Source organism: Adiantum capillus-veneris, chromosome 21 (genome assembly GCF_014529385.1).
Source record: "Adiantum capillus-veneris isolate H3 chromosome 21, ASM1452938v2, whole genome shotgun sequence".
NCBI classification, from domain to species: domain Eukaryota; kingdom Viridiplantae; phylum Streptophyta; class Polypodiopsida; order Polypodiales; family Pteridaceae; genus Adiantum; species Adiantum capillus-veneris.
The window spans coordinates 40,673,338-40,817,516 of NC_140951.1; positions in this window are offsets into that span (position 1 = coordinate 40,673,338).

Genomic DNA, 144,179 nt, shown 5'->3' on the forward strand with positions numbered 1-144,179 from the left:
TTGTATGAAAAGTAGAGGAAGAGAGAGAGAGAGAGAGAGAGAGAGAGAGAGAGAGAGATAGTTAAAAAGGCCACTGCCTCCTTCAAGGTGCAGGAATCAAAAGCGTGAAGACCAAGAGCAACGTTCCCAGCCCTGAATCTCTATTCTAAGAGCAGTGTCTAGTCCTGGGAAAGGTAAAGGCAATCTCTTCACACGTATTTGGTCAATAGTTTAGTTGTGTCTAGGAATTGTGCTACAAAATGAGAAAGGCAATTTAACATTGAACCTAAAAAAATTCATACAAAGTATTGAAAGTGGATTACTGCGTGCCAATAGTATTGTGGAGTTTTGTTTATGTACTCTCCACGCCATGATCCATTTTCTAAAGTGTACAAGGTTTTTTTTTCTAGAGTATAAAATTCTTTAATGTTTTGGTAGCTATTAATGTGTAAAAAGCAGCTATAATACTTTTTCGCACAACACTGGGCATCCACGAGTATTGACAATGATGATGATTTTAGTTTGACAATTTTAAGCTTTCAGTCTTTTAATTTAATCTTTCACCTTACTTCCTTTTATTTTGTACCCAAACATTGTATTCAATCCATAAGGATTGTATACGGTTGGTCCCATACGCATTTTACAGACGGCGGTTAATATAACATTCACTCATTTCGCTATCTCTCTTCACCCCCCCCCCCCCCCCCCCCCCCCCCCCATTGCGTTTTGGTACTTGCAATCAATAGTGTTACATTTTTTTATTACAATTATAAACTATATTAGTATCATAATCAAACAATTGAATCTATTATTATATATATTAAAAAACCATTAAAATACAATATCTAGAGAAAGAGAATGATTGTGTACAATTTTATATATTTGATGTTATTGGTTAGAACTTAGATAAGTATTATGTTTATATAGTTTCTTAATCATTATGTAGTTATTTATTATATATCTAGTAAAATATGCTTATTAATTCCAACTATGCTATTTTGAGCAAGCTGACAGTTCCACCCATCCACCTTGATTGCATTTTTGGCACATTATCCATGACCATTTACTTGTGACCACACAAACACGCCTATTGTATGAGTGTCTCGCTAATGTGCAAACTGGCATCCCTACAGCTTGTGCGATCCTTTTTCTTCTATTCCAACTAATTACACATTTAATTCCCTTAATTTTTACTAACAAGGCTCTATAGACCCTGTGTGGTTTGCATTATCTGACTTTCAAGGATTATTTACCCTAGTTTACATAGTTTGTACACGCTGCAGACTCTCATACTACATACTTAGTACACGTTTAAAAGAGAAGCTTAAGTTTTTGGTCTTGCCAGGTATTTTCTTGATGCATATTCTTTTATATACTTTGACATTGAACTGGAAATGTCTAATGAAGCAGCTAAGGTCAAATTACTTTCGCGTTGTTTTCTTTATTTGTTGGACCAACCTACTGTTTATAGTATGACCTTTACATGATGTATGCTCGTGCTATCATGCCTAAACACTAGTCAATGCCCTTTAAAAAATTATAAATAATAATTTTATAATATTAAGCACTTTAGCGACAACAGCTTGCAATATCAAGGGGACTACTCCATTTATTCAAACAAAAATAATCGACAATATATTCATCCAAGACTCATCATTGTAAATGACTTTTGCTAATTACAGTTATCTCCTACTTGTATCTCTCTCCCCACGCACCAACTGGTATACATTTCAGATGCATTACATCATCCAGAGTCTTATGATTTACAGAGAGCAAACAGTCCTACACAAATATGCAGCTACTCACATGAGCCGAGGTGCTTTCCGTTAAATACCAAATTGTCAGTACTTTGTTACTCAACCTTACTCTAATGTGGTGTGAAACAGGTAGTAGTCAATTTTTATTTATTTATTTATTTTGGTTTTATGCTTTGTCTAGTCTATTGGTCACATGCACATAGATCCGCCGATTTAGGCAGTGTGTAAATGCTCATCTTGGTGTAGATTCACCGATTTAGACGGCACCAATTATTTGTGTAGATCCACCGATTTAGGCAGCACATAGACAAATTGCAGATCTATTCACAATGATAAATGCAGATCCACCGATATAGGCAGCATAGTGCAGATTCGCCAATCTAGGCAGCACGTTTTATTGGTGTAGACTCGCTGGATGAGGCAACACCGATCACAAAATCATGCTGCAGTGGCTGGCCACCACTGTAACTGGTATGATTTTGTTACCCGGGTACATAATGAAAGTGATTTGGATTTGGACTTATGCTGTGGAATTGGAATTATATTGGGATTTGGTATTTGGTGATTATTATGATAGTGTTAATGTGATGAGACTTGACATTATGAGATTGATGATGAGTGTGACCAATGATATCCTGATTCATTAGGGTATGACATATACTGCTTATTCTAGTGGTATGGAACACTAGAATAGGTAGTATGTGGATGACGGCAGGCATAAGCAATTTTGTCTCATTTTATGAATTTTTTACTATTTGATACAGATTTCTAATCACTGTTTTTTACAAGTATTGTTTGCAGATCTTTTCGCAACTGAGGACAGTTGCTTTCCAACGGAGAGGTATGTTATGGAATTGATATGTTATTATTTATTGCAACTGACAGGTGGAAAAGGCTTGACCAAGCTAGGCTATTGCAAAAGGATATTACATTTTATAAATATTTATTCAAGTGCTCTTTTATGATCTTTGGCCATTTATGACCGGCCGGCCAGTTTGTACTCACTTTGACCATTCAAGAATCTATAAATTAAATACGTGCAAGAGGGAAATGGTCACTCTTGCACGGGGGGAGATTGCACCCAACGTCTGCGTTATTCTTCTCCTCTCCTCTCTTCTCTCTCTCGCCGCGCTGGCGTAGCACTCTGCTCTAGGAGGTGCGCCTGCACGCGCTCTCTTGCTCTCTCCCACTCTCAATCTCTCTCTATATGTGTTGTGATCCTTGATGGATTTGTGCAAGTCGGTAGGTACGTAGCTTTAGTCGTTTATGTCTTGCTACGTGCTATTTTCGAGTATTTTGTAGGGTAGCCAAGCTTCTGGCTGTAGCAGCTCTGATACCACTGCTACAGTCGGGAGCGCGGAAGGCCTGCAAAATACGTAATTCACACGCTACAGACAATAAAGTGGTAGATATACATACCTAACGCATCCACTAGCACATAATCGACGATAAACATGAACAAAGATAGATAGAGAGCGGGAGAGAGCCAGAGAGCGTGTGCAGGCGCACCTCCTAGAGCGGAGTGCTACGCCGGCACAGTGAGAGAGAAGGGAGGAGACGAGAGAAGGATACACAGACACTAGGTGAAATCTCCCCCGTGCAAGAGTGACCATTTCCCTCTTGCAAATATTTGTTATATAGATTTCTTGAATGGTCAAATTGGTTACAAACTGGCCGGCCGGTCATAAATGGCCAAAGCTCATAAAAGAGCACTTGAATAATAAAATGTACATGATATACATATCCATTTGCATAGGCCAAGCTGGGTCTAGTCTTTTTCACCTGTCAGTTGCAATAAATAATAAAATATCAATTCTATAACATACCTCTCCGTTGGAAAGCAACTATCCTCAGTTGCAAAGATAAAAATCTGCAAACAATACTTGTCAAAAACAATGACTAGAAATCTGTATCAAATAGTTTTAAAAATCCATAAAATTAGGCAACATTGCTTATGCCTGCCGTCATCCACATACTACCTATTCTAGTGTCCCATACCACTAGAATAAGCAGTATATGTCATACCCTGATGAATCAGGATATCATTGGTCACACTCATCATCAATCTCATAATGTCAAATCTCATCACATAAACACTGCCATAATAATCACCAGATACCAAATCCCAATCCAATTTCAATTCCACAGTATAAGTCCAAATCCAAATCACTTTCATTATGTTCTCGGGTAACAAAATCATACCAGTTACAGTGGTGGCCAGCCACTGCAGCATGATTTTGTGATTGGTGTTGCCTAAATCGGCGAATCTACACCAGTAAGACGTGCTACCTAGATCGGCGAATCTGAACTAATGTTGCCCATATCGGCGGATCCGCATTTACCATTGTGAATAGATCTACAATTTGTCAGTGTGCTGCCCAAATCGGCGAATCTGCACAGATAATTGGTGTTGCCTAAATCGGCGAATCTACACTAAGATGAGCATGTACACACTGCCTAAATCGGCGAATCTGTGTGCATGTGACCAATGGACTAGATAGGCATAAAAATGTAACATTTATCACAGGTGTAAGACCAATTTGGAGCATGTTTGAGTAGGAGGATACTTACAAACTATTTTTTACTATCCCAGAGCACCTTAGCTCGCATGAGTAGCTGCATAGCTTAATGACAAATCATCTCAACAAAAATATCTTTCAATACAATTAGAGGGCATGACCTTAGTAGTGTAAGAGGGTATCATAAAATATGGTTAGGAGATTAGTACGAAAGCTGTAAACATGAATTTGCAAAATAAAGTAAAGAGGTTACTTATCTGACGTCCTCGCATTATGGTCTATATAGGTTTTTGTGAATCCTTAAACGAGTTAGAGAAATCATTTGAGTAAGATCAATCAAGAAAGAGACTTATATTGCCAAAAAAATAAAAATGGATGTATGGTTTAACACTCAGGAGTAGTGCAATGATACAAAGCACAAATTAGCTTATGTCAATGGGAATATGTGTGATCGTACAGCACCATCAAGCCAATGGGTTGTGGGCACATCAAATAAATATATCTACTTATTTTTTAGGAGTGAAGAATTTCTTACAATGATAATTAGCATTTGAGCAACGGAGATAGCATTCATCACATGTTATAGAGTATAAAAGTTGGCTGTGACAATTTGTGAACGAAACTTAGTTAGCATGGCTATTTGTATAAACCGATATGGAAACATATGAATAAGAGGACTTTGTCTTGATAGCTATGATTGGTGAGTAACAGGTGTATGCCTTATCGATTGCATCCCGATCGTACTTCGGTAGCAGTGAGACACACTTGAGGAGGACCTTTAGTGGGATGATGCTTCAAAAGATGAGGCAGTATATGTGGTTCCAGCTATCTAAAGTGAGCCATGAAGCTTTAATAATGAGAAGTAGAGAGAGGGATATTCTATGTCCACCAGTGTGATGAGTGTGAGTGTGGACATAGTAGAGTTAGGCTTGCAATCATAATGGCTAGGATTCATGCTATATTCATTATTGTTGTCATAGTCTCCTTGTCTGAACTACCTTCTCTCCTGTCAATTATGGCGAACTTGATCTTTATCGTCAATTCTTGCTGGAGTCTAATGAATGTCATGCCACGTGCACTCTTGCCAATGTACTTGGCTTACATGGGTTTTGATGGCAAAGAAGTCTTGCAATAGATCGAATGGGTTTGAGTGTCCTTGAACAATTCAGATTGACTTCAAGGATCTAACTAACTAGCTGGAACTCAAAAACCCAAGGTCACGAGGTCACCATCCAATGGGAAGGAGCCAAAAATAAATAAAAAATAAAAAACCTGCGAGTTTTATGGGTTAATGAAGCCAACAGTGCCACCAACTTGACAACAAAATTGAGAGCTGGGTATTACATTTTTTTCCACCGGCCATTACAAAATGAGAAATCTGAACACCGACAGATTACCATCATACTTTGCGACCATGTCTTCTCATTAACAACCAACCTAAAGTGTCTACTATAGACGTGGACGATGCCAAGAACTTGCAGTGCAAACAGCACGCACGAAACTGTTCGCCCACTCGCAAGAGCCATCCGTTGTTGCTTTAGCTAATAACCTGAAGAGATAGGGTCATGCAAAGCTGGCAATCACAACCGGGCCAATGCATATGCAGCCTATCAAAGAGTTTTCACCATGAGCGGTCGCATGGAAGTAGCAGGTGAGTACAGAATAAAGGAAAGAAATAGCAGTAGCTCACTGGTGAACCTTCAACTTGCAGCCTTAGCTGATTTCTTTTGTATCTCTATCCCCGCTGACGGAACTATCTGGAGCCGCAAGTGAATCAACACTCGAGTTGGGAAGTAACGCTTGCATCGTCTTCCACGAGCAATGTCAACAGTCCACCCTATCGCTCGCAAGCTCCATCATGCTAATCATGTGTGATGTGATGCCTCTCGTCATCACAACAGATTTCCTTCATATTAGTCTAAATAATAATAATAATAATAGTCCTGATTTCGGAGCTAACGATTGTGCTTATCTCCTTGTCATCATCCACTCCACCATCAAGTTTGAGCACAGCTCAAAGGTTCACTCGGGATCGTTAATCTTCCTCTATCTCTATTCTTGTCTACGTTCAACTTTTCTACGACCTTAAAATTTCTCCTCGTTATCCTATAATGTTCGAGCAAGATTTTTCTCTTCTTAATATCCTACTAAATGCTATGTACTATTCCTTTTTTTTTTCTTGTAACTAATTATCTCTATATGATTTTTAGTTTAATCCATTTTATTATTATGTTTAATTAACAAAATATTTACATTAACAAGCACTAAATTATGGCGATAAAGAAGGGACTCTCTTAAATTTCATTAAAAAAAACATTAATTGCATCATGCAATCAACATTAATTGAAGCAATTAGCAAAATCTGCAAACATAAGAAAGAAAAACCACTTAGCTGTTGCTTCTCAGATTGTTCAGTCTTGGAGCGTAGCCTTCGCTCTGATACCACTTCTACAATCAGGAGCGCGGAAGGCCTGCAAAATACGTAATATCACACGCTACAGACAATAAAGCGGTAGATCTACATACCTGACGCATCCACGAGCACATAATCGACGATAAACACGAACAGAGATAGATAGAGAGCGGGAGAGAGCCAGAGAGCGTGTGCAGGCGCACCTCCTAGATCGGAGTGCTACGCCGGCACAGCGAGAGAGAAGGGAGGAGAGGAGAGAAGAATACATAGACACTGGGTGCAATCTCCCCTCGTGCAAGAGTGACCATTTCCGTCTTGCATGTATTTGTTATATAGATTTCTTGAATGGTCAAATTGGTTACAAACTGGCCAGCCGGTCATAAATGGCCAAAGCTCATAAAAGATCACTTGAATAATAAAATGTACATGATATACATATCCATTCACATAGGCCAAGCTGGGTCTAGTCTTTTCCACCTGTCAGCTGCAATAAATAATAAAATATCAATTCTATAACAAAGAAAAAGTAGCAAAAATGCTACTAGACACATGACAAGATAATTTCTATGTTATGTTGTGTCTATGTGAGGCCTAGCACCTTATTGGCACTTGGCAGGCGAGGGGAATCACCTTGGCTCGCTTGGTCAAGGCCCTAAACCGATGCCCTGTGCTGATAAGTGTTAGTCGTCGCTTTGGTAGGCTAGTAGGCTTTTGGAACACCTTCTTGAGGGTTCAAGGAGCCAAGAGTCGCACCTAGACTTGCCTTGGGGTGGTATCCATGTGATTGTGCTTTAATGTTTTCAATGAATGACAAAATCAAAACTTCCATGAGCTTCAAAAAGCTGTGACTATGTACTAATAGATTAAGAGCTTTTTTATAGCCCATAGACATGCTAGACTTGGATGATTTATTAATATTGTTCTCATAGTTTTTAGGCTAATAGGTTTATGAACTTGCATTAGCATAGGGTCATAATTCATTGCTTGTGTTTCATGCATAAAATTGAAATTTCAAGTGGTTTAATCTTCACAATATAGTTTGAGTGTTTTTTTGCTTTATGCTGTCTAGTTTTTTACTATGATTGACCCATCTTTTCGAAGCAAAAAATCACTTTGCATGATTGTCATTTGTGCTTCATATTTTATTCATTCTTGGTGGCCTTTGATGCTCATTACTTGTTCTTATGTTTTGCAGCTCAACATTTCTTCCATGAACTTGCTTTCTACCATGTCACCGTGTCTTGCTTCACCGGCACACGAGGACGTGTGTCAAATTAGGAAGGGGGGAATGTTAGTAGTGGCTAACACAGGCTATACCAATTATGCAAGTTGTAGATGTGCTATAGTGTACAATATTTTCTTTTCATTGTATAGGGCCTTGGGGCTCATTTACGAGTTCCAAAGTTAATTAAGTCTACACTAAAGAGCTCAACTTTATCCCATAGTTGAAGGGTTTGAGGCCCAAAGCTATAAAAGATCCCTATGCTTAATGAGAAGTCATTCTTGGGTGAGTTCTCCTCTTTGTAGAGTTGATGGTCATGAGGCTCATGGGCTTTCCATGCCCATGTAGCTCTTGATTTCTAATAATCAATTACACTTTCTTTCTTATTAGTCTTCTTTGTTTGATTATGTGGAGTGAGATTGTATTAGTGTGATGGTAGATCTCCTAATCCCTTTTCTGAGTTAATCTATTATATCCACACCATTGTCCATGGTGTGCGAGGACTATGCCTTCCTTCTCTTCATCTCTCTCTACAAGGTGTGCGGTTAGTGTGTGTGCATACGTAGTCGCATTGAGGGGTTGTGCCGGAATGGAGACACTAATGTGGAGTAGGTATGTTAATTGCATGCTTGTGTAGTTGTCTGATTAAGAGTTGTGAATAGAGTGATTGATGTGAGAGGTTAATTTCAACCACATGATTGTGTGCAAGTAATTAGTAAGTATGAATGTGTGGTTGATTAGAGGAAGCCCTTTCCATGGCTTCTCTCTATGATGAGTAGGAGGCCGATCCCTTGAATCCTCTATGTCTATACATCCTAGGCTCGTGCTTCCATGCCCTAGCTGGGTTACTCATCCACGATTTGACGATTTTGTGGGTTGCAATTAGGTCGTGCTACAACGCCTCCCTACATCGCATGTAGCTACTACAAAAAATAAATAAAAAATCCATGAGATGCTCATGCATTTGCATATCAAAATCAAGCATGTGTGTGTTATGCAGCCTTTTTTTGGGGATCATCATGTATATGCACTTGTACTATAGCTTCTTCAAGCATCTTGTGATCCTGGGTCTTTATGTATTTCTTAAGCTATGGTGTTAACCCACACATGAACCCATGCACATATTGAAAGGTTTTTAGATGCTCCAACTTGAGAATAACATCACAATAGTGCAAGTCATTAGTGGACAAAAATGCTTTTTTGAACACATCCTCGAAGGTTTCCCATGTTTGTGGTATGACACCCTTCTCTTTGAGCAGCATCCACCATTTTTTGGCCTTACCCTTTGGTGTTAGACTTGTTTACAGTTTCTTGTCTACATTTGGAGTGCATCTAAGATCGTGAATACCATCCCATTTGGTCAAGAATGTATACATGGTATCTCTGTTGCCCTCCTTTTCCTCTCTACAAAACATTGGTGGCTTGGTATTCTTTCACAAGTCATCCACCTCTTTTGTCTACTCATTAATTGGGCCCTTGGAAAAATATTGCATGAATTGCACACGCATATTGCACATTTTTCTCACATTTGCATTCAATTGTACAAAATTAGACTCTAAAATAGACATATGTGTTTGCAATGCCCTAAATTCTTGCATATCAAGTAGTTCTATGCTATCATCCATCCCAATTGTTGTGCAAGCACCCTCTATGAGAGTGGCCAACCACAGGACAACATGAGGCAGAGGTGGTGCAAGGTTCTCAAAATCAAAACTATAATGCATTTCAATATCTTAATCCATGTCCAAACATGTTGTGCGAGCAAGAAAAAATGAATACTTTGTTTTTTTTTTAAATCCTAATGAAACTAAAGAGTTACCATCGATGAGCAACCGCAAGAGAAAGGTCAATTATCTGGATGACGGAACACAAAAGAAGTTTCCGCAATATGTTGTATCATTATTTTTGAAGCGGAATGATACTTTTTGTAATATTGGAGCAGCCATTAGACTTTGTGGGAACAAGCCTCTAAGGAGGAATGTATGTAAGTCAATTTTTGTAACCCTAAACCCAGCTTTGAATTAATCAAATCCGGTTTTCATTGTGTGTGGTGTCACAGAGAGAGAGAGAGAGAGAGAGAGAGAGAGAGAGAGAGAGTGATTTTTTCTCTTCCCTATGCGCACTATAGAAGGTTCATTGCTAAAGCAACACCACCATTGTGTTAGCAACGATGAGGGCTTCGATTCAATTTCAAGAGTCTGTGATTCCAACTACAACGCGAAGTGAGCTCCTACGAGCTTCCGGGTGAGTTTTCTTGCAAAAAAAGTGTCTGTTTGGTGAGTTTTTTGCACCTATGCATTCATGAAGAGTAGGACTACACATTACCTGACCATATGCCACAAAAAATGGTAACTTGTATTTTGTTGTCTGTCTTTATACGCGATTGTTGCAAGAGGTAGTTGGAGGTCGGTTATCGAGTCACGGTCCATAGGGTATTAATCTCATGATAAGGAGAGTATATCCTGTGAGTTTCATGACATTTTGAATGCATTTGGCCTAGATTCGGATAGCATGAGCATCATAGGTTGGATTGCTTTCACTAGTACATAAGAACACTTAGATTTGATTTCCTCGATTAGAGATTGTCTTAGAAGGTTGAGAAGGAGGTTTACATCCATCTTCTTATTTCCATGCGCCTATGGCTTAAGATTTGCCCTGGGCCGACATAGAGTTGTTGGTTTTGTTCTCACTATGCTAGCGTCCCGCGGCGTATTCGCCAACATTGGCTCTGCTGCTGGGGATCAAAGCCCTAGGTAGGTGACCTTAGACTAATCATATGAGGTGAGAGTTCCTCTAGTGTGCCAGAGTATTCTTTTCTATCTTAGTTTAGTTAGGACCTATAGAGAGGTGCTAGGAAGTGTGTGTCTTTCCTTGGTCACCTGTGTCTATGGTTTTAGTTTAGAATTGTATTGGTTTGAGCATTTGAGTGGTTGAAGAGGTGATAAAGGCATTGGCTAGTCCGTGTGTGTTAGTTAAGTGCTTATCTACTCACAATTGTAAAATCCCATTTTTTTAATGGTTAGGAGTAGCTTTAGGTATTTGATTTGATCTTGATCTAGAGTTGTCCATCAATGACAATTTGCTCGAGTTTTGATTGGTTGCATTGAAATCTTGAAAAGAGAGTGACTCTTAGTTGAAACAGCGCAAAACAAAGTTCATAAAAATGCTTTACATGATTGAGGGTTGTTGAGGGCATAAGAAGGCATTAGAAAGAGCTCTGCACATAAAAATTTGAATTCTGCAAGGTTAGACTTTATACGCATATAAAGTCTCCAAGGCTAAAAGGAGACAAAAGTTGTGGAAATTGATTGTGCTAGAGTGTTCAAATGAGTATTTATACCCTAGGAACACCTTGAGTGGGAAAATTGTGTCATAGAATTGGAGACCAAAAGCCAAAACTCGGAGTGGTGGTAATGGAAAAAAGAAAAAACTTATGTTTGTAAGCACTTTTGAGCTTCAAACTTTCCTGTGACTAGCATAGACTTGGGGATCATCTTGCATATTTCTCATCACTAAGCCAATTGGGAGGTGTCTATAAGCTTGACTACAAGATTCCACACCATTTGGTCAGCCAACTTGACATTTGGAGAAAATTTTGCAAATTCTAGCCAAAATTAAAGAAAAGAGTTGAACTGGTGAAACATTGGCATCAAAACTTGATTTTGAGCACATATGCTATGTGTACACATAAAGGAGAACCTTAAACTAAAAAAATTAGTCAATCTGGTCAAAAAGACTTTATACATGTATGATGTGTTTTAGCCTAGATTAGACTCAAAGTGTGTAAATGAGTAGTTCAAAGTTTCCTAAAGCCTTTGGGAAGTCCATAGCTTAAATTTTATTGCATTTGGACCAAAATCTGAGATTAAAAAGACCAGGAAATAATCCAAACAATCTACACACCATTTTTGGCCACAACTTGGACAAACTTGATTCCAAACTCAAGTCAGAGAATATTTGTGAAGCCCTTGAGTATTGGGCTACCTCTGGAGCAAGTTTCATGTCAATTGGCTCAAAAAGACATTATACGCGTATAATGTATTTTTGATGTTATTGACCACATTTGAATTTCAAACCATACAGGGAGTATGAGCACACAACTATAAGCACAAGCCTGCAAAAATTTAGTCAATCTGGGAGGAGAGTGTGACCCAAGCTAGAATAGATCCACTAGAACCAATCATAGAAGACGATAGTGGAACCGACACCTCTTCTAAACAATCTTTTTATCTCATGGCAGACCAAAACATCGCAATTAATCGACCAATCCAAGGAGAAGGAGGGAGCACCTCTAAGAACCCTCCTCAGACATTGAGGTTTACAACCCTTTACTTAGAAGGACCAAATGCCCATGGGGCTCTGGTATATGCTGATGAAAGGGGACAAAAAATCATATTTATTGAGAAAAAACCAGTAGAAGGAGTGGATGCCGTTCTAGTGTACGCTAATGGGGATAGATTATGTGATGAGGAAGGAACACATTACCTTATTGTTAAGGATATAGAGAACTACAACAAGTACGGGGATAGTGTGATAAAGGGGAAGATGGCTTCTGAAATCACCGAAATACCTCCTCTAATAGGCCTTCCTAGTGTTTGACAAGAAGGTGGCTAAAGTTGCAACTAACCAAGGGGCGGTAGGAATCTATGAATACCTGAATGGGAGAGTCAAGACATATTTCCGATGCCTAGCACCATTTTCCTTTGAGCTAGGCACAAAAAAGACTCTGTACTTGCTCTCATATGAAGTAGGTGAAGGGAGTCTCATATTGTATGTTGACAAATATGGACAAGAGTATATGACGATAAAGAAAGTAGAGGTAGCAAGATTGATAGCCACTAGATTAATTCCAATAGACCTCGTTGCCACTCAAGTACTAAACCCTACCCCTACTAAATCTACCAACTCCTTTGAGGAAATAGAGGATGCGACTAGAACACCAGCCAGGCAAGCCAGAACAGTAGAAACACCAATTGTTCCTTTGTATCTCAATACAGATCTTGAAACGTTGCACTCATGGTTGCGACCCATAGTGACAAGGGAACACGAGTTCTATAGAGGTGAAGTCCCTATCACAAACAGATTTTATGTGACCCCTATAGTCTCACCCATGCCCACTTACTCTTATTCCTATCCCAAGGAAATCAAAGGGCCAACAACTGTGCCGACCATAGTAGGATTCCCCTATATAGAGAGAATCAAAACGAAAAGAAGGTTTGCAATGGAACCACCTATTGAAAGGTCATATAGAGGATATGGGACACGGGAAGCAATTGACGGAATATTGAGACATGAACGAGACACTGTGAGGGGAGAAGGACGAGAAGATTCCACAATTCAACTGGTGGAACAAAGACGTGTTAGACCTTCTCAAGTCCAGAAATGGGTACCCAAAAGGTATTCAGGAGAAGGGGATCCTAGAGATCACGTGGCAACGTTCTTGAGAGTGATCCGAGTAGAAGAGGTTAGAGACTTTGATACACAATTTGCAGGATTTGGACTCATCCTAGAAGAAGACGCCGCCACCTAGTTTGATTCTGCTGAAAGACGAGATTTTGGGACCATCCAAGAAGTTTTTGATGAGTTTGTGGAGGAATTCTCTCAAAGAGGGATAGCCCACAATATTGTCTCTCAAATCACAAGTTTAAACAAATAGAGGGAGAATCTTTCAAGAACACAGCCCTATGGCTGAAACGATACATAAAGTTCTACCCAATGAAAGAACTATCTAGTGAATCCAAACTGATATTGATATTTATCCAAGGATTGAGAAATGCAAACCTTCAAAAGGATTTGCATATGAAGAAAAGCCCCACTCTAAATGAGTTAACCAAAGATGCTTTGTTCCTGGTAGATAGCTCTGAGATCTACAGAGTTGGAGATCTAAGAGACAGAGATGATGAATCATCATCAACAAAGTGGGTCGAAGTTTGGAAAGACAGTACAACAAAATGAACCAAGAGTAAATCAAGAGCGACTGATAAAGGAGGTGTTAAAGAGGATTAGCCCATTTGCCAAGCCACAGGCTAAGCCATTAAAGTGGTGCACCATTGAACAAAAATGGACAAATCATGTTACTGAGGAATGCTACTATAATAAAGGGTATATGGGAGAACGATAGTATGTTCCCCAATCGTAAGTAGCACCATCTCAAGTGCCACCTGTACCTAGATATACTATGGGGAATTTGCTAGGACTAGCTGGGGTTGAACAACCACAACCAGTTTTAAGGCAACAACCACCACTCCCAGGGACAAGACCGATAGGTATGAGATACATGCTCGTTGTGGAAGAACCAGAGGAACAAGCCTCAGTGCATGTCCCTGTTTATACGAAGAGCCAAGTGGAACAATGGCGTGCCCAACATACTACCCACTAGAGGAGTCGAGAGCGCTGGAACCATGGAGCATGATCGGGAATGTTGGACCAGCAACAGTGGCACAGGCTGCAGGAGAAAGTAGATCTAGTTTGGATGAGAGAACATTGTTGTTCATAGCCAATGGAAGTTTCAATGGACAAAGACTTGCTTACCAACAGTGGGGTGCTCAAGGATCTCCACGACAACCGTTGGGACCATGCTATATTATCATCTCAGTTCTCTCACAATCAAGACCCTAGGACAAAAGACAATTGTAGGGATGTAAACAAACAAACTCAGAGGTTGAAGGCAGAAACTAAATCCAAAATAATGAAAGTAGAATTGAAATTAGAAGAACCAAAATTGACGAAACTTGAACATAAGAAAAGGTACCAAGAGCTCAAAAAGGCTCTGAGGGAAGTATGGACAATTGAAACTTACAATACAGAGGATGAGAAAGACAATAGCGAAAACCATAGGAGTATACCATCCCATTATAGAAAGTTCGCTATTCAAGATCGGAAGATAGTGCTAACACAGCCTAGAAGAGAACAACAGGAGAAAGAGTCTTGTGATGGGCTGGAAGATGCAAAGAAAGTAGACATAGCACAATCTAGAGAGAAATCGCAACTCGTCTATATAGCCACCGACCTAAGCCAAGAAGAGGAAGAGGAGCTTCTCAACCTTCTTCAGGAATATAACGATGTGTTTGCATGGTTTTACAAGGATTTAAAGGGAGTGGATCTGATAATATGTTAGCATACTATCCCTTTAAAACCGGATGTAAAACCTAGCAGACAAAGGCCATACAGGTACAATGATACCTTTGCTAAGCGTATCAAGGAAGAAATTGATAAACTGAAAGATGCCGAATTTATCTATGAGATAGAACACACTAATTGGGTATTCCCAATCGTCGTTGTACCCAAAAAGAATGGCAAACTCCAACTGTGTGTCAACTTCAAAAAAGTCAATGGAGCCACGATAAGGGATAACTATCCCTTACCAATTACAAACCACGTCCTTGAACAAGTGACACGAAAGCGTGCATATTCCTTCTTGGATGGGTTCTCTAGTTACAATCAACTTGCAGCTACACCCGAGGACCAATATAAACTGGTATTTGCCACAGAATGGGATACATTTGCATATTGTGTCATGCCATTTGGGTTGACAATGCACATGCAATATTTCAAAGATTAATGACACATGCCTTCAAGGAGTACTTGAGGAATTTCTTGAAAATCTGGTGACCTATGTGTAAACTCTCTGCAAAGAGAGGAACATGTGGAACACCTCAAAAAGGTATTCGAGAAATGCGGGACATATAGGATCTACCTTAATCCAAAAAAAGACATTTCATGGTAAGACAAGGATGAATCTTGGGGCATATTGTCTCGCAACATGGCATTTCTACAGATTTGGATAATATTAAGGTGATTATCAAAATGCCTAAACCAATCAATGCAAAGCAAGTACGATGTTTTATGGGACATTGTGGTTATTACAGGAGTTCATACACATGTATGCAATTATTGCACAACCATCGTATAGACTTATAGTGATCTTTGAATGGACAAATGAGTGCGAGGAATCCTTTGAGAAATTAAAAGATGCCTTTGCATCCGCTCCAATGCTACGAGCACTTGATTGGGAAAAAATCTTTCACGTCCACATAGATGCATTTACATTTGCTATCGGATGTATTCTGGCTCAACCAGGAGAGGGAACCATGGATTTCCCAGTCAGCTATTCTAGCCAACACAACTAAATAGTGCTGAAAGGAATTACACAACCACTGAGAGAGAGGTTCTTGGAATGAGCTATGCCGTTAAGAAATTTTGGCATTATCTCCTTGAAAATAAGTTTGTGTTTTTCATAGACCATCAAGCCCTTTTATACCTTGTCAACAAACCATGCAACACCGGATGAATCGTAAGATGGTTCATCATATTGCTAGAGTTTGACTTTACCGTAGTGGTTAAAAAGGGGAAGACACGTCTGCAAGTAGACCACCTCTCTTGATTACCTAATCGAGATGATCCAAAGGGTGTGTATGATGATCTATCAGATGCATATCTCTTCAATATAGAAATGGTACCTAGGTGCTCCCAAGAGATCGTCAAGCTACTCTCACAAGGCAAAGAATTTGACAAAATGGACCTAGAGCTTAAACGAAGAACGATTCACCAAGCTAAGAACTTTCAGTTGGTTGGAGGACGTTTATATAATTTAGGCTGTGACGGCATCGTAAGAGTGCATAAACCCAGAGGAATATGAAACATACTGGAAGCACATATTCAGGCGTTGGCGTTTCAATGTTCAGCCACAAAAAAATTTCAATGACTGGGGCAATTAGGAGTGTATTGGCTAACTATGCGCATTGATGTTCATGAATATGTCACTAGTTTCACCAAATGGAGATCAAGCCCACCCATCGCACATGTGACATTGTCCGACAAAGAATGATAGAAATAGAAGCTCGTGATTTCACTCTTATTGAAAATCAGCTCTATAAAAGGGGAAATGATAACTAGCTTAGGTTGTGCGCAACGGAGAACATGTACATTCCAATACTGGAACAAGCACATGGGGGATTAGTGGAGGCCATTTCTCAGGGGAAATGACAACAAAAATCATCCTCACCTCGAGAATATGGTGGCCAACATTACATATGAAATCAAATGAATATACAAAATGATGTGAGTCTTATCAACGAACCAACATACCAATAAAGCGGGATGAGATGCCCTTATGGCCAATGATGGGAGCTAGAGCATTTTCCAAGTGGAGAATAGACTTTGTAGGACCAATATCACCCCCTGCTTACAAAACGCATGCCTAGTACATCATTGTAGCCATAGATTATCTAACAAAATGGGTAGAATCTAAAGCTACACAAAAGGCTGATGCCAGGACTACTGCACAATTTGTATACGAAAATGTGTTTGTTAGATATGTTCTACCTATAGAATTGTCAATGATCAAGGCACACATTCATAAATGAGATAATCAAAAATCTTCTCGAAGACTTCTTGATATTTCATAAGAAGTTATCTCCCTACCATGGACAAGCTAATGGCCAACGAGAAGCTACAAATAAGACTCTATGCACAATCTTAAGTAAGATAGTATCAGAGTCCAGAACTGATTGGGATCAGAAACTACATTCAACTTTATGGGCCTATAGGATTGCTTCTAAAACCTTGATAGACACAACACGGTACAACATGGTGTTTGGACTTAATGCTATACTTCCTATAGATATCTTAATCCCAACACTAAGAGCAACAAAATTTCTAGAGTGGACAGGTCATGAAATGTCCTCACGAATGGATGACCTTCAAAAGCTGGATGAGCTTCGCTTGAAATCAGTAGCTTCTATCTGCGCACAAAAAAGAATTTTTTGATAAGCATGTACGCTCCAAAAAATTCAAAACATGCCATTATGTCTTGGTTTACACGTTAAAACAACATGCAAAAAAACTTAAAAAGCGAGGGACAAGACCCTTTGTTATCAAAGACTTATCACCAAGTGGGGTCATTGAGCTTGCTACATTGGATGGGGAGGAAATGCCTAACTGGATTAGTGATTGTCGACTAAAAATATTTCATCTACCACTAACTCCAAATATGCTCCAACAAATCCATCACGCAAAGAAATATGCAAGCAAAATAGAACATTGCAAGCAGAGGCCAAGGAAAGGATAGCAAAACGGAGGATTCTTTGATGGCAAACATGGACCACTCTGAAGATAGGTGCAAATCAAGTCACAGACTTTGACAACGATACCGTACAGGAGCCTGAAATTGATGTCAAAATAGGACACAATCAAGTGAAGGCAACAGCAATACTTGATTTGGGAGCTCAAGGCAACTTGATCTGCTACAACCTTTACAAGCAACTTCAACTTGACGACCAATTACAGGAGACAAAACACAAACTCCAAAGTTATTCAAAACATTTGATTAAGGCTCTGGGATGGACAGTGCTCATAGTACATGTCAACCAACATGTCTATCCGTATAAATTTTATGTGATAGAAGAGATGCACACACAACATGTCTTATTGCTAGGGCAACCGTTGGTAGAGAAGATATAATGTACAACTTGATTGGAGTCAAAACATTGTGAGTATATAATCTGATTCGAAAAAACAACAAGTTTATCTTGCTACAAGAGCGACAAACAAACAATCAGTACTGCAACCGGCGGACAAAGCAAAGAAGCCCTTACAAGCACCCATTATCCCACAATGGATTCTAAAGAACAATTCAAGGCAGGAAGAGCAAGTCCATTAGCTGAAGACTTTAGTCCACAACGGAAGCACAATATATCATAATCCAAAGAAAAGAAGTCACCAAAGTGCACCCCAACAAAACCAACATGGTCTATACAACAAAGCTATCAAACAGATTTGGGTCAACAAGGATCAAATGACCAAGGAGGAGCAACCAAAAATTGCAGCTAACTCTCCAACAACATCTCATACAAACCAGAAGCCAGAACCAAACTCTTGCCAAAAATAGATATGGGTACCAAAGAAGCTACGCAGAGCTCAAAGCCACCATACCAAAATCTGGATTCGAAAGCAACAACCTCGAGAACTACCATTACACAATTTCTACTAACAACAATGGAAAGTTCAAATCTACTCATACCCAAAATTCAAATTTGGAAACCTTAGCAAAGAACAATCACAAATACAAAAACACTTAGCAGCCTGGCTTCACAAACTCTATTGACCATCAAAGAAAGAGCAAGAATATTGGAGAGCTTATTGTTTAGACGACTTTCCCAGGAGCATACTTCCATACAAATCTTCAACAACGACTGCCAATAAGCATTAGGCTTATAACTTCCTCTTGCATAGCATTAATTTTTCCATGCATTGCTTGAGTCACAACACTGTCGTCCAGGAGGACTTCGACTAGGAAGGGGGGAGGAACCGACATGCTACAAGTGAAAAAAAGGGCATTGCTTTCTTTGATTTTATGGATTTTTTCATTTGATTGCGAGTATTTTGGTAAACCCAAGTAGATATGCCCTTAATTATTGTGTAATAATAGATGACAGAGGACAAACACCAAAATGAGCCTCTAGGTGTGTGTGTGTGTGTGTGTATCTAAAAATCACAGTTTTCATGCAGAAAAAGTGAGAAATCAGAGCAATCTGGCAAAAAATACTATGGATAGATGTATATAGTGGTTTGTTATGCTATTACCTAATTATCTTGATTTTTCAATAATTTTCGGGTCAAGTTAGATATTTTCCTTTATATTTTATTATTTTTCAGCCAAAAACAAAGAAAAATATAAAAAGCAGGTAAAATGACAACATGGGGATAAAAAAATAAAAATAGGAGTGATCAATAAGTGATTGACTGCTTATGGTGAAGACAGAGTGCAAATATGTGAAAAGTTGTCGAAAGCCAAATTGGCCGATTTTTGGCTAAATGACAAATCTTTCCAAAACAGAGCAACTGGAGTCCAAATGAAGAAATTTTTGAGCCCAAAGTATATTTCATAACAAGATAGGAGCACATGTCAAATTTGGTAAAAAGTGGTCCAGGAACCCCGATATAAGTTTTCTTGGGCCCACTTAATAGCTCATTTTCACTATTCACAAGTGAGAGAGAGTGAGAGACCTAGAGCGATCGGATCTTTTGCAACTCCATATGATGCACACGACACATTGACCGGCGCCAGATATGAGAGGTTTTTCTCGTTACCATGAGCTTTTCTTGTTCTACACTCTCTTTGTCGCGAAAAACTTCAAAAAATGGCAATGTGGCTTCGCGAGAAAGAAACTGAAAAGGGCTTGTAACGCATCAACCACCCAACTGCTTGCTACAAGACTAGATGGGGGGTTAACCCTAACCTAAAAGAACACCTCTATGACCTCCAACGCGGGTTTAGGTCAACCGCGAAAATCCTAACCTCTTTGAGCACGACAGAGACTGGTCGGGAAAGAATCACCGAAACGACGCGAAACTTCATGAGAAGATACGTATCAAGCATGTCTATAAGCCAAGTGAGCGTCCGAATTGATCACCAAAAAGTAACATTGGGCAAGGCTTCGGGATCACAAAGCATGATTTGGGCCTCACGACCGAGCTAGGTGTCCGTTTTCCACCAAACTTCACAAGTGTCATCGACATATCATCAACAACAACATATAAGGTCAAACGTCAAGAAAAATTGTCGCTGATAGTCTCCTCAGCAAAAGACGCTATTTGGGTGACAAATCACCAAAAAGGGCATCTATGAGTTCAAATGATTCATCATGGCCACAGAAGGATGCACAACAGCATCCACATGCGGGGGAATTAAAGATCAAGAAGAATCTTTGCGAAAATACGGCCACAATGAAGAAATCTCTTTTGGAGACTGAACAACTGACTTTTTAAAGTGAAAATCAGCTAGCAGGGCTTAAGGCACAATCACAAAACACCTCAAGGCAAACCAATTCTTATCACTAAAGACATCATATGCATATGGTGTCTCATAGACAAATTTGGCACAAGAAACACTCACATCACTTCACCAAACTATTATGCATACCCTCCAGATGGAGCAAATAAAGTTTCATCAGATTTGGAGCCATTAAAGGTACCCAAGAACCAAAAAAACGCAAAGTCTCAGCCTAATTTCAATATTTGTCTTTAGACTTATCTAAATGGCTCCAAATCATGTGAAATTTTGTACACAGCACAAACCTAGCCCAAATATCATATGATTATGCTCAAAAATGCATTTTGTAATAATAGACATTATACGCATATAAAGTCTAATTCTAACATCGAGGAGTGTTGCCAACATTTGATCATCCAAACTTGTAAAGTATATCACACCAAGCCTCTACACCAAATTTGGACAAAATTGGGAATGTATTGGTCACTACTCACCTCATTTTCAAAATCAGAATTCTCATAACTTGTTCAAGAGCACTTATCCAATTTCATGTAAGCGCCTATCAAAGCCTTATAGACATCATGGATTACAACAAGTCTAGGCCAAGAATCCTCAAATCGACATTATACGTGTATAATGTCTACCAATCCTGACTTGGCAGGCTATCTTGGTTTTTAAGCCTCTAGCTCTTTGAACACATCGTCAAGAGCCCCCTAGCACACATCAATTACAAATGGATGTATTTTGACCTTAATCCACTCAAAAGGAAGGACTCATGTGTGTTGACATCTTTTGAAGCCTTTTAACACAATTCACAAGTTCAAATTCATATCAGAGATCATGAAATTTTACACAAGCCATACAGTACTTGCCTATGGAATTTCTAGTTGTTTTGCATCAGAAGAATTTATACACGTATAATGTCTAAACTATTATATAGAGGCAAAACCAAGAAATTCTCAGCACAGGCTTGTGCATCATGTTGTATACAATGCATACCTTCAAATAGGACAAGTTTGGGCTAGGTGATGACCACTTGAAGCACAAAATCAGAAAATCCCTCCTAAAGAGTGTTCTAGGCCCCAATTAATTAACCAACCTCCAAATAAGAATCGGAGTTGATAAAGGGAGTCCTAGTCACCAAAGGAAGCTACACAGAAAGTCTAAGCCAAAAAACTCAATGAAGACATTATACGCGTACAATGTCTCCCAATGACCAAATGATAGTCTAGGGAAAAACTTTCACTTCCAAGGCTATTATCCCATCTAAGCCTCCACAACATGATTATGAGAGCATCTACCTCATTTCATCCCATTTGAGCCTCATATACTCAAAGCTAAGCCAAAATCCAGTTTCAAGCTTGCAGGGATTTTTACTGGTCATAGCTTGCCCAAATGACATCCAAATTGAAATCTAGGCATATATTCATGAAATACATGATGAGAGTTTTGCACATGTGAAATATCATTCTATTTTGAGCACTTAGACGTTATACGGGTATAATGTCTCACAGCATCAATTTGCACCCAAAAGCAATCATTACCATGTGCAAGGCACCCTTAGGCCCTAGTTAGTCTGTTTTTCAATTTAAAAGTCATTTGGACAGAAAGAAACTGAGGAATTCTCACTTGAAGTGTCCGCAGGATCTATGGAGGTTAGTAAATCACCAGCAAAGAAGAAGAGGATGTCCATAAAAGACATTATTGTGGCCAGTGAACCCTACACACTGCCAGAAGAGACACTCAAACTAGCTAAGACCTGGTTAGACAAGGCCACATCAGAAAAGGAAGGAGTGGGAGGAGATGTTAGAATTGGCAAACTGAGAAGAAACCCTCCACCATCTAGAAAGAGCGGACCTCCATAACTTCTACACATCACCACCAGAAGGTGTGGATGTTCAGAGAGTATATGAGCTAGTCAGCTCGATTCCAAATGATGGCAAGGCAGTGATCATGGCCTTGGATGGCCAGAAGATAGAAACTTTGATCACACCTCAAACCATAGCAGATGCACTTGGGCTCCACAATAAGGGAAGCTCAGTTTGGGAAAGAAGAGATGAGGTAAAGGTCTACGCACAAAAGAAGATTAATCAAACATTTGAAGACCTGGTGGACCCAAGAGCTGCAAAGATATGCAAGCTCTATAACCAATACTTCCATGTTTGCAACAAGAGGCCCCAGAAATACACCACGCCTCCCCATGCAATGGCAACAACTATAACCTGGGCATTGAAAAGCAGCATACCCAAAGAAGTGAACTACGCCCAATATCTGCATGAGCAAGTGGTTGACATGGGCATGGAAAACTCCAAGTACATTGGAGGAGGGGAAACCTTGACAAAGATTGCGTATGAGGCAATCGTCGCTAGAGGACAGTGTCCATAGCCACCAACACAAAAAGAGTGGTTCAAGCTAAAGCCAGATACTGACGATGAGCCAGTGAAAGCAACAGCTCCACCAGTCACCCCAAGGCTAAGAAGAAAGTTGGAAACTATGCCTGAAGAAGAGCTTGTGGAGCCACCAAGGAAGAAAGGAAAAGCAACAATGGCCAAGGAATCTAGACCCAAGGAAACGCACAACCAAAAATCCGCTTGGATTGAGAGGCTGATAGAATAGTTTAGAGAAAAAAGAGCACTAAAGGGATATTTTGAAGAGTATCGGGTGCCAGACCTGGCAAAAGTCAAAGGAAGGTCCTCTAGACCACTAGAGGACCAATTTGATCATTACATCCGGGCATATGACGAGACGAAAAGAGTGCTTGAGCAGCAAAACTTAGAGCCTTTCATGATGGAAGAAGTGCAAGATATCCAGAAAAAGCTGAAGGAAACGTTGCAAACACCAGGGAAGCAGGATCAAGAGAAAGAGTAGATGAAAGTTGAAACACCACCTTCACCAACAAGCTCTCCCACCCCCCCTCCAAGTCCAAAATCCTCTACACCTGAACCCCAATCATCACCAAGAGCAATAGAAGAGACCACACCTGCACCTAGGGATAAGGAGAAAGATGAAAGAAACACCTATAAAGACCTCATTCAAGATGGATATACAATGGCAGAGGCTTTGATAGTTGTTTATGGAAATCCTAATCCACCGTGGGCTGCAAAAGAGGAACATGAGTGACAAGAGCTCCCCATGGGCCAGGATATAGTTGATGAATCTGAAGAGAGAAATCTAGACCAAGAGTCACAAAGGATAACTCCAAAAAGATACTCCCCACAGCCTGGAGTGTCAAGGTTGGTTCACGTCCCTCAAGTTCCTCAATGGAGACCATTGGCTAACCCATGGCGAGCACCACCTATAGGAGTAGTGATTAGTACAAGTTATCAGGTTTCATTGGCTGGCCCTATAAACAAGCCAATAGCTAGAAACCTGGTAGCAACAAATGAAGATGACATAAGAGTCGCCTATCAAATACTAGATAGAGTCAGGACACGGTCTCTTACCATTGTTGAAGAGAACAGTATGATGTGTACCAGGGATGATAACATGCAAATGGAACATGATAACCTCTCAAACTTGGTACAAGATACCCACTTGAAGTCCAAAGAAGCAGAGAAGGAGCTCAAAACTCTTATTGTAACACTAAGGGAGACTGAGAGAAAACGAGACACTCTCACACTAGAGATGGCTGAAGTCTCGAGAGTAGTCAAGAGGCACATCCAAACTGGCTTAACTACCCATCTATGCCACCACCCAAGGAAGGAGAGAGAATATGTATCTTTTATATGGTGAAAACCCTGAAGGGCACCACTAAGATTTTCACAGGCTCTCCAGACTTGACGCGCGTCATGATAAAAAAAAGATGCAAAATTTTGTTAGCTTGCATTGAAGTACGTGTTCGTACCCTCCAAACTCACGGATTCTACATTCCTATCAATGAGCGACACTGTCACTATAATGACATATGATTTGTCAAAACATCCATCTCCAGAGGTTTTATATTTACTGTATAAAATTATCATGTTTTTGCCCAGCTATCACATGGAAGCTTTTGAAGAAGCTCTCTACACGGGGTTCTTTACATACGATAGCAAAATATTTAGCCCAACAGTCACTTTGGGGAATATAAGGTACAAATTGTACCTAAAGCTGCTAAAACCACCAGGCTTCCACCACTGATAGTAGAACAGCTTTCACTAAAGCAAAAGAGCAAGACCATTCATGTCAAGGACAACATGGACGCGGAAGGGGGAAGTGTTGACGACGGAACATAGAAGAAGTTTCCTCAATATGTTGTATCATTATTTTTTGAAGCGGAATTATACTTTTGGTAATATTGGAGTAGCCATTAGACTTTGTGGGAACAAGTCTCTAAGGAGGAATGTATATAAGTCAATTTCTGTAACAAATCCGGTTTTCACTGTGTGTGGTGTCTGAGAGAGAGAGTGAGTGAGAGAGAGAGAGAGAGAGAGAGAGTGTGTGTGTGATTTCTTCTCTTCCCTATGCATGCTACAGAAGGTCCATTGCTAAAGCAACACCACCATTGTGTTAGCAATGACAAGGGCTTCCATTCAACTCCAAGAGTGTGTGATTCTGACTACGACGCAAAGTAAGCTCCTACAAGCTTCTGGGTGAGTTTTCTTGCAAACCAGGTGTCCGTTTGGTGAGTTCTTTGCATGTACAGATTCACAGAGAGTAGGACTACACATTAGAACCATATGCCATGAAAAACAATAACCAGTATTCTGATGCCTTTCTTTATACACAATTGTCGCAAGAGGTAGTTGGAGGTTGATTATCGAGTCACGGTCCATAGGGTATTGATCTCGTGATAACCAGAGTATATCTTGTGAGTTTCGTGAAATTTTGAATGCATTTGGCCTAGATTCGGATAGCATGAGCATCGTAGGTTGGATTGCTTTCACTAGTGCAAAGAACGCTTAGATTTGATTTCCTCGATTAGAGATTGTCTTAAGGTCGAGAAGGAGGTTGACATCCATCTTCTTGTTTCCATGCACCTACGGATTAAGCTTCACCCTTGGCCGACATAGAGTTGTTGGTTTTGTTCTCGTTATGCTAGCATCCGCTCGCGGTGTATCCACCAACATTATCCGTGCTAGATCAAAGCCACAAGTGCTAAGGAATTTGCTAACATCGATTAAAAATGCCCAAAAATTCCCTTCCCGCCAAAAACTTTAAAGAGCTTGTTGAATTTTCTTATGAGGTCAGTTACGTCTTCCAAAAGCCGCCACAAAGACCTTGTTTGCCATATAAACAAAGAAAATTTTTCCAAAGTTGTGGAAGAACTCTGAGGCACAAAGTCCTTTCGAAACGGTCCAAAATAATCAGTGAATAAATTGTTCACACTAGATATCTGTTCTGCAACAAGGTACAAATCAAATCTCTTCAAATTGAGATTAAAAGTTTCTTGAAAAGATTCCTACATTACTTTTTGGAGTTTTGAAAATTTTCCAAGAGGAACTTGCAAGATCTTGAGCAAAAATCATAGAGGTTCATGGGGTGTGCATGCACCCGTAACCAATTCAAATGGCCAAATCTTTGACTTGCTTAATTGTGGGTGCCCAGCAAATTGAAAAAGTAACTCAATTCTCCACTATGGTATCGGGCAAACTACGCCTCAAAGAAGGAGAAGAGAATATGCTAGAGTTCTCAACAAGGGCAACTCTAGAAATGAGAATTTCCCCTCATGTCGGTGTGATCCCATAGAGATTGAGAGAGAGAGAGAGAGAGAGAGAGAGAGATCAATTTTGTGCAGGTTAACTTTCCTCCCTTTCCTCATCCAAGGGTCATACCCCATGTGCTTCTCCATGAGCTTCCTTTTGTCTTATTCACCAAGCCTTCTCCATGGTTCATGCACATGCAAAAACCCCAAACTTAGACTACATCTTTGCTCCCTAAAAATAGCTTTGATACCAATGTGACCCTTGGCCTGATATTAAAATTCCAATTGGCCTTCCCTAATATATTTCCTAATTAAAAGGTATTCCTAATGGCTTCAAAAAAAAATAAGAAAGGTATTCCTAATTCAAAGATTTCTCAAAAACAACAAAAACGATACGCTAGTATATAGCATGCAGCAATGGGCAATGATGGAGCATGTAGATTTGCAACAGTATCAACTGGATATGAGAAGGATGAATACAACTTTGAGAGAGAGAGAGAGAGAGAAAGAGAGAGGGAGAGGAAGAACACTATAAAGAGAAGAGAACACTAAAGGAAAAATAAAGGAAAAGAGAAACACAAATATACAATGTGAAGTGGAACACCTATTTATAAAGGATACAAAAGGTCTTTTGACTTTCCACCTTCATATGTCTTTTGTCTTTCCACCTTCATGTGTCTTTTCATTTCCTAAAGTGTCCCTTCACTTGCACACTTAATATGTTTTGAAAGACTTTTTATTTTTTTGAGATTGGGGAGACCTAATAGCTAAACAAAAAGGTGTTCCTAATGGCTTCAAAAAAATAAAAGGTGTTCCTAACTCAAAAATTATTTTAAAACTCTTTGGTACACATAAGAAAACCTCCCAATAAAAAATCAATCCTACTCGCATCAAAACCTCTACCCATACACCTTCCTCCAACAACCCCTGCCTCGCAATTTGAACTGAATTGAACTAAACTTAGAGAGAAAGCAAGAGGGAAAGAGAGGCATTACCTCTCAAGAATTGTCTTATGACTCCTTCCTCTCAAGAGGGAAAGAGAGGCATTACCTCTCAAGCATTGTCTTATGACCCTACTACGAATCAATCTCACCCTTTGCGATCACGCCCTCTCTCAATGGCCCACAACCATATACAAAGTGTGTTTGGACAGATGCTCACATCCACAACTATCTTTGACACCACCCACCGCAAAGGAAGGAGACCCTTCAACTGCTCGAGAGCGGGGGGAGAGAGAGAGAGAGAGAGAGAGAGAGAGAGAGAGAGAGAGAGAGAGAGAGAGAGAGAGAGAAACCATCTGAGCACATGCAAGACAGAAGTAGATTGTAGACTCTAGATGTTGCGAGAGAGAGATAAAACAATTGAAAGTGAGATAGAAGCACAAGAAGTTAGAGTTTCAAGAAAGTGAGAGCCAGAATCCTACACTTCAAAGTCATAGCATTGCGAGAGAGAGAGAGAGAGAGAGAGAGCCGATGCCATCATCGACCTGTGTGCTTTTGTTGCCCAACCCACACTAACCCTAACCTGCACAAACTATCTACCCTGTGTATTAACGTCCTCATCGCCTTGGTGCCCACAAATAAAACACGCTTATGGCCCATAGCCTTTGCACGTAATTTTGTTGCAAGTCCCTATTGCCCAGATATAAGCTGCAGTGCTGCCTATTCATTTTCTACCTTCCGTCAGAGCCATGCATTTCAATGGATCTCCTAACTAATGTATCTATTTTTCATTTTTTTGAGATTGGGGAGCCCTACTAGATTGGACTCTTTAACATTAGTCGCCAAAAAAGAAGATTTGAATGCCATATTTTGTTGATCAAACACTCGTTTGGATGTACCTTTGTTATGTATAATATGCCACTGCATTGGAGCCTCTTAACTACAAAGAGAGATAGATACATCCATGATTTAACTTGAGTCAATACTTAATCAATCGTTTTTCTATCTTATCCATACCTTTATTATGCTGGTAAACTCTACTTAAAAACTATTTTATTTGATGAGGGTTGATGCACTTATACTTGGCGGCTAACATATAGATTCAAAAACACATTATGAAAATTAAGAAATCAATATCCCTTAGAAAGCAAAGGAACTCAGAGGAGTGGAAAAGGACAATGGGTGCCGCAATAACAAACGTGCAAAGGTAAAAGTATGGGCTCATCCATAGTCGTGGGGTGGCTCCCCCATCATTTGATGTATCTAAGATTAGTTGAAGTGGTCATGACTCGTCACGAGCATGGTAGGAATTTGTAATTTTTTGGAGAGAGTACCTAGGAAGCCTCCTTGTGAGACTTCCAAAAGAGGTCTCTCTCCGATTCGGGAAGAAGAAGAGGATCCATACGAAGGACTCAAAAATTTACTTCTTGATGACGCATCTCCTTCCCAAAGGAGAACTCAAGAGCCCCTGCCAAAGGAACAAGAAAGAAGTGAGTCTCTTGCCACCTTGGTTGAGATGGCTCCACGAAGACGGCGAGAAAAACGCTCTCCATCACCTCCTAAATGGAGAAGACCATTGCACACCTCTCCACACCATAATTCAAAGAGGGATGACAGAAAACAAGAGAAGAAAAAGGTGAGAAAGAGGTCACCCTCTTCTCCATCTTCTTCATCCTCTTCCTCTTATGAAGAAAGTGATAGTGCTGACAAGGAGGACCAAGTCAAGAAAAAGGCGAGAAAGAGGTCACCCTCTTCTCCATCTTTCTAAAATTCTTCATTATCTGAAGAAAGCCATGGTGCAACCTGTGAACCATCGAAAAGAAGAGGCCATAGGAAATCCTATGCCACGTGGAAGAGGTCATCCAAGCTCAAGAAGTTCAAAGAGGGAGGAAAGAACATCTCTTTCCTTACCTGCGATGGCACCTTTGGTGCTACAGACAAAGTCTTGGCCTTCATTCAACAATTAGATGTGGAGTTTGGAGATGAGGGCTTCACGGAGTCCTCTAAGCTACGCCATGTCACTATGGATTTTCAAAAGTCTACCAGGAAATGGCCTACAGGCAAACGGTGAAGCTCCACGAGCATGGAAAGCTTTAAGAGCTTCCATCAGGAAGCAGTTTTTGGCCACCGATGCCAAAGACAAAGTACTCACCAAATGGCGAAGCTTGACGCTCTCTCCTTACAAATCTATCCATAAATATGTAGAAAAGTTTTGGGACTTACATCTCAAAGCCACTGTCTTCAAAAAGATGGATTTTGGAGAGCAAAACCCACAATGTTGTGTGGGCTTAACTGAAGATATGGTGGAGTATGTCAACTCCCAAAGGCCATACACCATATCTGCGGTCATACACCATACCATGGTGGCTTTACGAATAAATTTCCAAACAAGGGCTAAGAGAAATCTTAAGCCCACGGAAAACAAGGGTTCCAATGAGCCTAAGGGGAAGGACAGTGTCCAAAAGTCTCCTAAGGGCAATTCCAATAACAAACAAAGCTAAGGAGAAGGGGGTTTACAAAGGCAAAAACAAACTCTCTCCTAAAGAGCTTGAGCGTTATCGCAAGGATAACCATTGTTTCAAATGCGGAAAGCAAGGGCATGCGTACAGTGCTTGCCTCCAAAAGAACACCCGCCATGGGCCTCCTAGAGCTACCTTGGTTGAAATCCAAGGAGAGGAAGATTACCACAAATGATCTCCTCTATGCCATGCTTGGGGAAAGGTAAGAGAACATGATGATTTTATTCTCTTTGACCCTGGTTCTACTCACAATCTCATATCCAAAGAGTTGGCCACCAAGCTAGGTATCCAAGCCTATGAGATGGGAGATGTCCTACCCACCGATGGTGCTTTCAAGGGGCAAGAATCTTTTAGTCACTCCCTTAATCGCGAAATTGAGGCTCTATGTCCAAAGCTATGTGGACAAAGAGGACTTCTTTATCTCTCCTCTCAAGCACAAGGATGTAATCCTAGAGGCACCATGGTTTGATCACATGGCTGCCAATGTTAAATTCCTTGAGAGGAAAATTTACTTTATGTTCAGGGAAAAATATATGTACATAGATGCCAAAGAGATGGGTAACACCATACCCATTGTACATATGCAAGCTTTCAATAAGTCAATAAAGAGCTCTATTTCCATGTACATGATTTTTGTTAAAGATTCTCAAACTGAGCCTAATGCTTTAGCAAAGAAAATATAAACAGTCACACAAGGAATTAGAGTTATCCAATTTTCTCAAGGGATTTCAACATGTCATTAGTAACGATATCCCTTGTGAACTACCTCCTAAACAAGGCAATGATGACCATGCAATTGAACTTCTTCCAGGAATTTCACCACCTAATAAGCCTCCTTATAATGTTTCTCAACCTCAACAAGAGGAGATTATGCGGCAAGTGCATGAGTTAGTTGAGAAGGGCATGGTTAGGCCTAGCTCATCTCCATTTTGCTCACCCGTGTTATTAGTGCAAAAGAAAGACGGCACATATCGTATATGTGTCAACTATAGAGCACTAAATAGGATCACAATCAAAAATAGGTTTCCCGTTCCACGGGTAGAAGACCTATTTGATAAGCTACAAGGGTCGACCTACTTTAGTAGAATTGACCTAAAAAGTGGTTACCATCAAATAAGGATATTTGATTAAGACATTCTAAAGACCGCATTGCGCACTATGTTTGGTCTTTACGAATACATTGTCATGCCTTTTGGCTTGACCAATGCACCAGCCACATTCAACCGCTTGATCGAGAAGCTATTCAGGCCTCACTGAACCTTTATTGGATTGTCCTTTGATGATATCATTACCTACTCTAATTCACTAGACAAACATAAGCAACACCTCCAGGTAATATTTCAAGTCTTACAAGAGAATAAACTTTATATTAATCGAAAGAAAAGTGAGTTTTTCTTACAACAAATTCAGTATTTAGGTCATATTATCTCTCAAGATGGCATCCAACTGGATACATCAAAGCTAGAGGTAATAAAAGGATGGCCTACTCCAATGAACTAAGAAGCTTTATAGGTATATGTGCATACTATAGACGCTTCATAGAAACGTGCTCACAAATTGCGATACCATTACATGACCTAACGAAGAAAAATGTTAGGTATACATGGTCTACCAAGGAGAATAATGATTTCAAAAATCTTAAAGAAAAGCTTATCTCTCAACCTCTGCTTACACTGTTGCCGGGTCTCTCAAAGCCATTTGAGGTCCAATGTGACGCTTGTGGTTTTTGCCTTAGTGTTGTTTTTCTCCAAGAAGGGCATGCCATAGCCTATGAAATTCAAATACTTGACCCAATTGAGCAAGCTCTAGGGATATATGAAAAGGAACTCATCACAGTTCTACATGCCTTAGACTCGTGGCAACACTATTTATTGGGGACTCCTTTCATTCTGAGGACGGATCACCAAAGCCTTAAGTACTTCATGATGCAGACCAAGATCTCCGACAAACAAATGAGGTGGGCAAATTTCCTTTTGCAATTTCATATTCATATTGCTCACATTGTTGACAAGCATAAACAAGTAGCCGATGCACTCTCAAGACGGCCGAACGTGAATGCGGTTTCCAGAGCAACTCACAGTGATCTATCTTCTATGATAGATGAGTATGCTATTGATCCCGATTTTGGAGATGTGATTTCAGCCCTTGCATTAGGGAACAAAGAGGAACCATTTACTTTACAATATGGTTATCTTCTCTATGGCAATAGACTATGCATTACTAACTCACTACATGAGAAAGTAATGTATGAATCTCATGCTCTTCCTTATGTGGGGCATAGAGGGATTCAGTCTACCCTAAAAGGGATTGACACATATTTCTGTAGGCCTGCCATGAAAGCAAACATACAAGAGTATGTTTCTAAATGTGTGGTATGCCAAAAGACAAAGTTTGATAGAGGGAAGCAACCTGGGTTTCTTCAACCTTTGCCAATCCCTAATTCACCATGGGAGAGCATATCCATGCATTTTATCTTTGGATTGCCTGAGTTTATACATGGGAATATGGGAATATGGACGATAGTAGACAAGTTCAGCAAACAGGTTCATTTTATACCTGTCAAAAAGACTATCAAAGCCCATCAAATGGCAACCCTCTTCCTATCACAAATCTTCAAGTACCATGGCTTGTCAATGTCCATATTGTCGGAAGAGATCCTCGAATGACCAGTAATTTTTGGAAGGGTCTCTTTGAGAATTTAGGGACAAGGCTAAACTTCTCTTTGGCCTAACACAATAAATGGATGGCCAAAGTGAAATAGCTAACCTAACAATTGTTGATCTACTAGAAGCCTACATAACGGAAGTAGATCAAAGGTCCCAATGGGAGAAGTACTTACCCTTAGTGGAGTATGCCTACAATAACACTATACATACTTCCACGGGAAAAGCACCTTTTGAGGTAACTGAGGGAAGATCAAAAAGTCCCCTGCTACTTAAATTACACGGGAAGATCTTCATTGCAGATGAGTATAGCCGAGACCTACAAGCATCTTTCCAAAAGATTAAGGATGCTATCTCTATCTCATAGCAAAGGCAAAAGACTGTTGCTGATAAGCACCGAAGAGGGTTTATCTTCTCTACCCCATAGTCAAGGACGACTATGATTTCAAAGGAGAGGTAATGTCATAATAACTAATATCTAATTCTCCTAAATGATTTTCTCATGTTAAACTAATCATTTAATATGGGGAAGTAGGGATGATTAAGCTGACAAACTGGCCATAGTAGGGATCCAAAGGAGGGAAAATAGGGACCCAAAGGGGGGGCCATCTACAAAGGATTAATGTGCAACAATGGGCTTCAAAGACCCTAAGGTTCAGTCCATTAAGACTTCCAAAATGCTGAGGTTCCAAAATTCAAAGGTTATGTCCAAATGGTCAAGCTTAGTGAAATGGTCAATCCTAGTGAAATTGGATGCTTTGTGAGTGTACACAAAAGTCTTTAAGACTCTTACAGAGGAGGGGGCGAGCCCTATAAGTAGGGGATGAGAGAGAAACACACACACTCACTCACTCACACAGGCTCACTCACTCACACAGGCTCACTCATTCACACAGGCTCCCTTTACACAAAGGGAATAGGGGCTTCAAAGACCCTAAGGTTCAGTCCATTAAGACTTCCAAAATGCTAAGGTTCCAAAATTCAAAGGTTATGTCCAAATGGTCAAGCTTAGTGAAATGGTCAATCCTAGTGAAATTGGATGCTTTGTGAGTGTACACAAAAGTCTTCAAGACTCTTACAGAGAAGGGGGCGAGCCCTGTAAGTAGGGGATGAGAGAGAAACACACACACTCACTCACTCACAGGCTCCCTTTACACAAAGGGAATAGGGGACACATGTCAGCTCCCTAGCCCAGTTGCCCACAAGGTGCACTCAAATCCTATAGGATGGCCATAGAGGTGGACCAATGAGAATTAGGCTAGAGTAAACTAGTTTAATTCATTTAAAAAAACTTGATAAAAGAAACAATAAGAATTAAGCTCTCTAGAAGACTATTGGACATTCTCCCATTCAGCAGCCCAATGGCTTGTCTGATTCCTATGGGCCAGAAGACAAAGGGGTCTAATGAGAGTTTAGTTGCATTATTTAATTACCTAAGGCTCTCACAAAAGGGAAAGGGGGACACATGTCACAAGGCTATCACTTATGCTTCTCAATTATGATTGTCTAAGCTTTGCAGGGTCCAATGGGGTGCCAGTAAGAGTAATTTGCAAGAAGGGTCGATCGAGAGAGAGAGAGAGAGAGAGAGAGAGAGAGAGAGAGAGAGAGAGAGAGAGAGAGAGAGGGAGAGAGAGAGAGAGGGGGGGAGGGGGGGGGGGGGGGGGGGGGGGGGGGGGGGGGGGGGGGGGGGGGGGGGGGGGGGCTGGTTTTGGCAAGGATTAACACACACACTCACACAATCTCATGTGTGAAGCAAGAAGACTCTCTCTCTCTCTCTCTCCTTCTCAAGCTTTAATGGAAAGCTCATCATCTACTCCAAGGTTGTGAGAAGGGATACCTACACCAACAACTCTTGGCTTTGTGATGCAAATCCAACCAAGATCCAAGCTTCAATGCATGCCCATCTCCTCTATCATGCTAATTACTAAGCTATGCTAAGCTATTATGAGTGATTATGTGAGGAGATTCTTTCTTGTAAGACTACTCCTTCTTCCTCTCAATCTACTCTCATACCCCGCTAGCTCTCACCATCTTCGAAGGTGTGAGAGGTCTTGGGTCTATGACCGTGAGGGAATTGATGTTGTGTTTTATAAGTGTGTGCATGGTGCTTGAAGCTTCCATCTTCATTGCACCATCAAGTTATTGAAGGAGCACAAAATATTGTATTGTAAAATGTCTCCCTTGATGGGGGGAACCTATAATACATAGCCTTTTGAAGGGGGGACCGGCTCCATGTAAATCCAGTCCTCAACTATTGTCAATAGCTTAATTTCTCTCTCTTTTGAAGTATTGTTCATGCCTATCTAACTAGGTGTTATGATTTTTGTTGCTCTCAATATCCAAGCACTCTTGCTATGCTCATTAGGAATCTATTCTAATGAAATGCTCACTATGTCTATGCTATTTTCCACAACACACAAGTTACTAGGCCATTAAATGTTACAAAACACTAGAATATCATCAAAAATACAATGACAAAATCTTGATGGTCAATAAAAATGTGCTTCATCATACGAGTGAAGGTAGTTATTGCATTTTTCAAACCAAATGGCATGACAAGGAATTCAAAGTGTTGCATTTTTGTTCTGAATGTAGTTTTGTAAACATCTTCTTTAAACATTTTAAGTTGGTGATACCCCCATTTAAGGTCTTTTTTGTTAAAGATATTTGTCCCTTTGAGTTTTTGTAGTAGATCATCCACTCTAGGAATAGGAAACATATTCTTAATGGTGATATTGTTTAGAGCCCTGTAGTCAACACACATACGAAAGAGAGGTATTGGTTGGAGCTCTGTATGGTGAACTACTATGTCTAGTGTAATGGAAATGGACTATGAACTTTGAGAATAGTGGAATTAAGAAAATTAGAGTGATCATTTTCATGAGACTACTTTGAGAACATAGAGGGTGAACTTAATTAGTGATAGCAACATAAACAGTAGACTTAATTAACTTGGCATGAACAATAATTTTGTAAGAGAGAGAATTAGAGAATATGACAACAGTTGAGGACCGGATTATGTGGAGCCGCTTCCCCCTCCAATAGGATTTTGTATTATAAATTCTCCCATCAAGAGAGACTTGGTAAAATACAATATTTGTGTTCCTTGTGACCTAGGTGATGCAATGAATATGGAAAGATTCTTGCATCATGAGCATAACAAAAAAGTTTGAAAGCATTAACCATCCCTGGCCTGAGTCCCAAGGCCTCAAACACCTTTGAAGGTGGAGAGAGCTAGCAGGAAATGAGGGTAGGGAAGAGGAACATATGAGAAAGAGATAGTTCCTCACTTATCATCACTCTTCTTGCATAGCATAGCATAATAGCATAGTAAAGATGAAGAAGATGGCAAGCTTAGGCATTGAAGCATGGCTCTTGGTTGGATTTGCATTCCATAGCCAAGAGTGTTGGTGTAGGCTCTCAACTTGAGAGTGTGTGTGTGTGGGAGAGTATACCCCCCAAGCTAGTCCCCCTCCTTGCTTGGGTCAACCCCCTATTCTAGCTCATGGTGGAAGCTCATTGGAACCTTTCAAGCGTAGCCAATTACATGTATAGTGTATATCAAGCAGCCATGCTAGCCTTGGGACAAGTGTCTCCCTTTTCCCTTTGAGAGAGAGGAATTGATAAATACATACACTACCTCTCTTTTGAAATCATAGTCCTCCTCGACTATGAGGTAGAAGAGATAAAGCCTTGATCATTAATCAATGTTTATTAGCAGGTAGAGGATTCCTTTTTACCCTACGACATCATTACAAGATGGATGAATAATCCATTTGGGGCTTGGGAGACTTAGCTGCCACAAGCATGTCGTACGCTTTGCCGTACGTGTCGAAGACTGGGAACTTGCATGTGCACTATGTGCAAGCCTCGAAAGGCTGCAAATACACAGCTAGAGAATCCTAGCAAGCTCAAAGAACAATGGTGTGTCACTCACCTCTCAATGCTTCCGTCGTGAAGGATCTTGTGCTACAAAGAAGGAGGAGCTGTCGTGCTCTACTATATCATTGCTATCAATGTTGCCGCAATGCTCTCTCTCTCTCTCTCTCTCTCTCTCTCTCTCTCTCTCTCTCTCTCTCTCTCTCTCTCTCTCTCTCTCTCTCTCTCTCTCTCTCTCTCTCTCCAGCATACACACACACATACACGAAGGAAAAGGAGATAGAGATGGAGCAAGAGCACTTCTTAGCTTACACCTTAGAGAATGAGGATTTTTAGGTCAAATGGACCTTTTATAAGAATTTGGCCCATTCACACGTGGCCACCCACAGTGGCCGATCGTTGCCAAACTACTTTAAAAATAAGATAAGTGATACGCCTCTCATTGGTGATCACCTACACACCTATTGGATCGACAAGCCCGGTCCATGACTCAATCAAATAAATAATATGCGTTCGTTGAAGGTGATAGGGTGTCCGTGAGGGTTGACATGCCCCCCTTCCTGATGTAGATTCCGTCCTCGGAAGCTATTGAGATGAATCCCGTTCGTCGAGGTGGAAGAGCATCCGAGATGGAATGTCCTTAGTCTTCTTCAATCACTGCAAAATGAACCAAAATTGGCACAATAACTGCATTCTCATATACAACTAAAAACAATATGCAATTGTAGGCAGACAAATTGATTGGTAACATATTATTTAACAATTTGTCAAAATAAACATTAAATTTTAATATAATTAAACGCATAAACAATTGTAAAGCTCAAAAACTAAACAAGTCTAGGGTCGCTAACTTAACGGTCAAAAGGCACTAGAGTTCAACTCTCAATACCATGGGCAAGTTTCTCAATTTTCTCTTGTCAATTAATCTGTTTAATCGTGAGAGTCGGGTATTTCATGTCTGAGGCTGACTAGAGGCTATACCTAGAAGACCTTGTAATTAAGCTACGAGTATGTGGCTCTAATTTTGCAAGCATGTCAAATTATTGGGTATCTCATGGGATACCGTTGAAAAACTGAAGCAAAAGGAGACTGAAAGTGACGTGTGGGGAGAGGGAGAGAGAGAGAGAGAGAGAGAGAGAGAGAGAGAGAGAGAGAGAGAGAGAGAGAGAGAGAGAGAGAGAGAGAGAGAGAGAGAGAGAGAGAGAGAGAGAGTGAGGCCACGTGTGAGTAGGTGCTTGCGAGGGAGTTATTGCAAATGCATGCACCGCACCAGCTAAGGTCATGGGGTGATACTTTTTAGCCTAAGAAATCAGGAGCATGGTCGTCATCGTGTTTTTTTTTTCCATGCTTCACTTTCGACTAACTCACTATTGGCACTGTAAGACAATTGATATGCAGGCGTGAGTGTGGGAGACCATCAGTAGTGTGCACCCTGCTTCATTTTTTCTGCATTCATTGAGTGAAAATTTGGTTCAAGAGGCAGGGCGACTCGCTGGACAAGGCTCGTGAGCACTGCGTCATGGACATATAAAGTTGCGTGTTGAGAGAGAGAGAGAGAGAGAGAGAGAGAGAGAGAGAGAGAGAGAGAGAGAGAGAGAGAGAGAGAGAGAGAGAGAGAGAGAGAGAGAGAGAGAGAGAGAGAGAGAGAGAGAGGGATCCTGCGATGGGAGTTGGCACCTAGAGTCAAGAGTAGCATTAAGCCACTACGCTAGACAGACTAGGAGCACGGGACATGGAGGCACTGCACTGCACTGCACACAGCAAAAGCAGTAGAACGAATCTTCACACTCGTGCATGGAAAGTGACGCGAATAGGGATGCGGGAACTGGGGTGAAAGTTCGACTCTTAAATTGGGAAGACTGACAGAAGGAATCTCCAAGTCTAATTAATTAATGAAAAGTGAAAGTACGATAAAAGAAATTGTTCATGAAATCATCGCTTGACTTATTTCCTTTTCTTTGACCCCCAAAGTCTTTTCACATTGATTCAATTTTGATGTTTGTGCTTATTTTGTATGCCTTGGGTTTTTCTCTTTTCAAGGAAAAGCGCCCACACTGGGAACCTCTGGGGCTCTAGTACCATAGGCGATACATGTGAGTGAAGTATCAAATCAAGCTGGGATTTCTCTTCCAGCTTAAGATTTTAAATTGTGGCACTTTTGATTATTATTTTTTTGTTCGTTTTTAGCATTTTAATTTTGTAACTTTGGGGGCTCATATAACATTGTTACCCTTCCCAGGTTCATCACACTAGTAAACTCCCTTTATAATACTTAAGCTAAAGGTCAATAGGGACTAAGCCCACTAGAAAGCCCTAGTACATTGCACACAATGCTACCTAAATCGGATTAAGAACCTAAAGTAACCATTGATTATTAGGAAAGCATCCCCATGGTACTAATAGAAGATCTCTAACTCCTAACTTGGTCAAACTATCTCAGTCAAAAAGACTGCTTGATTTTGAAATCTAGACAAGTGATTATGAAAAAAATTTATATAGAATCTAATGTTTAATCTAAGCAAATGTGCGAAATATAGTGCTACCAATCACATTTAAAGTAGACAATCATGGATGTAAAAACAAAGACAAGGGGCAATGCTAAGAAACACCTATTTTTGTTGATGATCGAGCTTGATTTGAAGAGTGAACAAGAGAAAGATTCCATGAAGGTTCAAATCCTAACAACAACAACACGTTCTTATACACACTAGGAAACACAAAGAATACCTCTAAGATTCACATCAGTGGGAAAAGGTACCAAACCTTATTAAACACAATCAAACAACATAAGGAACCCTAACCTAATTATTTGCACTCCCCCTAGAGAGTCAAGGGAATAGGATATTAAAGAGGTTGGGAGGTAATCCTAAGGCTAAAGCCCTATCCTCGTCATCATCAAGAAAAACAAAGTCATCATCTGTGAGACCATATGTGCCATCAGTGTAATCATGTAACTCTTCCTCATCATTAGAGGCACAAATGTTCACTGAGAACATCACTAGACGTCTATAGTCATCTTGGTCAAGAGGGTAAGTTTGTGCAATTGGAGAGATGTCCTCTACTATGTATGGATCAATTGTGGTCAAGAGACGTATCATCCATTCTAACTCCTCAAAATTCCTCTCACACGCTAGCGTATTTACCAAATCCCATTCACATGCAAGCACCGGATAGACTATGTGAAACACTTGTGCAAAGTAAAGAGGGTACCTCTCACCCAAGGTAGGAGTGGATGACTCTATCTTACTAGCCATATCTGTACACGTAGATAGATGATGGTTAGAGTGCAAATATTATAAGGGTCATGTCAAAAGGTCGTATCTTTATGCATAATGTGTTTTTATGATTTTGTGTTATGTATAGAACTTGTAGGTTTCTAGATTTTTTGTTTTATGGCTCTTGCTTTTTTACCTTTTTTATTTTTATTTTTGTGAGTATAAGGCTTTATATATACATTCCCTAAGATTGGGAGTTTGAGAGGTCAGATTGAGAGGGGAGTGAGTGAATGATGACTGTCAACAAACACTCCCCCCTTCCTTGGGAAGATCATACCTTTTGGAATGATGTCGTCACCTTTTGAAACCAATTGTTCCAAGTTGTTATGGATGAAGACTTTAGCCAATAGTTTTTGACCGCCCTATGCATTTCATCTAGTTGCAAGGGTGGTAAGGTACTCTCCCATGATTTTATTTTTGCACCATTGTTGTACGTGGTGAACTTACAACGAGAGGTGCAAACTCTTTTTTGTTTGTATGGATATGTACTATCGTAGGTGGAGGTTGTGTCGAAGCTTCTATTTTTGTATAGGAACTACATGAAGAGCAAGAAGCTTCATTTGAATTCCCTGTTCCTGAGCTAGGTGGAACAAATCGTTTTTTCTTCGATACCCAAACTAGCTCTGGAGCGGGTGTGTAGCATTCCGTGATTTTTTCCTTTCCACAATCTTCAATTCGTTTTGGAGCTACACAATTGGGCTCACATGGGTCGGGTGATAGGTAAGAGCACAACGTTTTGGCACCCAGATTCGATCATTTCCTTCATAGTAGCCTTGGACTTCCAATAATTTTTTAGGAATCCAACACAACATTTTTTTACATTTCTTGGGGCGAGGTGGATGTCTCTTACCAGGCTCCTATTTTTTAGCACTAGCAATGGTCGTTAAAAAGCTTTAGGGACCCACTTGTATGTTTTCTTTGTTATATTAGGATGGGTCTTGTGTGTCTCAAGATTTATTTCAACCACAGAAGTTGAAGCTCTAGAGAGTTGGGCTATGGAGACATATGGTTCAACCTCTTAGACATGCAATGTTTTGGGTTTTATTTCCTTAAGAGGCAATATCTCAGGGACTATGGCTTGAGTGGCAGGGCTAAGATTTAGTATCTGCGTTGTGACACCCCCAGTCCCCAATCAATAGTACATTTTGTGGCTATCATCCACGTTCATCCTAGGTTTATATTACCCTCCGTAGTTCCAGCAGGCATGACCAAAAAGTCTTGAGCTACAACCCCGTTGTCATAACTGACAGAAGTGTGCCAGAATCCAAAACCGTGGTTTTTTTCTTGTTCACACCCTTGACTTGGATAATACTCTTAGATAGAGATGGCTTTCCTAACTGACACCACACCCCATATGATAGCAAATTATACTTAGCACCCATGTCCAATAAGGCATTATATAGCACTTTTTCATAGGTGCTATTTATCTCAATAGGGTATCGTAGAGGTGTGTCAGAGTCCAACCAATCACCCTCTGTCTCAACGTGGAATGCATGTGTAACTCCCAGGTTGGTCTCTCGTTGACATCTTCTACGTTGTTGTCGCTCCTTAGCCTCAGCTTGAGCTTGTACCTTCTTCAACTCGGCTTGTGCCTTGGCTGCCTTTTTCTTATGGATGGCATGTAGTTCCTCTTGGCTTAAAGGATCATAATATCTTTTAAATTTACTCCCATTGAGGAATCCAATGGTTTCTACTCCATCAAGAGTTTCGACCCAAATGGTACCTTGTGGGGTGATTTTCCATACTCTAAATGGTCCTTTTCGCGCATATTTCAACTTTTTCTTCTCGTTACGTAGTCCATACATAAGGACTTTATCAGCAACATTGATATCTTTCTCCTTTAGATGACGGTCAAACCATTTTTTCCTTCTATCTTTCTCCACAAGTGCGTTTTGCACAGCCAATTTTCTTTCTTCATCTAACCTCTCAAGGATATATAAATGCTCAACAAAAGCGTTACCGTCCCAACCTTCTTGTGAAGCTACACGTAGAGTAGGAATTACAAACTCCCATGGCATAATTGCTTCTTGGTCATATACCATTTTGAATGGTGTACAATTAATAGCCACTTTGTAAGAAGTACGATAAGCCCATAGAGCTGAAGTCAGTTTCAAATCCCAATCTGTGCGATCCACCGTTTTGGTCAAGATAGAAATTAAGGTCTTGTTGGTACTCTAAACTTGACCATTTGCTTATGGATAATAATATGTGGACTTATGGTGAGCTATCATGAAGTTGGTAGTGAGTTCTTTTAGCACTCCATTTATTAAATGAGTGCCATTGTCACTCACAATCTCAAAGGGACAACCAAATCTTGTAATAATGTTCTCAAAGAGAAACTTGGTAGTTGACCTTGCATCAGTCCACTTTGTCACATAGTCAGTGGCTATGATAATATATCGAGATTGAGTGCTACAAGCTGCCGGACTAATTGGGCCTACAAAGTCTAAACCCCATTTTTCAAATGGTTGAGTCACTTTAATAGGATGTAAGGGCATCTTATCCTTTCATTGTGTGATCTTGTAACGTTGGCATTCATCACATCCTTTTGAAAAAAGTGATGCATCTTTGAATAAGGTTGGCCACCAATAGCCTAATTGTAACACCTTTCTAGCAGTTATTTCCTCTGAGAAATGTCCTCTGGCTATACCCATGTGGGCTTCTTGCAGTATGTATAAATACTCATCCTCACGGGCACAACATCTAAGAATATTGTCCTTCCCTAGCTTGGAGAGAGTTCCTCCAATGAGAGAATAAGGTTCACATTCTTTTAACAGTTTTTAAGCTATATCCTTACGAAGCTCTTTGGGTGGAAAACCATTAACTAGAAAGTTCACAATCTTCTCACTCCATACAGGCATGGTCTCGACTAGAAAAATGGAAGTGTCGAGAAATTCATCATCAACTCTAGTAGGGGCTCCACGATTGGGTATGCAGGATAAATGATCCACCATGACATGTCTTTTACCAGGTTTCACCACAACGGTAAGATCAAACTCAAGGAGAATTAACAACCATCGTGTAATTCTTCCCGTGGAACAAGGTTTATTTACTAGATACAACAAGGCTTGATGATCCACATAGAAAACAAACTTGCTGACAAGAAGGTAGTACCGAAATTTCTTCACTACGTAAATTATAGCTAAACCTTCCCGCTCTTTAGCGGTGTAGTTTCTCTCCGCATCACTCAATTGAGGACTTACAAAGCTAATGGGGTAATCCAATTTATGTTCTCTTGGTTGAGTGTAATGTACCCAATATTTTTCAATAAAAATATTTTATTCACTTTGTAAATATTTAAGGTTCACATTTTGTTAAGTCATAATGCGTTCAAACGAAATGATCGGATTGAAAATCGAACTCTGGAACTATTACTTATGGTCTTTATTCACATAAAAACTATAGGTTGATGGGAAACTTAGGGCCTCAAAATGGTATCTAATGATAAGAGTTGACCCTTTATGAAAGAGAGAGCAATTTTAGAAAAGGATGAGTATTTTTAGGAAAGAAAGAGGAGGGAGTTAAGTTTAGAGTTCTTGTCTTAGAGGCCAAGCTTCTTCTAATATTAGAGAATCTAATCCGCTCATCGGAATCCGTGTCCAAAAAAAAACAAAAAACATATATATATATATATATATATATATATATATATATATATATATATATATATATATATATATATATATATATTTATAGAAGCCATGAACGTGCGCGAACTTATCTCTCCTTGCTTCCCTCTGTTCTTAGCTAGCCTTGAGAGCCTATATAAAGACCCCTCTCTCTTCACTTTGAGACACAGACTCACACTCTCAGAAGCGGAAGCTCTCTTGCTTTGAAGTTGGAGTTACCTTCTCTCCCTCAAGATCTTAACCTCAAGACATCTCCATCTCCAAGTCTTCTCTACCATCGTTGTATTGCCCTTCGGATTCTTGAGTTCTCTTTCTCTCTTTTCCTTTTCTCTACCTCGTTTTACAATGGCCCCGAAATGAGTGATCAAAGCTCAAAGCACGCTCATGTCGCTCCAACTCCAAGAAAGGTGCAAAGGAAGGCATCAACTACTTCAATTATAGCTCAAGTGGAGATTTCGGTTGCGGAAGAAGTCGAAGTCGTCCAGCCTCAAACATGGGAGGTAATCAAACATGTCGCTAATTTAGTAAGACAATTTTATAATTTTTCATTGCTATTCATGTTTACCTAGGAAGCTAAGCATATGGATTTCCTTAAACTGTCCAAAGAACATGATTCTATCACAAGAAACAAGCATATGTTTTCATAGATTAGTGAAAGAATTGTATGATAAATTGACATTGTTTGTTGAATTGTTATTGCTTAATAAATTGTTATTGTTTGAAAAGTTAATACTGGTTGATATAAAGAATTGGTTGATCATGTTGAAGAATCATTCAAAGAGAAGAATTGTTGAAAGAATATCTCTTGTTTCTCGCGAATAGCGAGGTGATTCCGTGGTTCACGGAGGTTAAGCTGAGGTTATCGGCTCTCTTTTGTTTGTATATGTAAAACAATGTGGTAGTAATTAGAAATAAAGATAAAAAGTGTGAGTGTGGGGTGGAAAGTGGGGGCTGCCTCAGGTTTCCAGTCAAGGATGGGTGGTCTTGATTAGTCAAGAAACTCTCCACTCCCTCTTATTGAGATAAGTGAAACTAGAGACTCATTGTGCCAAGAGTCGAGACGTCCCAAATCTACGTGTCCCTGAAAGCTATGAACCTGATTAGTCGAGTTAATTTAGACTAAGTCTCATATAATAATTATGGTTTATGGATGATGATCGTGCCTCTTAAACGTGGGCAAAAGGCATTGTTTATGGATTCTAAATATGTCAATGGGATTTCATCTTTATGTTAGGAAACGCTTTCATTAGAATCCTTAATTTATCATACTAGCATGTGGTGTATGACTCTTATAACCACGAACACAATGGATAGAGGACTTCCTCTCTTTTGTTGCTCGTATCTCTACTTTGTGGAAATGGGGTAGGGTGTCGTCAAACAAAAAAGGAGAATAAAGGAAGGCCATCTATCAAGTTTCCCCAATCTTCTTGAGGTTGGGGACTTCACAATTGGTATCAGAGCTTGAGTTAAAAATATTTAATTAGCTACTTCAAGCTCCCTCATATGTATGGTTTTCATACCCATTACCCGACTCGGAGAGATATTATAATAGGCCAATTGATGTGTACCATAGTTATGGTTGAAACCTCCATTAAGTTTTCTCATGGAGAGATCTTTTGTAGACCCCTATATGACATTTTAATAACTTTATGATTAGAAGATTGAGTTGTTTTTCTACAAAGAAATTGTTTGACTAGTTAAGTCATGTAAGTGAGTTTTTTGTGTGGATTGAATGAGCCATGACTGGTTAAGTCATGTGATTGAGATAATCATGACTGGTTAAGTCATGTGAGTAAGTTTTGATGGACTGGTTAAGTCAAGATTGGTTATGTCATGTGATTGAGTTTTAATGAATCGGATAAGTAATGATTGGTTAAGTCATATGATTGAGCTTTTAGTGGACTAGATAAGTCTAAGTTTAGAAAGTACCCTATTGATTTGAATTATTATAAACATTGATGTTTACTCAGGGGAATCCTCAAATCACTTCTACGTTGGAAAATCCTCAGAACGATGTTATTTATACGGAGAGTCAGGAGAAGAATTTGTTTCTCAAACAAATGCAGCCACCTTCTTTTAAAGGAGAGAGTGATGATATTGAGAAATATGCAGAAGTATGGATTGAAGCTATGGATGATTACTTCTCTGCTGCAAGGACCACATCTGCAAATCAAACAATATTAGGGATATTTCGTCTCTCAGGGGAAGCGAAATTATGGTGAAAACAACATTGTCGTAACATGGGAGTGTTGGAGAACTCTCAGAGTTGGTTGAAATCAACAAGAGGTGAAGGAAAGATACTTACCCTCTGCCCATGAAGCAATAAAGATGAATGAGTTCTTTAGCTTGAAACAATACAATTTTATCATTGGAAGAGTACTACTCAAAGTTTATAAGGCTTATACGTTACACACCATCAATGACCATAGAGCAGCAGGTAGCTTGTTTTCATCAAGGTTTAAGAGAACCAATTAGTTCGCGATTGGAAACCCTGAAACCTACCACTGTACAAGATGCTTTACTACGAGCCAAACCTTTAATGAAGGAACAAGGGATTACAAGAAGAATTGAACAGAATCAAAGCTTTAAAGATACCCGACCACAAATAGCTTATGCTGCTAATGTGCAAGATCGTCCACGCTTGAATGTTCGATGCTTTGAATGTGGAGAGTTGGAACATTATCGAAACTCTTGTCCATGGTTGACTTATGAAGCAGGCTGGAGCAGTAGCAAGTAAATCAGACTAAAGACACCACTCTTTTGGATATAATAATGGTCGAGATAGTAAGTAGAACAAGAGTATCCTCACTTTTCTTGAGATGAGGACATCTCGAATTCCTAAGTTGGGAAGAATGTAATGTACCCAATATGTTTCAATAAAAGTATTTTATTCACTTTGCAAATATTTAAGGTTCACATTTTGTTAAGTCATAATGCATTCAAACGAAACGATCGGATTGAAAATCGGACTTTGGAACTATTACTTATGGTTTTTATTCACTTACAAACTATAGGTTGATGGGAAACTTAAGCCTCAAGATGGTATCTAATGATAAGAGTTGACCCTTTAAGAAAGAGAGAGCAATTTTAGGAAAGGATGGGTATCTTTAGAAAAGAAAGAGGAGGGTGTTAAGTTTAGAGTTCTTGTTTTGAAAGCCAAGCTTCTTCTAATAATAGAGAATCGAATTCAAGCATCGGAATCCGTGTCCACAAAAAACAAAAAACAAAAAAACTAATAGAAGCCGCGAACGTGCACGTACTTATCTCTCCTTGCTTCCCTCTATTCTTAGCTGGCCTTGAGAGCCTATATAAAGACCCCTCTCCCTTCACTTTGAAGACACATACACACACTCTCAGAAGCGGAAGCTCTCTTGCCTTGACGTCGGAGTCACCTTCTCTTCCTCAAGCTCTTACCCTCAATCCATTTCCATCTCCAAGTCTTCTCTACCATCGTCGTGTTGCCCTTTGGATTCTTTAGTTCTCTTTCTCTCTTTCCCTTTTCTCTACCTCATTACGATGGCCCCGAAATGAGTGACTCGAAGCTCGAAGCACGCTTATGTCTCTCCAACTCCAAGAGAGGTGCAAAGGAAGGCATCAACTACTTCAACTATAGCTCAAGCGAATGTTCCGGCTTTGCAGAAGAATTCAAAGTCGTCCAGCCTCAAACACGGGAGGTAATCGAACATGTCGTTAATCTGGTAAGATAATTTTATAATTCTGCATTGCTATTCATGTTGACTTGGGAAGCTAAGCATATGGATTCCCTTAAACTATCCAAGAAACGTGATTCTATCACAAGAAACAAGTATATGTTTTCATAGATTAGTGAAAGAACTGTTTGATAAATTGACATTGTTTGTTGAATTGTTATTGCTTAATAAATTGTTATTGTTTGATAAGTTGATACTGGTTGATATAAAGAGTTGATTGATCATATTGAAGAATCATTCAAAGAGAAGAATTGTTGAAAGAATATCTCTTGTTTCTCGCGAATAGCAAGGTGATTCCGTGGTTAGCGGAGATTAAGCTGAGGTTATCCGCTCTCTTTTGTTCCTCTCAACTAGCGGGATGCCTCGTGGGAGCGGGATGCCTCGCGGTTAGCAAGATGCCTCGAGGGTAGCGGGATTCCTGGGGGTTAGCAAGATTCCTTGTGGGTAGCGGGATGCCTCGCGGTTAGCGAGATGGAAAGGTTGCGCAATTCGCTGTTAGCGAATAAATCCTTTGCAAAGGCTTTGTTGGTTAGACAGAGAAAGTCCGCGGGTAGCGGGCAAATCATGAGAAATTGAAAATGTTATTTTTGTTAAATAATAGGGTTGTCTTCATTAGGCCTTGTTTGAATTTTTTTGTTATTGTTTGAAGGGCTATATAAGGGAATCTATGTCTGGAATTAATTAAGAAACACTGTTTGTATATGTAAAACACTGTGGTAGTAATGAGAAATCAAGATAAAAAGTGTGAGTGTGGGGTGGAAAGTGGGGACAGGCTCGGGTTGCCAGTCAAGGATGGGTGGTCTCAATTAGTCAAGAAACTCTCCACTCCCTCTTATTGAGAGAAGTGAAACTAGAGACTCATTGTGCCAAGAGTCGAGACGTCCCAAATGTACGTGTCCATGAAAGCTATGAACCTGATTAGTCGAGTTAATTTAGACTAAGTCTCATATCATATTTATGGTTTATGGATGATGGTCGTGCCTCTTAAACATGGAAAAAAAGGGGTTGTTTATGGATTCTAAATATGTCAATGGGATTTCATCTTTATGTTAGGAAACAACTTTCATTAGAATCCTTGATTTATCGTCTTGGCTTGTGCCGTATGACTCTTATAACCACTAACACGATGGATAGAGAACTTCCTCTCTTCTGTTGCTCGTATCTCTACTTTGTGGAAACGGAGTAGGGTGTCGTCCAAAAAAGGAGAATAAAGGAAGGCCATCTATCAAGTTGTCCCAATCTTCCTGGGTTTGGGGACCTCACATTGAGCTAGAACACACCCAATAGAAAAGTTTGATGCATCAATATGCACATGGAAAATTATATTTCAATCGGGCACTCGTAAAATGGGAGTGCTTGTCAAGGTCTTTTTTAATGACTCATAAGCATGGTCACACTCCGCAGTCCAGTGGAACTCAATAAGAAACTTGTACAAAGGACGAGCTATCTCGGCAAAGTTTAAAATAAACAGCCAATAATAACCAACATGGCCCATGAATCTTTGAACTCCTTTATAGTTCGTAGGCGGTGGCAAATCAGCAATGGCTTTAATTTTGCTCTTATCTGTGGAAATCCCATTTTTGAACACTATATGCCCTAAAATGACTCCATGTTTAACCCAAAATTGGCATTTGAAAGGGTTTAAGGAAATGCGATAAGATCTGCACTTGTCAAACACTTTTGGTGAACATAATAGATGTTCTTTCCAAGAGGAATAAACACAAAGGTCATCTAAGAAAGCTTTACAAAACTACCTTAAATATTCTCTAAAAGTAGTGTTTATCAATCTTTCACAGGTAGCAGGGGCATTTGTTAAGCCAAAAGCCATAACACAAAATGCGAACACTCCAAATTCTTCTATAAAGACTGTTTTAGCTTGGTCCTCTAGCGCAATTGTGATTTGATTAGAGTACCCATCTAAAAATCTATAAGCTTCCTTCCCTGCAACTCTTTCAAGCACATGTTCCGAATATGGCAAGGGGTAATGGTCCCTCGTAGTGGCGACATTGACCTTCTTGAGATTCACGCACACTCTAAGTTTCCCATTATTTTTTGGCACAATAACTATTGGAGACACCCATTCAGAGTGCTCAATAGACTATATGAATCCTCATTTCACAAGCTTTTCAATCTCTTCTTGAACGATCGTTGTATACTTAGGATTCATTGGGTAGGGTCGTTGCTGAACTGGTTTAGCCATGCTATTCATGGGGATTGTGTGTTGCACCACGGAAGGTGGAACGCCTTTCATATCATGATATGTCCAAGCCAATATATCCCTGAATTCTTTGAGAAGTTCTTTAAGTACATACTCCTTAGTCTCTGTCAAATCTTGGGCAATGAAGACAGGTTTGGACTCCTCACCTAGGTCTGCTAACTCTATTTCCTTAATTATTGTTGGACCATAATAGACTCCATTTCTTCCATCGATAGGTTTTCTTTGAGCCTTTGTATACACAACCTTACACTCCTCCGTGGTGTAGGATTTGAAATGATCGGGTGCAAGGTGTAAGTCTGTGGGGTCTTGTTGTTCAATGGACTATGATTTCACTTTTGCTTCCTTTTGTTGTTGAGCTAACTCTCGATTTTGTCTTCTCCTTACAGTACGGCTCAACTTTTGCTTCTTTGTAGCCTCTAGTTGTGCGATGTCAAGGGGTTGTGGACTACACGACATAACACTTTCAAGGTATTCACCCTAGTTATCTTATGTAGGTCATTGTGTTCTCCTAGGGAATCACATATCTGTTCATGATATGATTTCTCACATCCCCATCTCCACTAAATTTTTGTGTGAGCTTGGCTATTTGTATTGCCTTACTTCTAGGCTCTCTATCAGGCGTGTTACGCATATTCTTAGCAAAATTGATTGATCGATAGCTTGAGCAAATGTTGCCAAACCACCTAAGTGAGTAGGCACCGTGGGTGAAGGTGCTCCAGAGACTACATGTGGAGTAGGTATTGGCATTGGTATTGGCGCATAGGAAGCCCTTGGGTTCCAATTTTGGTATGGTCTTGTGCCATGTGGTGGCCCAAAGTTCATATGTGTGGCCCTAGGCATAGTAGACATCAGATGTGACATGCTAATGCTAGCCGGTATGGTCCCATTGATTTAAGAGTTTTGGATGTTGTGGTTGTGGAGCAGAGGTTGTTGAAACAATGGGAGGGGTATAAGCTACATGAGTACGAGGACCCATAGGTGTATATGATTGATACACACTTGTAGATATTGTTGCAGGGCAGTGAGCTACCATGTAGTGGTTCTTTACTAACAAAAGAGGTCCATGGCATGTTTCTTGGCATGCCCATCACTAGGGTAGGCATGGTAGCTGTGGTTTCATCAAGGGAAAGATGAGCTAGACTTGGAAAAGTAAAGCTATCACTTGTGGGCTCAGATTGCAATGAAACCCCTGGCAAAACAACATATGGAGGATCCATTGGACTTACCAAGGGAGTCTCCATTTGTGATAAGGTTGGTTGTTTAGCCATCCTTGTATCCAAGAATATCATGAGACCCATTGAAGGCATGTGGATCCCCTTGTTCTATCTATCTAACTCTTTGTTGTTGATCCTCTACACTAGTAGCACCCCTTGTGGATTGTAGGACATCTAACCAACCCACGTGATAGGTGTGACCTTTGTATAGGTTGGTTAGAGTTTCCGTTTGTATTTCGTACTCCCAGTTCTCATTTAGGAACACTCCATCTAGGATTGAGGTTCTAGTAGTGTCCTTTGAACTAGATGCAGTGTGTCTCTCTATGGGTTAACCCTTAGTGGTCGCTAATTCAAGAGCACTCGATTGCTCTCCTAGCAAGGATATTGACATAGGGGCTTTCTTTTTTAACTCTCTTCATTGCTCTACCTTGCGTAAGCTCTTGATTTCCTTTTCCCTACCCGCAATGATATACCGCTCAACCTCTTGCACTTCCGCAAGGCTTCTACCATTAGCTAATATAACCTTAGAGAGGAATAGCTCTGAAGAGTCAGGGGGTGCAGTGAATGGAGTATTCACATGCACACTCTCCAAGAGCATGGGGTCTATGTTGGTCATGAATGAAAAATTTACTTTCCCACCCCCCTCATTTACATCATTAGCCCCATGTTTGGAGCAAGTGGCTCTACTAAAGGTTTCCTTCAAGCTGCTAAGTACGCTTGGCCCATCACGTGGGCCCATGGCATGCATGTTTTGGCTTGAGCTATCAGGATTAGGCATCGGGTAACCCTCCATGATGTCGTGGTTAGAGGAAGTGTCACTAGACGCAATATGTGGGTCCTGAGTGGTACTACCTTGGGTTCTCGCTGAGGGCATAGAGCCTAAGGTAGAGGAATAATGAGTGCCCACATAAATGGAGACATGCTCGATGTGCTCATCCTCTAGGACACGACCAGATCATAGGTGCATGTGACCTCAACTTTCTAGAGGTGTCGGTGAGTGCCCGTGAAGGCCACTCACCTAGTTTTTTAGGTGTTATCAACCCAAATGTTTTTGTATTTTTGGTCCCCTTTTTTAACCGAACCACAAAATATGGTGTATGATAGCTCAAAACAAGTGTCTTGGCGAGAGGGATGGGTCGTGCTTTACAGCCCCCGATTCGGTTACGTATAGCCTCGAAATCCTAAAACTAGTCTTTTCCTAGGTGGAGAGAGGGCTAGAATTAGTAAGTCCAAAGGGTGAGTGTGAAGGGGATGGTGGAGGACTTGAGGAACTTTTCCCACATGCACTCCCTTCACTTGAGATCCTAGTCTTTATATATAAGTAATTAGTATATCATAAGACTGAGGACTGAGGCTTGGGCCTAGGCTCGGACTCGGGCTCGAGACTCGGGGGAATGATCCCGATCCCTTTCTTTTAAGATAAGGTTTTTTTAAATTTGATTTTTGAAATTCCTTTTGGTCTCAACAAATTTAATTTTCAAATTTCTTTTTGGTCTCAATATTCTCGAGCGTTTTTTTTATTTTTTAAAATTTTATTATTATGATTATTATTTTATTATTTTTTTTCAAAAAAAATCATGAGGATAATGTGGCCGCGTGGACGCCGACCTCACACGTGCACACAACAACTCCTAGGAGCTCTATCTAACCTCCTTGCAGCTATTAACAGCTAATTAAATGTCTAACACAAAATTGCACACTCACACACAGTCAACTCTGCTGCTCACTGTCTACTCTACTTCTCATTGTCTACACTCACTAACAGCTCTACTAGCACGTGCACAATATAGATCTTGAAAAACTAACAAAAACAAGTACAATGTACTAACAGATCTTACAGCCACTAACAACATCTGACAAAAACCTGCTCATCTGTCCATTGCAGCCACTTAACAATTCTCACAAAACTCAACAAAGAGCAGAAAAACAGATGGAAGAAAGGCTTCCAGAGGTAGCATTGAGTGCTCCTCAAGCTTAATGCAAGGTTGTTCCCGGCAGCGGTGCCAAAAATGTACGTTTTGTCGTATGTGTCAAAGGCTGGGAACTTGCCTGTGCAATGTGTACAAGCCTCAAAAGGCTGCAAACACACAGCTAGAGAATCCTAGCAAGCTCAAAGAACAATGGTATGTCACTCACCTCTCAATGCTTCCTTCATGAAGGATCTTGTGCTACAAAGAAGAAGGAGTTGCCGTGCTATATCGTCTCGCTGCCATTGGTGTCCCTACAATGCTTGATCACTCTCTCTCACTCTCTCTCTCTCTCGTCTCTCTCTCTCTCTCTCTCTCTCTCTCTCTCTCTCTCTCTCTGATGCTCTCTAGCACACACACACACATACACGAAGGAGAAGGAGACAGAGATGGATCAAGAGCACTTCTTAGCTTACACCTCAAAGAATAAGGATTTTTAGGTCAAATGGACCTTTTATAAGAGTTTGGTCCATTCACACCTGGGCTCCCACAGTGGCCGATCGTTGCAAAACTACTGTAAAAATAAGATAAGTGGTGCGCCTCTCATCGGAAATCACCTACATACCTATTGGGCTGACAAGCCCGTTCCATGACTCAATCAAAAAAATAATATGCCCACAGTGGCCGGTCGTTGTTGCAAAACTACTGTAAAAATAAGATAATTGGTGCGCCTCTCATCGGCGATCACCTACACACCTATTGAACCGACAAGCCCGGTCCATGACTCAATCAAATAAATAATATGCATCCATCAAAGGTAATAGGGTGTCTGTGAGGGTTAACACATGTCTGCTCGTTAGTCCATTTCATTCTCCCAAAGTAGAGTGACAAATTCTACTTGGTGTTTGAGGGATGTCGTCATCACAAACATGATTCTCAGCATGCATACTACTTACATTTGTGCACAATAAAAAGAGAATTAGTCTTATAAGACAAAAACATTGTTCATTCAAAAGAAACATGTACATTTGCTTACTCTCATGTAGCATTGTAAGCATTGACAAGGTTCATACTATCCCTAAGCTGTATTCATTGCATCCATCTAGCATCTTCAAAAGAATAATTTTTGAACTTAATAAGATACCATTGGATAATTTTTCCATGTCATAGTACCTTGTCTTCATGCCGAAGGATAGCTTTGAGTTGTAGCACCTCTTCTTGATCTTCGAGTTTTGGAGGGTCTTCATCAATTGGTTCTCCCGGTGGCTCTCCTTTGTAGGGCTTAAGTAGGCTCACATGAAAAGCATTGTGTATGAGCCAATGGTTGGTCAACTTGAATTGATAAGCCATCTCATTGATTGGCTTCAAGATTTGAACAGGACCATAGTATCTTTTAGCTAGTTTAGCATAATGCTTTTGATGGCCCGTAGGATTTTTGCCCATTGTTTGGCTCAATCTAGACTTTGGAAACTTGAGTAATACCCAATCATTTTCCTTGAATGTTAAGGCCCTTCTGTGCTTATCAGCACCAGCCTTTTGTCTTTGTTGAGAGGTGGATATAGCCTCCTTAATCTTTTGGAAAGATTCTTGCAGGTCACGGATATACTCATTAGCAGAGTGAAGATCTTCCCATGTACTTTGAGTAGCAAGGGACTTTCAGGTCTTTCCTCTATGATCTCAAAAGGTGCCTTTCCCATAGTAGTATGGATAGTATTATTGTACGCATACTCTACAAGGTGTAAGTACTTCTCCCATTGTGAGCGTTGATCTACTTCCATAACATAAGTCTTTAGTAGATCAAGAATCGTAATATTAGCTATCTTACTTTGGCCATCCGTTTGTGAGTGATAGGCCAAAGAAAATTCAATCTTATACCTAGATTTTCAAAGAAACCTTTCCAAAAATTACTGGTCATTCTAGGATCTCTATCTCACATGATGGATGTTGGTAATTTATAGTGTTTAAAAATTTGTGATATGAAGAGGGTTGCCATTTGGTGTACCTTCATAGTCTTTTTGACACGAATAAAGTGTGCTTGCTTACTAAACCTATCGATTATTGTCCATTTTTCCATATTCCCATGGATAGACTTAGGTAATCCAAAGATAAATCCATGGATATACTCTCCCATGGTGAATTAGGGATTGACAAGGGTTGAAGTAACTTAGGTTGCTTCCCTTTATCATATTTGCTCTTTTGGCATACCACACATTTTGAAACATACTCTTGTATGTCTACTTTCATGGTAGGCCAATAGAAGTACGTTTTGACTCCTCAAAGAGTATGTTGAATTCCTCTATGCCCCGCATAGGGAGGAGCATGGTATTCATACATAACTTTCTCACGAAGGGAGTGAGTAACACATAGCATGTTGCCATGGAGGAGATAACCATCATGCAAGGTGAATGGTTCCTCTTTCTTCCCTAAGGCAAGGGCTTACATTATGTCTTTAAAGTCAGGGTCAGTAGCATACTCATTTTGTAAGCCCTAAGGCAAGGGCTTACATTATGTCTTTAAAGTCAAGGTCAATAGCATACTCATCTATCATAGAAGATAAATCATTGTGAGTTGCTATAGACACCACATTGACTCCTGGTCATTGTGAAAGTACATCGACCACTTAATTATGCTTACCAGCAATGTGAGCAATATGAAAATAAATTTGCGATATGCAATATGAGAAATTTTTTTATCAGAAAGCTTGGTTTTCGTCATGAAGTACTTGAGACTTTGGTGGTCCGTTCGCGAAATACATGGAGTACCCAATAGATAGTGCTTCCATGTGTCTAGGGCATGTAGAACAACTAAAAGCTCTTTTTCGTATGTGCTCAAGACCCATTCATTGGCATTGAGCCTTCGGCTCTCATATGATATGGCATGCCCTTCTTGAAGCAAGACTAATCCAAGGCAAGCATCACATTGGACCTCAAATGGCTTTGAGAGATTTGGAAGCATAAGGACTGGTTGGGAGGTCAGATTCTCTTTGAGCTTGTCAAAAGCATTTTGCTCCTTAACAGCCCATGTGTACTTAGAGTTCTTCTTTGTTAAGTCATGTATTGGTCCTCCTATTTGAGAGAACTCTGCTATGAAGCATCTATAGTATGCGCACATACCAATAAAGCTTTGTAGCTCATGTAGATTCCTTGGATTAGGCCATGCCTTTATTACCTCTAAATTAGATGGATCCATATAGATACCATCCTGAGAGATAATATGACCTAAGTGTTGAATCACTTGAAGGAAAATTTTGCTTTTCTTTTGATTGTGATAAAAAGCTTGTTCTCCCTTGAAGCTTGAAAAATCACGTGGAGATGTTGCTTGTGCTCCTCCAAGGACTTGGAGTAGATGATGGTATCATAGAAGAACACTCCATTGAACTTGCAGTAGGGTCTAAATATTTTATCCATCAAACAATTGAATGTGGCCGATGCATTAGTCAAGCCAAAAGGCATGACTAGATATTCAAAAAGACCAGACGTTGTACGAAAGCGGTCTTTAGGAATCTTCATTCACTATCCTTATTTGATGATAGCCACTTTTTAGGTAAATCCTACTGAAGTAGGTCAAACCTTGTAGCTTATCAAACAGATTTTCTACCCGCGATATGGAAAATTTGTTTTTGATAGTGATATGGTTTAGCACTCGATAGTCCACACACATGCGGTATGTTCCATCTTTATTTTGCACTAAAAGGACTGGAGAAAAAAAGGGAGAGGAGCTAGGCCTCATCATCCCTTTGTCTACCAATTCTTGTACTTGCCTCATGATCTCCTCTTGTTGAGCTTGGGAAACTCGCTAAGGAGGCTTGTTAGGCGGTGAGCATCCTGGTAGGAGCTCAATTCGATGGTCACTATCCCCTCGTTTTGGAGGTAACCATAGGGATATCATCAATAAAAACATCTTGGAATCCATTTAAAAAATTAAACAAGTCTAACTCTTCTTGATTCCTACCATTTACATTTGATGAAACAATAGGACCTTTTAGGGACTCTTTGATAAAAATCATGTACACAAAAAGTGAGCTTTTCATCGACTTATCAAAAGTAGGTGAATTTACAAGTGGTATAGTATGACCAAACTCACTAGCATCTATATACATGCTCTTTTCCCTATAGGTGAAGTAGATTATCCTTTTAGGAAACTTCATGTTGGCAGCCATGCGGTTGAACCATACTACCCCTACGATAACATCATCATGTTGGAGAGGAGAGATGAAAAAAGTCTTCTTTGTCAATGTAGCTTTGGACATGAAGCCTCAACTTCCCAATCAAGGGAGTAATGCGGGCTTGTTATCCCTTGAAAGCTCCATCGATAGTTATAGTATGAGTCCCATCTTGAAAGATTTGATGCCCAACTTAGTGGCCAACTCCATTGATATGAAGTTGTGAGTAGAGCCGGGGAATAGAATAAAGGCATCATGCTCCCTTACCTTTCCCATAGGAGAGAGGTGATCCTTTGCAATGAGCAACCTCTTTTAGAGCTTCGACCGTGGAAGCTCTGGGAGTCTCATTGCGGGCATTTCTTTTGGGGCAAGAATGATAGCCATGTCCTTGCTCCCCACACTTAAAGAATTTGTGGTCCTTGCAAAATGCTTCTAGCTCTTCAGGAGAGAGTTTATTTACACCTTTGTAAACTCCCTTCCCCTTGTTGTTGGAGTTGCCTTGGGAAGAGTTTTGGGCATTGTTTTTCCCTTTTGCATCATTTTTGTCTTTGCTTTCCATGGGCTTGGCAATTCTTTTAGCCCCTTGTTGGAAATTGATGCGCAAAGTAAACATAGTGTGGTGGATTACTTCAATGATAGAACCAGGCCATTGAGAGTTAAAATACTCAAAAATTTCTCAGGTAATTCCGCACAGAATGTTCCTTTTTCTTGGTGAAGTATATCTTTTGTAAGACAGTAACCTTGAGATGTAAATCCCATAACTTGTCCACATATTTGTGGATAGACTCATTGGAGAGCAGCTTCAAATTCTACCATTCGATAAGAACTTTATCATTTGCATTGCTTGCAAGGAATTACGTCATGATGGAAACTCATAGAGTTTTCCATGTCTTTAGGGCTTCATTGTTTCCACGAAGGCTAGGCCACAATTGAGGAGCATATTTATGGAAGTGCATAGCTACATGGTGTAGCTTGGAGGACTTTGTGAAGCCCTCGTCTCCAAAGGCCGCATCAAATTGTTGAATGAAGGCCAATAATTTGTTAGTAGCACCAAAGGTGCCATCATAGGTGGGAAAAGAGGTACTCTTTCCTCGCTCTTTGAATTTCTTGAGGTTTTTAAACCTTCGCTATGCAGGGTAAGATTTGTGATGTCCTCTCCTCTTGTATTCTCTAGGAGAATCTCCACTAATTTTATCAAAAGAGGAGGAAGGTGAAGAAGAAGGAGAAGAGGGTGACCTCTTTCTTGCCCTTCCTTTCCTTTCTTCCTTTTTGGAGTGACGAGGAGAAGGACTATGGGTTGACCGTTTCCTCTTGGGAGGAGTTGGCGATCGTCTAGACCACCATCTTCGTGGAGCCACATCTTCAAAGGGACTAAGGGATTCTCTTCTTTCTCGTTCCTTAGATTCCTCCTCTCTTATGGGAGAGAGTCTTATTTTGGGAGTCTCATCAAGAGGCCTCCTAAGCTCTCTCTCCTCTTGGAGAGGAATGGAAATCCCATAAGCACGAAGTTGTAGATGAGTAACTTCGCCTTGCAAAGTAGGGTTGCCCATAGCTTGCTACAACCTAGTAACAAGATAATTAGCAAACATGCGGGCATCATCATTAGCACCTTCATGTGCAAAATCAAAGTTGTCAATATTCATTCTACTCTCTTGGTTATTATCAGCCATGCTAACTAAACTTGTGTATAAATTACTTTCTGCTTTGGTACCCTCAGAAACCTTAGTCGCTACTCTCCTTTACCTTTGAATATAAGTTCTCAAGCAGCCGCACCCGTGGTTTAGACATTGTTGACTGCAAAGACTAGTGGAGAGGATCTAACACTGCTCGGTTGATTATGGTTCTTGTTGAGCTTGCCCGTAGCTCAATGATGGTTAAGCCAAAGGCAAGCCCCAAAAGACATCATTATTAAGACTATAGTTCCCAACGGTGTACCTTGAACTAAGTCCTTCTCAACCAAGATAATAGATCCATGTCCCACTTACCCTATTGCAATGAACAGGTCCAACCTTTCATGGACAACTTAAGGACCTCTCTTCTTAAGCAAAGAAGAGAAACCATTAGCTCTAATACTAATGTAATGGAAATGGCCTATGAACTTTCATAATAGTGGAATTAAGAGAATTACAGTGAGCATTTTCATGAGACTACTTTGAGAACATAGAGGGTGAACTTAATTAGCGGTAGCAACATAAACATTAGACTTAATTAACTTGGCATGAACAATACTTTTTCAAGAGAGAGAATTAGAGAATATGACAACAGTTGAGGACCAGATTTAGGTGAAGATGGTCCTCCCTCCAATAGGCTTTTGTATTATAGATTCTCCCATCAAGAGAGACTTGGTACAATACAATCTTTGTGTTTCTTGTGACATAGGTGAGGCAATGAATATGGAAAGCTTCATGCATCACAAGCATAACATAAACTTGTGAAATCATTAACCATCCCCGGCCTCAGTCCCAAGGCCTCAAACACCTTTGAAGGTGGAGAGAGCTGGTGGGGAATGAGGGTAGGGAAGAGGAAGAAGAAGTAACATACGAGAAAGAGATAGATTCTCACTTATCATCACTCTTGTTGCATAGCATAGCATAATAGCATAGTAATGATGAAGAAGATGGCAAGCGTAAGCATTGAAGCATGGCTCTTGGTTGGATTTGCATTCCATAGCCAAGAGTGTTGATGTAGGATCTCAACTTCTCAACAAGCTTGGAGAAGGAGATGAAGCTCTTGCACTTTGCACCTCACACACTCTGTGTGTGTGTGTGTGTGTGTGGGGGGGGGGGGGGGGGGGGGGGGGGGGGGGGGGGGGGGGGGAGTATAGCCCCCAAGCTAGCCCCCTCCTTGCTTGGGTTGGCCCCCTCTTCTAGCTCATGGTGGAATCTCATTGGACCCCTTCAAGCCTAGCCAATCACATGTAGAGTGCATATCAAGAAACCATGCTAACCTTGGGACAAGTGTCCCCATTTCCCCTTTCAGAGAGAGGACTTGATAAATGCATAAACAATTAATTAAATTAGCTAAATTATCATTGGACCCCTTAAGAGGCCAATCGATAGGCTTTAGGCGCCTTATGAGGACAACATGGAGAGGAACTTGACATGTTTCCCTATTGCTTCATTAGGCAAGGCTTGACTTGTGTGAGGGTGTGTGTGTTCTCTCTCTAGCTCCTACAATGAGGGCTCGCCCTCCCCCTTGTGTAGGGATGTGCTTTGACTTTCTGAAACACCTTAACCCCTCAAGCACCTTAGTACCTTATTTATTAATCACCTTAGACAGCAAGCACGACAAGCACCCCAAGCACCTTAGTCAACAAGCACGACAATCACCTCAAGCACCTTAGTCAGCAAGCACGACAAGCTTGGCTAGGCTTGAAAGGGTCCAATGAGTGTCCACCATGAGCCTCAATATTGTGTCGGGTTCCCACCTTAAGCACAACCCTAGCTTGCCTAAGTTCAAAGGACTTTTAACACTAATCCTTGGAGGTCTTTAATGAATCTAACCCTAAGGTCTTTAAGCTCCATCAGCTAGCCTTGCTCTTTGATAGACCATCTCTCGTTTGGACCCCTTTAACCTTGGCCCCGTGTTGAGATAGATCCATAAGCACATGTCATATCTAACCCTTGTTCCCATTTATTCTCCCACATTAAATGACGAATTTAAAATGAGAAAATCATTTGGGTTGGTTAGATATCAGATTGTATGGCATCTAATAAGGCCCCGGTCAAGTAAGTTTGTGATTTGATTTTTTTTAATCCCTATGTGTGGTTGGGTTTACACGGTATGTTCCTCTACAGGGAGGTTCACTACCCGGGATAATATCAATCTTATTGTCCTCAGAATGTGATGGTGGTATTCCAAGAGGCAGATCATGCATGAAAAATTGTTTAAATTGTAGAAGAAATTCATCATGTGAAGAGTCTTGAGAGCTTTTGTTTTGAGAAGAAATTTGGTTTACAAGCACTAGATAGGTTTTTCCTTGCTTTTAAATTGCTTGTTTGGCTTGAGGGTGAGAGGGTAGTGGGAATTTTTGGTCTTGTAGAATTTCTTGGATGGAGTCGATTTTGTTCTCATGAGTGAGATGAGTGGTGGGTTAAATTCATGTCAAAAAGGCATCCCTAAAATCATATCAACACCATGCAAAGATGTGACTCTTAATATAGTATAATCTCAAAGTACTTTGATGTGTTAATTATCTACGTTCTCATCTCCAATTAATGTCCCCTATTATCCTAATCTACCAAATCCCTAATCAAGTCTGTCTATATTGAATGTGTACAAAAAATTCACCAATGTAGTTTCAATGGTGACTTGAGTTTTACAGTTAAAATGTTGATTATTAAAATCAGTTTCCACTTCGTGAGGTGAAGAGAGCTGTGAAAGAGATAGTTGTTGTGCCAATCATGCAGAGATGAAATCATGGCTACTACCATTATCTAGAAGAATTATGATATCTTCTGTAACTTTGCATTTCACTTTGAGAAGAGTGCGTGGAGATATAGGAATACCTAGAGAAGGATCTTCATTGGCATCATACTCAAGATCATAATTGACCTCAACTTCATTGTCGTTAGGGCATCCCCGATGAGGTTAATTTGTGCACCGTTTGGGCGGTTGTTGTTGAATGGCCTTTGGTGGCAGTTGAATTGTGACTCCATTTGGTTGGCCATTGGAATGACCGTTGCTCTTAGCAAGATTGTTTGGACACTTATCTACAGAATGGCCAAATTGAAAGTATTTGTAACATTTCACCTTTTTATTACCAATGGAAGATTGATTAGGGTGTTGATTGTTGGAAGAATTTTGGTTGCCCCTCTCCTGCATGGGTTTGTTGTTGTTTCCATGAGGTTGAGAAGAGGTAGCAAAGTTGTCAAATCTGCATCTCTTGAAGAAGGTACGACTCTAGCTTTTGTTCATGTAAAAGTTTAGGAGAGGAACGAATTTTATTGTTATGATTAGTGTTAGTAGGCTAGTCACTTAAAGTTGATGTCCACCTTTCTATTTCTCTGCATTGAGTGCCAAATTGATGGCCTTTGACAGTGAATAAATGAGAAAATAAGGAAAATAAGGAAAATAACAAAACTTAGCTCGACGGTCGGTGATGACGTCCAATCCAAATGTGGAGCACGAGGGCAAAGTCAAAAGCGGAAATCGATTGAACAAGTCGGATGCAAGTAGATTGAAATTTTGGCATCTTAACTCCCATGTTCCCAATGAATATGGCAATTAAGAGCATGGTCAACTTTTGAATATGGTAACCTGGTGATGGCTAGCTCAACACGCCTACTACTACCTTTGGGGTTTTTGGAAACCATGGCGAACACGAGCTCCAAAATACTTGAATTTAGAATCTAAAACTCAGCCCAAGCTCTTGTGAGTCAAATGCATTAATTTTAGGAAGCTAGCTTCAAAGGCCGTAGTGGGCAGCTGGAAAGAAATTTTTAATTTGTAGCTCAAAGAATTCAAAGGCGGCGACAGTTAAAGGGTTTGTTTGGCAGCCAACTGAAATAAAGAAGATTTATTTATTTGTTTATTTATTCTTGTGTTCGGCTTCCAACTAAGGAGTTGAGAGGGGGTGTGAATTGATGCCAAAATGGGTGGTTTTTAAAGCTCAATGGGTGCCGACCGATTGAATGGTCAAACTAAGCCACACTTTTTTTTATTAAAAGTGTGTGAATAATAAAAGTTTGAGGTCTCAGCTGCAAACAGAAGGCCAAGAGCAATGGCACGGGAGGAAAGGACGATGGGGTGTGAACACACTGGGGATTGTCGGGGCATTTTTCCCTCACTTGGAGGTTTTTTTCCCCATGCATTGTATATTAGCACATCCTTCTAGAATTAACTTATCTTTCATTTTGTGCCCTAAGCAATATACTCTCTGTTGTGTGCCTTGAGGAGCTTCTTCATCTTCTCCAAGCTAGGTGTGTTTCCATGCAACCCTATTTCCAAAAATTGGTATCAGAGCAGGTTGCATCCTCCCAAGCATAGTCATCAACGTTGCCAGCACCCACCACCTCACTTTCTCCAATTTGGGTGAGCTTTGGTAAGCGTTAGTAGGTCAACAAACACTTCAGGTAAGCTCATTGAACTTGGTCTGCTCAAAATTTCAATTCAAGCTCATTTCGGCCTCCATTTCCACTACATGCAGTACAGCGTAGGCAATTTAGTCTTTTTGTGCAGAATTTTTGTCAATGTAATTTCTTGCAAAACAGGTCCTTTACAATCCTCTTTGGGTTGTACTATGTATCATGTGTTGCTCCTACTTTGTTTTACCTCTTTTCAAGCAATTTTCACATCAAGTGCACTCACTCGTCATGGTAGCTGACAACAACACGAATGTGTTCAAGATGTTTTCTCTGATGATAATAAATTGGATGGGGACAATTGCCCAATGTGGGCTTACATGAAGCAACATGTTCTTGTGTCAAAGGGTGTTTGCCATGTTGTGCAAGGCATTGATGTGCATCAAGATTCTGTGGATATAGGCTCTGTTCAGGATGTTGCAGGTTTTGGTGGTAGGATTTCTACTGCTAGAGTTGTTTTGCCTACAACTAAGAAATCTCATTTGGGATGTTAGAGATGCATAGGCTCATGCATTAAGTGCATTATATGTGAAGCGCACTTTTACTCCTCACATTTTCTTGGCTAAATCATCTAAACAGGCTTGGGATATTCTGGTTGGTCTTATGCAAGTTTTAATGAGGCAAAAATTGTGTTGTTGTACAAAGAGTGAGTCAAAGATTATGCATGAGGAAGATGACGTGGACACTTTCCTTATTGGTGTCAAGGATATTAGTGAGAAACTCATTTCTATAGGCAAAGTCATTTCTGACAGTTCACTTGTGCAGATTGTTCTTGATGCATTGCCAGATTCTTATCAGACTTTTTCTAGTACTTGGAGACTTATGACTAGGGGATCAATACGCATCACCTCTAGGGCTAACTTATCTTTCCATTTCATGCTAAGTAATACACTCTCTATTATGTGCCTTGAACTTCTTTCGTCTTCTCCAAACTATGTGTGTTTTTCTGCAACCCTAATTCCAACAATTGGTATCAGAGAAGGTAGCATCCTCCCAGGCTTAGTCACCGACAGCTCTAGCACATGTCTGCTCAGATTCTGATTCGGCTCACTTCGGTCTTCGTTTCCACCACAGGCAGTACTGCGTAGGCTATTACATCATTTTGTGCAAAAAATTTGTCAGTGTCGTTTTTTGCATAATAGGTCCCTTACAATCTTCTACGGTTTGTGTTATAGAGCACGTATTGTTCCTGCTTCATTTCTCCTCTTTTCGAGTAGTTTTCACATTAGGTGCAAGCAATCTCCATGGCCGACAACAACACAGATGTGTTCAAGATGTTTGTTGTTGAGGACAGATTGGATGGGGAAAAATACCCTATGTGGGCTTACATGATGCAACATGTTCTTGTGTCAAAGGGTGCCTGGAATATTGTGCAGGGCATTGATGTACATCCTGGTTCTAAGGATGTAGGGGATGTTGAGGATGTTGCAGGTCTTGCTGCAAGGATTGCTGATGTTAGAGTTGTTTTGCCTACATCAAAACAAGCTCGTTGGGATGTAGAGTATGGACATGCACATGCATCGAATGCGTTGTCCATGAAGCGTACTATTTCTCCTCACATTCGTTCAACGAAATCTACAAACAGGCTTGGGATATTCTTGTTGGTCTTTATGCAAGTTGCAATGAGGCAAAAAGTGCATTGCTGCGTAAAGAGATGGAGTCAAAGATTATGCATGAGGAAGATGATATGGACACTTTCCTTCGTAGTGTCAAGAATATCAATGAGAAAATTATTTCTACAGGTGAAGTCATTTCATACAGTTCCCTTGTGCAGACTGTTCTTGATGCCTTACCAGATTCTTACCAGACTTTTGCTAGTACTTGGAGACTTATGACCCAAGGAAATCCTGAAGTTGTCAAGTTTGATGCATTATGCACAATGTTGTTTCAAGAGTCCCTTTATAGAATAAATAGGACTACACAGCGTGCAGTTGAACATGCCTTTACTGTTGCTTAAAGAAAAGGTGGTAACAATAATGCATCCACTTCTCATGGTTCTTCTGCGAGTGGAAAATCACATATTGCTAATGCTTCTACTGGCAGCAACTCGTCTAGAAATTATGGTGATAAAGGCAAAAAGAAGATATGTTGCCATTATTGTAAAGTTAATGATCACTTGATCAAGCAGTGTCCTAAGTTGAAGGCCAAAGAGGCTAATAAGAAAGAGGCTAGTTCCACTATTATTGTTGGTACCACTACAAATGCAACTATTGTTGAGTCTTCTGTGAAAGGAGATTGTGATGTTGATGTTGATGCAAAATAGGATTTTATTGCAGAGTGCACTTATAATCCTGATGTCCATGATGCAAGCATGTCAGTTGTTGCTGCAGATTCACATGTGTGGTATTTTGGCAGTGGTGCTACAGACCACAATACCTCACATTATAATTTGTTCACCTCTCTTGAGTCTATCCCTCATGGGAATTCAGTTACTTGTGCCACCTCTTATCAAGTTCAGGGAGTTATAAATCTTGTGCTTACTGCTGCAAATGGCAGTTCTTTCACACTTGTTGATGCACTTTATGTACCTAGGATCAAGAAGAATCTTTTGTATGTATCTGCACTTGCTAGACTTGATCTTGTAGTCAAATTTGTGGATGGCAGATATACAGTACATGATCTCAGTTTTGGTGATGAAATTGTTGCATTTGGAATTTTATGTTGTGGACTGTATAAGCTCACTTTGTATGACAAGTGTGGGCAAAATTTTGCAAATGTAGTTGTGGATTCAAAGGCTAATTTAGATAAAAAACTTTGGCATGCACGTTTTGGTTATCTGAATTTTGTCAGTTTGTTGCGTTTGCAAAAATTTGACATGGTTGCCTCCTTGCCGCCTCTTGAAGCACATGTCAAACATGTCTGTGAAGGCTATATTTTGGGTAAGATGCAGCATTCTAAGTTTTTAAATGTCTTAATAATCAATATCTAATTCTCCTAAATGATTGTCTCATGTTAAAATCATCATTTAATATGGGGAAGTGCCACGGGAGAAAAAGTTAGAATATTGGTTAAGCTAGCAGACCGGCCACAGTAGGGATCCAAAGGAGGGAAAATAGGGATCCAAAGGGGGGGGGTGGGGGGCATCTACAAAAGATCTATGTGAAACAATGCGCTCAAAAGACCCTAAGGTTCAGCCCATTAGGACTTCCAAAATGCTAAGGTTCCAAAATTCAAAGGTTGTGTCCAAAGGTCAAACATAAGGGGAATTGGATGCTTTGAGCATGTCCCAGAAAGTCTTTGTCAAGCCCTACATAAGAGGGGGTGAGCCCAAGAAGTAGGGGATGAGAGAGGAACACCCACACACACTCACAAGCTTCATTTGTACACAAGGGGAAAGAGGGACACATGTTAACTCCCTAGGCCATATGCCCACAAGGTGTACTCAAATCCTATTGGATGGCCATGGAGGTGGACCAATGAGAATTAGGCTAGAGTAAATCTAGTTTAATTAATTTAAAAACACTTAATAAAAGAACCAATAAGAATTAAGATCTATAGAAGACTATTGGACAGTCTCCCAAGGGGACCAATGAGCACACAGCAGCCCAATGGCTTGCCTGATTCCTATTGGCCAGGAGGCAATGAGGTTCAATGAGAGTTTACTTGCATTTATTAATTACCTAAAGCTCTCACAAAAGGGGAAAGGGGGACGCATGTCATAAGGCTATCACTTATGCTGCTTAATTTCCATTGGCTAGGCCTGGGGAGGTCCAATAGGGCTGTAGCATGAGCATTTAGCAAGGGGGGTCGACCAAGAGAGAGAGAGGGGCGCTGATTTTTGCAAGGCATTATCACACACACACTCACACAATCTCATGTGTGAAGCAAAGAAGACTCTCTCTTCTTCTCAAGCTTTTATGGAAAGCTTACCACCTACTCCAAGCTTGTGAGAAGGGATGCCTACACCAACAACTCTTGGCTTTGTGATGCAAATCCAACCAAGATCCAAGCTTCAATGCATACTCATCTCCTCTACCATGCTAATTACTAAGCTAAGCTATGCTAATATGAGTAATTATGTGAGGAGATGTACATCTTTCTCTTAAGAATACTCCTTCTTCCTCTCAATCTACTCTCATGCCCCGCTAGCTCTCACCATCTTCGAAGGTGTGTGAGGTCTTGGGTCTGAGACCGTGAGGGAATTGATGTTGTGTTTGATAAGTGTTTTTCTTAGTTCATGAAGTTTCCATCTTCATTGCACTAGCTAGTATTGAACGAACACAAAGAATTGTATTGTAAAATGTCTCTCTTGATGGGAGAAACCATAATACAAAGCCTTTTGGAGGGGGGACGGGCTCCATGCAAATTCGGTCCTCATCTGTTGTCAATTGCTTAATCTCTCTCTCTTTCAAAGTATTATTTATGCTATCTAACCAGGTGTTATGCTTTTTGTTGCTCTCTCCACCCAAGCACTCCTATTAATCTCATTAGAAATCTATTCTAATGAAATTCTCACTATGTTCATGTTATTTTCCGCTACACACAAGTTATTAGGCCATTAAAAGTTACATTGGTATTAGAGCACAAGGTTTGTCTTTTCTTGCTCAAGAAGCGAGGTCATCGAACTAGCTATAAAGGGTTGGTACTATTAATTGCATGTGAGTAAGCACAATAGGGATTTTTCAGCCTTGCAGTGCGCATGTCTTTGTGCAGTTAACGGGGCATCACCATCGAGAGCTATGGTCTTAATAGCGGAGTCCTATGGGGTGCCTACGGCTTAACCACTATTGAGCTATTAGAAGCTTGACAGGAGCCGGTGTTGTTCTGGTGTTGAACGACCCGCTCTTCTATTCCTTGCAATTAATGGTATTGAAGCCACGGGTACAGTAGCTTGAGTGCCTTTTCTAAAGGGGTAAAGAGGAGTAGCAACTAGGAATTGAAGTGCCAAAGTACACCTAAAAGTTGTTAGAATGGCTGACAATAGTAAAGCGAGTGAAAGTAAAGCTGATAACTTTGATTTTGCTAATGATCAAGCTACTAATGATGCCCCAATGCTTGTTAACTATCTTGTTTCTAGGCTTCAATAAGCCATGGGCAATCCATCCCTCCAAAGTGAAGTGTAATGGAAGCTTTGTGCTCGTGGCATTCTCCAAGCTCCCCACCATGACGAGAGAGCACCTAGGAAGCCTCCTTGCGAGACTTCCAAAAGAGGTCTCTCTCCGATTCGGGAAGAAGAAGAGGATCCCTATGAAGGGCTAAGAAATTTGCTCCTTGATGATGCATCTCCTTCTCAAAGGAGAACTCAAGAGCCGCCACCAAAAGAATGAGAAAGAAGTGAGTCTCCTGCCACCTCGGTAGAGATGGCTCCACGAGGATGGCGGGCTAAACGCTCTCCATCGCCTCCGAAACGGTGAAGACCATCGCATACTTCTCCACACCATACTTCAAAGAGGGATGACAAAAAGCAAGAGAAGAAAAAGGCGAGAAAGAGGACACCCTCTTCTCCATCTTCTTCATCCTCTTCCTCTTATGAAAGTGATGGTGAAAACAACAAAGATCAATGCAAGAAAAAAGCAAGAAAGAGGTCACCCTCTTCTCCATCTTCCTCAAATTCTTCATCTTCTGAAGAAAGTGATGGTGCAACCTTTGAACTATCAAAAAGAAGAGGCCATAGAAAATCCTATGCCGCATGGAAGAGGTCATCCAAGCTCAAGAAATTCAAAGAGGGAGGGAAGAGCATCTCTTTCCTTACCTATGATGGCACTTTTGGTGCTACGGACAAATTCTTGGCCTTTATTTTACAATTTGATGCGGCGTTTGGAGATGAGGGCTTCACGGTGTCCTCTAAGATATGCCATGTAGCTATGTACTTTCAAAAGTCCGCCAGGCAATGGTGGTCTAGCCTATGGGCCAACGGTGAAGCTCCAAGAACATGGAAAGCTTTAAGAGCTTCCATTATGAAGCAATTTTTGGCCACCCATGACAAAGACAAAGTACTCACCGAATGGCGAAGCTTGAAGCTCTCTCCCTATGAATCCATTCACAAATATGTAGACAAGTTTTGGGACCTACAACTCAAAGCCACTATCTTTAAAAAGTTGGATTTTGGAGAGCAAAAGCAACAATTTTGTGCGGGCTTAACTGAAGAAATGGCGGAGTATGTCAACTCCCAAAGGCCACGCACCATATCGGCGGTTATACACCATACTATGGTGGCCTTTTGAATCAATTTCCAAATGGGGGCTAAAAGAAATTCTTAGCCCACGGAAAACAAGGGTTCCGATCATGAGCCTAAGGTGAACGACAATGTCCAAAAGTCTCCTAAGGGCAACCCCAAAAAAGCTAAAGAGAAGGGAGTTTATAAAGGCAAAAATAAACTCTCTCCTGAGGAGCTTAAGAGTTATCGCAAGGATAACAGATGTTTCAAGTGCGGCAAGCAAGGGCATGCGTACCGCGCTTGTCCCCAAAAGAACTCCCACCATGAACCTCCTAGAGCTACCTTGGTCGAAATCCAAGAGGAGGAAATTCACCACAAAGGATCACCTCTATGCCATGCTTGGGGAAAGGTAAGAGAACATGATGCTTTTATTCTCTTTGACCCTGGTTCTACTCACAATTTTATATCTATAGAGTTGGCCACCAAGCTAGGCATACAAGACTACGAGATGGGAGATGTCCTACCCGCAGACAGGCTTTCAAGGGGAAAGAAGCTTCAGTCACTCCCTTAATCGGGAAATTGAGGCTCCATGTCCAAAGCTATGTGGACAAAGAGGACTTCTTTATCTCTCCTCTCAAGCATGAGGATGTAATCCTAGGGGCACCATGGTTTGATCGCATGGCTGCCAATGTTAAATTTCCTGAAAGGAGAATCTCCTTTAAGTTCAAGGAAAAAGATATGTATATAGATGCTAAGGAAATGTGTAACACTATACCCATTGTACATACACAAGCTTTCAACAAGTCAATAAAGAGCTCTATTTCAGTGTACATGATTTTTGTTAGAGATTATCAAAATGAACCTGATGTTTTAGCAAAAGAAAATATACACAACCAAAAGGAATTAGAGTTATCCAATTTTCTCAAAGGGTTTCAGGATGTCTTTATTGACGACATCCCTTGTGAGCTACCTCCTAAACGAGGTAATGATGACCATGCAATTGAACTTCTTCCAGGAAGTTCACCGCCTAACAAACCTCCTTATAGAGTTTCTCAAGCTCAACAAGAGGAGATTATGTGGCAAGTGCATGAGTTAGTTGAGAAGGGCATGATTAGGCCATCTCATCTCCATTTTGTTCTTCTGTGCTTCTAGTGCAAAAGAAAGACGACACATATCGTATGTGTGTCAACTATAGAGCACTAAATAGGATCACTCTCAAGAATAGGTTTCCCATTCCACGGGTAGAATATCTATTTGATAAGCTACAAGGATCCACCTACTTCAATAGGATTGACCTAAAAAGTGGCATTATAAAGACATTATAAAGACCACATTTCTCACTACGTTTGGTCTTTACAAATACATTGTCATGCCTTTTGGCTTGACCAATGCACTAGCCACATTCAACCACTTGATGGAGAAGCTATTCAGGTCTCACCGAACCTTTACTGGAGTGTTCTTTTATGATATCATCATCTACTCTAATTCATTAGATGAACACAAGCAACACCTCCAGGTAATATTTCAAGTTCTAAGAGGGAATAAACTTTATGCTAATCGAAAGAAAAGTGAATTTTCTTACAAGAGATTCAGTATTTAGGTCACATTATCTCTCAAGATGGCATTCAAATGAGTAAGAGGTAATAAAAGGATGGCCTAAACCAAGGAATCTTCCTGAGTTAAGAAGCTTTATAGGTATGTGCGCATACTATAGACGCTTCATAGAAAAGTTCTCACTAATAGCAAGACTATTACATGACCTAACAAAGAAAAACGTTAGGTACACATGGTCTGTTAAGGAGAACAATGCTTTCGAAAAGCTGAAAGAAAATCTTATCTCTCAACCTGTGCTTACACTACCGGATCTCTAAAAGCCATTTGAGGTCCAATGTGATGCTTGTGGTGATTGCCTTGGAGCTGTTTTGCTTTAAGAAGGGCACGTCATAGGCTATGAAAGTTGAAGGCTCGACCCTGTTGAGCAAGCTCTAGGCATATATGAAAAGGAACTCCTTGCAGTTCTACATGACTTAGACTCATGGAAGCACTATTTATTGGGGACTCCTTTCATTCTACGAATGGATCACCAAAGTCTTAAATACTTCATGATGCAGACCAAGCTCTCCGACAAAAAAATGAGGTGGAAAAATTTCTGTTCGCAATTTCATTTTCATATTGCTCACATTGCTGGCAAGCATAATCAAGTAGCCGATGCACTCTCAAGATGGCCGAGAGTGAATGAAATTTCCATAGCAACTCACAATGATCTATCTTCTATGATAGATGAGTATGCTATTGATCCCGATTTTAGAGATCTAATTTCAGCCCTTGCACTAGGGAAGAAAGAGGAACCATTTACTTTAAAAGATGGTTATCTTCTCTATGGCACTAGAGTATGCGTTACTAGCTCACTACGTGACAAAGTAATGTATGAATCTCATGCTCCTCCTTATGCAGGGCATAGAGGGATTCAGTCTACCCTAAAGGGGATTGGAACATATTTCTATTGGCCTACCATGAAAACAAACATACAAGAATATGTTTCTAAATGTGTGGTATGCGAAAAGACAAAGTTTGATAGAGGGAAGCAACCTGGATTGCTTCAACCTTTGCCAATCCCTAATTCACCATGGGAGAGCATATCCATGGATTTTATCTTTGGATTGCCTAAGTCTATCCATGGGAATATGGGAATATGGACAATAGTGGACAGGTTCAGTAAACAAGCTCATTTTATACCTTCAATATAGACAATATGGACAATAGTGGACAGATCCAGTAAACAAGCTCATTTTATACCTGTCAAAAAGACTATCAAAGCCCATCAAATGGAAACCCTCTTCATTTCACAAATCTTCAAGTACCATGGCTTGCCAATGTCCATAGTGTCGGATAGAGATCCTAGAATGACCAGTAATTTCTAGGAGGGTCTCTTTGAGAATTTAGGAACAAGGCTAAACTTTTCTTTGGCCTATCATCCGCAAACGGATGGCCAAAGTGAAATAGCTAACCTAACAATTCTCGATCTACTAAAAGCCTATGTAATGGAAGTAGATCAAAGATCCCAATGGGAGAAGTACTTACTCTTAGTGGAGTATGCCTACAATAACACTGTACATACTTCCATGGGAAAAGCACCTTTTGAGGTAATTGAGGGAAAATCAAAAAGTCCCTTGCTACTTAAGGTACACGGGAAGATCTTCGCTGCAGATGAGTATAGCCGAGACCTACAAGAATCTTTCCAAAAGATTGAGGATGTTATCTCTATCTCACAGCAAAGGCAAAAGGCTACTGCTGACAAGCACAGAAGAGCCGAAGCCTTTAAAGGAAATGATTAGGTCTTACTCAAATTTCCCAAGGCTCGATTAAGGCACACGACGGGCAAGAATCCTATAGGACACCAAAAGTACTATGCTAAGTTAGCAAAAAGGTACTATGGTCCCTTCTAGATTCTTAGGCCAATCAATGAGATGGCCTATCAACTCAAGTTGCCCAGTCATTGGCTCATACACAATGCTTTCCATGTGAGCCTACAAAAGCCTTACAAAGGAGAGCCACCTCAAGAACCAACTATTGAAGACCCACCGAAGATCGAGGATCAAGAAGAGGTGCTGCAGCCCGAGTCCATTCTCCGACATGAAGACAAGGTACTAAGAGGCGTAAGACTATCCGCCGACGATTTCTTATTAAGTTTAAGAATTACCTTTTTGAAGATTCTAGATGGATGCAAGGCATACAATTAAAGGATAACCTAAACCTTGTCAATGCTTACAATGCTTCCCTAGAGTAAGCAAATGTACAAATGTTTAAAATGAACAAAGTTTTTGTCTTATAAGACTCTCTTTTTCTTTATTGTGCACAAAAGTGAAGTAGTATGCATGCTTAGATCAAGTTTGCACAGATGACGTCTCCCGAACACCAACCAGACCTTGTCACTCTACTATGGAAGACTGATAGGACTAATGTGCAGACATGCTTGCGGCAGCTTAGGCTCTCAAGCACCAAATGGACTAGTACTCCATTCTGGAACGATGTCGTAGGGTAACATAGGGATCCTCTACCCGCTCCTAAAAGGACTAATGGATATGCTTTATCTTCTCTACCCCATAGTTTAGGACAACTATGATTTCAAGAGAGAGGTAATGTCATAATAATCAATATCTAATTCTCCTAAATGATTGTCTCATGTTAAACTGATCATTTAATATGGGGAAGTGCCAGGGGAGAAAAAGCTAGAATATTGGTTAAGCTAGTAGACCGGACACATTAGGGATCCAAAGGAGGGAAAATAAGGATCCAAAGGGGGGGGGGGGGGGGGGGGGCATCTGCAAAAGAGCTATGTGCAACAATGGCCTCAAAAGACCCTAAGGTTCAGCCCATTAAGACTTCCAAAATGCTAAGGTTCAAAAATTCAAAGGTTGTGTCCAAAGGTCAAACATTAGGCGAATTGCATGCTTTGAGCGTGTCCCAAAAAGTCTTTGTCAAGCCCTACATAGGAGGGGGTGAGCCCAAGAAGTAGGGGATGAGAGAGAAACACCCACACACACTCACAAGCTTCATTTGTACACAAGGGGAAAGAGGGACACATGTCAACTCCCTAGGCCATATGCCCACAAGGTGTACTCAAATCCTATTGGATGTCCATGGAGGTGGACCAATGAGAATTAGTCTAGAGTAAATCTAGTTTAATTAATTTAAAAACACTTAATAAAAGAACCAATAAGAATTAAGCTCTCTAGAAGAATATTGGACAGTCTCCCAAGGGGACCAATGAGCATTCAGCAGCCCAATGGCTTGCCTGATTCCTATTGGTCAGGAGGCAAAGGAGTCCAATAAGAGTTTAGTTGCATTTATTAATTACCAAAATCTCTCACAAAAGGGGAAAGGGGGACACATGCCAGAAGGCTATCACTTATGCTGCTTAATTTCCATTGGCTAGGCCTGGGGAGGTCCAATAGGGCTGTAGCATGAGCATTTAGCAAGGGGGTCGACCAAGAGAGAGAGAGAGGGGCGCTGATTTTTGCAAGGCATTATCACACACACACTCACACAATCTCATGTGTGAAGCAAAGAAGACTCTCTCTCCTTCTCAAGCTTTAATGGAAAGCTTACCACCTACTTCAAGCTTGTGAGAAGGGATTCCTACACCAACAACTCTTGGCTTTTGATGCAAATCCAACCAAGATCCAAGCTTCAATGCATGCTCATCTCCTCTACCATGCTAATTACTAAGCTAAGCTATGCTAATATGAGTGATTATGTGAGGAGATGTACATCTTTCTCGTATGACTACTCCTTCTTCCTCTCAATCTACTCTCATACCCCGCTAGCTCTCACCATCTTCGAAGGTGTGTGAGGTCTTAGGTCTGAGACCGTGAGGGAATTGATGTTGTGTTTGATAAGTGTTTTGCTTAGTGTATGAAGTTTCCATCGTCATTGCACTAGCTAGTATTGAAGGAACACAAAAAGGATTGTATTGTAAAATGTCTCTCTTGATGGGAGAAACCATAATACAAAGCCTTTTGGAGGGGGGACCGGCTCCATGAAAATCCGGTCCTCAACTATTGTCAATTGCTTAATTTCTCTCTCTTTTGATATATTGTTCATAGTATCTAACTAGGTGTTATGCTTTTTGTTGCTCTCTCCACCCAAGCACTCTTGTTAATCTCATTAGGAATCTATTCTAATGAAATTCTCACTATGTTCATGCTATTTTCCGCTACACACAAGTTATTAGTCCATTAAAAGTTACACTAAAGGATGGTTCAGTTAGGGCCACATGCAAGTTGCAGCTTGTGTATAGTGATGTTTGTGGGCCCATGCAATCTCCGTCCTTGGGCAATTACCTTTACTTCGTGACTCTTTTTGATGATTACTCTGCATGGGTATATCCACTTAAAGCAAAGTCCAAAGTATTTATGTACGTCAAACAATTTCTGGCTATGGTTGAAAATGTCTCGAAATGTACCATGGACACCCTCCATTCCGATAGAGGGGGCAAGTATATGTCTCATGAATTTAATGCATTTCTCTCTAGTCGTGGGATAAAACACCAATGTACATTGAAATGTCTATATCACAGAAGTAATTACTATCCCTTACCTTGGATAATAACTTATCCTTTATGATATAAAGATAAGAGCATTCTCAAGTATTTCTTTGATGAATATATCATCATCTAAGTTACTCGTGAAGTAGAAACATGTCAAAAAATAATAATGTGACAAATGAATTTTAAAAAATATCAGCATGTCAGGCATACCAAAATGAGAAGTCTCCTAAAATATATTTTGCCAGTAATCATCTACTCACATGTTAGCTAGGCATATGTCCTAGTAGCTGACATTCATTTTTTACTTGGATTAGCAAAATTTTGATAGCATCTCCCCTGTATTTTGAATATAATTTTGAAAAACTCCAAAAATTTATGCCATCTCACTTAGAGAACCCACATGAGGATTAAGGTCAAACTATATATCATCTGACTTAACATCTGCAATTCATGTTCAAAATCACCTTACCAAAATGCTTTAAAAGTCATAAAGCTCAAAATTTATATTTCCTTGCTCAAATTGAACCCATGAATTCCATACTATCAGTTCGATTAACTTGGATACTCCATCGTCAATCTGCTTGTACTATTTAATTAATAAGGAGTACTAAAACTGATTATTTAGGAAACCAATCCAGATTTAAATAAGCTTCAAACAAGATGCATAAATCCTCATTCAAAAAAGGTCCTTAACAAAGCTTGTTTACCATGCTTTTCAAATGTAAAACTGAAACCAAATGGTGGTAATATTCTATCTGTATCAGGAGCTATCATGTTCAAGTTTCATATGCAAATGTGCACTGTAAATTATATTCAAGTAAATTAACATATTTTCCTACTTCATTCTGTTGATATAACTATTCACCAGAACCATTCTAAGTAGGTGAAAATCACCTACCTGATGTTGTGTGTATACAAGATGTGTAAGAATGTCTCCATTGCTAGTCGATTTCCAAAGTAGTGACTTCGATGGCTTCGTGATTTCCTCCCGTCTATGTAGGCGGTTGTTGCATATTGCTCTTATGGTAGAGAGAGAGCCAATTGTTGCAATTCAGGCGTGACCATTGAGAGAGCCGATCTTTTCAAGCCAAGGCCAAAGGAGACACATCGAGAGATAGTGAGAGTTCATTGGTCCTCCTTCATGCAAGAACCTCATTTCATGTCCGTGCGGTGTGTTGATAGGGTACACATAACTGGAGGACTATGTCTGCATGCGCTAGCAGAGCCCTCGCCTTTTATATTGTTGTTGCTAGAAACAAGCCAAACTTCCACATCCCATACTTAGCGTCTTGCATATCATCTCCAGCTATGCACTCGGTGGAGGTAGATAGCCTTGAATGGCCCATGTGCTTTGTCAGCATCCCTCGCTACAAACGCTTCCCAATTTCATCGACAGAATCAGTGCGCTGTAGAGCATCCCCCAATTCTCTCTACTCGCTCTGAGTATGCCCCAAATTTAGTAATGCTCACTTAAGTGAAAATATACCTTTAAAGGGATTTTTTTAAAACTAGTTTCCCACGAAGCAGGCAATGTTTTCTGCCAAGGGAGCCTAAATTTCCCCAATTTTAAGTTAATACTCCTTGAAATTTGTGTGGTTGTGTGTGTGTGTGTGTGTGTGTGTGTGTGTGTGTGTGTGTGTGTGTACCCGCCCTGTCCCAGGCACCAAACACAATGAGTTGATAGTAGGCCCATTGTGAATGGGCCTACTACCTTATTAGAGAAATGAGATTTTCACGGTTAAAGTGTAACCCAGGCCAGTCATGATGAGTAAGAGACTGTGTAATTTTATTGACTATTTCGTTTCTACTAAAGCCGTTACGGCAGTACTTTCTTATTAGTAATTTTATATCCTCCCAGCAGGCAAGGACATAGTTGGAGGAAGAGTAGATGATCAAATATAGTAGGTTGATACAAGTGCTAAGCGCTACTTTATGAGGCCTATTACTATTCCTCTTAATGAACTCCAAAGGTGGCAATTTAAGAAGATATCTTTTCCACACACATCTTAGGTCGTATCCTCCAACACAAGGAATATGAAGGGAGACAGAAAGGTTAACGAACTGTACCGAAGTGCAAAAAGCCACATTGGGTGCTACAAACTTGTGTAAAGAAGTAGGTTCAATACTTAGGCAGTGAGGATATATAAGGCAGATTTCCTGAAGGAACGCCTTATTGTTGATGCTTAGTATGTCATCCATATATCTGTAAGTATGTCCGAACAGTGAAAGTTTATTATTCCTACATTCCATGGCTTTGAGAAACCATTTGTATTAGAAGAAGGCCAGGTAAATATTACACATATTTGGAGAATAGGAGAAGCCCATGGGGATGCCCAGGCATTGGTTTAAAAAATGTCCTCCAAAAAGGATAATACAGTTATCAAGCAACCATGAGATGTAAAGACAAAGCTTATCTTCATTGAAGTGTAAGGGGCATACGGAGTAAGTTTTTTTTAACCACCTAGGTGTTTTGGAAGTGATATGTAGAAAAGACTCTTCTTTCTTGCATTGGAGAAAGCCATTTTAATAACCTTGGCTATCACATTCTTAAGGCCAAGATCCCCATCAAGGGGAATGTTTTCATAACATTTTGTGATACCTGCTGAAAAAATATGGAAGATTTGTTTAGGAAGGTTAAGAGAGATCTTAATTGAGTTTTTTGTTATCCATAAGGGGTTGTAGAAAGTCGTGACAGTTTCTGTTTAGAGGCACAAATAAGTTCAAACTCAGCTAATATTAGGTCAAGCATAGAGTGATATCCTTGGTGATATCAGTAAAGATACCATTAGAAGCATTAGATATCCATGTGAATTTATGTTTATGTATCTTATAGGTGGGAAAAAGTACTGGTAGTTTAGTGTCCTGTAAAATATAGCCTAAATTCTCTAAGTGTCTTGAGATGCTACTGGTAACTGTTTGTAAGGAAGAGTTAATTTTAATGAATTCTTTTCCAGAAACCCGATCGCGGGCAGCATTCCAAGCTAGGTTTTTGCAGAAAAGAGTGGGACAATTAGAGCTTTTGTCTAGCCCGACTATGAACCAATTATTAGATATTTTTTGAAAATCAAGAGCAAGCTGTGTTGTTAACCAGGAGTAATTATCAGTGTGGATAACCATTTTCTAGGAATTTATGATATTTTTTAAAAGAAGCATTTTTCCACAACTTTTGTTAAGTCCAGTTGGAGAGAACTGACAAGGTCAGTTAGGCAGCTAAGTACAATTGATAAAGTGAGGTAAGGGTTTTTGGGAGAGTTAGGTATGTGATTGCGCCCATTGGCCAAGAATCTTCGTATTTTGATATCTTCAATAATGCTAAGATCACAAGTACAAACATGCATACCATAATGCTAAGATCAATAATGCTAAGATCAATAATGCTAAGATCAATAATGCTAAGATCACAAGTACAAACATGCATACCATATGTATCAAAGTTTTTGCAGAATGTGGTAAATTGACTGCATGTACATTCGGGAATTGATTCATGCCAAAGAAAATCATTACTATAAACCAATTTTTTTACGGGTTGTTGATACACCCAACCAATGAGTACATTATCGAGCAGTTTGTGATTGCCAAAAAGTAGGTCAAAGCACTCACAAAAAAGATCTTTAGGTTGTATCCAATTGAGAAGTAAATTGTGGAAGAGACAGTGTACATAAATATAGCCTTGGTTTGGAGCTACTTTTTTAAGAAACCTTCGTCCGCAAGGGCTCGTTGTAACCTGCAATTCCACCAAGGATTACATTTCAAAAAAATTCCTGATGGGGGAGTTTCTACCTCTTCCCCTAGTGTAGCTACGAGATTTCCCCTGGTTAGAGGAAGAGCTAGGTGTTAAAAAAGAAGTGAAAGAGTTGGGGGTAGTAACAGAATTGGTTCTTTTCAGAGCAGGGGAATCATCCTCATCAATACATGGTTCGAGTAAGCTAGTGATGATCTTTACACCTTTGTAGTTAGCATAAGTGGTTAGGTAGATTCCAAGTTCATCATATTTCAGTTCCTTCAAGATATCAAGCATTAATCCACGAAAGATGTTAAAGGAAATCTGAGAAATTACTATCTGTTTAGCTTGGCCGCCCAACCAGGAGCAAATAAGGGAGAGGTGAAAATCCACTTTTTTTCTGGGAAGAGTAGGTCAAGATGGTTGAGAATAAACCAAATGGCATGATCAAACCACATGATGCTGGATTTGCAAGAGGCTTTAGGGTCAAAAAATTTGCAAGCACATTTAACATAGGGCCAAAAAACATTCCAAATGGATTATGTGTAGAAGTCCGGGTTACTTTTAGCAAACTCCATGTTCCCTTTTGTACGGATGTAGAGGCCAGTATTGGAAGGGCATGTAGAATGGTCAATGAGATTGAGGTTGAAGGGTGGTTTGATTGAGCTCTCCTTTGTCAAGAAATTGTCCACCTTTTAAGATCTTAAGTCTGTAGTCTTCGACAGTAGAGGCAGGGAGGTTGGCAATGTATACCCAGGTTTCACTTAAAATAGGTGCTAAGAAAGCCTTGTTGGGCAGGACCCAAAGCTAATGGTCCACCCCAAAAGACTCGATTTCAATCTGTCTAACAGGTAAGAAAGGAAAAACTTTAGTGATTTTTGGCACAATTTCCAAGAGGTTAGAGTCATTGAAGGAAAAGGAACAAAGATTACTTTGAAACTCTTTGATGGCTTCAAGAGTTCCACTAACCCTACAAAAGATACCACCAGTTTCAGGGGTAGTAGGGGTAGCCAGGGTACAAACAAAAAATGGATTGAGGCTACACAACTTCCTTCAAAAGTTGGACAGATCATCGCCACCATTCCTTGGATTCCTTGTCTAAGGTAGCCAAAACTTTAACCCAATCATTAAAAGATAACATGTGCAAGATAGACATTTTCTTGTCTGTGGTAAGAGCCGAGTCATATATTAGTTGAGAAGTATCCAAGCTGTTAATACATCTGAGGACAAGAGACGTGGCCACAGAGAGGGGCTCAGAGGTCAATTCCAATCCTTGTGAGAGAGCAAGGGTCTACAATATATCAAAAAAGTTCAGTGAGGTTATGATTACTTACTGTCGTAAGTAATACAATCCTTGGCCTTTCTAGCAAAAAAGGGTTTGGTTCTAACTACCAAAGCATTTTTTGGTTTATGGTCTTTAAGGTACAACTTAATTTGCTCAAGAATCTTTGTATGATTCTTAGGGCAGTATACACTCATGCGGGCTGTCATTCTAAAAGGTTTGTTGTCCAAGAAGGAAATATATAAACATAAATAAGATCAATTACTATAGATTGGGCTTGCAAACCTTAAACCGGCAAAGTCAAAGACTATAATAGCCGTGAGCAGGAGATCAGAAAAATAGTCTATGAAGGACTACCTAACACCAATCAACCAATCAAGGGATTATAGACTGTGGGTCCATCTTAGAGCTAAGTTTCAGACTTAGTTTCCAAAGCCATCATCCCGATTTTTCTATAAAAAAGAAAAAACCCTATGTTTAGGATGTGTGTGTAGCTATTTTACCATAAATAATAAGACAATTGAACTTTTTACATTCAAAAGATAGCTGGCTTTAGAAAGAAGGAAATGATAACTACAAAAACAACTCAGACTTAGAATTATTTTTGTACAATGTTTGTAAGAATGAGGCCCCATTCCAAGATACAAATAACAAAAGAACTTACCAAGCAGTAGGTGAATGTGTAATCCAGTGTTGGACAGCTTGCTAAAGCCAAAAACACTTTCCAAGATAAGATAGAGTCCTTACCTGCATCCATCCAAACAAGACAACAAATATGTTAGCCTTGGATGTGTTTTACAGGTATCAATGGACTATACCAATTGTTATCCATGTCCACCTTACAAACTTTTTTTAACTTACAAGATTAGTCCATAGTTTTTATGTAAAAAATGTTTTCTCTTTCTTCGTAAAAAATCTCAAAGTTTCTAGTAAAAGAATATCATTTTGATTAGAAGGCCATCACCCCTTCTAATCCAAGTGTCAGAATCCCCCCCTTTTTTTATATTTTTATTGGTTTATAAGTTATGAAAATTCCACCATATGAAGTTTATACAGGAAGTTTTTTTATATAAAGGTTCCATTTATAGTTCTTACAAAGCATCAAGCTTATTTAATTTTTTTCTTAGGTTAGATGCCCATCAAGGTATATGGACTCCAAATCATCTCACAATTTGTATACCACTTACCTTATACTTCTCTTTAGCAAAACAAGTAGCAAGGAGCCCTAGCGGATATAAGCCAGGCCTTGAGTCCAACCATGAAGTTTAAGGGAAAAAATATACCATGCTTAAGTGCTAGTACCAAATCAATTCCCAAAGCTACAAAAGGTGCAACACCCGCCTAAGTGAATTCAGATACTGCAAAGCAAATCCTAACCCAATCAATAAAGTAAAGACCAAGTACTGCAACGGTGTGCAACCGGGCCCAACACCCCTAAGAACCCCTTTTTTTTTTTAAACATTCAATATCAGTGCGCAGTAGGACAGAAAACGCCACCCCCCATGTATGTACCCATAGCCAACCAATATATAGGGCCTATCAAGGCTTCTCAGGATAGTGATGAAAAACCTTTGAAAAAGCGACAGTATTAAATGAATCACAAGGCATTTTAATGCTCACTAAGCCCCCATAGTATGTCTCGTTACTGTCGATAGAGTACTACCATGCTAAGTCAAGCGGTAGAAAAACCCCTAAAAAAGCCAATGTTGACGTAGAGCAGCCCCAAAAAAAACCCAGTTTTTACAGAGAATTTAAACAGCAACAGCTGGTATACCATACCCCGAAACCACCTCGAACAGTAACAACATAGTGTTAAGAGCAACCCAAAACCCACTAGAAGGTCAAAGCCATGCCAAAAAACCATCACCATAATATACTCACCGACCAACAAGGACCTTAACCAGGTTTCGTTTATACAGAGCGAAATCCACATAAAGAACCACATTATCAAAACTTGCTACAACACCATTATAGTAGTGATAATGCCCCTTAAAAAAGTAGGTCTGCAAAGAAATATTCATGGGCAGAGTGGCAAACCTGAGTAACTTGTGTTGCGAGCTCCATACTTCAGTGAAAAAAAGACACACAATCCTACTTTATGCAAGCAGAACATCAACCAAAGCTAAGTGAGGGGCAGAGTTGCACCCTCACCTCTTTAAATAGAGGAAGGAGGAAGGCCACCAATCCTGTGTAATGAACAGAGCGTCATGAGTGGAGAGACCCCCTCCTGTGATGACAGTGAGGCCGCCTATGATGCAGTATGAGATAACTACCCTAGCGCCTTCACGGCCGGTATTGCCCAAGGAAGTAAACCGCCCCCCTTTTTGATCAAAACGTATTACTTGTATCTCAGAAGGGCCAAGTCCCATGGTGGAGACCCAATATAGTGAAAGTTAGGAAGTATGTGTCCAATAAGTTAGGGGTTTTTAAGTAATACAGTGTGTGTGTGTGTGTGTGTGTGTGTGGGGGGGGGGGGGGGGGGGGGTTTACGCTCATGCGTTTTGCAAAGCATATGAGGAAAACAGCCCAATGTGTAGAGCAATGGTAGTGAGAACCGCATACAGATCAGCCAAATCAGGCTTGACCAGATATAAAGGCTTCATAATGAGCCATTTAATTGCAAGTGGCATGCCTCACATACGGTGCACACCTAGATTCTTTTATGAGTGCCCAGATATAGGTATGTATTAATAGTATCTGCTAAGTTTGGTTTCAAATGGCATTATGTATTAATAGTATCAGCTAAGTTTGGTTTCAAATGGCATTATCCATATTAGGCATACAAGCCAAGATACTAAAAAACAAAGACAACTTATATAAGTAAGTAACATGTTTCGAGATATACCTAGGTAGGTAGCATGCTCAAAATGTTACATAGAGAAAACTGGAATCAATTTATCATTGAAGGTAAAGGTAACTTGTGTAAGCCGGCATTTCATAGTCGTACACTTTTGTAGAAAAACCCGAGCATGGAGAATTAACACTATTCCACAAAGGGTGTGTATGCTAAGCCTTGTGTAGGTACACATTTCAAGAGGAGGGGACTAGTTTACTAGCACTTGTGTCCACTTATATGGCGAGGTAAAGGAAAGATTCAAATCCTTTTATGTGAGATTTTCTACCAATATATTGGATGGGGTATACTTAAATGTGTCGTGTCAAGCAGCTCTCAATAGATATAAGAAACTAGTACTCCGATTTACTATGAGAGAGAAGATTGTGTGGGTGTGTGTACGTGAACCGTTCATCCAGCAGTGGGTATGCCCAAGTAGATGTGTGTGTGTGTGTGTGGGGGGTGGGGTGGGGGGGGGGGGGGGGGGGGGGGGGGGGGGGGGGGGGGGGGGGGGGGGGGCAAGCAAAGCATTCGTCTTCAATGATGACTTTTTCTGGGAGGTCCGCTTATGTAGGTGCTATAGACCTATTGACACTCACAAGTATTGTGGCTCTCACTTCTTGAACCTCTTCTGACTAATCATTTGGTTGGCCTATGATGCAACTTAGGTGGTCATTTGGCCATTTTGTTTGGGTTGTGAACTTCATTCCATGTATCATTGGTGATTGGTGTGATGATACTCCATCTCCTTTTTTGTTTAGAGATTCAAAGAAGTGTGCTTGATTGGCAGCCTCGAGTTTGAGGCGGATCTCCCTTTACAATAATCTTGCCTTTTTTATTTGGTCCATCTCTTGTGCTCTAGCTCGGTAGCTAAAAATAATGAGGATGATGATCTACCTCTTATGAGGAGTATCTTAGTATGCACGAACTCCAATTTCAAAGACATGGATTTACTCCTTGTTTGAATGAAACTTGGGTGATTTGGCGATGATACTACTGATAATTTTTTTTATGAAACCTTGATGTCGAACTTGTTGAAATCATCTGTCAGCATTGTACGCAAGCAAATGAACATTGTAGATTTATATAGAATTATTTGCAAGGCAAATGCATGAACCCTGGACTACACCAGACCCCCCACCCCCCCCCCCACCCCCCCCCACCCCCGCCACCCCCCAAAAAACCCCAAAATATATTTCCCACCACATTGACCACAAATCAAATCTTAAAGCAATGCTACCAGCTTTCTGCCCCCCCCCCCCCCCCCCCCCCCCCCCTCCCCCCCCCCCCCCCCCCCCCCCCCCCCCCCCCCCCCCCCCGCCACCCCCCAAACCCCAACCCAAAACTAGGATTGGTCCCACCCACAAGCCACAAATCAAATCTCCTACCAAGCAATTGCTATCTAGCTTGCCCCTGCCTTGCCTCCAATATCGTATTAACCTTTCCAATACCGTAACCTACACTCTTGCTCTTGTAGTATTTAATCCCCATGGATTTACATCCTTTCAAATCTTTAAATTGTGGCATAAAGCTCATGCTCATAAGTGGAATAATTATGTTTTTTTTGCTTTCGAATGTGACATGCCATCCCTCTTGCACTAGCATTGATCCAATAGCCTTGTTACTTGCATCCATCTAAAGCACAAATGGTTTGAGCGGAACAACAATAGCTAAAATTGGTTTTTTAGTTAAAGATACCTAAGCTTATCAAGGCTACATTGTTGCGTGTTGTCGCTCCAAGTGAAGGCTTCACCTTGAGTCTTTAATTGGTCTGTCATCTCTTAGCATAATCTTGAATAAATTTATGATATAACCTTTCATATCATTAGAAATCTAAAGTTCTTCCATATTAAAAGGATGAGACCATAGTAGAATTAGTCTACTTTATCTGGATCCATTTGCCAACAAAGGAGGTAACATATCCCAAGTAGTTGATTTTTATTTCCAAGAAATCACACTTGCTTAGCATCGCATAAATTTTATGCTCATGTAGCAATAAAAAATGAGCTTGAGGTGCTGCAAGGGTTCTTCTTGAGTAAAACTATAGACCAAAATGTCATTAAAAAAAACAACACAACTTTCACTAAATATGGTCGTAGTATATCATCCATAGTAGCCATAAAAGTTATAGGAGAGTTAGTTAAACCAAAAGGCATGACTAAAAACTCATAAGCCCAAATATTTAACAAAAAATATTTGGAATATGTGCTAAATGTATATTTACTCATAGTGTAAATCTATCTTAGAGAATTCGTGAGCTCCTTGTTGCCCATCAAATAGCTCATCACCCCTTAGAAGAGGATACTTGTTGGCAGTTGATTGAGGCAGATCTCATACATGCAACTAGTGGGACCTGATAGCACCAACCCCTTTCACCACAGTGTCTTCCTGCAAAATGATCAATCAAGGTTCTTTCTCTACCTTGAACGTACGCTAACCCTTCTCCCTTCCCATTGCTCGCTCTAGCAACCCCTAACTAAGAGCCTTTGGTTCAGGTGTCATTTGAAAACCAAGCACCAGTAGAGCGATTAATACCTCCTTGTTTTGGTGATTAATGCCAAGCTTGTGGGTTACCTCCACTTTGCAATTATTATCTCTTTGCTTGAGATATTAATCACGTTTTTTTGCCAGCCTCTTTTCAAACTATTAATTGATTTTCTTTTCAACCAATTAATCGTTCAGCTCTTTTCTCCCAAGGATTCAACTTTTTGGCTCTCAAGCTTGGTGGTTACCACGTGTCCTAGGGTTCTTTGTGTCCCCCCCCCCCCCACCTGTCTTTTCTTTTATGCTTAGAGTTGTCAGGACAACAGCAAGGCCGGACTAGACAAGGGCAAGGCCGGGCTAGGCAGTGTGGAAAGGGAGTCCAACTAGGGCAAAGGGCTAGGAGCCATGCTACATAGTGGGTGGTTGGGAGGTGGACTCCTAGGTTCTATTTTCCCTTGTCTAACATTGGTATCAAGAGCAAGGTTACTATTTTTGGGAAGGGACAGCCGTAGTGTTGGAGAGCCACGCAAATCTTTGCATGTTTTGCATGTCGGGGTCAAGAATACCGTGGAGCTGACCCCCTGTGAAGGGGACGACAAGGAGGATTGGGTGGGCAACCCCTCTTACGAGGAGAAGCGACCGAAACCCAACTTGCACCGAATCTCGCCCTCTCGGGCCCTACGGCATCGCATCGGGCTACTGAGAAACTCTTGACCCAAGGCCGAAGCCCGCTTTGCGCTGTAGCGACCACCATCTCCCTCAACAGGCTCTCGCATGCTACTGCTATCGGCTATGGTGTTTGTGAAGCTTTGAATTCACACTTAAAATGCCTAAGGCCCTTGGCCTTAGGACTTTATTGGTACTAGGGGTGATACACACCCCGCATCAAGCAAGGAGCTCTGACCTCCGGAGTTTGTAAGCATAGATCCAAGGGGATCCAAGGCAGGGCCAGCAAGTACACACACCCACACAAATTTTCTGCGTACTATCTGCAAAAAATCAGAGAATTAATAAAGCGTTTCAAGGGGAGTCAGAAGCGACGTTATTTCTCAAAATCGATTGCGACGAAAGCGATTCTACCCATACTCGATTCGGCTACAACAGGTTAAGGATTTCCCTACACGGACAGATCGATTTCGACTTGGACAATATTGATTTCGATGGGATTAGCAAGGCTAATTAACCTTTGCAATGCTCTCGATATCAGGTATTTTTTCTGACTATTCCTTTCACTGCACTTTGTCGCCATGGATTCAGATATATTCCTAACACCCTAAAGAAAGAAGTCGTACGAGATTTTCTTGGGTTTGTAATAAGAGATTACCTATGTTAAGGCTCTCTTAGTCTATTCATGTCGTCCCGTGGATTATTTGCTTGATAGCGAGGTCATGTCTATGTGCTTTTTGTGGAAATTTCCCACCATTGTATTTATATACAATGATCACAAGCAAAGATACCAATCTCAACTCTTTTCGATAGAGTAGCTGATGTTATAGCGGAAGTGTAAACCATGCTTTAGTGGAATGAGTCCACAATACTAGCATGCCATGCATGCATACCAGAAAAATAGTGTGATAAGCCCTTGGCTTCAATGACGGTCTCCACAATGTAAGCAGATGCCATATGTGCCTTGCACAATGTGTACTATCATGGATACATCATAGTTGGTCATTGCAAACCATAAATGTGAGCTTATATCCTCTTATTGCCAAACATGCATGCCACTATCCTTGATACTAAGTCAATGGATAGTACTATGGTATGGAATAGAAGCCTTGCTTTGCAGTAAGTCTGTCAAAACACTTTTCTTTGCACAACATATAAATCTTATTCAAATGAAAATTGAATGACAAAAATACAAGTAGAACTTGAAAATGTGTGACCTTGTCACCCATTTGAGAGCAGTTGCCTTTGCTGGAATGTGGCTTTGTAACCATGTATGCCGATAAATTTTGAGATGTCAAATGTACCTTCTCTTGTATGCCCTCGGGGATTGATTCATATCGACCTCCGATGAAAATCAGGTAGACATGTTACCAAGATTTCCCAAGTTTGTATGCGAATAGCATATTCCAAACTTTGGAAGCTGACATACAATATGTTCTGAAGTGAAGCCTGGCTTTGCATGCTCATTGAAAGGTCAGACAAAATGCAACCTGAGTGCTCATAGCTAACAAGTGCTCCTGTTGATGCAAAAGAGAATCGACATTGTCAATCTTGCAGAGAGGAACAACCTTGCTGAATCGTGCAGCTTATTGAGAAGCATGAGACTACCCAATATTACAAGAGATAGCTCTTGAACCTTAGCTATCAAATGCCATCTAAATGCCAAACTCCACTTGATCGAAGCAAAATTGGTGTCAAATTGGCATTGCAAAATCTTGCAAAATGAAACTTAAATTTAAGGTGCTTACCGACTTTTGTAACCACCACCTCTAGCACCAAAAGCTGGAGCATCTTGTGGCATGAATGTGCTTTCAATGTACTTTATGTATGTATTTTTTATGCACTCTGGCAAGCTGTAATGGCTTTGAAGTAACCATGCCCCCAATGCATAAATATAGGTAGGGAGCCATGCTCCTAAAAGCCTTGCTTTTCCCCTCCGCTTGACAGCACAAAGAGGATACATGAAAGGATACAAGCCGATGTAACGTACAAGCCAGTTTCTTGAGTATATGGAGCCTTGCTCCCATGATGCATCTTATGGCATTGTCATACACAAGACATGTAAAAGAAAATCAACCCTCTCGATTGTCGACCTTGTCGAGTAATATATTGGATGAAAATTTTTAAAACATCTACCGTAATTGCAGAAGCAAAGCATACCTAGGTTGCTTAATGATGCTAGCATTTACCCTTGAAATCTCGTTGGATCTTTCTTGCCGACAATGAGTTGAGAATGACCAATTTTTACTGCATTGGATTTAGTAAACCGGTCTAGGAGCCATGCTCCAAAACTCTAAACTAGATGTATGCCGGCTTCTTAGAATTGAATTAATGATTGGCCTTGCCGATTACCTTTGTCTTACAAGTCGTTAGCCATGCCTTACTCGCTTCTACTGCTAGGCAACATCATTAAAATCCCTGGATGGGTTATCCTTGTTGGAGCCTTGCTCCTTTATCCAGACATAGTTACATGCCTTGCATGGAGAAACTTTCAAAGGCAAAGTTATGATAGCCATACTACATAAAAACTTGCCACACATGCTTGATTGTGTTGATGAAATTATTGACCTTATCAAGTTGTATGCACATAGAGGAAGTATAAAAGAACCTCTAAGTAATTTTTTATAATTACACTCACAAAGCGTACCTCTAATTTTCCAATGCTAAGAGCAATATCGCAAGATAATTTGCGACCATGCTTTGCTCAGCCACAAAACCTCACTAAACAAAAGCAACTTTTTCCTGTTGTGCTTGTATTGTGGAGAAATCTGCAAGATTTAATGAGTTCTTTATGGAAAACTTTAAATTAAACTCGCTTACTGAGTCTCACAAACCCTCTTATCAAGGTTTTTTGTAATGGAATTGGCCTATTTAACTTGAGACTAGCGGAAATTAATAAGAGTACTTTCGAGAAATGACTTTGTGAGCATAGCGGGTGAACATAATTGAAGATAGAAACATAATCATAGCAATTAGTTAACTTGGCATGAACAATACTTTTGCAAGAGAGGGAATTTAGAGAACATGAAAACAGTTGAGGACCGGATTTATGTGGAGCCGGTCCCCCCTCCAATAGGCATTTGTATTATGATTTCTCCCATTAAGAGAGACTTGTTACAGTACAATCTTTGTGTTCCTTGTAACCTAGGTGATGCAATGAAGATGGAAAGATTCATGCATCACAAGAATAACATAAACTTGAAGAAAGATTTAACTATCCCAAGCCTCAGTCCCTAGACCTCAAACACCTTCGAAGGTGGAGAGAGCTAGCAGGGAATGAGGGTAGGGAAGAGTAAGGAAACATTTCATAGGAGAAAGAATTAGTACCTCAATTATCATAACTCTTCTTGCTAGCATACATAATAGCATAGTAATGAAGAATAAGGAGATGGCAAGCTTAAGCATCGAAGCATGGATCTTGTTTGGATTTTCACTCCATAGCCAAGAGTGTTGGTGTAGGCTCTCAACCTCTACTTGCTTGGAGAAGGAGAGGGATCTCTTGCACTTTGCATAGCCCACAATGAGAGTGTTTGTGAGTGTGTGTGGGTGAGTATACCCCCTAAGAAACCCCCTAGCTTTCTTGGGTCGACCCCCCCCTTGTAGCTCATGCTTGAAGCTCATTGGACCCCTCTAGGCCTAGCCAATCACAAGCAAGAGGCATTACAAGCAGCAAGGGTAGCCTTGGGACAAGTGTCTCCCTTTCCCCTTTGCGACAGAGGACTTGATAAATGCAAATCAATTAATCAAATTTCTTAAATTATCATTGGACCCCTTGGGTGGCCAACCAATAGGCTTCAGGCACACCATGAGGGCAACATGAGGAGGAACTTGACAAGTGTCCCTTTTTCTTTCTTTGTACCATGCATGCCTTGTGTGAGTGTGTGGGTGTTCTCTCTCATGCCCCCTCTTGTAGGGCTTGCCCCTTCCTTGTAGGGATTGAATCTTGACATTTTGACACATCAAGCCCATCATGCATAGGCCCAATTCCCACCACAAGCTTGGCCCTTAAGCACTTTAAGCTTGCGTTGGGTTCTCACCTCAAGTGCAACCCTAGAATCTCAATCATGTCAAGCACCTCAAGCATCTCAATCATCAAGCATCTCAAGCCCCTCAATCATCAAGCACCTTAGTCATCAAGCATGACAAGTAGCACAAGCACCTCAAACTGGTGATGGGGGCTTTTCACAAGCCAAGCTCCCATAACCCTCTTCTCTCGTCCCCACCCCATGAAAACCCCCTCTTATGGAGGGAGTGATAAAAGGCATTGGAAAAAGTAAGAAAAAAATAAAGTATGATTATGTAAATATATAAGAAAGGTAAAATAGGCCACCTCATGTCTGCGGGGTAGCCCATCCCCACCTTGAATCCTTTTTCTTCATTGTTGCCCCGCCGGGTGTCCCTTTTCCTCTCCTCCACTCAAAAGGTCAACCCCCTCTCTCTTCCCCTTGTCCTTTCTACTTTCTCTCTCCCCTCAAGCTACCCCACCTCTCACCAATAATGCACCCTAACTCACATGCAACTTACCCTATCTTCCAAAATAGTATACCCCACCCCCTCTTTCTCTCTCCTATCATATCCCATGACCCAAATACCCCCCTCTCTCTCTAAAGGATGCCATGTCTCTTGTCTTGTAGCTAAATAACCTCCCCTACACTCACACACACTTAGTTTCACTGAAAAAAGGTGCCCACAGACCCATCCCCACCCGGTGGTTACCTGATTTTTCTTGTGTTCACACACATCTGCACACAGATTCACCTCTGAACACACTCCCCTCTCTCCCCTCTTGTAATTACTTTATTCTCCATGTCACCTCTCACTTTTTTTCATCAACCCATCTCTCTCTCTTAGTCTCTCTCTCATGAGACTACTGTTCTGGCACATATACACACAGCCAGACAAGTGGGGCCCAAAGCCACATGGCCTATGTAGATAATGATTTCTTCATTTCTAGATTCTAGAATTCCTCCCCATTCCTCCCCTATATAAAGAGGGGTCACCATCACACTAAATACACACACAACATCACCAAAGAACACACTATGCACTGTGTGTGCCTAGTGCACACACACACACCCACACCATCACCATCACCATCATCGCAATCACCATGCTTGTCTTGAGCATGACCTCTACACCCTTGGCTATGGAAGATGAAGGGCAACTAAATGAAGGATGATGGCCATAATCCTCGTGCGAGTCTTCGCCATCAACTCCCACCTATCCGCCATGTGCTCTACCACTCTATCCCTTCTCATTTCCCTACCCTATGCTCCCCATTTCATCGCCTAATTCTCTAAATAAAGCTTGAGGTTTTGTGAGTATGTTTTCTTGCAATGTTTTGCCCATGTGAGGTGTGCGGAACCGCCACCTAGTCTTGTGTTTTGGAGTGAGCTTGTGTATGTGTGAAGGGTGTGCGGATTCGCCATCCTTTTGTGGTGCCTAAGTACTAAGCCGCTATACCCCCTCCCTCTCTCTCTCTCTCTCTCTCTCTCTCTCTCTCTCTCTCTCTCTCTCTCTCTCTCTCTCTCTCTCTCTCTCTCTCTCTCACTTGATCTCATTCCCTTTCCTCTTCATCATTACTCCCAAGCATCCATCTCTCTTGGATGAAAACTTTGTTATGGTGGTGTGTTGTTTGCGTCCTAGCCGTTGAAGTTAGGTGGTGCCCCCTGTTTGCTTTACCATGACAGGCTCGAGGCGCGCCATTCGGTCCCCGGTGTTTTAGAGGCCGTCGGGGGTTCGGGGTTCGCTTTGCTCCCGTCATTTGGTGCCCCCACTGAGGATCTTTTCATGAAACCCTTCAGTTTACAAGACTGAAACCCCTAAACTATTGTGAATGGATGAATGGCTAGCAGGATTTGCTAATTGGACGACAGAAGAAGAAGAGCTCCAAGCACAACTAGACGAACTCCGCATCTCCATCGAAGCTCGAGTGCCAGGCGTAACGGTAATCGATTTGCAGTGGGAGAGTCAACCAACATGCCAAACCCAGTGGATATACATAGGCCAAGTGCCAAGAAGAAGAAGGAGAAGGTCGAAACCATGTCCGCAACCTACAACCAACCCACAACAACAAAATGGAAGGAGCTCTACAAAATAGAGAATCAACACTATTCTACTTTGAGAATTGGGTAACTCAAGTCACCGAGGTAATTACCACAGTCCGTTTTCAAGTCACACCTGATGCTGCAGCACAGATAACGGAAGCATTGGCTCACACTCTCACTAGAGAAACTAGGGATCTACTGAGTTTGTTCCAGGAAAGAACACCACCCTCTCCCACAAGCTTGGACAGTGACTAAGCACCTCTAAGCTTCACATGAATCAGTACAACCTACCTCAAGACAGATCACACATACCAACACGTGTACGCTCAATCAAGGTAATACTGGATTTGAAGGCTCACTACAAGCACGTCATTGACACCATGCCCGGTGGGGAGCAGTTTTTGGAGGTTCTGGCATCAGATCAACCATTTGTCTTACCTTTGGTACAAGGCAATGTACCGTTTGAAGTTTTAATCTGTGTCCTAGTATAAGAGGGTATAGACGCCTCCTTGTAAAGAAGAAAAAAAAACTTTTGCAAGTTAAGCAATGTGTCTTTCTAGCTCTCTCTCAGTAATCATGGCAAGTGTAGCATTTCCAACATTTAAAGGAAAGAAGGGGGAGGATTTGGTAACAGACTTCCTAGATGACTTTGAAGTAGCATGTGTAGTGAGCAACAAAGATACGGATGAATCCCGGGTTAGAATCTTTAAGCATCTCATGAAGCTAGAAGCTAGATCATGGTACAATGCACTTCCACAAGCAACCAAGGATGACTGGGAACCCTTAAAAACCGCTTTTAAGAGGCGCTTTGGGGGAGGTACCACTTCAGAAAAGTTGTGGGACAAGTTGAGAGACTTGAAGTAGAAGGGTCTTTTAGAATATACCACCTATGAGTCCAAATTTGTGGATTTGTGGGAACGGTGGGTTGAGTCACTGGCTAGGGGGGAAGCTGCACCCGATTTCCTAAAAAAAGATCGGTTCACGCATGGCTTATGGCCGCTTCTCAAGGAGAAGGTGAAAGGTAGATTCCCGGCTACGTACGAGTTAGCCGTTGAGATTGCTCGCCTTAAGGACAAGAAGCTGCGAATGAAAGCCAAAGAAACCGAGTCAACAGAAGCAGGAACATCGCGTCGACCAGCAACTACGACAACCACCATACCACCACCACCGGCTCTTGGGGTAAGAGATGACCAACAAGATATGTTGGCCCATATTACTGACCAACAGCAGAATTTGTCTATCCACTTAATACAGCAAGGGAGGAGTCAAGAAAGAGATCAAGACCCTGGAAGAGCACGACGACAAAACAGGGAGTATCATTGCTACAACTACGGAGAAGACGGTCACGGTATGTACTACTGTCCCAAACCACGACAAAACTATAATAGAGGAGGTAGGAGGAACCAATTGTCACCCCCTAGAGAAAGAACACCCCCACCCCGAGCACCACCCCCACCAACACAAATTCTACGTCCACCCCAGACACCACTACAAGCATCCATCCCACCTCTTCCACCAGCCCCACCACCTAATCGCCCTGTAAACATCATAAGGCTAGAAGAGAAAGGAAAAGCCGTAGTAGTGGATCCACCCAGAGCAAAGGAGAGGGACAAGGGTAAGGAGAAGGTAACCTTTTTAGAACCACTTGAAGCCATGACTGTGAAAAGAGCTAGGAGGGAGAAAGCTACACAATCAGATGATGAGAGAAGCATGAGAGGAGAAACTAGCAAGAGGCCATCCAGGCCACGACGGAAATTGGGCATCACCGACTTCCAGCTAGGGGAAAGTTCTAAGCCCTATGATCTAACATTGGATGTGGCAAAGCAAGGACCGAAGATTACATGGCCACAACTGCTACATCTTGCACCAAAAGTAAGGCGACAATGGTCTAAAATGGTAAGTACAAGACGCTCCAAGACAAAGGTAGCTGGAGCAATTTCGGGATGCAACATGGATGATATCCTTCCAATTGTCGATGTAAACATAAAAGGAAAGAGGGTTGGAAACACCTACATTGATGGAGGTGCACAAATCTGTGTAATGAGCGAAGCTATGATGCTTCGATTAGGGCTCGAGGTTGACAGGCCTTCTCCATGCAAGGCAAAGATGTCAAACAACGCAAAAGTAAAGTGTGTGGGTGTGGTAAGTGCCGTGAAAATCAAAGCTTTCAACACTGAGGTAGAGGTAGATGTTTTTGTAATGCCTACTAAGGGGGAGGGCTATCCACTAATTTTGGGAAGGCCATGGTTGATGGCCATGAAGGCAAAACAGGATTGGGGTACTGGCCTTCTACGCATAACCGGTAAGAAAGGGGAGACAATCTACTACGACATGAGGATTGGCAAGCAGAAGCAAATGAATCTGGAAACATTTGCAGATGAAACCACTAGCGAATCTTCCAGTTCTGAGGAGGAGACCACATCCACCGACGAAAGTGACAGTTTCATTGATGTGATGGGTATCATTATGAAGGATCCACAAAGGGTAAGCACAACTGGTGATCCATCACCAAAAGGGCAACCCAATGAAATGGAGAGCAAATCACCTGGCCTAGGAGGAAGTAGGTTGAAGGGTGTGTTGTCTACGGAATTAACACTTGAGGAGAAAGATAGTTTTTTGCAAATGTTGATGGGATTTCCTAACCTGTTCATTGACAACTATGAAATAATCACAGGCATTACAGTGGTGGAACATCATATTAAGCTGAAGGAAGGGGTAAAACCAGTTGTGCAAAAGCTACGACGACTGGGGGTCATACAAGAAAAGGCACTCTTGGCCGAGGTAAGGAAACTGCTGGAGGCGGGATTCATCTATCCTGTAGAAAACTCAGAATGGGTGTCACTCGTAGTGGTGACGCCTAAAAAGAATGGTAAGTGGAGGGTCTGTGTTGACTACAAACCACTAAATGCAGCTACAAAGAGAGACCACTTTCCTCTCCCTTTCTTGGATGAAATTCTGAATGAAGTAGCGGGTTTTGAATTCTATACCGTCTGTGATGGTTATTCTGGATAATTTCAAATACGCATAGCCTTGGAAGATCAGCTAAAAACCACTTTTATCACGCCATGGGGTTGTTTTGCATACAGGGTTATGCCATTTGGTGTCACAAATGCACGTGCCACATTCCAAAGATATGTCACATATGTTTTTCAACCGTTCTTTGGAACATCCATAAGAGTGTTCATTGATGATTTTTGTATATATAGCTCCCGTATTTCACATTTAGAAAAGGTAACTGAAGGTTTGGCCAGGTTGCAGAGCCTAGGTGGGCAATTAAATGTGGATAAATGTCACATTGGGGAGAGTAAAGTCATTCTACTAGGCCATGAAATTTCAGCAAAAGGTATCAACGCCGACCCAAGTAAGGTGTCCGCACTCATAGCCCTACCTTCACCAACGACCGCACGTCAACTGGTCTCTTTTCTACAGAAGGTGAGGTACTTAAGTAGATTCATACATCTACTATCACAACTTGTTCTACCACTGCAACAACTCACTCAAAGATCAACTTTCACTTGGGACGAGGAAAGCGAACATCACTACAACAAGGTAAAGGAGGTCTTAGCCACTCTGCCAACTATCTCACCACCTAAGTGGGATGAAAAATTCTATGTCACCTCAAGTGTTGGTGATGACTCATTGGGGGCTGTGCTACTCCAAAAGGATACGACGACATCTTTCATGAGGCCAATCTACTTCTCTAGTCGAATGATGACAGCAGGAGAGAAAGGTTTCACCCATGTGGAACACTTAGTCCTAGATCTTAGATTTGCAACTACAAAGTTTAGGTCATATTTGCTGCCTAAGCAATTTGTGATTCTAACCACGGATGAAATATTTCCCTATGTTGTACAACACATGGATGTGTCTGCTAGAATTACTAAATGGCTAGTTCGTCTGCAAGAGTTTGACTACACGGTACAGATAGAAAGCACGACAAGGGCAAGTTTGGGGGGACTCATGACCTACCAAGTCTTTGAAAGGAAGGAGAAGCAATCTAAGGAAGGAGAAGTCCGATTACCTCCAGTACCACCGATGGTAGAAGGAGCATACTCTCTCTACTTTGATGGAGCCTACAAGCGAGCATCCGACAAAGCAGCTGCAGGCATAGTGGTCTTTGATGACAAAGGGACAAAGGTATTTTCATTGGGCCAATTGTTAGATTCACATTCTAACAATGAAGCTGAGTATGCAGCACTAACCAAGGGTCTACAATGGTGCATCTCGCAAGGTGTACAACGCCTTAATGTATTTGGGGATGCTCTACTTCTGGTAAGGCAAGTAAATGAAGCATGGACATGCAAGAATCCTAGTTTAAGGACTCACTTAAGTGGTGTAAAAACCTTGTTGGGTAAGTTTGAAGAAGTTCAAATACACCATATCCCAAGGGCTCAAAACCAAGAAGCAGATGCCCTAGCAAGTGAAAGACTACAGGAAGTGGTGGTTGGAGCAATAAAACTAAAGCTCCCTCTATTTCAAGGAAGTGATGCCTTGCCTGACATCATGCATTTTTTGGAAACAGGGGAATGCCCATCAGATTTAACAAAGGGACAGAAGCAATGGCTGACGCGGAAGGCCACAAGGTATCGACTCATCAATGACGGTTTGTACTGTAAGGGTAAGGACCAAATACTCAGGAAGGTCCCTCTCTCTCAGGAAATCACGGGAGCTAGGTGGTGCCCCCTGTTTGCTTTACCATGACAGGCTCGAGGCGTGCCATTCGGTCCCTGGTGTTTTAGAGGCCGTCAGGGGTTCGGGGTTCGCTTTGCTCCCGTCACTGGGTCGGGTTCTCGCCTCAAGCTCATCCCTAGCTTACCTAAGGTCAAAGGACTTTTACACATATTATTGGATGTCTTCAATGAAGCTAACCCTAAGGTCTTATGCTCCATTGGTTAGCCTTGCTCTTTGATAAACCATGTCTCATTTGGGCCCCTTTACCATTGGCCCTGTGTTGATATAGATCTATAAGCACATGTCTATATCTTAACAATTATTCCCGTTTATTCTCCCATATCAAGTGATCATTTTAATATGAAAAAATTATTTGGGTTGGTTAGATATAAGATATTAGATTTTATGAAATTACCTCTCTCTTGAAATTATCGTCGTCCTCGACTATGAGGTAGAAGAGATAAAGCCTTAGTCATTAGTCAATTTTACTTAGCGGGTAGAGGATCCCTTTTTACCCTACAACATCTTTCCAAGATGGATGACTAATCCATTTGGTGCTTGGGAGACATAGCTGCTGCAAGCATGTCTGCTCTTTAGTCCATTTCATTCTCCCAAAGTAGAATGACAAATTCTACTTGGTGTTTGAGAGACGTCATAATCACAAACATGATTCTAAGCATGCATACTAGTTAAATTTGTGCACAATTAAAAAGAGGACTAGTCTTATAAGACAAAAGAGAATTTTTGAAACACAAAAGGTGTGTCCCTCCTTTCCTAAGGCATCGTGTATGAACCCTGAAGCTTCCAAAAATATATATATATTGAGCTCTGGAAGCTCTGTGACTGTGCCGAAAGGAAAGGGGTAAGCAGGTGACTCTACGCTACTCCCTGCAAGGCGCTCCAAAAACAAAAAACAGTCCTCTCATCGATGAGAATCTGTAGAGGGAAAAAAATCTCCGATCCATGCAGATCGACTTCAGCTTAGCTCCTTCCTAAGCGGGCCTGCACATGGGCCTTATTGCTGAGAGTGCCTTTGTCTTCATAGTATCAAGTAACCATGCCCACGCATTGTGGCATCACTGCTTCATGCAAGCTTGAGAGAAGGATTGTGTGTGTGTGTGTGTGTGTGTGTGTGTGTGTGTGTGTGTGTGTGTGTGTGTGTGTGTGAGAGAGAGAGAGAGAGAGAGAGAGATAGAACATCCATATCCATGTAATGATTTCCCCCTTCTCCATAGCTTCCCCATCCCTTGAGCTCTAATGCCACTATAATTTTGCAGGGGACTGGCACGTACAGCTCTTCACCCAACCTAGCTATATAGGCTCATTGCCTGCTAAATATAGCACTCCTTGTTCATACATGCATCTTGGCCCTTGGCCCTAGGCCTTGGCTTGACAATGGACTCCTCCTAGGGGTGGAGGAGGGAGAGAGAGAGAGAGAGAGAGAGAGAGAGAGAGAGAGAGAGAGAGAGAGAGAGAGAGAGAGAGAGAGAGTTCAAAACAAGAAGCTTTGCCAACAAAGGGAGAGAGAGAGAGAGAGAGAGACCTTTATTTCTCATGGCATCACAATTTTTGATCGAGTTGTGTTAAGTATTTGAAAGAGTGTGTACATGTTTTACTGATTCGGCTGTATTTTGGTCCTTGTTGTATGTGTGCGCGCCAAGAAAAGAAATCTAAGAGAGAGAGAGAGAGAGAGAGAGAGAGAGAGAGAGAGAGAGAGAGAGAGAGAGAGAGAGAGAGAGAGAGAGAGAGAGAGAGAGAGAGAGAGAGAAACAAGAAGCTTTGCCAGGGATAGAGGGAGAGAGAGACCTTTATTGCTCATGGGATTACAATCTATGATCCAATTGTGTTAAATATTTGAAAGAGTGTATATGTGTTTAATGATTCGGGTGTGTTTTGGTCCTTGGTGTATGTGTGCTCACTAAGGAAAGAAATCGCGTGAACTTGGGTGTCTTGGCAGGGGTCTCTTGCAATGTCTAGATGGGGGTACGGATGTAAGGTGTCTCCACCGGAGTCTGGGCCCCAAAGTGAGTAGCGTCGACTGGGGTCACTCCCGGAGGAGTAGCTAGTGATGTGTAGCCAAGAACGGCCGACAACCACGCAAAACCTGGCGTAGATAGGGATGTATGACATATTTAGGAGTTGTGGGAAAAATTCATAAAAATGGGACAATTCTTCTCCTCTAGTTCAAGGGCTAAACCCCATGCTTCTAAGGGTGGTTTCAGATTGCATGGGAAAAGGGTCCATGCAGGGTCATTCTTCTGACATGGAGATAAGTGCTTCAAGGAGCACCATTGCTTTCTAGACCTACCGCAAACTTGGGTACCCTCAACCCCTGAAACAAGACTATGTCCAAGGCCTTTGTAAGCTAAAAGTGTGCATGGTTGTTGATCTCGTGATCTGTAGCTTTTGAGAGTAGTGATGTAGCCACATTCTTGCTTTTGATTTGTTTTTTGAACTGTGCGTATTTACAAAAATGAGTGTTCGACACCTTGTGTGAATTGTAGTAAAAAAGCTTACAACGTTGGGCAATGTGAAGTTTGAACCCACCCTAATACTTGCTCTTTTGAACTTGAGGCCGATCCCTTTCAAAAAATAAACACGATATTAGAAAGCTTGACCTGGCTGGCATGCAGTGTAGGTCAATGTGAAGTTTGAACCTGCTTTAAGGCTTGCTCGCTCAAACTTGAGGCCAAGCCCTTTCAAAAAAAGCTTGTGTGAGTTGTAGTGATAAAGATTGAACTGACATGTAATGCAGGGCAATGTGAAGTTTGAACCTGCCCTAAGGCTTGCTTGTTCGAACTTGAGGTCGATCCCTTTCAAAAAATAAGCACAATAATAGAAAGCTTGACCTGGCATGCAACTTAGGGCAATGTGAATTTTGAACCTAAGGCCCATGTCACATGAGGGCGACGGACACAGTCTTCGTGGCTTCGGTGCTTTTTGGTCGATAAAACACCATGTCCGTCATAGCAGTCACACGAGGTGGTCGCCTTTTCAACAAAACTTGACGAGTTTCGTGCGCAGCTGCACTTTGATTGGTTGCTGTGTAGGATGGGTGGGGCTGGGCAGCATAAACCCCTCAGACACAAATCTTGGTAGCACACCCATGACATGGCTTCCAGCTCTCCAGAAGGGAAGCTTGTCCACCGCTTCGTGTGACAGACAGTGGGGAAGGCGGAATGCAGCATTTGTCCAGCTCACTACGGTGCATGACCATCCAAATACGTCTCACAGAGGCCTAAGGTTTTCTCGTTCAAACTTGAAGACGAGCCCTTTCAAAAAAAATCTTGTGTGAATTGTGGTGAAGAAGCTTGAGCTGGAATGCAACATGAAGTTTGAACGCTTGCTTGTTCGAACTTGAGGTCGAGCCCTTTCAAAAAATAAACATGATATTAGAAATGCATAAATGTCAAGGCATATGGAAACGTGGCCTTTATTTGAATTTCAAATATGACGATCGTCAAAGATGACGATTGGAGCGGGGCATGTCGTCACTACTTCTGATTCGTCCTCATCCACGTGCCTCAGCATCCCATGCCTCACCAAGATGTGACTCAAGCTTCTGGTCACGTTCTGGCAAGCTCTTCCTACTCGCAGAGTGTGCGGAGTGCATGATGCGATCTTTTTGATCGTACAGTCTGTGTGCCATGCCATAACCTATTCCACTCTGGTGATTGGATTTGGGCTCCTGTTCATGAAGGTAACATTTATTGTTCGCCCTTGTGTCCCATGCTGAGAGAAGCTTGTTAGTATGTTGAGAGGGATCATAGGAGATTGGATGTGAAGGTGCTTAAACAAGGCACACCAATTGTTTGAGGGTAATCACAGATTGGAACATCCGCAAGCTCTTTCAAAGATTGGATCCTCTGCTAGCTCTTTCATGGATCTTCTCACAAAGAAGCCTCTAATGTCGAGAGCTCTCACAGAGGTGCAACCTTATGCATAGGAGCCTGAACATGGCGCATGAGGGAATTGCAGGGGGAGAGGTCCGACAACTATACCTCAGGCAGGTTGAAGTGGGCCTTACGAGTCCTTCTTCCACCATCTGGACTACAAAGCTAGCCAACCTGCACGTAGGAATCTGACACGGCTGTAGTCTCCATGGTGCATGAAAGTGTCGCAGTCAGAGATTAAGGCTGGCAGCAGGGCCTTGCATGTCGGCAAGCAACAAAGCAGCAGGAGGTGCCTGCAAAGGCAACCACTTATCTCGTCTTCCACGACCTTCACTGCAAATCCAGCCTACTGCAGCCCTCGTCATCAGCAACTTCAATTTCTATTGTACAATACTATATTCTATACTACACTATGATCCAATAGATCGTTAAGGTCTCTTGGGATACTTTCCTATGAAGTTAAAAATTATCTTCTTCTCTTCTTCTTCTACTGCCATTTCTATTATATAGTCTATACTATACTACAATCCGATCATGCTATAGAACACAAGAGCTTGGATTGGAAGGTGTTCATAGGTATAAGGCACACTAGCTTGAGGAAAATCATAGTATGAAGGCCACGTTTTGGACTCTTCGTGAATGGATCACACCAAGGGTTTGGTTTGCTGTCAATGCTTGTCATGCATTCCATGCCCATTGCCCAAGGCTTTGTGTCACACGCTCTCACCTTGCTTCTTAAAAAGCACACAATTGAAAAGAAGCTCAACTATCACATCTTATCTTGAGCTTTTCACATGCCGGCATTCATATTAGGTGAGAGACCTTGTTTAATTTAGCAAATTACCTAAGAAAATAATAATCTTTTTCATATTTCTGTTTCTATATCTAGCAAGGATAGAGGTTTGAACTTAAGTTCAAGCCTCCATGCCTTATTCTATTTGGTAGGGGTTTAGCCTCTACCATTTTTGTATCGAGCAAAGGAAGAGAAGTTCGAGGGTCCACAACTTCTTTTATTTGGTTCAGGTTTAGCCTCTACCATTTTTGTATCTAGCAAAGGAAGAGGCTTGAACTTTAGTTCGAGCCTCCACGACTTCTTTTATTTGGTAGAGATTTAGCTTGTACCATTTTTGTATCTAGCAACGGTAGAGGCTCGAACTTAAGTTCGAGCCTCCATACCTTCTTCTACTTTATAGGGGTTTATCTTCTATCATTTTTGTACCTAGCCATGATAGAGGTTCGGAATCAAATTTGAGCCATGTGGAGGCTCGAACTTGAGTTTGAGCGTGCATACCTTTTTGTACATACCATGATACAGGCTTAATATTTTTCAAAGTGCTTGTCATTTCCAAAACATCTATGCTATGTAGCTTGGTTTCCATGTACAAATTCATGTTTCCACCTCTACCTGAAAACAAATGCATGCTTTTTCCCCTCCAAAATGACCACCAATTTTAACAAATTCTCAGCTTTATATCTAAAAAACTTGTTTAAAGAGGAGTTATTATAAGAGGTAACAAGCATCTAATTCCTTTCAATAGACCTCCAAGTACCCCAAATTGAACTCATTAACTAGCATCAAACTCTTTCTAGCTGACCTCCAAGTGCCCTAAAGTTCTCATTATATTATGACTAGAGCAGAGTTCAACACAATATTTGGAGAATATTATCAAGTGATGAGCTTCTTCAAATAGCTTAACACTAGAATGGTAACATGACACTTTTATGTCCTTGGACACTTTTGTGTCCTGTTAAGTGACCATTTTGCTTGAATTATTTGAAGAGTATGAAAATGAATTTCTAGGTGCTATATATCCACAAAGTTGCCTTGTGATCTAAAAAAAACTTAGCATTTTTTTTTTAGTATCGATCTCACCATTAACCTTACTCTTTCACAACATTTTTGAACCTAAATTGTGTGAAAAAACGGGTCCTATTTTTGGCTTTTTTTCAATTTTTGGCAACTATACCACTCTAAAATTTATGTTTGTGAGGTTTAGATGGCTAGAGGTTAGGCCTTCATAGTTCTCAACATGTTTTGATGCTTGTAGGGAGAGCTAAGTGTATTAAAATTGAAAGTTATGACCAATTTACAAGAATTGCATAATCCTGTTTTTTGGCCAAAATTAGCACTTTTATGATTTTTTTAGTGGCTTTCTTGATATCCAAATTCAATTTTGATTGTGTAAGTGTAATGTATAACATAAAGCTAATCTTCCTTGAGTTTTGGGGGACCTAATATGCTATATAGCATAGTATATGATGATGGTTGAGTTTTTTGATTGCTGAAGAATACGATACATTTTAGAGTAGCGAGTATAACTTTCTCAATATTGCTAGTTTCTTAGGCCAATTGTGTGTATTTTGTAGGTAGTAACCATATCTAATCATAGACTACAAACTTGGCTAGATATTGAGTAGTTTCTATGGGTTTCTAGAGGTCATAATGCTAAACCCAGTTTTTTCATGTTTGCTGTATTTAGCACTTTATCATTGCCCCCAAGGTTCCAATTGTAAGAGATCCATTATCCTTTTGACATGCTCCATGGCTCCTTTTGAATCCAAAGGCCTAAAGGGAACTAAGAAAACATGTATATAGTATTTGTATTGAGCGTGACTATAGAAACTTTGATGATAGGTCCGTAGAATGGCAAAAATGCAACTTTTTTGTACCTATTATTTTTTTCCCAAAAAAAAAATTAGTGAGGTAAAAATAACCATATGTTTTGGTCACCAACCCATTGAAGTTAATGGGGCATTTTATCTCAGGTCCTACAAAAATCCCCACTCTTATTTATATGCAATCAACCATAAGAAATTGTTGTTTTGGACAAAATGCACTGGTCCATCAACTTTGGAGGGTTGTAGTGACCAAGGGATGAGAAAAATTACAAGTTTCTCATTTTTTCCATATGTAGGTTATTGAACTATAAGCTCATGAAAGCATTTTTCAAAATGAGTGGATCTACTATGGTTTTGGAATTTTTTTCCAAAACCCTGAAAGGACACTTTTATGTCCTGTTAGGTTACCATTCTAGTGTTAAGTTTATCAAACTGAAGGTGGTATTTGGAAAAAGGGAATTCGATTGAGTGTGCCCACGAAAAGATGATAGATCAAAATACACAAAAATATTGAGTTTTCAAGAAGCATTATAAAAAATGGGACTTGAATTATTCCCAAAATTCCTAAATATGTCTTATTTGTGGCTGGTGTGAGGGCGGGCAAAGAAGGGGAAGGTAAGGAGCCTTGTCAAACATGAGGCGTTGTCAAGGCATCAGCGATGGCATCCCCACCGCCACCGCCGCCGCTAGAGCATCGGTGCCTAGACGAGTGTGAAGATCGTCTCGTTGACACCAAAGCTTTGGAGCATGCTAAATGCTCCAAAACAGAGGGAGATGTTGAAGGAGTGGAACGACGTGATGGTGCTCCAGAGCGATGACGCTCCTCGTACCACCTCCTCTGCTAGGGTGACAAAGAAGAAAGAAACTCATCATCATCCATACCTGCATTAAACACACGAACATTTAATCTTAATATTGAATGGAGAAAAAAACATGGACAAGTTATAATCTATACTATAGATAATAGGGAGAGGGATTTTTGTGTAGAGAGAGAGAGAGATAAAGAGAGAGAGAGGACTCATAAAGGGGGAGAGATTCCTGTGTAGAGAGATTCCTGTGGAGTTCTTGTGAATTTGTCTCTCGTGTGCATTCTACGTATCTTGTAAAAGCTATGTCTTGAACAACATGCCTTTTATATGTAGCTGTGATAGCACTACGCTCCGAGTGCGATGGAGACTGAAGCTGCAATCGCGAAGGAGGTGATCTGTCTCTGCTCATAGATGCTGCTCGTCCCTCCACTAGTTGATCGGGTGAAAGAGACGCTAAGAAGCACTACTCTGGCCCCAGCAGTAGTGCTTCTTAGCATCTCTTTCACCCGATCAACTAGATCTAGTGGAGGGACGAGCAACATCTATGAGCAGAGACGGATCACCTCCTTCATGATTGCAGCCTTAGTCTCCATCGCACTCGAAGCGCAGTGTTGTGTTGGCATATCAAACTTTCATGACACATCGAGGAGTGTCCCTGCTTGTGAGAACATACTTGGAAAATACCTGACTGGAAGCAATGACGATTAAACACAATTTACATTTCTCAAGTATAGCATATAGAGAAGAATGGACAAAAAGCCACGTGAATACAATATATATTATAAAACGGAGAAAAATTATTCAGATACAATTTTTATGTCTTTAAGAGGTCTCTCTCTCATCCTCGCATAGCTCAAGATAACTCCCTATGTCTATATAGAGCTCTTTGTTTAGGCAGATGCCGTCCATTTCATTTTGTAGATTCTCTGCATGCACTTCATAGAGAGTAGCAGCTTGATGCTCATCTGGCACCACCTCAACAGCTTCTGACTGATAATCTTCTCCAATCTCCTTCATTGATGCCACTGTGATTGGCACATGGTAGCCCTCATATGTCTGTTCACTACGAGGGGCTACTCTATGACATATTCCACTATGATATATTCCACTTCAAATATATTTGACACATTTTATGCCAGTCGTGTGACTTCAAACTGGTAAGCTTTCCTTCTTTAGTGAAACACGTTCGGAGCGAGTGCATTACGCCAGTGGGGATCTGCACAGATCAAATGGTCTCTTTTACTTTGCGTTCTTGGACTTTTGTCAAAATCCATGGCGCTTTAGGGAGTTTTATCGATCCATCGGGTGCTGTCTGCGGCCAATATTGCTCCATACGATCCACATTTCTACATTTCTAAGGTCAACCCTGGCTCTTAAAGTATCTTTCTTGCCGGTCAGATGGTCCCACAGCAGATTACGCACATTCTTGAATATGTGCATTGGATCGAGCAAGTGATTGAGCATGAGTCTGGGTCAATATGGTAACTCGTACCATAGAGAGAGCCTCTTCATCCTGGGGGGAACCGTCATCACACATCTCCTTCTGCTCTAACCATGCTTGTGCAGACATCCTCGACAGCTCTCTTCCAAAAAAGCCGTCGCGTAACTCATGATTCTCTAGAAGATATGCTTGATGACCTTTATAGATTTGCTTCTTCAATGAGGCCGCCCGACGTGCATTAAGTCTAGGTCCATATGTGACACATGCTCTGTATCCGCTTGTTTGAAGACCTGCATAGATACACATGACAATAGATAAGCTTGAGAAAAACCAAGATTTATAGTATTTGAGTTTGAGTGTAAATCACCTGAGCATTCTGTTAGTCCGGGATAGTCATGCATGGTCACGATTATAATGCCTCTGATCAAAGCATTCCGTCGACCTGTGTGTCGGCTCATATCCACCACTTCTATGCCAATCCAAAATTATTGTAGCTCTTTCAATAGTGGACGAAGATACACATCCATATTCTTCACTTTATACCACCCCGACACAATCAACAGGTGCCCCTTCTTGGTAGTCAACCACGGGGGAATGTTTTAGTTGACGATGACAATGGGCCATACACTGTAAGATGTTGATCTCTGACCAAACGGATTTACGCCATCCATAGCCAAGCCTATGTGCAAATTCTGAGCTTCCCTGGAAAAATCCGGCCATGTATCATCTATATGTTTCCAGGCTGCACAATCTGCAGGAATCCGTAGCACACCATCCAAAGATCTATTCTCCTTGTGCCATGATGCTAGGGCGTGCATGGACTTACATTTGAAGAAATTCTTGATGCGAGGAAGCAGAGGAAATGTCGCAAAACCTTTTGTGGAATTTTTTGTCCGTGAAGATCTAGAGTCGATATCTCTCGGAATCACATTTCGGAAACTTCTCCCTGTCTATGTATTCCCCTCTAAAAAGAATGGAGTCGTTAGGACAAGCGTGAATGGAATTGTAATCCATCCCTAAGTTTCACAAGATCTTTCTTGCTTCCTCTCTGAAATTTGGCATCACATTATCAGCTGGCAGTATGTGCTCTTTGAGCAATCTACACATCAAAAAAACTACGATACACTTGTGTAAGTAATCTATCAGATCATTATACATCTAGAGTTTTTTTATTGAAGTAAACATATTGTAATAGATCACCTGAAAAACATTGTGACGTTAGTGTCACTCCATCCAAACTTTGCCTACATGTTGAGAAGAACCATGAGCGCCTTCAATCTAGACACACGTGCTCCATCATACAATGGTGTATCGGCTTCACTTTTCATATCATCATAGATAAACCTTTATGAATCCATGATCGTCTCGATCATTTCATCAATCTCGGGCTCAAACATTGCCTTGGAAATGTGGTCTGCATGATCATCCTCCGAGCTGTCTCAGAGGCTCTATCTTGTGGCTTCACGTATGTTGCTTGACCAAAGGAACCGCGAACACGTCTATTAGGTTGCAAGATTGTTGTCTATTGGCCAGCGTCAGAGTTCGACGAGTTATAATTGACAACAACTCGATCTATAATAGATGGATCAAACTTGCCAAATTTGTGAACGTGTTGCAAAGAAACACGTCTTGTCCGTCGTACACCATGCTTGCATTGATTACAAGGATATAAGCTAGATCCTTGTTGAGAGATAGGTGTTTTGGTTGGACGGCCCCATATCCTCGTCACTACTCATAATGAATGTAAAAACCTTATAACCTGGACATAAATTTAATCTTCTATTGACATCCTCCGTCTTCTCTCTCTCTCTCTCTCTCTCTCTCTCTCTCTCTTTGTTCACACTGTAAACTACCTCACATTCTCTAGTCATGTCCGATCCCTGCACACCTTGATCTAGAGGTGCACGGAGATCAGAACCAATGAGTAATAATCTCGTCTTTATTGGTCAATGCCTATATTTATGGGTACGAGATAAAATCTACACACCCACGTCTACATGATAGATCATGTAGTGGACCCCTTGCCTCTTCTCTACCTATAGCAATTCACAACATCTTAACATCTCTTCACAACAGATCCTTGTTCAAGGGATTACTTAGTACATTACATGTTGGCCTCCAATCTGAGTATCATGCCATTGAAAGCTTTCCAACTTAAGGTCGTATCCGTAGAGAGGAAGAGAGGGATCATCGTCCGCCTAACTCTATTTTTTTTTTCGTAATCCCAAAGGTAGAGTTTAATATAAAAACTAAATCCAAAATCTAATCTTAAATCTAACCTAATTGAACATATAGTGATTTTGAGCTAATTGAACATGGTTAGTGGGTGAGTTAATAGGTGTCAGATTCTGATGGGAATATACATATTGTTGTGTAGCTACTGTTTGCGCTTTGGGCAAAGCTTTCATTGACATGCCCTAAAATCTAACCTAAATCTAATCTAATCTTAAATCTAACATAAATCTAGATCTAATCTAATCTTAAACTCAACATAAATCTAAATCTAACCTAAATTTAAATGTAATATAACTTAAATCTAAATCTAATCTAATCTTAAATCTTCTCTTAATCTTAAATCTAAATCTAATCTAATCTTAAACTCAACATAAACCTAAATCTAATCCAATTTTAAATCCTAAACCTAAATGTGATGTAACTTAAATCTAACCTAGCTAATCTTAAATCTTGCCCTAATTTTAAATCTAACGTAAATATAAATCTAACCTAATCTTAAACTTAGCGTACATAAACCTAAATCTAACTTAAACCTAAATGTAATCTAACATAATCTTAAATCTAATTTAAATCTTAACCTAATTTTAAATTTAGCATAAATTTTAAATATAAGTTAAATGTAATCTAACTTAATCTTAGATCTTAATCTAACCTAACTCTAAATCTTAATAAACATTTCATTTTATATTTTTTCTACTTTTTTTAATCTATCTATCTCTCTCTCTCTCTCTCTCTTTGTTTTCTCCCTTTACCTCTCTCTTTCTGTATTCTCCCCCTCTCTCTCTCTTTGGTTTTTCTTTCTCTCTCGCTATCTCTCTCCCTCTTTTTGTTTCTCTTTGTTTTCTCCTCCCTCTCTCTCTCTCTCTCTCTTTCTCTCTCTCTCTCTAGATATGTATCTATCTTTTCCTCTCTCAATGTGTGTGTATGCATTCTTTGTTTATACATGTGTGTGTGTGTGTGTATGTTTTTTGTTTATGCATGTGTGTACTCTCTCTCTCTCTCTCTCTCTCTCTAAGACACAAAGTGTGTGTGTGTACGTATGTGTGTGAGAGAGAGGGAGATCAGAGAGAGAAAGAGGGAAAGGAAACATGAGAGAGAGGAGAGGGAAGGAGCATACGTGGCTCTCCTTTCTCTCCTCGTGTGTGTGTGTGTGTATGTGTGTGTGAAATAAAGAGAGAGAGACGGAGAGCGTGGGTTTACCTCTTTCGCTTGAGCGTCGAAACTCAGATATGAGATCTAAGTTTTTGGCGCTCTTGATTTATATTTTCCAATGTCGACGTCGCTATGAGCGTCGCTATAAGCGTCGTTATGCAACAAAGAAAATAGCGACGCTCATAGTGATGCCGTGGATTTTTACTTTTGAGCATCGCACTACGAGCGTCGCTAATGTGAAGTACCTCTTGTAGTCTCTAGCGATACTTTCCCAGCAGGTTTATCCGCATCGTTGGTATGATCGAGATTACGATTGCTTGTAGCACTCAGGATTTGGTTGTAGTGTTTTTCCTTTTGGGTGGTGCAGCGCGAGCGTGTTTTGCTCTGCATTTTTAGTCTTGAGCTTTGAGTGCTCGACCATTTGAAGCTTCCACTTTTGATTCTTAGCTACGGGTTGAGTCTAGTACTCCCATAGGTGTTGCCATTTGCAATTGATGACATCTTCTGCAGTGTTTTGGCTTGCATACCGATTTCAACATATCAGGTGTCTTGAGATTTTGATTTGTGTATGCTTTTGTGGGACACTGGCTAGAGTTTACTCGCCATAGTTTGTGATCGAGTTTAGCTCTTACATTGACAGGTTTACAGGCAGGTTTGAGGGTCATTTGTGAGCTGAATGTTTTAGCCATTGTTCCCTCTTTATAGATGCCTATGTATGGCTCAATTGTAAGTTAATTTGCGGCACAGTTGTAACCTGTTTCTTTAGCTATTTGAGAGCTGAATTTGGGACTATTTTGAGGTTGATTTGCAGCCATATTTTTCAGCCATACAAGAACTTGTGTTACTCTACAAGTACAATTCTTGTTACTCTTGATAGTGGTTGAGTTTCGACTCCCACTTTTACACAGGTTGTGTATGCTAGGATTTTCTGGCACACTGTTCATTGACACATTGTGGCAACAATTTTTCACTCACATATGTATGTCATTTATAGCGCCGTTGAGTGATATTTTGCTAGAGCGGTTTGGCTCTGTGTATAACTTTGTACATTCTCAGATTGGCTATTTGAGCATTTATTGTTGTCTCCATTATGATTTACTATTGAGTTTTTTATTGCAGTTTTACAAGGGAGACTCTATCAAAATTTTTCCAGATATATACGCCTATTACAGAGGCTAGTGAGCTTCACCGTTCACTCACCTTCTTTGCTTAAGATAGTGGTTTGCTCTTAGGTGTGAGAATCTTGTGATCTCGAGAATTGTTTATCATAGTTTTGGCATGGATATGGAGACGCTTCAGAAAAGAGACGGTTCTCGCTCACGATCGCGACTAACATGTTGGCACTGTAGCCACGAGGACAGATGCTAGAGAGTATGCATGTGACGGGCATGCCACTTTTGAATCTAGCTTGCCTTCAGACTACTTTGTGTCTTGGGATAGCACATTGTATACGCGTTTTCTACTAGACGAGCATGTAGTTTTTCACGTGACGCCATGTTGTGATTTGTTTTTCTCTTTCTCTAGTGGGAGACTTGGTTGTGTGGAGTTTGTTGATGGTTCAACATATGACATAGAGAGTGCTAAAGATGTATGCATATCTTTACCTAACGGTTCGCTACTTACGCCTTGAGATGTACGTTATGTACCAGAACTCAACCAGAGTCTCATTTTAGTGTGTTAGTTAAAGAGTAGTGAACATTGTGTACTGCTTGAAAAGTGGTCATTTCAGATGCATTGGGGATCATTGATGATAGCTAGAGGTTCTAGGAGTGTTCTGGTATACCCTTTGCATATTTCTAACACACGAGGTGGTGCAGTCTCTGTGTATTTACAGCCATGTTTGGAGGGAGAGACAATGCATGTCTCTTTTGTGGGTGTGTTACATAAACAACAGATTGTGCATTTGTCTTGTGGTGACGTTCACACAGACATTGATATCTTAGGGGATACAAGGTTTAGTCAGCCATTAGTTGAGGTGACATCAATTGAGCCAGAGATTGATGCATTATTCTATGATAAATCTGATATGTTTGAGGGCGACAGTGTCCTTGAGACATCTATGTATGATTGCAATGATGTTGATTTTTCAGTTCTGCAATCATTCTCATCAGATATGCCTTTGCCAGACGATGCTGACATGGTGATGCATAGTCAGGTGGTTCCTGATGAGGATGCATATGTCACTGAGGTTGCTGACAAGGATATGTTGGCACACATAGTGCATGTTTTGTCGGCTTTCGGATCTCTCATGTCTGACCTTTTGGTCTTGAGACTTGATCTTGCTTATGTGGTTGATGCATTTGTAGTGGGAGTTGTCAATTGTGCGATGACTGACACTAGCATTGTGCATTGTGGAGCCATGCATGTCATCACTCGAAACCTACATCAAGAGTGTCATCATTGCTCTAGCCCTAGTGGTATACATGTTGCATCTACACTAGAATGGTTACAAATGCACTCACGTATTTGGAGTGAGCCAATGGGTATAGGTTGAGAGCCGTCTTCTCTCACCTCTTGTATATACTAATTGTAGGCTAGTCTTCTCGCTTCTTATCGACACACAACCTTTAGTAGGAGAATTTTAGGTAAAGGTGGTGTGCCTCACCGTACTTTGCCCATGTGTGTGTGCTCATACAGTGAGATTTGAGAGCTCCACCCTACATCCCTGTGTCGTGCTCTCTCTCTCTCTCTCTCTCTCCCTCTCTCTCTCTTTCGCACTCTCTTCATCTCTACTGCACACATGCACATTTACGATCCATTCCTTCATACTGCTCCCATACAGCATCAAGTGCCATCTCTATTGCATCATCAATCTGCTTTTTTATCTGCGTGGCTTTCGCTTCCTGCAGACATCTCTGAACTAATCCCAACATTTTTAACAAATCTGCAATTGCTAATTTTTAACCAGATCCATGGGAATTGTAATCTTCAATAAACTGCATCAATTGTTTTGGCATCTCCATCTTTACCTCTCACACCAGCTCGTTTTCCGTCGGGTTCACCAAAGATGTTGGAGGATATGTGTTCACAAAGTAGACTGGGAAGGCTCGGGCCCTCTGGCTGTGAGAGGTGGTAGAGAGGAAGAAGCAGAAACAGAGAGGTTAAAAGCCAATAAGATGCCCAAAAATGCACTATATCATATAAAACTGAAAATAACTAGACCAAACCTCTCTGGCTTTGAGAGGTGGTAGAGAGGAAGAAGCAGAAACAGAGAGATTAAAAGCCAATAAGATACCCAAAAATGCAATATATCATATAAAACTGGAAATAACTAGTACAAGGTTTGGTCGACTCGATCACTTAGATGAAATTAACAATGGGTTAGGTCATGATATTGAAGTCTTCTCGATGCAAGTCTTAAGCCCTCATAGCTGCTTATGCTTGAGCTCTTCAATAAATGGAGATTGTCTTTTTAGCATCAAACAATGCCAATTTTTTATCTGTTGCAGAGCTCACCTTTCTTTCGCAAAGTTCTTAACTACACACATATCCGAGGTGATTACAAACCTGCGTACCTCATCATCATCTAGATATAACAAATAAGGGCATAAGCTTATCATAGATATTATCATAATATGTATGTAGACTTTGAAAATAGTGGCAAGGATGAAAGAGAATTTAGCTATGGAGCTCGAGCTTGACAAGGGTGAAAGAGATTAATTTAATATTGCTTAATTATAATCAAACTAATGAGCTTGCTTAACGTAGACAAGAGAGAGATATGATTAATATAAATCTCTTATTCATGAAAACCAAGCTAATGAGCTTGGGATTGAGAGAGAGATTACTGCTTGCGTTATGGTATTTGCGTTATGGTATCTTGAGGTTGAGTAGAGAGGGATATCACATATGGCTTAATTAATGAGTTTGACTTTGACAAGGCAAGAGAGATATAGATTTCAGCTATGATAGCCTTAGGATAATAGAGAGAGAGAGAGAGAGAGAGAGAGAGAGAGAGAGAGAGAGAGAGAGAGAGAGAAAAGCTTGTTTGATTCATAGCTCTTGATTGGTAGCACCACCCTCTTGTTCGAAGCGGCGCTCTTCCTTTTCCATACCGGTGGCCTCTCACACCACCTCTACAGCACTCCTCTAAAATTCCCTTTGAAGGCCCTGTCTGTAACATACCCGAGATCAGCTACCTTAGAACTTTTGAAGCACTCCCCTCTAGCTGATCTGTGCAGCATTTTCACTCCTCTTTTTTCTGCTATGCTCCTCGACCAAACAGCTGCTCTAAAGCTCTTCGCTAACCTATAGATGGAGGCATGGTCCCCTTCAACTCTCCAACTCCACCAGCTTGTATGGAGACCCCTTCTGAATTCGCCGTCAACATACAACTCTCCGGGTTCCCAGACGCCTTTGAGCTCTCGGTATCAAGTCCCCCGGACCCTGCAGGTGTCACCAGCCAGTCCTTTACGTTCTGTAGCATAGGCTTGCCCCCCCATGCACCATCAAACCAATGCCCTCTTGACCCTTCAACCTGCAGAACACCTCTCTCGTCCGCCTACCTGCCGGACGCTTATGGCCCCTCTCTCTGTAGCCGCCCTGGACGACCTCTCTCCCCTAGTAGCCGGCCTCGCGGCCTGTCTTTTCTTTACACCCGAGGGTCACGAACCCCTTGCTATGCATGAACTGGTGGTCCTCCCTTAGCTCTCCCAATTGCGCTCCTTTGCATGGTGTTTACCACCGCCAGTAGCTCCCAGTTAGCTCTCGTCATGCAGCTTTTGGCGGCACTCCCATGCAATGCACTCAGCTGCAGTAGCGCCACCATGCAGCTACGTCGGCTCGTTCCCTTTTTTCTTTTATTTCCCAGCTTAATGAAGTTTTCCTTATAAAATAAATCCCTTGGCTGGCCTTGGTTCTCACCCCCATGATGCCGATGGTAAAAACAAAGCTCCTTCATGGCTTACATATCTAACAAGGCATTGCTTGGCACAAAACATCTTCCTCTTTTGAACGGCCACCGCATTAGGATTATATGTCGATGAGCATTGCCAAGCAGAGCATTTCCGACCAACAATTTTATTGTGAACTCTCTCGTCCATAATAATGTTCCACATAAAGCTTTAATTCTTCAAGACGCAATCATTGGTTAAAGCATTTGGAGAAATTCCTTTCCTTTAAACTAAGTTAAACAGTATGAAGCTTCCTTGCCAACTATGTCGGTCATAGCCTCAATCAATGCATTGCAAGTGATGCCACTTCAAATAGGATTCTCTTCAAGAATTGTTTGTGCTTTTATAGTATCCCGTACTTAGCATAAATATAAATCAAAGCAATGCCGTTCTCCATATGTGGCCCACATATTGACCAAGGCAATACCCAGCACACCAATTTTTCCATGCTCTGGCCTAGTTTGCATCGTGTGGCCTTGTTTCTCATCGTGGAAGCGCAGCGACACGCAGCGTGTCAAAACAACCAACCCGATCTGTGTCCAAAAAAGCATGTAAGTCTGGCGGGAATGATCTCCACTTGGGATAAAACAAGCCAAGACGTAAAGTACCACTCAAGTAGTGTAAAATCCTCTGGACACCCTATCAATGCTTAGACCTTGGGCTATGCATAAATCTGCTGACCTGTGAGACTGTAAACTAAATATCAGGCCTCGTGTTGCATACATAAATGAGGGATCCAGCAGAATTTTAGTAAAGAGTGACATCTACCTCGGATCACCAACAACATGAAGACTCGATTTAAAATCTATTTCCATGGGAGTGGCAATAGGTTTGCAATCCTCAAGTCCAAACTTACAACTAGCAATGTTTCAATGTAACTTTTCTCACACAAGGAAATACCACCATTACACTGATTAAACTAAACTGTATACCCAAGTAATGATGCAACAACCCCAAATCTTTCATCTTAAAAGTAGCATTCAAATTAGCATTGAATTCAACAATATGTCTCTCATTTGGTCGAGTGATTAGCAAATATCCACATAAAGAACCACAATGAGAATAACATCACCCTCATGCTTTACATACAATGTTCTTTCTGTTGGGCTGTTACAAAAGCCTCGTTTGACCAAATGAGTGTGAGCCTTATCATACCAAGCACGAGGAGATTGCTTCAACCCATACAAAGCTTTTTTACATGTGCACACCTTATCCTCTTGTCCTTTCTTGACAAAACCGTGAGGTTGCATTACATAAACTTCCTCAAATATGTCATCATTCAAGAAAGCAATAACAATGTCTGATTGATGTACATCCCAACCCAAATGAGCTGCCAATGCACATAGAAAATGCACGGTAGTCGTACAACAAGTGGGAGAAAAATTCTCTTCATAATCTATGCCTTTCTATTGTGCATAACCCTCTGCAACAAGTCGAGCCTTATAGCGATCAATCTCACCATCTGGCTTGTGTTTCAACTTGTAAACCCACTTCGTACCAATGGTCTTTTTGCCAGGAGGCTATTCACATAAAGTCCATGTGTCATTTTCTATAAGTGCGTCATATTCTGATTACATGGCAGCCATCCAATTTTTTGAATTCTGTGCTTCATCAAAAGACAGAGGTTCCTCAACATCATGTAAGCTAGACATAGCCAAAGCATAACAATCTGATGCATAAGATACATGGTGAGATCCTGAACAAGTGCAACTAGACAAAGGTGCATCCACTTTACTGTCACGCAATATATTCACCATCCATTTTGGAATACCTCTAGCCTGCTCATTTTCAACCCTTTCCTCATCAAGTACAATATGTACATCTGCATCAGTAATAGGCTAGTCTGTAACATTTTAAAAACCCCCATAGGTTGTACATTTGCCTCATTGGAATGTACATTTGAACTTCCACCATTGAAAAGAAGCAACAAAGTGTCATAAATGTCCTATGAGCTTATATTATTGTCTCTAGTACATGACAGCAAGGGCTGAGTAGAATCTTCCACAACACAACATCTTGTAAAACCAAAATACACTTTGTTTGTGGATGATACAACCTGTAAACTTTTCTTTTAGCACTATAACCAAAAAAAATACATTCGACAATCTTATCATCCAATTTTTTGTGTTGTATTTGTGGCACCAAAGAATATGCCAAACAACCAAAAACACGTATGTGCTCTATATAACGCTAGTTTCTATTATGCCATGATTCATATGGATTCATAGAATGCAAAGCTTTTGTACGACACCTGTTAAGTACATAAGTGGCACACATGATGGCCTCAAGCCAAAATGAATGTAGTAAAGCTTGACTTTTGACCATACATCATGCCATTTTCATAAGTAACTTTTTTTTCCTCTCAGCAACACCATTTTATTGAAGCGTATAACGCACTGTGCATTGGTGTTTTATCCCACGACTAGCCAAAAAAGCATTAAATTCATGAGACATACCCCCTCGATCGGAACGGAGGGTGCCCAATGTAGTACATTATGAGATATTTTCAGCCATAGCCAAAAATTGTTTGAAGCACATAAACACTTCAGGCTTTGCTTTAAGGGGATATACACATGCATGCTTGGAGTAATCATCAATGAAAGTCACGAAGTAAAGGTAATTGCCCAAGGAGGAAGTTTGCATGGGTCCACAAACATCACTATGCACAAGCTGCAACCTGCATGTGGCCCTAATTGAACCATCCTTTGGAAACTTAGAATGTTGCATCTTACCCAAAATACAGCCTTCACAAACATGTTTGACAGGTGCTTTAAGAGGCGGCAAAGAAGCAATTATATCAGATTTCTGCAAACGCAACAAATTGGCAAACTAGAGAGAGAGAGAGAGAGAGAGAGAGAGAGAGAGAGAGAGAGAGAGAGAGAGAGAGAGAGAGAGAGAGAAAGACATAAAGAAAGAGAATGAGAGAGAGAGTAGATCTGCAACCTTGGAGGATCTACACTTTTTGTCAGATGTAGGCAGCATAGAATGTCCTCTTGATGATTAGGAGGTGGAAGTGACAAGAGAGAAAAGGGGGGGAAAGAGAAAGAGTTGGTTCACATTTTAGCAAAGAGAGAATGCAATGAGAGAATATGCAAAATCTACTTTTTTGGCAGGGGAGAGTTGAAAATTACTTCTTTTATTGAGAACTAAGTGAGAGAGAGTGTTTTATATGCTAGAGAGAGAGGAGAGAGATGGAAAAAAGACATTTTAAAATTTAGTTACCCACCTCTCTTTTGGGTTAAAATAGCCTATTTTCAAAATACAAAATATACAAATGGTATTGTTAAAAATCTCACCATAGGCCTTTTTGCCCTCTCTTTTAGGCTTGGTTAAACTTGGCTTAAGCTTTAAGAATTTTCTTAAACTGCTAAATAAAGAGGCTCTCATATACCCCATTCCCTTCCTAATGGAATTTACTTTGCAAAATGAGACAAAACTCAAGGCAAACCGCAAGCCAAAAAACTACAGATAATTGCCAGAGTGGGAGTCAACTGGACCACTAAACCATCAGAGAGTAAACTGAAAATATGTGCAAAACCATGGCGTGAATCTGGGAAAAATCCGGTAGAGTTTCCCCTGAAAGCTGAGCAAAAACTCAAAAATTTCACAGACACTCACTGTGTCATTAGAAAAATCCACAAATGGCATACATAGCACTACGGAAACCCTAGCAAAATAGCTCACTCCTGAGACCAAGTGTCTCTATGGATGTATCCTTGTCCAAAGATACCTGTAAACCAACGAACTGCTCCCTGCAAGCTCTACCAAGCTCAAATTGTATCGGCAAATGCATACATAGCATGAAAATACACAAAACCGTGCGAAAAGCTCTTTGGAACTTTCCAGACAATCATACATGAGCACTACATGTGCTGCATAATCCACACTGGAAAGACTGTGCAACATGTGAGAAAAACCGTTGGGAAACCAGCACACACTACCTCATCAGTCACTAACCACATCGATCAAAAGCACGTGCCAAGAACTAAGCACGCTCGAGGGAAAAACTGCTCCAAAATGGGTCGTCGGAGCCGTATGTGTCGGTATGTGTCGTCGAAGTCGGAATATTGGGAAAGTGTCGAAGCCGAAACGCAAGGAGAGTACATCGGAGCCAAATTCACTCCGGAATGGGCATGGGAGGGAAGCCCATGGCGAGGCTATTCTAGAGGAGATCCCTGGTGCTCTCGCTATGTGGAAGCTGATAAAAACGCTCGATGTCTCCTTCTGTCTCGTCGGGCAAAAGCACGCTAGGTGATTAGCCGCCTGACCGGTGTTTAAACCAATATGCCGAGCCCTCAATGCTAAAATTCGGTGTTGATTCATCAAATCAATGTCAAAAATTTCTGTCGAGGCTACCGCCTGCTGTGTCGGACGAGAGTCTCTGATGCTCAGGAGAACGCCAAAAAACAGGCCGATGCCGGGTGATGTCCGGGCTTACTCTCCAAAGTCACAGTCGCTCAAGCTCTCTCTCTCTCTCTCTCTCTCTCTCTCTCTCTCTCTCTCTCTCTCTCTCTCTCTCTCTCTCTCTCTCTCTCTCTCTCTCACACACACACACACACACACACACACAAACACACACACACACACACACACACATTCCCTGTGGTGGTGAGAGAATCTCTCTCTATCTCAATCTCTCACGCTCGAGATCTTTTGCTCTCAAGCTTCCGGGGTGCGTGAGAGCGGAGCGGGGAGGTAGGGGCTTTAGTGATGGGAGCACATGGGGTCGAGGAGTCGGCGCGGGGGGGGGGGGGGGGGGGGGTTTGGGGTGTCGAGAACCCTGTGGGAGCTATCCCTTGCACACAAAGAGTGTGTAAAGCAACTTGATTTTTTTTTTTTAAGTTCAATACACTATCAAACTGTCTTTGAGAGTGTGTGTGTGTGTGGCTCCCTTGCTCGGCTTGTCTCTGCTGATAGCGCTGCTACCTGGGTTGCTCCTCTTCTCTACTAGAATCCAAATTGCAATTTGCCCCCAAATTGTACCTCTGCTCGGTTCTTTGGCTGCCCTGATTCCCTTTCCCCTTTGCACTTTTGTGCCTCCCAATCTCTGCAATTGAGTGTGTGTGTGTGTGTGCGCGCACGCGCGCGTGCAAGACACCACCACCAATGCATTTGCTGTTGCCCGATTCTCTTGGTTGCCCCAAATTTTATACCCAAATTTGCTACCTTTTTTCCAGCGCTACCCAAGAGTCTCATCCTTCGACTAGCTATTCAATCGTCCCACGATGCCTACTCGTCAAACTGCTTTGCTAAATGCTTTCCCATTGCTTTGATTCTCTTCAAGCCTTCAAGGCTTTCAACTTTGTGTTGAAGCTACCAAAAGCACCCAATTGCAAACTTTCCCCTTTGTTTGGCTTGCAATTCTCAGCTACTCGACTCCTCTCTATCTCTTGTCCACCAATGTGCTGCAACTAGAGAGAGTGTGTGTAGCACACGGGCTCAAAAGAATCCTGTTGCTCGCAGTTGTGAGTCCTACTCTAAGCCTTTTCACCTCAAGATCTACCAATTTTTTGTAGAGCTTCCAAAAGCTCTTTGATTCTCCAAAGTCCAAGAGGGATTGCGTGCACCGGGTAGCGGAGATCCGTGATCTCGTGTAGGTGCTCACCAAGGAGCTCCGATCCGATGACATTGAGCCGGATCTACTACTGACAAGCTCAAACTGCCATGGCCAAGCTCCGTTGCTCCCGTGTCTGTCATCGAAAAGCAATCGCACGCGTGTCGTTTGCCATAGCTTTGATACCACTTGTGAGTGCGCGTGTGCATGGATGGGTGCGTGTGCAGTGCGTACAGGGAAGGGGAGAAGCACGAGACGGTGTGGGTGGAGAAACCTCAAGAACTAGTGAGTGAGATGCTCCTTATTCATATGTATATAATGAATAAGGGCATGTACACACGATGGACGGGCGGCCAGGACATCGGACGTCTAGTCAGGCAAAAAGTGTAGCCCCTTTACTTCAACAATGTTTCTATTGACCACTTTGCATGAAATTTGGAATATGTTTCATATGGAAATTAGTAACAACTATAGTGAATGAATGCACCATGGAGAAGGTTTCTAGTTCTTTGTTGAATGAAGAGATGAACATGAAGAACAATGTCTCTAGGAAAGGTTCTATTGCTCTTAATATTCGTGTTATAGCACAGTTAATAAATGAATTTGTAGAAAGAAGAAGATAAAAATAAAATCTCATTCTCATCATGGCATAAAGTGTTACCATTGCAATAAACCTAGTCATATACAAAAGGATTGTTTTAGATGGTAGATGGAAGAGAGAGCAAAGAACAGCTAAAGGTAAGCAAGTTCAAGACAAAGGTGAACAAAAAGCTTTGTCTATGAAAATTGATGAAGCAAACATAATAAAATTACATGGAGATCATGTGTTGTTCTTATCATCTCTTGAATATGATGTTTTAGTTGTAAGTTTCACTATTACCTTATAAAACTGGATCATTGATTTTGGTGCATCATTTCATGTTACTCTATGTAGAGAATGGTTTTCTACTTATGATGCTTCAAGAAAAGGTGTAGTTCATTTTGGAAACAATTATGAATATGACATAGTAGATGTGAGGTTACGGTTTGCTAATGGCTGTAACTTCTATTTGAAGAATGTGAAACACATTCTAAAGCTGGAAAAAGTTTGATTAGCAATTTACAACTTGAGGTGAGCATTAGCATATCTCTTTTGGAGATATTTCTTGGAAGTTTTCAAAGGGTTCTTTGATTGTAGCAAAGGGTTTTAAACATGGAGCTCTTTACACTCTACATGTTTCTAGTGTTAAGAACAATGTTATATATATATAGCCAAGGAGCCAAATACATCTTTGTGGCATTTTCAGCTAGATCATATGAGTGAGAAGGGAATGCAAGCATTTTCTTGTTTGGGTTATTTATTGGGTGTTGATTATTATACCTTTAATATGTTTGATCATTGTTTCTATGGTAAACAAACATAAAATCTTCACAAAGCAAGTGGTTATAGAAGAAGTAAGTGCTTAGAGCTGATACATAGTGACATTTGTGGTCCTATTCCTAGTGTCTCATTAGGATGTGCTTCTTATTTTCCACATTCATAGATGACTATTCTTGAAAATTTTGGGTTTGTCCTCTTAAACACAAGCATCAAGTGCTTGATGCATTAAAAAAGACTCTCTCCCATAAGAGAGGAGGAATCCAAAGAATGAGAAAGAAGCAAATTTCTAAGTTCCTTTGAAGATGTGGCTCTACAAAGAAGGCGGTCTAGACGATTGCCAACTCCTCCCAAGAGGAAACAGTCAACCCATAGTCCTTCTCCTCATCACTCCAAAAGGGAAGAGAAGAAACAAAGGAAGAAAAAAACAAGAAAGAGGTCACCCTCTTCTCCTTCTTGTTCATCTTCCTCCTCTTCCGACGAAATCAATAGTATTCTCCTATAGAATACAAGAGTAAAGGACATCACAAATCTTACCTTGCATGGCAAAGATCCCAAAAGCTCAAGAACCTCAAATAGGGACGAAAGAGTGTTTATTTTCTCACCTATGATGTCACCTTTCGTGCTACCAACAAAGTATTGTCCTTCATCGAGCAATTTGATGCGGCCTTTGGAGACGAGGGTTTCATGGATTCCTCCAAGCTATGCCATGTAGCTATGCACCTCTAGAAATATGATTGTCAATGGTGGACTAGCCTTCATGGCAAAGGTGAAGCCCAAAAGATATAGAAAAATCTACGAGTTTCGATCCTGAAGCAATTCCTTGCAAGCAATACAAAGGACAAAGTGCTTACCGAATGACGGAGTTTTGTAAGGTCCCCATTCGGGCCGACACCGAAAACGGGATGGTACCATTGACAGGTCTCTAGGCCTACTAAAGTCAGAGTCCTTAAACAAGAAAAATTCCAGGGAATTCACCCTTACCATTGACAATGGTTTAGGTTTATAGCCCTAGAAAGAGACCTAGTTCTGTCTCGTAGTAGAAACGGGACCATTTAAAAAAAAATCCGGCCCTATAACTTCATCATTCAGATTATGGTTTCCTTAGCCACCCAACTCTTTTTTGCCCCTAACATATGTGAGGGCACAACCATTGGTGGATTCCTCTTCCAAGTGAAGAAGTTTCTAAACGTTTTAGCGCGCGGGAATGGATAGTTACCTGACTAATGGTCCACCCGTCCATGATTGACAACCTTAGTCAATCCCCACTTACCACCCCACACTCACACATGATTTCTGTGTTGTTTAATTACTACCACATTCTTTTCACAATTAAAACAATGATTCCTTTTAACTTTCACAACTGCATTTCATTAAGACAACCTTTGAAAACAGTATTGAAGACATTCTTTCAGCAAACAAACATCTTTAGACTTAAGACAAGGTACTGTCATTCTGAAGTATCTCTGACTAGTACTAGCTTGTCTCAAGACCACCTATACAGGGGTGAAAAAATGGCACCTATTCCTTATTTATAAAAACCGGGGTGGAAAAAGCCATCACCCAAAGTCCGAGCGCCCATACGCCAACCGGGCGGTTCCTCTAGGATAAACTTGAAAGTGATATCCACAAACACAAACAAGCATGGGGTAAAGACTCCATGCGTGCTGAGTAAACCGACTCATCCATGATGGTATCTCCATCATTACTCATTACCTGGAGTAAAATATTTCCAAGGAATCAGAGGTGTCTTGAGACAAGCTGTCTTAAGGATGGTCAAACATTTCTTTCTTAGGTCAATCAGTCATAAACCAATCATTTCTTTCCTATTTACAATCATTGCTCGTTGGTTTCGTGGAAGTTACCTTCCATTTACAGCCAGTTTATCCTTCCTAACCTTACGTATGCAATGTTAACTTAAAAATGAACTTTAAAAGATTTTAAGTGAACAAAATAGAAATCCACCTAGGACTGATCGTCCATGTGCTGTGGGGCGGGAGCCCGTAGACTTTCCTCCGTTGGCCAATGGCTAGGCCCAGCCTCATGGTCATTAGTGGCCTTGTTTCTTTTGTTGCTAACATCCTCTTCCTCGGTAAGAGGATTTTCCCTGGTTCTCTTTAGAGCCATGTCGGCAGCCTTATAAAAAGACTTAATCGATTAGAAGTTTAATTGAATAATCTTCTTTTTCCTTTTTTACCCAAAAATAACAATTTTTGGAGTAAGTAGGTATCTTTAATAGTCAATTTGATGAGATATTCCTTTTGTAAGTTATTTATGCTATAAGTAATTTCCCATAATTATCATTTAATTTGGGAAGCCCTTTAACTAGGTTTATCCTTAGTCTATATTCCATTTAAGCTTTAGTAGATTATAAATTTCAATCGGCTAATGGATTACTCGCCCTAAATTGTAATTGAATATGTTCTATCTTTAGGAATTTTTATAAATTTAATTTATAACCTTTCCCTCCTATACTTATAGTCTAATTTATGCAGAATTTTACTGATAGTAATTTGTTATACCAACCATTTATGCTAAGGTAATTTTTCTCACCCTTCAATAGAAATTTTGGACCTCAAGTATTTATTTGGTAATTAAATAAATTCATTTACTAATTTCCTTTCTCTATTTTATACGCAAAATTGGTTACTTTCATTAAAGATAAATACCTAAACTATTTATCCAAGGTTGGGATGTTTATCATGGATTTTTCAAGGTGTGTTCTACCTTTGATATTTATCTCAAAGGTTTTTGGATTGATTTACTATATTTCCCCTTTTATTTTTCCCTAAAAATATTGTACTTTTACTAGGATAATTAGGTAAACTAATTATCTGAGGGTAAAATAATTATCATGGGTTTCCTAAGGTGTAATTAACCTCTGATAAATAACTCAAAACATTTTTAATCAATTTGATTATTTTCCCCTTTAAATTTCTCTAAAGAACAGTGTAAGTTTTCCTAATTAATTATGAAAATTACTCAAAAAATTATAAGATAATTTTCCTAGCTTAATGACTATCTAATGCAGCTTTGATAATTAACTCAATTTAATCTAAACTTAATTAATATATTTTCCATTAATTTATGGTTAATTTGGATAATTTTAGTCCTAATATGATAGGATAATTAATTAGCTTAATATTCCCAAGATTAATTACAACAATCAGTAGAGAATATTTAAATAAAAGAGGATTTATAAGTATACATAGGCCTAATCTTTAATTTATTAAGAAAATAGATTAATCTAACCTTGCTAATTAAGAAGGATTAGGCTAATTACCGTTTAAGTTAATCAACTAGAGCTTAATCTCTAGTGATTTCTGCATAGCGGTCTCTCTAGATGAGAGAGAGTATGTCAAGGCTCCGAGTCTAAATTTTTATGAAGGGAAGGGGGTCTTTTTATAGTTTTTCTGGGCCCCGGGCTGTTCCTGGCAGGTTTTGACACCCCAAGGAGGCCCCCAGCTTGAAGATGGCACCAACTGCTGGTATATTAGTCTTTGGAAGGTTCCCCCAGCTCCACACTGCCCCCATACCTTCCAGAATCGATTTTGGTTGATTTTACTGATTTCTAATGATGAAAATTGGAATATTAGTTTATTCTAGAACCTTAGGATAAGAAAGTCTTTGTTAATAATTATTACTGAAACCATCCAATTTTTATTAACTAATTGAATTCCTAGTGTAACCTTTCAGGGCCTGTAACTTTTCTAGTTTTTATCGGATTCTGATTGTGAAAATTACTAACCATAGTAAAGCTCTGCTTATGATTCCAAAACTACCAATATTAGCCATGATTGAATCCTTCAACAGTGGTTTTCAAGTTAATTTTACAAGCTTTGTAAAAATTTTAAGGTTTTGAAAACTAAAAACCTTACAATCACCCCAGCTTAAGGAATTGAGATGTGCTCATCTCAACCGAAATTGGGAAAATCTTTGCGAAGTGATACTTCATCCTCCCAGGTGGCATCTTCAGTGGGGTAGTCCTTCCATTTTACTAAATGTTCTCTGATAACTCTGTTTCTTAGACTCCTTTCCCTAGTGTCGAGAATATAATCTGGTTGAAGTTCAAGAATTCCTTGCTTTTGCATCACAATCTGTTCGTCATCTAGAGTGTGATTTGGATTTGGGATGTAGGGTTTTAGAAGACTGATATGGAATACATTATGGACCTTGAGGTGCTCAGGCAATTTTAGTTTGTAAGCTTGATCATCACTGATTACTTTAATCACTTCATAAGGTTCACAATATCTGGGGCTTAGTTTTTTGTATTTTCCCAAGGATAAAGTGCTTCTTTTTGGTCGTACCCTTAGGAATACTTTATCCCCTTGTTTGAAAACCCGATCAGACCATTTTTTATCAGCATATTGTTTTTTGCGGTCCTTGGCTGCCTGAATGTCTTGTCTTATGGCTTTGGTTTGGGCATCCATCTCCTCCAACATTTGCTTTGAAGCTTCTACTCTTGTAGTAGGGTCAGAAAAGTTTAGGGGTGATATACATTCATGCCCATAAAGAGCGTTAAATGGTGACATCCCAATGATTTTATGAAAGGATGAGTTATAGGCAAATTCCACCAGAGGAAGAAATTGGATCCATTTCCGGGGTTCTCTACTACAATAGGCTCTAAGGATGTCTTCAATAACTTGATTTAGTCTTTCTGTCTGGCCGTCTGTCTGAGGGTGATAGGATATACTGAAACATAGCTGAGTTCCTAAGGATTCAAATAAATCTTTCCAGAATTTTGAAGTGAATTTTGCATCTTTGTCACTGACTATTCTCTTAGGAAGTCCGTGTAATCTGAAGATCTCTTTGATAAAGAGACAACTTATGTCTGATGCAGTGTAAGCTGTTTTTACAGGCATCAAATGGGATACTTTAGTCAGCATATCCACTACCACCATAATGGAGTCGTAGCCCCCTTGAACAGTGGGAAGGCCTGTTAAAAAGTCCATGCTAATGAGTTCCCACTTCATTTGTGGAATGTCCAAAGGTTGAAGTTTCCCTGGCATCATTACTCGTTCAGCCTTAATCCTTTGACAGGAAAGACATTGTATGATGTAGCGAAGTATATCTCCTTTCATTCCTGGCCAGAAATAGCTTTTCCTTATGGCATTAAGGGTCTTTGCATAACTAGGATGGCCGGAAACTGGAGCGTTGTGTCCTTCATAAAGTATTAACTCCTTTAATGTTGGATTCTTAGGAATGTAAAGCCGATACTTATAATAGAGAAGCCCATCCTCAAGTGAATAATCCTTGATTTTGTCTTTGTCTTTCTCTTTTAGGTCTTGTTGATTGATAACCTGTAGAAGTTTTTGATAATCCTTATTTTCCAGGGAAGCTTCCTTAACCTTGTTTAGGATTGGATTTTTGACTGTGGAAATAGCCCCAAGAAAAACCTTACGGCTAAGAGCGTCAGCAACCACATTCTCTTTCCCTGGTTTATATTTTATTTCAAAGTCATATTCCTGTAGGAGTTTTATCCATCTTCTCTGCCTCATGTTGAGTGTTGCTTGTGAGAAAATCCATTTTAAACTTTGATTGATCGATGATTAACTGGAACTTCCCCCCTAGAAGATAGTGCCTCTAGAGTTTTAGAGCATGGATGACAGCTACTGTTGCCAAGCTCCAAGGTTATCAATGGTGACAAAAAGAGTAGCTCTTTCATCTTCCTCATCCAGCAAGGTAGGCTCTCCTACTGTAGCATAAGCTCTGGCTCCTCTACCTCTTCCTCTGCCTCGTCCTCTATTGCCTCTACCTCGCTCTTTGATTATTTTGTTGTTCTATCTGAGTCTGAGAAGTGGTTCCGGTAGCAACTCGGGGATTTTTCCCCTCAATACGTTGACTCCTGTAGTGTCCCATTCTATTGCATCCATAGCATCTAATGTTTGGAAAAGTCTGCCCTATAGTGGCTGCAGAAGCGGACACTACCCTCTGTTGATTTCCTTGGTTATAATTTCCCCTTGCTCTTCCTCTAAAGTTATTGTAGTTGTAATAGATTCTGGCATGGGGGGTTTCCTTCAGCTGCAAGTGGTTTAGCTCTTAGAAGAGTGTCTTGAATAGAGATGGGTCTCATAGCTTCCAAGCGGGTACTTAAAGATCTGTTTAGTCCCTGAAAGAAACGAGCAATATGTTGTTCCATAGTCATTGGTGGTGCGTAACATCGTAAAGACACATATTTGGTGTAGTACTCTTTCAAAGTAATCCCTAATTGTTTGAGGGCGAAGAATTCATTCATTTTAATAGCTTGGTGAGCTGGAGGAAGATATCTTTCTTTCATTAATGCCTGCTTCATTCTTTCCCAGGAGGGACTAATGGAAGGGTTATCTCTACAGTATTGTTTCCACCAGAGTTTGGCATCTCCGGTGAGTCGAAACATTCCTAACATTGCCTGATTTTCTGAAGCAGTTCCTGCTGCCAAGAAATAATCATCCATGGCGTCGAGCCAGGATTTGGCATCAGGTTCTAAGTTGGTTCCTTCTACCTTGAAAGTTGGGAGTTGAACTTGTTTTAACAGTAGTTTCTTTTCCTGGGTGGGAGTATAGAGAATTTTTGCATTTCCCTGAGTTTGAAATTAATGAAAATCTTTTAATGATTACACTACTTTTGTTTTGTCATGTAAGTTTTCTAATCTATATACTTTTAAAAAACTGAAAATAGAAATCTGACAATCATTATCACCATCTTACTTAAACTACACAAGCATGTCATAAAACCATGGTACATACAAAGGTTAATACAACACTGATGCATACTATGTACAAGATGGACTCATACTGTATACAATGTGTAATTCTCTAAATCAACATCCTCTTCACCACTGGTGGGTCTGATAGGGGATCAAAAAATATGACATCTTTTGGTCCCCTAAATTTTGGGCCTACCCTCATGGGCCTGATCCTACTGGGGTATATTACTTTGGCTACTTGATCATATACCCACTAATTTTGTGACGCTTCTACCCCATCTATAATAATGGTATGATCTGGATCTTCAGTCCCACTGAAAAAGAAAACTTCGATGGTCCGAAGTGTTTCTGCCCACTTGAGTCTTTTCAGATTGAGTGCCAACCCTTCTACCTGTCCCGCATCAATCACGAAAATTCCGCCAAACTGTGACCAGCTGATTCTCCATGTAGGAGGAGGGAAAAACATTACATCTAACAATTGCATGATGCTCTTGCGAAGTACAAAGTTATTGGAGCTGCAAGAAGCCTCGAACATGATGTTGAAAATCACAAACTTTTGGTAAGCTTGGCGGATATTTTCCTGTATTCATAGGAAAATTCTCATTTCACATTATACTATAATTAAAAATACAATATAACTTGTGCTTATTTTTTCAACTTTTATCCTCCTAAGGTCAGGACCTTATTAAACCATGCTCTATTACCACTTGTAAGGTCCCCAATCCCGCCGACACCAAAAACGAGATGGTGCCATTTACGGGTCTCTAGGCCTACTAAAGTCAGAGTCCTTAAACAAGAAAAATTCCAAGGAATTCACCCTTATCATTGACAATGGTTTAGGTTTATAGCCCTAGAAAGAGACCTAGTCCTGTCTCGCATTGGAAACGGGACCATTTAAAAAAATTTCCAACCCTATGACTTCATCATTCAGATTATGGTTTCCTTAGCCAACGCTTTTTTTCCCCTAACATATGTTAGGGCACAGCCGTTGGTGGATTCCTCTTCCAAGTGAAGAAGTTTCTAAATGTTTTAGCGCACAAGAATGGATAGTTACCTAACTAATCAGGTCCACACGTCCATGATTGACAACCTTAGTCAATCCCTACTTACCACCCCGTACTCACACATGATTTCTGTGTTGTTTAATTACTACCACATTCTTTTCACAATTAAAACAATGATTACTTTTAACTTTGACAACTGCATTTCATTAAAACAACCTTTGAAAACAGTATTGAAGACATTCTTTCAGCAAACAAACATCTTTAGACTTAAGACAAGGTACTTTCATTCTGAAGTATCTCTAACCAGTACTGGCTTGTCTCAAGACCACCTATATAGGAGTGGAAAAACGGCACCCATTCCTTATTTATAAAAATTGGGGTGGAAAAAGCCATCACCCAAAGTCCGGGCGTCCATACGCCAACCAGCTGTCCATACAACCGGGTGGTTCCTCTAGGATAAACTTGAAAGTAATATCCACAAACACAAACAAGCACGGGGTAAAGACTCCACGCGTGCCGAGGAAACCGACTCGTCCATGATGGTATCGCCATCATTACTCATTACCATTTCTTTCCTATTTACAATCATTGCTCGTTGGTTTCGTGGAAGTTACCTTCCATTTACAGCCAGTTTATCCTTCCTAACCTTACGTATGCAATGTTAACTTAAAAATGAACTTTAAAAGATTTTAAGTGAACAAAATAGAAATCCACCTGGGACTAATCGTCCACGTGCAGTGGGGCGGGAGCCCGTAGACTTTCCTCCGTTGGCCTATGGCTAGGCCCAGCCTCATGGTCATTAGTGGCCTTGTTTCTTTTGTTACTAACATCGTCTTCCTCGGTAAGAGGTTTCCCTTGGTTCTCTTTGGAGCCATGTCGGCAACCTTATACAAAGACTTAATCGATTAGAAGTTTAATTGAATAATCTTCTTTTTTCTTTTTTATCCAAAAATAAGGATTTTTGGAGTAAGTAGGTATCTTTAATAATCAATTTGATGAGATATTCCTTTTGTAAGTTATTTATGCTATAAGTAATTTCCCATAATTATCATTTAATTTGGGAAGCCCTTTAACTAGGTTTATCCTTAGTTTATATTCTATTTTAGCCTTAGTAAAATATAAATTTCTATCGGCTAATGGATTAATCACCCTAAATTGTAATTGAATATGTTCTATCTTTAGGAATTTTCATAAATTTCATTTATAACCTTTCCCTCCTATACTTATGGTCTAATTTAGGCAGAATTTTACTGATAGTAATTTGTTACACCAACCATTTATGGTGAGGTAATTTTTCCCACCCTTCAATAGTGATTTTGGACCTTAGGTATTTATTTGGTAATTAGATAAATTCATTTACTAATTTTCTTTCTCTATTTTATACGCAAAATTGGTTACTTTTATTGAAGATAAATACCTAAACTATTTATCCAAAGTTGAGATATTTATCACGGATTCCTCAAGGTTTTTTCTACCTTTGATATTTATATCAAAGGTTTTTGGATTAATTTACTATATTTCCCCTTTTATTGTTTCTTAAAAATATTGTAATTTTATTAGGATAATTAGTTAAACTAATTATCTGACAGTAACATAATTATCACGAGTTTCCTAAGGTGTAATTTACTTATGATAAATAACTCAAAACATTTTGAATCAATTTGATTATTTTTCCCTTTAATTTTCTCTAAAAGAACAGTGTAATTTTTCATAATTAATTATGAAAATTACTCAAAAAATTATAAGATAATTTTCCTAGCTTAATGATTGTCTAATTCAGCTCTAATAATTACCTCAATCTAATATAAACTTAATTAATATATTTTCCATTAATTTATGATTAATTTGGATAATTTCAGTCCTAATATGATAGAATAATTAATTAGCTTAATATTCCCAAGCTTAATTACAACAATCAGCAGAGAATATTCAAATAAAAGAGGATTTATGAGTATACATAGGCCTAATCTTTAATTTATTAAGAAAATAGGTTAATCTAGCCTTGCTAATTAAGAAGGATTAGGCTAATTACCGTTTAAGTTAATCAATTAAAGCTTAATCTCTAGTGAATTTTACATAGCGGTCTCTCTAGATGAGAGAGAGTGTGTCAAGGCTCCGAGTCTAAATTTTTATGAAGGGAAGGGGGTCTTGTTATAGTTTTTCTAGGCCCTGGGCTGTTCCTGGCAGGTTTTGACACCCCAAGCAAGCCCCCAGCTTGAAGATGGCACCAACTGCTGCTATATTAGTCTTTGGCAGGTTTCCCCTAGCTCCACACTGCCCCCATACCTTCCAAAATCGATTTTGGTTGATTTTATTGATTTCTAATGATGAAAATTGGAATATCAGTTAATTCTAGAACCTTAGGATAAGAAAATCTTTGTTAATAATTATTACTTAAACCATCCAATTTTTATTAACTAATTGAATTCCTAGTGTAACCTTCCAGGGCCTGTAACTTTTTCAGTTTTTATTGGATTCTGATTCTGAAAATTACTAACCATAGTAAAGCTCTGCTTATGATTCCAAAAATACCAATATTAGCCATGATTGAATCCTTCAACAGTGGTTTTCATATTAATTTTACAAGCTTTGTACAATTTTTAAGGTTTCGAAAACTGGAAACCTTACAAGTTTGAAGGTGCTCTCCAAAGAGTCTATCCACAAATATGTAAACAAGTTTTGGGATTTACATCCCAAGGCTACTGTCTTTCAAAAGATCGACTTCGCCGAGAAAAAGTAATAATTTTGTGTGGGATTACCTGAAGATATGACCGAGTACGTCAACTCACAAAGGCTTGGTTATATCAGTGAAGTAATCCACCACACTATGGTTGCTTCACGCATCACATTCCAACAAGGGGCTAGAAGGAATGCCAAGCTCATGGAAAGCAAAGACAAAAGTGATGCAAAGGGGAAAAACAATGCCCAAAATTCTTCCCAAGGCAATTTCAACAACAACAATTGGTCCAAGGAGAAGGGAGTTTACAAAGATAAAAATAAACTCTCTCCTGAAAAGCTTGAAGCTTTTCGAAAGGACCACAAATTTTTTAAGTGTGGTGAGCAAGGACATGGCTATCATTCTTGCCCCAAGAGAAATGCCCACAATGAGACTCCTAGAGCTTCCATGATCGAAGCTCCAAAAGAGGATTCTCATTGCAAAGGATCACCTCTCTCCTATTCTTAGGGAAAAGTAAGGGAGCATGATTCCTTCATCTTGTTTCACCTTGGCTCTACTCACAACTTCATATCAACAGAGTTGGCCACTAAGTTGGGCATTCGAGCTTTCAAGATAGGTGATACTATAACTTCTGATGGAGATTTCAAGGAACAGCAAGCTTTCATTACTCCCTTGATTGGGAAGTTGACGCTTCATGTCCAAAGCTAGTCGACAAAGAAGATTTTTTCATCTTTCCTCTCCAACACTAGGGGCACCATGGTTCAACCACATGACTGCCAACATGAAGTTCCCTGAAAGGGAGAATCTACTTCACCTAAATGGAAAAGAGCATGCATATAGATGCTAGTGAGTCTAGTCATACTATACCACTTGTAAATTCACTTGCTTTTGATAAGTCAAAGAAAAGCTTAGTTTATGCGTACATGATTTTTGTCAAAGAGTCTCTAAATGATGCTAATGTTTTAACAAAGTAAAGTGTTAAAAATCAAGAATAATTAGACTTGTCTAATTTTCTAAATGGATTCCAAGGTGTGTTCATTGATGATATCCCTATGGACTTACCTCCAAAATGAGGAGATGATGACCATCGAATTGAGCTCCTACCAGGAATATCACTGCCTAACAAGCCTCCTTATCGAGTTTCCAAAGCTCAACAAGAGGAGATCATGAGGCAAGTACAATTGGTAGACAAAAGTATGGTGAGGCCTAGGGGCCTCTCCCTTTTGTTCTCCAATCCTTTTAGTGAAAAAGAAAGATGGTACATACCACATGCATGTGGACTATCGAGCGCTAAACCATATCAGTATCAAATACATATTCTTTGTACCACGGCGGGTAGAAGATCTGTTTGATAAGCTACAAGGTTTGACTAACTTTAGTAGGATTGATCTCAAAAGTGGCTATCATCAAATCAGGATAGCAACGGAATATATCCTAAAGACCGCATTCTGTACAATGTTTGGTCTTTATGAATATCTAGTCATGCCTTTTTCCTTGACTAATGCACCGGCCATATTCAATTTTCTGATGGAGTTAATATTTAGACCCTACCACAACTCCAAGTCCTTGGAGGAGCACAAGAAACATCTCCATGTAATTTTTCAAGCTTTGAGGGAGAACAAGCTTTTTATCAATCAAAAGAAGAGCGAATTTTTCCTTCAAGAGATTCAATACGTAGGTCACATTATCTCTCAAGATGGTATCTGTATGGATCCATCAAAGTTGGAGGTAATAAAAGCATGGCCTAATCCAAGGAATCTACATGAGCTAAGAAGCTTTATTGGTAGTGTGCATACTATAGACGCTTCATAGCAAAATTCTCTCAAATAGCAGGACCATGCATGACTTAACAAAGAAGAAAGTTAAGTACTCATGGACTGCTCAAGAGAAAAATTCTTTTGACAAGCTCAAAGAGAAGCTTATCTCCCAACCAATCCTTATGCTTCCGAATCTCCCAAATCCATTTGAGGTCCAATGTGATGCTTATGGTGATTTCCTTGGAGCAGTTTTGCTTCAAGAAGGGCATGCCATAGCATATGAGAATTGAAGGCTCAATGCCAATGAGCATGTCTTGGGCATATACGAAAAATAGATTTTAGTTGTTCTACATGCCCTAGACACATGGAAGCACTATCTTTTGGGGACTCCATTTATTTTGCGAACAGACCACAAAAGTCCCAAGTACTTCATGACGCAAACCAAGCTCTCCGACAAACAAATGAGGTGGGAAAATTTAGTTTCACAATTTTATTTTCATATTTCTCACATTACTGGTAAGGATAATCAAGTAGCCGATACACTTTCAGTGTGAGGTCCCTACCCCTAGTCGAGAGGAGCGGAGTACCTTTGATAGGTCTCCAATCCTGAGAAGGAAAAACCAACGGACATTGCCTTAGCTACTACGTAGCCACGGGCATGAACCGTTAGTGAAGGATTGGTTCTATCTCGCTATGGCGGAGCGTGACCACCATAAACCTATCTAAAAACTATCTATAATCAATTATACCTAAAAGTATAAATCTTAGAGTGACCAACCTCTGCGCTTTTTTCCCCATGTTTCAGAAGCACAGCCGCCAAGGTTTGTCTCTTTTAAGATTTATGACTAAAAAAAAAATTCTAGCGTTGGAAAGTTACCCGACTCATCGGGTCCACCCGTCCATAGAATGATACCGTCGGGGTATCATTCTCCCACTTTCCACACCACACTCACCCTTCTTTTGTTATCTAATTACTACCACACTATTTAAACATGCATGTTCCATTACTTTATTTATGATACTGGTTCGTTAAAACAGCCCTTCAAACAGTATTACAAACAATTGTCAAACAAGAAGTCGTCCAATTAAACCAACAACCCTTGGATTAGGTTCACTCAAGAATCTCTACTGGCGCTATTATGTCCGATCGGTGTATACATTATTCATAAAAACCCTTGTCCTCATGAGCGTCCCATACCTCTCGACAAGTACTCGTTGTGCTAATCTAGACGTACTCCCGTCACAGCAACAACGGTGCCAATCTGGGCGTCATCCTCACGCCACGGCAAAACAAAACTGCAGTATCCAGCTGGGCTAATCTGGGTGTACTCCCACCACAGCATCAGTGGTGCCATCCTGGGCGTCATCTCACGCCTCGGCAACTGCCACATAATACCAGCGCTAATAAGTAGAGATACTTGAGAAAAACCATACCGAAGGTTTTGGACAAACATTCTTTCCTATAGCAACCAGTTTAACCAGACAATCTTTCCTACTTGTCAAACATATGACGCGTTTCTTGGGGTTAAGCGCCGTGGTTTCGGTCCGTGTTTTCTTTTCATAAGGTAAATAATATATTCATATGGTCTCGCATATGCAATGATGCATAACTTGAGACTGCAATACTAACCTGTACCATAGCTCCGATTGGTCCGATTGGTGGAGACATAGCATTTTCCGCAAGGATTCCACCGTTACTTGTACCAGCTTCATGATTATTAGTGCCTTGTGTTCGAGTACGCTTTGGAGCCATTTTTTTGTACTACACTTATGTTATACACTTAGAACTTTAAATTAGTCAATTTTCATAGTAATCTCCTTGTTTTCAAAGAGAGTCTGTAATTTGAATCCTCGCCAACTCGGATTCACACTTAGTGTTGTTGTTCTACATCTAATTTCTATACACCAAATATTTGCTAATCTTAATTAATAGATTAAGTGTGTAAATTATGAGTGAAAGTTTAGGAATGTATTACTTTTATGCATGACATTTCTAATCCAATTCTAACTTCAATTCTATACTTCAACTAAATCAATTTTTAGTATTATTCAAAATTCTATTTAACCTAATTGACAATATCATTGGTGAATGAGAATTTCATCATGTATGATAAGAATATGATGAGTTCTCTTATGTATTAACTTTCAATTAACAATATATAAGTTAATAGTGAAGATGTACTAACTAGAGAGAATAGGTATACTTAGAGAGATTAGAGTAAGAGAAAACATACACACACATCTTTTCTAAAGTTAATTGATTCTTCCTATTCATTAGAAAGATTAGAGTAAAAGAGAACACACACACATACTTTTCTAAAGATAATTGAATCTCACCAATCTATTAGAGAGATTAGAGTAAAAGATAACACACACACACACACACACATCCTTCTTAAATCTAATTGAATCTTACTAATCTATTAGAAGATTAGAGTAATAGATAGCACACACACACACACATAACTAATTGAATCTTACTAATCTATTAGAGAGATTAGAGTAAGAGATAGCACACACACACACACATAACTAATTGAATCTTACTAATCCATTAGAGATTAGAGTAAGAGATAGCACACATACACATAGCTAATTGAATCTTACTAATCTATTAGAGAGTTTAGAGTAAAAGATAGCACACACGCACACACACATCTAATTGAATCTTACTAATCTATTAGAGATTAGAGTAAGAGATAACACACATACACATAACTAATTGAATCTTACTAATCTATTAGAGATTAGAGTAATAGATAGCACACACACACACATAACTAATTGAATCTTACTAATCTATTAGAGATTAGAGTAAGAGATAGCCCACATACACACATATCCTTCTTAAAACTAATTGAATGCTCAATTAATACACACCTTATTAGTCCACTAGAGTTTTTGCTCTCTTAGTGGTTTGTGGACGCCTTCTCTCTAAGAGAAGTGGCAGCACTTCGTGAGCGCTATAGAGGCAATCTCTATGCCTAAAGTGTGAGCATGGATGCTCTATTTATAGCAGAAAGAAAAACGTCCAACTTTTTTTTTTATTATTTAATTTTTTTAAATAAAAAAATAATTTTTTTTATTTTTTTATTTTTTTTTATAAAAACCATATCCGCGTTTTTGGTACCCCTGTGGTACCCATGAGCTTAACCACTTTGTCATTATCATCAAAAGATAAGGCCACTCCTTTCCATGTGATAGTGTGTCCCACTTCGTCCCCTCCTATGTGCCTTCATTTGTCATCCCTATGTATTATTTTATTTATTTCCTTGATGATAATTTACTTTACATTTTTAAGTTAAACTTTACAGTCTTATATTAACTTTACAGTACTAAAAGAAAATTCTACAATCAGTAAATAAGTCTTGCAATAAGTTAGTTAGTGATTCATATAGCTAAACATGCCAGAATTTTGTAGCGTAAATTTTAAATTCTAGGTTTTCTCAACCTACGATTCATAATTTGAACTTGAATATCTTAAATAATGAGTGATGGTTAAAAAAATTCAATTGCGTAATAGAACTTGTGTGAAATTTGAAAGTAGAGACCTTACAATCTCCCCAACTTAGAATTTGAGATGTCCTCATCTCAAGAACAGTGAAGGGTAATCCTTAAGAAGGGATGTCTCATCTTCCCAAGTAGCATCTGCTATAGGGAAATCCTTCCATAAGATAAGATGTTCTTTGATGGATCTATTCTTAAGCTTTCTCTCTCGAGTTTCTAGGATAGTATCAGGCTGGAGTTGTAGAACATCTTGAGCAGGTAAAATGATTTGCTCATCATCAAGGACATGGTCAGGGTTATATACATAAGGTTTTAACAGACTTACATGAAATACATCATGCACTTTGAGATGAGAAGGGAGTTTTAGTATATAAGCTTGATCACTTACAACCTTGATTATTTCGTAAGGTCCACAATATCGGTAGCTAAGCTTCTTATACCTTCCGAGAGATAGATTGCTCTTTTTGGGCTTTACTCGTAAGAAAACTTTGTCACCTTCTTTGAAAATCCGATCAGATCTTTTTAAGTCGGCGTACTTCTTTTGTCGATCTTGAGCCGCTTGAATATCCCTTCGAATAGCTTTGGTTTGAGCTTCCATTTCTTCAAGCATTTTCTTTGAGGCTTCTACCCTTATAGTGGGGTCAGAAAAGTTAAGAGGTGATAAACATTCTTGACCATAAAGAGCATTAAAAGGTGTCATTCCAATACTTCTATGAGTAGAGGAATTGTATGCATACTCTACCAAGGGTAGGTATTGAATCCACTTGCGAGGTTCCCTATTGCAGTAGGCTCTAAGGATGTCTTCAATTACTTGATTAACTCTTTCAGTTTGGCCATCAGTTTGAGGATGATAAGCAGTACTAAAACATAATTGGGTTCCAATAGCTTGAAACAATGATACCCAAAACTTTGAAGTAAACTTGGCATCACGATCACTGACAATCCTCTTGGGTAAACCATGAATTCTGAAAACCTCCTTTACAAACAGACGAGCAATATCTGAAGCTGTAAAGGTTGTCTTGACTGGGATTAAGTGAGCTACTTTAGTAAGCAAGTCGACTATGACCATGATTGAATCATAGCCAGCTTGGACAGAAGGAAACCCGGTGATAAAGTTACATTCCCATTTCATTTGTGGAATATCTAAAGGATGTAATTTACCTGGCATCTTTAGTCTCTCTGCCTTAATCCTTTGACAAGACAAACACTGCTTGACATAGCGAAGGACATCACCCTTCATACCTTGCCAATAGTAACTTCTGCGAATTGCATTGATGGTTTTGGCATAACCTGGATGTCCTGAAGTTGGGCCATCATGTGCTTCATATAGGATAGCATTCCTTAGGGTAGAATCCTTAGGTATGCATAGTCGATTCCTATAGTAAGTTTTCCCATCTTCTAAGGAGTAATGTAGAGTTTTAGGCTCATTTGATGATACCCTCTCTTCACGTAGGATACTAGCAAGCATCTGGTAATCTGCATCTCTGACAGCAGCATAGGAGACCTTGTCTAAAATAGGGTTGTTAGCCATGGAAATTGCCCCTAGAAAAGCTTTACGGCTTAGGGCATCTGCCACAACATTATCCTTACCTGGTCTAAATTTAATATCAAAATCATATTCGTGCATGAGCTCTATCCATCTCCTCTGTCTCATATTAAGGTTAGGTTGGGTAAAAATCCACTTAAGACTCTTGTGATCTGTTACCAATTGGAATTTGCGTCCCAATAGATAATGTCTCCATAGCTTGAGAGCATGAATAACTGCTAGCAATTCTAAATCATGTGTAGCATAATTTACTTCATGAATCCTAAGCTTCCGAGAAGTATAAGCTACAGGCCTTCCTTCTTGAGTAAGGACTCCTCCTAATGCACTCTTGGGTTATCAATTGCAGAATGTAGAGTTTCTCTTTCCTCTTGTTCTTCTCCCAATGTTGGTTCTCCTATGATAGCATTGACTCTGGCAGCCATTCCACGCCCTCGACCTCGTCCTCCATTTCTTCCTCCACGATTTATTATTTGTCCTCGTCCTCTATCTCGATTAGGTGTCTTTGTTGCAGAGACTCGCCTAGGATATACATTCTTGAAATGTCCTAGCTCGTTGCATTCATAGCATCTAAGATCTGCATTTTGAGCTCCATTTGCTGAAGCTGCAACTATTGGATGAGTTTGGTGAACGGGGTGAACTTGCCTTTGGTTCCACATTATAGACCGTCCTCTCCCTCCAGCATTCCTTAAATTTCCATTTTGTACCCTTTGAGAGTTTGACATCTCTTTAGCTAAGGGTTTAACTCTTAAAAGAGCATCTTGCAAATTTATAGGCCTCATGGCTTCTAGACGTGTATTTAAAGGAGAATTTAGCCCTTGGTAGAAACGGGCTACTTGTTGATCTGCGGTCATTGGCGGAGCATAGCGCCTAAGAGTTACAAATTTGGAGTAGTATTCTTCCACTGTAAGATGAAACTGACGTAAGTTGAAGAATTCATTCATCTTAAGGGATTCGTGTGCAGGTGGAAGATAACGTCCTTTGACAGCATACTTAATGTCTTCCCAAGTTTGAGTGTTTTGAGCTACTTGATTATCTTTGCAGTGTTGTTTCCACCAAAGCTTGGCATCCCCCGTGAGACGAAACATAGCCAACATTGCCTGGTTATCGGGAGTAGTACCAGCAGCAACAAAATAATCCTCCATCTCTTCGAGCCACACTTCAGCATCGCGCTCAACTACGGCTCCTTCCCCTTTGAAAGAGGGAAGTTTAGCTTGCTTGAGAAGTAGCTTTTTCTCTTAAAGAGATGTATACACCGCACTCTGTGCAATATAGATTAAGTGAAACTTTATTGGATACTCTAACTTTAATCCACTTTAAGGCAAGACTTGATCAGACAATAATACAAACAAAAGATAATATTAATCCAAACTTTATTTATATACACATTATTTACTACCAAGGTTGGTAGTCTTTAGGTACAACGATTGTAATGTCTCTATATTTTGAGTTTAGTGACTACAAAAGGATAGGCTAAAGGATCAAAATAATAAGTTTCCTTTCACCCTTGAAATCTACGAGATACACATATGGGTCGAATCCTACCACCATGGATAACTTTTGTAACTTGGTTATAGACCCATTGAGTCTAAGATATCTTTTCTCCTCCCAAGGTAATGGTAGCATCTGGATTCTTAGTACCAATGAAAAGATACACTTCGATGACTTTTAACTCCTCTGCCCAACGAAGTTTCTTAAGATTGGTATCCATGCACCATATCTTGTCAGCATCGATGGTATAGATTCCTCCAGATGGACTCCAGTTGATACCCCATCCTCTATGCACCCTTAGAATAAGTGGTGCAAACACCCTATCCAAAATCATCATCACCCTTTTTCGAAACTGATCATTTGGTGATTGGCATGCATTTTCAAACATGATGGTGAACACCTGGAATTTCTGGTAGGCTGAATGAACATTTTCCTGTACCAAGAAAGTTCAGTCTTCAATACCATATAAAAACTCAAAACAATTTTTCTAGGTTCTTCTATTATTTCAAACATTCGCATCCTTCAATATCCAAACATCAATCTAAAAATCTTCCCAAGCTTTAACCTATGCTTTGATACCAGTGTGAGGTCCCTGCCCCTAGTCGAGAGGAGCGGAGTACCTTTGATAGGTCTCCAATCCTGAGAAGGAAAAACCAACGGACATTGCCTTAGCTACTACGTAGCCACGGGCATGAACCGTTAGTGAAGGATTGGTCCTATCTCGCTATGGCGGAGCGTGACCACCATAACCCTATCAAAAAACTATCTATAATCAATTATACCTAAAAGTATAAATCTTAGAGTGACCAACCTGTGCGCTTTTTTCCCCATGTTACAGAAGCAAAGCCGCCAAGGTTTGTCTCTTTTAAGATTTATGACTAAAAAAAAAATTCTAGCGTTGGAAAGTTACCCGACTCATCGGGTCCACCCGTCCATAGAATGATACCGTCGGGGTATCATTCTCCCACTTTCCACACCACACTCACCCTTCTTTTGTTATCTAATTACTACCACACTATTTAAACATACATGTTCCTTTACTTTATTTATGATACTGGTTCGTTAAAACAGCCCTTCAAACAGTATTACAAACAATTGTCAAACAAGAAGTCGTCCAATTTTAAACCAACAACCCTTGGATTAGGTTCACTCAAGAATCTCTACTGGCGCTATTATGTCCGATCGGTGTATACATTATTCATAAAAACCCTTGTCCTCATGAGCGTCCCATACCGCTCGACAAGTACTCGTTGTGCTAATCTGGACGTACTCCCGTCACAGCAACAACGGTGCCAATCTAAGCGTCATCCTCACGCCACGGAAAAACAAAACTGCAGTATCCAACTGGGCTAATCTGGGTGTACTCCCACCACAGCATCAGTGGTGCCATCCTGGGCGTCATCTCACGCCTCGGCAACTGCCACATAATACCAGCGCTAATAAGTAGAGATACTTGAGAAAAACCATACCGAAGGTTTTGGAAAAACATTCTTCCCTATAGCAACCAGTTTAACCAGACAATCTTTCCTACTTGTCAAACATATGACGCGTTTCTTGGGGTTAAGCCCCGTGGTTTCGGTCCGTGTTTTCTTTTCATAAGGTAAATAATATATTCATATGGTCTCGCATATGCAATGATGCATAACTTGAGACTGCAATACTAACCTGTACCATAGCTCCGATTGGTCCGATTGGTGGAGACATAGCATTTTCCGCAGGGATTTCACCGTTACTTGTACCAGCTTCATGATCATTAGTGCCTTGTGTTCGAGCACGCTTTGGAGCCATTTTTTTGTACTACACTTATGTTATACACTTAGAACTTTAAATTAGTCAATTTTCCTAGTAATCTCCTTGTTTTCAAAGAGAGTCTGTAATTTGAATGCTCGCCAACTCGGATTCACACTTAGTGTTGTTGTTCTACATCTAATTTCTATACACCAAATATTTGCTAATCTTAATTAATAAATTAAGTGTGTAAATTATGAGTGAAAGTTTAGGAATGTATTACTTTTATGCATGACATTTCTAATCCAATTCTAACTTCAATTCTATACTTCAACTAAATCAATTTTTAGTATTATTCAAAATTCTATTTAACCTAATTGACAATATCATTGGTGAATGAGAATTTCATCATGTATGATAAGAATATGATGAGTTCTCTTATGTATTAACTTTCAATTAACAATATATAAGTTAATAGTGAAGATGTACTAACTAGAGAGAATAAGTATACTTAGAGAGATTAAAGTAAGAGAAAACATACACACACATCTTTGCTAAAGTTAATTGATTCTTACTATTCATTAGAAAGATTAGAGTAAAAGAGAACACACACACATACTTTCTTAAAGATAATTGAATCTCACCAATCTATTAGAGAGATTAGAGTAAAAGATAACACACACACACACACACACATCCTTCTTAAAGCTAATTGAATCTTACTAATCTATTAGAAGATTAGAGTAATAGATAGCACACACACATAACTAATTGAATCTTACTAATCTATTAGAGAAATTAGAGTAAGAGATAGCACACACACACACACATAACTAATTGAATCTTACTAATCCATTAGAGATTAGAGTAAGAGATAGTACACATACACATAGCTAATTGAATCTTACTAATCTATTAGAGAGTTTAGAGTAAAAGATAGCACACACGCACACACACATCTAATTGAATCTTACCAATCTATTAGAGATTAGAGTAAGAGATAGCACACATACACATAACTAATTGAATCTTACTAATCTATTAGAGATTAGAGTAATAGATAGCACACACACACACACATAACTAATTGAATCTTACTAATCTATTAGAGATTAGAGTAAGAGATAGCCCACATACACACATATCGTTCTTAAAACTAATTGAATGCTCAATTAATACACACTTTATTAGTCCACTAGAGTTTTTGCTCACTTAGTGGTTTGTGGACGCCTTCTCTCTAAGAGAAGTGGCAGCACTTCGTGAGCGCTATAGAGGCAATCTCTATGCCTAAAGTGTGAGCATGGATGCTCTATTTATAGCAGAAAGAAAAACGTCCAACTTTTTTTATAAAAAAATGTTTTTTTTAATTTTTTTTAAATAAAAAAATAATTTTTTTATTTTTTTATTTTTATTTTATAAAAACCATATCCGCGTTTTTGGTACCCTTGTGGTACCCATGAGCTTGACCACTTTGTCATTATCATCAAAAGATAAGGCCACTCCTTTCCATGTGATAGTGTGTCCCACTTTGTCCCCTCCTATGTGATCCATGTGCCTTCATTTGTCATCCCTATGTATTATTTTATTTATTTCCTTGATGATAATTTACTTTACATTTTTAAGTTAAACTTTACAGTCTTATATTAACTTTACAGTAGTAAAAGAAAATTCTACAATCAGTAAATAAGTCTTGCAATAAGTTAGTTAGTGATTCATATAGCTAAACATGCCAGAATTTTGTAGCGTAAATTTTAAATTCTAGGTTTTCTCAACCTACGATTCATAATTTGAACTTGAATATCTTAAATAATGAGTGATGGTTAAAAAAATTCAATTGCGTAATAGAACTTGTGTGAAATTTGAAAGTAGAGACCTTACATTCACAAAAACCAAGAGTTAATGCAGTGTCTATAGCAACTCACAATGATCTATCTTCTATGATAGATGAGTATGCTACTGACACCGACTTTAGAGACAAAATGTCAGCCCTTGCATCAGGGAAGAAAGAAGAACCATTCACCTTGGACAATGGTTATCTTCTCCATGGAAATAGGCTATGTGTTACCCACTCCCTTCGTGAGAAAGTCATGTATGAATCCCATGCTCCTCCCTATGCGGTGCATAGAGGCATTCAATCTACTCTTCAAGGAGTAGAAACATACTTCTATTGGCCTACCATGAAAGTGGACATACAAGAGTATGTTTCAAAATGTGTGGTATGCCAAAAGACCAAGTATGATAGAGGGAAGCAACCTGGCTTACTCCAGCCATTGCCAATCCCTAATTCACCATGAGAGAGTATATCCATGGATTTCATCTTTGGATTTTCTAAGTCTATCCATGGGAATACGGGAATATGGACAATAGTTGACAGGTTTAGCAAGCAAGTACACTTTATTCCTGTCGAAAACACTATTAAGGCACACTTAATGGAAACTCTCTTCATATCTCAAATTTTCAAACACCATGGATTGCCAACATCCATCATGTCAGATAGAGATCCTAGAATAACCGGTACAAGATTGAATTTCCCTTTGGCCTATCACCCACAAATGGATGGTCAAAGTGAGATAGCCAATCTTAAAATTTTGGATCTACTAAAGACTTATGTTACCGAAGTAGATCAACGCTCACAATGGGAGAAGTGCTTACCCCTTGTAGAGTATGCGTACAATAATATTGTCAATACTACTATGGAAAAGGAACCTTTTGAGATCATAGAGGGAAAACCTAAAAGTCACTTGCTACTTAAAGTACATGGGAAGATCTTCGTTGTTTCTGATGAGTATAGATGTGACCTACAAGAATCTTTCCAAAAGATTAAGGAGACTATATCCATCTCTCAACAAAGGCAAAAGCTTACTGCTAATAAGCACAAAAGAACCTTAACATTCAAAGAAAATGATTGGGTCTTGCTTAAGATTCCCAAGGCTCGATTGAGGAGAATGACGAGCAAAAATCCTACGGGCCATCAAAAGTATTTTGCTAAACTAGAAAATGATCCTATGGTCCTTTTCAAATCTTGAAGCCAATCAATGACATGGCTTATCAACTCAAGTTACCCAACCATTGACTCATACACAATGCTTTTCATGTGAGCCTACTTAAGCCCTACAAAGGTGAGCCACCAAGAGAACCAATTATTGAAAACCCTCCAAAAATCGAAGGCAAAGAAGAGGCCCTAGGCTTAAAAATGCTCTATCTTGAGCTAGAGACGTCAGATTTCAGCGTTTTAAAGAGCTATCCTATGGTTTTTGGACGTTCCGGATGCATCCATGGCATTATTTTTTTATTTTGAAAACAATTGTTGCGTGTTTTCTCTCATCGTACATCACATCACTCATTAAGGTTCACAGACATGGAATTTTGTGTACACTTAAGTTTGGCTCTCGAAAAGCATTTTGTACGAGCATGCATTTAAGTGATTGAGCAAACTTTTACGTATGTACTATGAGAAATAGAATTCCAAAAAAAAACTTTTTCATTTTTCATAATTACCT